A 137530-nucleotide genomic window follows, 5' to 3' on the forward strand; every position below is an offset into this window, starting at 1 on the left:
CCCTAGGGCAGAAATAGGTCTGCCAGCAACATGTGTCCAGTGTCACCCACTATAGCTGTGGACACAATCACCTCAGCACCAACTGACCCCTACAGGCACCAACCCCTCTCCCCTGTCTCACTTTCTCGGACACTGCAGACATCCTCAAGTCCCCCGATCGTCTTTGTGATGGGTGGTCCAGGCTGCGGCAAAGGGACACAGTGCAAATACATGGCAACCAAGTATGGCTTCTGCCAAATGGGGCTGGGCCAGCTGCTGCGGCAGGAGGCCCCACGGGGCACCCAGCAGGGCTGGAAGATCCATGACCTCATGCTGCAGGGATCCTGGTGCCCATAGTGAGAGCTCCCAGGCAGGGCAGCACGGGGATGAGGGGCCCATTGGGAGGAGCGTCCCAGGAGGACCCTGTGGGAGCCGAGGGGCCTCTCGAGGGCAGAGGCCACCGGCTGCTGCTTTGTCAGCCGAGCCTCCGTGTCCTCCACTGTAAAATGGGAGAGCAGCTGGACCCTCAGCAGAAGGCTGGGGTGCGGGGTGAATGACTTTGTTCCTATAAAGGGCTTTGCAGGGTGCCTGGCCCTTAAGACGCACTTAGTAAACTTTCTTTATTGTTTTAGTTACTAAGTTGTGTCAGACTCTTTGAGACACTATGAACTTTATCCCTTCAGGCTCCTCTGTCCTTGGGATTTACCAAGCAACCCACCAGAATGGGTTGCCATTTCCTTCTCCAGGGGATCTTCATAACCCAGGGATCAAACCCTCATTTCCTGCATTGGCAGGGGGATTCTTTACTGCTGAGCCACCCGGGAAGCCCTCAGTAAACTTAGCTAGTATTTATTCACTTTGTGACCTTGGGCATGTTGTCAGTGGCCCCTTCTGCCGCCAGTTCCTCACAATAAGATGGAGGTCGTCCCAGTTCCTCATGATAGTGATGAACAAAGGAGCCCAATAAGCCTGGCGTGGGGCAGACGCCCCCCACCCCAGCAGACAGTAGCTGAGCCCCATTCTCAGAAGTGCCCCCAGAGACCCCAGCCCATCAGAGGGGTCCAGGGCAGGGCACTCAGGATCCAGGGCACCCAGCAAATGTTTCCCTGAAATCACCAGAACTTGCCTAGGTGACCTCATAGGTGAGGGGCCCCCCAAGCACTGAATATAGCCGCCCCTTCCCGCCCCAGGGAGTCATCCTTGATGTGATCAGCATCTGCATGCTGTCCTGCCCAGAGAGCCAGGGCTTCCTCATTGACAGCTTCCCCCAGGAGCTGAGGCAGGCCAAGGAGTTTGAGCGTTTTGTGAGTGACCCCAAGAGGGCATGAAACCAGGCCTCGTCCCCACCTCAGATGGAGATGTCAGGCAAGAGGAGCTGATGACAGGGAAATGGAGTTTTGTGTTAATTAGGGGATGGTCAGGAGATGGTTGGAAGTGTCTAGACCCCCAGGTGAGCTCTTCAAGGGTGAGGACAAAGTCATTTTAACATCCTCCCACACAGTCAATCCTTTCCCTGATGGCTCAGACAGTAAAGAATCTGCCTGCAGGAGACCTGGGTTCAATCCCTGGCACAAGAAGATTCCCCTGGAGAAGGGAATGGCTACCCACTCCAGTATGTTTGCCTGGAGAATTCCATGGACAGAGGAGCCTGACAGGCTAGTCCATGGGATGGCAGAGTCAGACACGACTGAGTGACTAACTCTTGCACTTTCCACACAGTCCCTGGCAACTGGTAGACAAACTATTTGCCCACTGAGTGGCATGTGGGCTTAGCATCACCTCTGGGTCGTAAAGATGGACTGTAGCTCTCCACTTACTCGTTTATTCAACCTCCTGTGCCCAAAATAATTCTTGAGGACAAGCTAAGTCCTCTGGACTTCACCAGACACATGGGTCAGGGACCAGCAATATGTTCCATGCAAAATACAACAGAATTTCTGGTAGCCATAAGTGCAGTGAAGAACAGAAAACAGAATGACATCCCAGAGAGGTTGTTGATCAGTCTCTAAGTCATATCCCACTCTTCGAGACCCCAGGGACTGCAGCATGCCAGGCAGGAAAAGAGAAACTGTGGCAGGCTAGGGGCCTCCAGGCTTTCCTGGGACTTGCTGGGCTTGTTGAATGTCGTAGAAACGCATTCAGGTGCCAGGCGCGGGGAAGGAATCTGACAAAGGTCGCAGGGGGCTGCCCCCCCGCCCTCCCTGCCCCACCATCCTGCCCTCTGTATGCACCTCTACTGAAGCAGTTTTGTCCGGATTGTTGTGATGAAGGTAAAAGGCAAATAGTGGCTCCCTCTCCAGGTCTGGGAGCTTGAAGGGCAAAGGCCAAGCTAATGAATGACTCTAGCCAGCACCTGGCCTAGAGTAGACACCCAGTCACCCATGCCAGCTGAATGGTCTCCACAGGTGGTTGCAAAGCATCAGGACAGAGGCTGCAAAACCCCCAGGGCCTCGGGTCCCACGTGATCCACTGACATGTTCAGTTTGGACTATTCAGCGTTTCACACTTTTTTTTTTAAATTCGTGGCCAACCTTCAAAAATCCAGAGATGCCACATGAAAACTCCCAGCTCCTCCTGAAAAAAACGCCTGACTTGGCAACACGGGAGCCTGCTGGTCCCCATGGCAACTGCAGCCTGAAGTCCTCCGGAGCTTTTCACCAGCCCAGCACTGTTCTCCACACTCTGCACAGATGAACTCTGATCTTCCCGAACGTTCCAGGCACCCTGCTTTTTCACAGAGGGATCAGGGAGCTAGCCCGGGTCACACCATTCAGGCAGCCAAGGCAGGACCAGGGCTCCAGTTTTAACACGTGGATGGGATGTGCTCCCTCTGTTCCCTGCCAGCCCCCCTACACCCACCCGCTCCTTCTCCTTTACGGAGGCCCATTTAGGATCCTGCTTGTGTGGTAGCTTCACGCTAAGAAGCACAGCACACGTGCTTTTCTCTGGTACCCGTGTGGCTCTAAGAAGTGAGAAAATGAAAATAAACAGGATCTTAGTTCCCTGACCAAAGACTGAACCCTTGCCCTCAGCAGTGAAAGCTTGGAGTCCTAACCACTGGGCCACCAGGGTATTTCCAAGAGTGGGTTTTCTTTCTTTTTTTAAAAAACATTTATTTATTTTGGCTGCGCCAGGCCTTAGTCGTGGTATTCAGGATCTTTAGTTGTGGTATGTAGAACTCTGAGTTGTGGCATGTGGGATCTAGCTCCCTGACCAGGGATGGAACCTGGGTCCCCTGCATAGGGAGTGCTGAGGCTTAGCCACTGGACCACCAGGGAAGTTCAAAGAGTGTGTTTTCTTTACAGGGAACTTTGATCTCTGTGAGCCATCTAGCCCCTGCCTTAGGGTCCATCTAGGGTCTGCGTTAAAAGGCGTCCCTGGAGCCACCCAGCTTAGACCTTCAGCCCTGATCCCGCCAGGCTTTCGAGCCTGTTTCAGGCTACTCTGACTGGTGTGAGTTGGAGCAGTGAGTCTGGCTTGAGGCTGAAGCTCCACACTAAGAACATGATGCCCAGGAATTCTTCCCTTTATCCTTCCTGCTTTCTCTGTGCTTTGGGGGGACAAAGGTGCTGAAATTCATAGGAACCCAGAGCTAGACACTGCCTCGGCGTTCCCAAAAGACCAGCATCCTTATTTTATAGACAGGAAAACTGAGGCCCAAGCAGGGAACATTCTCTGAGGTTGGCCCCTACTCTGTGGGTGGTGGTGGGCTGGCCTAGTTCACGTGCTGGCCTTGGAGCCCTTGAGACCGGGGCTGAGGTCCCACTCAGAGCTGCTGTCTCCACGTGTCCACTCTGGGTCAGCACTCCCAGCCTGTTTCCTCGTCTGTGCACAGAAATACCACCAGCATCTCCTCAATGCGAGTGAGGCTGATGCAGGGAAGCTGTCACGTCTGTTTCTGAGTTGACTGCAGTCACATCTGCCCCCATCCTGAGAATACACGCTCTGGGGAACTGAGGGGTCCTTGGCCGTTTGTCTTGAACTTGGCCTGGCTCGTGGCAAGAAGCATCTGTTTGTTGTTGTTGTTGCTTTTGTTGTTTTTTATTTTGGCCACATCCTGTAGCATGTGGGATCTTAGTTCCCCGACAAAGGATTGAACCTGTGCCCCCTGGAGGTGGGAATGCAGAGTCTTAACCACTGGACCACCAGACAAGTCCCCAAGCAGCGTCTGTTGAATGAGCACACGGGAAGCCCCCAGGAAGCACTGGCTTGAGGGCCAGCGGGCCAGACCAGACCAGACCAGACACCAGTAGCCCTGACTATCTGCATCAGGTCAGGTTGTGCAGGAGATCCATGAACAGTCTCCCCAAGATGCCCAGGGACAGAAGACCCAATTATGGGGGCTCATGTTTCTCCCCAAGAATCACCTATATTATGAGACCAATGATTTGGGGAAGTTCACAAGAGAATGCTTTTATTATTAATTTTTTGGCCTTGAGGCATGTGGAACTCTTAGTCCCCCCACCAGGGATTGAACCCATGCCCTCTGCATTGGAAGCCTGCAGTCTTAACCACTGGACCACCAGGGAAGTTCCAGAAGTAGGTTTTGCAATAATGACGTATGTTTTCAAACTTTTTCCTAAGTAGAGCCTCACAGGAAGTTGCCGAGATGGTGGAGAGGTCCTGCCGGACCCTTCATCTGGCTCCGAGGAAGGGCCACATCTCATGCAATGCGCACCCAATATCAGAACCAGGCCTTCAGCCCTGGTTTGTATTTGTTTTCACAGTCGCCTCCATGGCAAGTGACATCCACTTCCATTTCCCAAACTGCTACCATTATCTTTAAAAAAAAAAAAAAGTAGAAAAGGGAAGTGGATAGAATTCAAAGCCTTAAATAATAGCGCAGGCAGTGAAACGTGAACTCAAGTCAGTCAATGAACATTTTTAAAAATTTATTTATTTATGGCAGTGCTGGGTCTTCTTTGCTGCAAGCGGGCTTTTTCCTCCAGTTGCAGACAGTGGGGGCTACACTTTGTTGCAATACTCAGGCTTTTATTGTTTCAGAGCTCGGTTCTAGGGCTTCAGTAGTTGCAGCTCCCAGGATTTGTTGCTCTTCCGCAGCATTTGAGATCTTCCTGATGAGGGATGGAACTCATGCCCCCTGTATTGGCAGGCTGATTCTTAACCACTGGACCACCAGTGTTGTAGTCGCTCAGTTGTGTCTGACTCTTTTGAGACCCCATGGACTGTAGCCTGCCATGGAATTCTCTAGGCAACCATACTAGAGTGGGTAGCCATTCCCTTCTCCAGGAGAATCTTCCTGCCCCAGGGATTGAATCCAGGTCTCCTGCATTGCAGGCAGATTCTTTACTGTCTGAGCCACAGGGAAGCCGGGGGAAGTCCTTAATTCTTGAAAAAAAAATTGTTTTGTTTTGCTGTGCTGGGTCTTAGTGGCAGCACATGGGATCTTCAATCTTCCTTGCAGAAGGCGGGATTTTTTGTTGTGGCTAGAGAACTCTTAGTTGAAGCATGTGGGATCTAGTTCCCCAACCCATGCCTCCTGCATTGAGAATGGAGTTTTAGTCACTGGACCACCATGCAAGTCCCTGTTCTTTTCTTTTTAATCCATGAATATTTTAGTACATATTTCCTAAAAAGTGAAGGCTTTTGTAAAAATTGTATCATGCTTCCATTATCACACCTTAATATCCTCCATGTTGTGAAATAACCAATCATTATGGAAATTCCTGTGAACACCTCAAAATCTTTTTCTTTTCACATCTTGTCTTAATCGGGATCGAAGTAAGGTTGGCCCACTGTGATCAGTTGCTTTGTCTCGGTCCTAACGCAATATAACTGGTGGCCTTTTAAGAAGAGGAGACTTACACGTGGACAGAATGGCCACTGAGGACACAGAGAGAAAACAAGCCAAGGAGAGAGGCTTCTGAAGGACTCCATCCTGCCAGCACCTCAGTCTCAGATTTCTAGTCTCCAGGACTGTGGAGAAGTGGAATCTCTTTTTTTTAAAAAAAATTTATTTTGGGCTGCTCTGGGTCTTGGTTACTGTGAGTGTGTTTTTCTCTAGTTGTGGTGCGCAGGCTTCTCATTGCAGCGCCTTCTCTTGTTGCAGAGCACCGCCTCCAGCAACTGAGGAACGCAGGCTTCAGTAGTTGAGGCTCCCAGGCTCGAGAGAACAGGCTCAGCCTTTGCGGTGAACAGGCTCAACTGTTCCGCAGCATGTGGATCTAAATTCCCGGACCAGGGATGGAACCCTTGGTTCCAGCGTTCCTTGCCTTGACAGATTCTCAACCACTGGACCACCAGGGAAGTCTCCAGGAAATGGAATTTCTGTGGCTGGAGTCACTCAACTGTGGTACTTGGTGTGACAGTCCTCACAAATTTAAGATAGCGGGTCAATCAGGGGCTGCTGTAACACACCCCCGCCGGCCCCTTATCTTATAGATTCATTCACTGCTGATCAGAATCGGTAACTTCATATTCCAAATCAGTTCAAAATGTGTAACTCTCAGTCATTTGTTTCCCCCACATCAATTAGCTGATATTCTTCCCTTAAAGAAGGAATGGCCTTCCTCAACAAGGGCTATTTGAAATATATTGGTTCCTGCCAGACAGGTGGGACACAAGATCATCTTCTCCCTTCCAAGAGCCCATTTTCAGACTGAGGGGTTGCGGGTGCCCTAGCTGCCTCCAATGGTGACAGTGAGGTTCATTATTTTGTCTTCCCATGTTTTGTTCTCTTGCATCCTTACCATCTCAGTTGATGCTGCTGCTAAGTCACTTCAGTCATGTCCGACTCTGTGCGACCCCATAGATGGCAGCCACCAGGCTCCCCTGTCCCTGGGATTCTCCAGGCAAGAACACTGCAGTGGGTTGCCATTCCCTTCTCCAGTGCATGAAAGTGAAGAGTGAAAGTGAAGTTGCTCAGTCATGTCCGACTCTTAGCGACCCCATGGACTGCAGCCTACCAGGCTCCTCCGTCCATGGGATTTTCCAGGCAAGAGGACTGGAGTGGGTTGTCAGTGCCTTCTCCGGACCATCTCAGTAAAATAAGTGTACTTAAAGTATTTAAAGTGAGTCTTCTTTTTTTTTAATTTATTAGAGTCTAATTATTTACAGCGTTGTGTTAGTTTTAGGTGTACAGAAGAATGATTCATTTGTATATATACTCATTCTTTTTCAGGTTCTTTTCTGACATAGATTACTACAGAATATTGAGTAGAGTTCCCTCTGCTGTACTGTAGCTCCTTGTCGCTTATCTGTCTTGTATACAATACTGTGTATATGTTCATCCCAAGCCCATGATTTATCTTTCCCCTCCTCCCCACATGTCTCCTTTGGAAACCATAAGTTTGTAAGTTTGTTTCTGTTTTATAAATATGTTCATTTGTGCCATTTTAAAAATTAGATTTCACATATGACTGATATCATATGATATTTGTCTATGACTTACTTCATTTAGTATGATTATCTCTAGGTCCATTTTTGGCACTGGAAGTGGCATTATTTCATTCTTTTTCCAATTTTTATTTCTTGGCCACACTGTATGGTATGTATGATTTTAGTTCCCTAGCCAGGGATCAAACCCAGGTCCCCTGTATTGGGTGTGCAGAGTCTTAGCCACTGGACCACTAGGGAAGTCACTATTTCTTTCCTTTTTTATGACTGAGTAATACTCCATTGTATATATGAACCATATCTTCTTTATCCATTCATTTATAGATGGATATTTAGGTTGCTTCTGTGTCTTAGCTATTATAAATAGGGCTGCTGTGAACATAGGGATGTATGTATCTTTGAATTATGCTTTTCTCCAGATATGTGCCCAGGAATGGGATTGCTGTATTACGGTAGCTCTATTTTTAGTTTTTTGAGGACCTGCCATACTGTTCTCCATAGTGGCCTGCACCCATTTACAGTCCCACCAACAGTGTAGGAGGCTTCTCTTTTCTCTATACCCTCTCCAGCATTTATTGTTTGTGGACTTTTTGATAATGGCCATAATTGGTCTTCTTTTTTGTGAGTCAACGTGTCTCATTTGGGGCCATTAGGAGTTCCCTCATGCTGCACAGTGTCCTCCAGGACACAGCTCCATTTCACTTTCACCTTCTCGCTTTCTTTCTGTGCAAGACTTCCAACCCCAACCTTTCACATTTCTGGCCCAGACCTGGAAAATCAGCCATTTCTCCTGGAGGCCTCTGGGCAGTGGTGTTCCATCTGGGGGCCAGGGGCACTCATTGCTATGGGTGTTCATCGTTTCCATGCCTCTCCAGCAGACAGGGCCAGGAAACACACACTTTTGAAAGGAAAAAAAAAAAATATATATATATATATATATATCACAAGTTCATACTGTTGTTTCCAGCTCACACGTAACATCACAGTGTTTTACTTTTCTCTTTTCCCTAAAAAGTCTGCTTCCTAAAACCACTGATATTCTCAGTTGCATTATTCCATTAGATGCAAAATAGTTTCCAAATAAGTAACATGCCAGTGTTAACTACTGAGAATTAAACTACCATAGGAAGTTTAAGACTTCTTTGCAGCTATGGTTTTCCTTAGGCTTCCTTGGTGGCTCAGATGGTAAAGAATCTGCCTGCCAATGCAAGAGACTGGGGTTCTAATCCCTGGATCTGGAAGATTTCCTAGAGAAGGAAATGAAAACCCACTCCAGTATTCTTGACTGGGAAACCCCGTGGACAGAGGAGCCTGGCAGCCTGCAGTCCCTAGAGTCACAAATAGTCGGACACAACTGAGCAACTAACACTTTCTGGTTTTCTCATAATAGCTCTCCCTGTGGACGGACCACAAAAACACTGGGTCCCTAGCGATAATTATTTTCTCCCTGCATTTGCGGCATGACATTGACACAGGATTCATTCATTTCAGCTTGGCTCTCAACATTCAGGGATTGCTTTTTAAAATTAACATTTTGCATATGCAGCATACTTAATGATTTCAAAGTCACATAAAAGAGTAGATCCACCCCTGCCCCCAACTGTGCCCTCCCCTCCCTGTATGCAAGCATTTTCATTAAGTTTTGGGTTGTCCTTTCTGATGTTTCTTTTTGCAAATATAATACAGGTGTGTGTGTGTGTCCCTCCTCATAAAAACTAGCATTCCATATACAACAGACTTCATTTTTTGCTTAACTTTACAGTATACTCTGAGATTTTATATCAGTGTCAAGAAGTCTTCCTCAGACTTCCCCACTGGTCCACTGGCTTAAACTCTGTGCTAGTGGGCTCTGGAATGCACAATAGTTGTGGCTCCATAGTTGTGGCACATGGGCTTAGCTGCTCTGAGACATGTGGGATCTTCTTGGACCAGGGATTGAACCCATGTTCCCTGCATTGGCAGGCAGGTTCTTATCCACTGTACCATCAGGGAAGTCCCCCTTAGTGGCTTTAAATGGGCATTTCTCTTATGATGAATGAAGCTGGGCATCTTTTCCAAACTTTTGGGCCAGTTTCATTTCTTCTTCAGTGCACTCTTTATATCTTTTCTCACTTTTCCCCATCCTAGAGGATTGTTGGTCTTTTTTTCCTCTTGAGTTTAGGGAACTCTTTATATATTAGCTGTTTGTAATATAGGTTGCAAAATTTCTGACCCCCCACCCCCCGGTTTGTCAATTATTTTTTTGTTTTATTGTGCCTTTGTTTTTTTTAGCCATGATGCCTGACCTGTGGGATCTTAGTTTTTTGATCAGTGATGCAACTGGGGCCCTGACAGTGAAAGCACTGAGCCCTAACCACTCAACTGCCAGGGTGTTCCCTACTGTGACTTTGCATATTTATTTGGCTGTGCCTGGTTGCAGCATGCAAACTCTTAGTTGTGACGCGTGGGATCTCATAACCTGACCAGGGATCAAACCTGGGCCCCCCTGCATGGGGAGGGTTGTCTCAGCCACCAGGCCACCAGGGAAGTCCCAAGAGTGGGCAGTTTTATCTTATTCCCAACTTTACTCGGAAAGCAAGTTTCCATTAAATAAGATGCAGGCTTAGGATGTTTATCAATTCCTAGTGTTTTTTTTAAAAAATTAAATCAAGAATGTGTGAATTTTGTCAATTAAATTGCTCTTTCTCTGTTTAAAAGGATTCTTATATGACTTTTTCTTTAGTTAAGTAATAACACAATAAATTGTACTGAACCGTCCTTGCTTTCCTCGAATGAATCCCACTGGGCTGTGGGGTTTTTTTTGTTGCTGTTATTTTGTTTTTTTAATGTGCTGACAGGTTCTGTTTCAAAAGGAAATTCTGGAGGAACTAGGAGGTGGGGTTCAGGGATTGGACCAGAGATTGAACCCATGTCCCCTGCATTGGCAGGCAAGTTCTTATCCACTATACCATCAGGGAAGTCCCTCTTAGTGATTCGAAATGGGCATTTCTCTTACGATGAATGAAGCTGGGTGGCCTTGGAGATCCTGGAAGGTCTCCCTGGAGTTAGGAGAGGGCAGCAGCGAGCTGGAAACGCTTGTTCTTTCCCCAAAGTGCTCGTGGGAGAGGAAAGCAATGGAAAACTGCTTAAATCCGTCTTAAAGGGAACGTGTGTGTGTTTCGTTGCTCAGTCATGTCCGACTTTTTGCGACCCCATAGACTATAGCCCCCCCAGGCTCCTCTGTCCATAGGGTTCTCTAGGCAAGAATAGTGGAGTGGGTTGCCATTCCCTTCTCCAGGGGATCTTCACGACCCAGGGATGGAACCCAGTTCTCCTGCATTGCAGGTGGATTCTTAACCATCTGAGCCACCAGGGAAGCCCTTTAAAAGGAATATTTCAATAGAAATACCCATCAACGAGGAACCAGTTAAGCAAATTATGACACACATCCATACAACAGAATGGGCTTCCCCGGTGGCTCGGAGTTAAAGAATCCACCTGCAATGCAGGAGACTCAGGTTCCATCCCTGGGTGGGGAAGATCCCCTGGAGGAGGAAATGGCAACCCATTCCAGTATTCTTGCCTGGAGAATCCCATGAACAGAGCGGGCTACAGTCCATGGAGTCGCCAAAGAGTTGGACACAACTGAGTGACTAAACGAAGCAACAATAGAACAGAAGACTATCTAGTGATTAAATAAAATACACCCAAGTACCTTGTGTGTCAAATACACAACCATCTCCAGCTTACTAAGTGAAAGGGCAAATCAGTGTCTTTAAGAAAAAGCAGGAAAAATAACATCAGAACCAAATTTGCTTGGTATATGCCCAAAGAGTTCCAGAAGGAGAAACAAGAATCAGATTAATTTGATTGCATCCAGAGAGGGTGAAACTGGGTGCTTGGGGGCAGCAAGGAGACTCTTCACCCTTTCCCACTGGTCTTGTTTGGCTTATGAGCTCTGCCAATGCCCTACCTGTCCAAAACACAAACACATAGAAGAAAAACTTGGAACGACAAGAGTAAAACAGACCCAGGGGGGCCTGGTTTTTTACTGGGGGAGCACCACCCTAGATCCCTGATCTCAGGGCAGGGGTGGGCATGGGAGGCCACCTCATTCAGCCTCTTCCTCACCCAGCCCCCTTTCACGGATGCCCAGGTGGGCTGGGCCCACAACGTCGTCATCACACTTGACTGTTCGATGGAGACGATGATGCAGAGAGCCCTAAGCCAGGACCACATGGAACACTGGACAGATGGCTGTGAGGCAGCCCTCCGCTAGCACCTGGAGACGTACTACACCCTGTATGGACCTGTCCTGACCTTCTACCAGCAAAAGAACCTGCTCCGAAACGTTAAGTACCATCCCCCCACTCCAATCCAGCCCCCGCAAAGGGACCAAGTCCAGCTGAAACAGAGCAGGTGTTACACTGTTACCTAGGTCCCAGACCTCTCTGGGCCTGCCTGTGTTTCCCCAAGCACATACACTGGGGGGTTCCATCTCTTCCATTAGGCAGAACGGGTGCAGCTGCGTGGATTCCGAGAGATGATGCTGAAGGTCTGAACAGAATGACTGGCTCCAAAACCACACCATTAAGTGTTTTTAGAACATGGTGGAGGTAATTTAGTTGCTCATTTGTGTCCAACTCTTTGCCACCCCATAGACTGTAGCCCACCAGGCTCCTCTGTCCATGGGGTTCTCTAGGCAAGAATACTGGAGTGGGTTGCCATTTTCTTCTCCGTGGGATGTTACAAAATTTAGGATCATGACAACCAGCCAACCACAGCTCAGCTCCAATGCAGCCATGGGTCCTCAAGGCATAGGAAGTAGGACTATCTTTGTTTCAGTTTGAATTTTTGGCTGTGCTGGGTCTTCATTGCGGTACACAGGTTTTCTCTACTTGTGGCACGTGGACTTCTCTTGTTGCAGAGCTCGGACTCGGAAGTTGTGGCGTGTGGGCTTAGTTGCATTATGGCTTGTGAGATCTTAGTTCCCAGACCAGGGATTGAAACTGTGTCCCCTGCATTGGAAGGTGGATTCTTTTTTTTTTTTTTGGAAGGCGGATTCTTAATCACTGGATCATCAGGGAAGTCCTCCAAAGTATGGATCTCTTAATTCTTAAAGTGACCCATGCAGTTACTATACATTGCTATGGAGCTAAGAGAACTTTGGTGTCATTCCTGGTCCCCTCCCACAACCAAGGGTAAAATCGAGAGTGAGAGGAAGGAGCCTGGAGTATCATGGGTGGGGTGGGAAGGCTGTGAGCCAGCCTGGCACATCCCCCATCCCGTGGGTTGTTCCAGGGGACAGCGCCCCCGTGCAGTCTGTGCGGCCGAGTGAGCGCCCAGCGGTAACGCGTGGCCTTTCTAACCATTTCCCCTCCCCTCATCCGTGTGGCCCTGGGGCTGCACCTGTCAGTCCTGCTCTAGCAACTGGAAGGGGAACCTGCTCTCCCCTGGTGTGTGTGAGGGAGAGGTGTGGGGGCCATGACCTCGCTCTACTCTGAACTGACCCCCTCTGCTACCCCTTGTCTACACCTTGGCCAAAGTTCCAGAAAACATTTTTGCCAAGTGCTGCTCTGTCATCAAAAGCCTGCAGTGAGTTGGGAGAGGGCTGGGGGCCCCACTTCCCCCTCATCCTAGAGGTCAGAGCGGGTACACTGCCTGAGGTGAGATGCTGGTGAGGGGAGTCTTGGGTTCCAACCTAAACTGAGGCTCCATGTGACCCCAGGGTGACAGCCCTCCCCCTTTCCTGGGCCCACAAATGGCTGACTGGGGGCACTCCCACAGGGGTAGGTCCCTAAGAAGCCTTGCGTGGGAGGTCACGAGGGCCGCGAACAGCCCCACACCATGACAGCTGATTTCCCTGCTGGAATTCGACCATACCTCCCAGAACTCTCCCAGCAAAGTACGCCTCTGGATGACCAGCCCTGGGCCAGACAGCTGAAGAGGTCCTCAACGACTGCTCTCCCATCTCCCATCCTCATCCTGAGGCTGCCAACCCTTGGGACAGATGTCCCTCCCTTGGACAGGCCAGGTTTCCACCTCAGGGCTCGCCAGCCAAACTGGCCACAGTGAGGACCGGATCACATAAAGCACTATGTGGGTTTGTTCCAGCAGCGGGAGGCTGTATCCATGGGAACATCTGTCCCCAGGGACCCTCCTGAGTGCCCTGCTCCCCAAGTTCCCAGTGGGACAAATGCTGGGGATGAAGGGCTGGGGAACTGGACTGCTGGGGCTCTGCCTGCTTCTCCCTTCCTGCAAGACCAGACTTCAGGCAAAGTTTTTTGGGGCCCCCACCCGACTCTCATTGGCCAAGCCTTGTTCCTCTTCAACTTGTTTCCTCTAGAAACACAACTGCGGCCGGCACGCAGTTTTAGACAAAAAGCACTTTATTTAACCAAAAAATGGGGGGGGGGGGGTGAGAGTTAGGAAAGCACAATGCGCCTGCAGAAAACTATCATCTCTTAGAATTGTTCTTTTTTTAAAATAAAAAAAATAAAGGAAAAAACCCAATACAACACAAAGCTTATAATTTCCAATCACCATTATCAGGCTTTTACAACATCTATAAAGAACAAACATCTGCTTCAAAACTCTATGGGGGGGGGGGTGGGGGGGAGAGAGAGAGAGAGAGAGAGACAGAGAGAGAGACGGCACCCGGCAGACTTGGGGAGGTTTTGTTACCATTTATTTGTGAAGTTAAAAACGAGCGATAAAAAGTAAAAACTGCCATACAATTTTTTGTTTGTTTTGTTCTCAATTGTTTTCAGTTTCCATGTCCTCTTGAACAGATGAAACACAACAGACCAGTCCTGGGGGCGGGGGGTGGGGGGCAGCGGCAGCGGGGGGAGGAGAGGGGAGCGGAGCTGGGCGAAGAGGAGCGAGAGGAGGAGCAGACAGGCTGAGGGAGGGGCTGCCTGGCACAGGGAGGAGGATGGGCTTTCCTAAACGTCAAAACCTGGTCCAAGGAATGTTCCAACTCTAACTAAAAAGAAATAGCAAGAGTGACTTTGTTTCCTTTTTTAAAAGTTTATTTTAAAAACATGAAAAGGGCCAAGGGTGGTCGCAGGGAGTGAATGAATTGCTTTCTCCTGAAAGAGGCAGTTTCAGGAAGGCTGGGATGGGGTGGGGGACGATAGAGATTTTTTTATATATATATATAATTTTATAAGTTTTGTTTTACTTTTTAGTTTTTAACTTTAATTTTTTTTTTTTTTTTTGCAGAGATTTAGTTCTCGCTATCTTCTCTGGCTGGCTCAAGATGAAGGATCCCAATTTTGAAAGAAAAAAAGCATATGAGACACACAGAATGAGCGAGAGAGCGAGAGCCTGGCACTGCCCGTGCCACGACCCCCAAGCCACTCACAGGGAGGGCTCCCCCGGCACCCCCCTTGGCAGCCATCGCTCTCTCGACAAACAAACGGAAAAAAAACAAACGAAAAAAAGCCCCCAAACAGAACAAAATGGAAAAAAAATAATAAAAGATTTTCACAGATGAAGAAGTTCACATTCATTCGATTCATTGAGCCTGCGGAGAGGGAAGAGATAGGAATTGGTCACTACGGGGCGGGGAGGGGGACGGGGCGGGAGACTGGGGGTAAGTGGCAAGGAGGGGGCCAGGAAGCCCCTCTCCCGAGCCTGTGGCAAGCGCAGGCTGGAAGGATGTGTTTGTAGCTGTCTAGTCAGTGCTCTGGGACTGGCTGCAGTCAGACTGGCTCTGAGATGGAGGAGAGTGACACAGGAAGGAGAAGCAGGGGCCGCACAGAGAGAGCGAGAGAGCGAGAGAGAAGCGCTCAGGGCTGGGGGGCGGGGAGAGGGGTGCCCTGTGTCCTCAGGAAGGCGGGCGGGCGGGCAGCTCCCGGCGCATCACGACATGACAACCAGAGATCACGGTGTCCCCACAACACCCCTGTGAGGTAGGTTGGAAGGTGGCAGCGATCGTCATGCCCACTTCACAGACAAGACCGGGACACGAGGCGGGCGCAGGCGCGAGAGCAGAGGCCGAGCCTGGGCGTGGCGGGCGGGCCCTGCGGCCGGGCCCCTTGGCGCCGCCCCCGGCCCCCAGAGCTGTGGCCGGGCCCCACGGGGCAGCTGGCAGCACACACAGTCACTTGGACACGCGGGGAGAGATCGTGGGTTTAAAAATAAGAGAGTCAAAAGAACAAAAACCATGAGAGTAATGCAGAGAGGGGCAAAAATATCCGTTTTCTTCCCAAGTGGCCAGATTGTGAGTGAGCGAGTCAGCAGCCGGGATGGCGACCTCCGGCTGAGCGGATGGCCTGCCCCCCACCCCCAGGACTACCCACCAGTTCAACAGTTCCTCCTTTTATCTGCTGCGCGCTCTCCCCCAGCATCACGACAGCGTTACACAGGAACAAGCGGGCCGGCGGAGAGGCCTCTTCTTTAACCTCTGGACCCAGCACACACTTCCCCCAGCTCGTGGGGGCTCCCGGAGACCTCTGGCCACACGGCCCCCGCTGCAGGCATCAAGGACACACCCCGCAGGGGAAGGGGTTTCCGGCGCTACCCACTAAGGCAGGATGGACGGTGGCCGGGGGTTGGAAGGAGAAAGGAGGAGGAGGAGGGTGGCAATTCCCACTTGCCTGCTGCTGTCCCTGCTGTGTGGGCGGAGGCTGGGGGCCGCCGGGACCTGGAGTCTGTCCGTAGTAAGCGGCTTGCTGTCTGTAATATTCAGCCCAGGCGGCACTGTAGTCTGGCTGGGAACCCGGGGGTGCTCCTGGACCCCCTCCGGTGGCCACTTGAGCTGTGGGGGAGCAGAGGGTGGGTGAGCAGACCAGGATGCCGGCACGCCTGGTCCCACCCCTGTGGCCCGCCGGCTCACCCTGCTTCTTGTAGTACTCTTCCCAGGCCTTCGTGTAGTCCTGCTGCGGGGGCGCTCCAGGCTGCTGGGGCTGCTGGCCTGTGGGGGCAGGCCCCGAGGTCAGAGGACAGGCGGGGATGTGGCCACCCTCTCGCCCACCCCTCCCTAGCTGACTGGAGCTCCCGCGGCGGCCCAGGCACTCACCGATCTTTTTGTAATACTCTTCCCAGGCCTTGGTGTAGTCCGACTGGCCAGCAGGTGGAGGCTGCGGGGGCTCGCCCTGGGTGGGCGGGGCCGCGGGGGCCGGGGCCGGGCCAGGCACGGGGCCTGGGGGCTGCTGGTAGTAGTGTGAGTAGTAGGCGGCCCAGGCGGCGTTGGGGTCAGCGGCGGCAGCAGCGGCTTTATCTGCAGGCAGAGGGCGTGCGGGCTAAGCAGTGGCCAAGTAACCGACCCCTCCCCACTGCCCTGCTCAGATCCTTATACTCACTCGGGTCATGAGGAGCAGGCGGCTGCCACTGAGGGTAGGTGTTGCCCCAGCCCTGGGGTGGGTACTGGTGAGGAGGGGGGCCTCCAGCACTGAGGGTGAAAACGAGGGACACATGAGCCAGGTTACCCCAGGGTCCTTGCAGAGGACGGCCATAGCCTGGAAGGGGGCCCAGAGCACCCGTTATGTGGAACTGCAGATTCCTGGCCCAGGGAAAGGCATTAGACGACTGATGCAAGGGACACAGGCCATGTGGACTCAAGAATGTGACAATCCCCCACTACACAACACAGGATTACAGGATCTACATGTGGAGTGAAGACTAGGGCTAACACCCACAGCATCTTTTAAAAATGGTGTCTCTAAAACAACGGGTTGGCCAGGGTTGTGTTTGGCACCTCTGCAAGGTGGAATGGCCTTCTCGGTGGTGAGGAACACGGACACGGGGCCTGCCGGCCTCATTGCCAACACTGTGACCTCCCACATCCTAGGAGTCCGCGGGAATACTCACTGAGGGGGAGCCCCAGGTGGGCCCTGATTGAAGGGCCCAGGGTTGAAGGGCCCCATGGGGCCGGCAGGGCCTGGTCCCCCAGGGCCTGGTCCAACTGGGCAGAGGGGACCCTGGAGGGAGGAGAAGTGGACGAGATCAGTGGAACAGGAGGAGAAGCTGGGCCCAGGTGCCCAGAACCCCTCCTGAGCTGAGCCCACCTCGATCTTCTCCTCAATGAGCTGCTTGGCATGGTCGATCTGCTGGGGCGAGCCCCGGATGATGAACAGCTTGAAGTTGGGGTCTCCGTTGGGTGGCAGCTGCCGAGATATCTCTACAAAGGCGCCTGTCTGCTGGTTTATGGCTTTCACGTTCTCGCCACCTGCAGGAGCCATGGGCAGTGAGCAGAGGGCAGGAGGAAAGCGAGGGGAGGGGTGGGGCCTGTGGAGGGGCCACTCACCTCGGCCGATGACCAGCCCGCACTTGTGGGTGGGGATGGAGAAGGTCATCTCCCCGCCTGGAGGGCCCCAGTTGCCTTGGCCCCTACCTCGACCTCGGCCTCCTGGGGGCATGCCAGGACCCCCTGGAGGGCCTGGGGGACCGCTCTGCAGGGCAGAGAAGAGATAGGATGGTTAATGCAGGCAGCCAGCCTGCCCTCCCACTTGAGCCCGCCCACTCAGCACACCCGACATCACTCACCCTGAGGCTTTGGAGGAGGTCGTTGATAATCCGCGCCGCGTGCTCACACCGGTCTGGGGGTCCCATGATGTGCGCTATCTTCTCAGGACCCGTCCCGTCGTCTGAGGTAGCACAGGAGAGCCAAAAAACAGTTACAAGAGATGCACAACTCCGAACCCCCAACGCCGAGCCCCGTCTGGAACATGTCTAAATGCCGCTGGCCGCCTTTCACGTGTTCAGGAGCAAGTGAGGATCCCTCCCGCACTTGGTGCCCCCAGAACTAGCAGACGCGCCTGGCAGAACCTAGAACTGACAACAAATCTCTCAAAAAGCACGGGCAGTCCGTCCTCCCCAAAAACCACTGGACTGGGCAGACGCCCATGGCTGGGGCCTCAGAGCTGATATCACCCAGGGGCCCAGGTGGCCTGTCAGGAGAGCCCTTGAGAGGAGAGAGGGAGAGGACAGCTTGGCAGGAGAGGAAAACACACTCCTCTTTACCTCGGGAAGCCTGCCTGTCACTCACTTTCTTACGGGGCTGCCCCAGAGGGGGACAAGGCGCGTCCTGCTGGTCTAGGAGTAACGAGGCACTGCAGACGCTAACCCCAGTGCCAAGCTGCCCATCTTGGACCCCCAAGAGTGACTCTTAGCAGAGCCCAGCTGGCCCCTGACCTTGTTTAAACTGTATCCGAACACCAGCGTCATTCTGGATCTTCTTGATCATCTCCCCACTCCGGCCAATGACCACACCCACAGAATGCCTGGGCACTGGCACCTGAAGGCGGGCAGGACAAAGGAGGATCAGCTGGGCTTTGTCACTGTCTGCAGTCCCCCTGCTGCCCGCAAGCCAGCCACCACCCCTGCCGCTCCATCCACCCAAGAGGCCCGGACTCACGTCGATGCCCCCACCGATCCGGGACCCATACTCGTTCCGGTCTCCGAAGCCGCCCTGGTCACGCTCCCGCAGGATGTCCATCACCATCTCGCAGGCTTGCTGCGAACATACAGAGTGTGGTGCTCGCACGAACACTGCTATCCCGCTGCATGCCCCAGGGTCACAGGCCAGAGCTAAGGGCCAATGCAAGGCTGCCTGGATCTTTACCCACTGCCCTAAGAGGCGGACATGGTGAGCACCCCAGCTTTCTGGACTGAGGCCAGTGGAAGCCACCTGCTCATGCACAGACGGCTGGGAGGGAGCTCAACAGAGAATGAGTCCAGGGCTGACTTCAGAGCCAGTGCTCTAGAAAATCTCTCCACTTGCATCCAAATCTCCAGCCTATCCACTGCCCTCTCTCTGCTCCCCAGAACCACCCCCTCGGCCCTGGGGCGCCCACCTGCACTTTGTAAGGGTCTCCGATGATCCGCAGCGGTTTGTCCACATTTGTGTTCTGGGAGCCATCCTGGATTAAAATCATCTTCACTCCAGCCCGTTCCTGTATAACCAAGGTGACGTCAGTGCTGAGCCCTCCAAGGACTTCCTGGGGCGTGGGGGGGGGGGGGGGGGGGCGGGGAGGGGGTCATGCCTGGTCCAAAAGGACGAAGGGCTCTGGCTCGGTGGGGTGGGCTGGGGGCGGAGCTAGTGGCATGCACAGGCACAGCTGCGGGAAGGAGGCTGTCCTGGGATGGGACGGGAGGAGCCTTCACCCTCACCTGCAGCTGCTTGATGGTCTCCCCGCCTTTGCCAATGACCAGGCCGGCCTTGCCCGCAGGGATCATGATTTCCTGCACTGTGCCGTTCTGGCCCCCATTGGCATTGTCGTGGAACTGGCCTGGGGGCCCCCCACGGCCCCGGGAGACAATGTCGTCCAGCATCATCTTCGCTTTCCTGGAAAGGGAAAGAACAGGCGCTCTCTCAATGCTTGCCTGAAGCCTCAGCCCCGCTCCCAGAAAAGGGGGTTCCAACCCGCAGGCCTGACAGAGGGCCCGTCCCCAGGGCTGGGGCTATTCTGGGTCAGGTTCCCCAGATCTCAGGAGACTATGTTAAGCAGCCCCCCAGAGCAGGCAGGGCATGAGGAACATCGTGTGGGAGTCACCCTCAACTTCAAAGGTGGGCTTTGCCCACCCACTCTGTCATGATGACAGGCCCAGCCAGAGACTTACTGCACAGACTCCGGGGCTCCTGTCAAAGACACACTGCGTTCAGGTAGGCCACCACTGTCTGGAGAGGAGAGGAGAGGAGAGAGGGTCAGTGCTTTCTTGAGTCAATGCCTTGGGCAGACAACCAGGAGGACCTTCCATGGAGATGAGACTTCCAGGAATAATCGACAACTACTTCTGCCACTGTACGGCACCCTGACAAATCAATTTACCTCCCCAAACACTTGGGAGGGTGCTCTATGCATGGCCAAGATCAAGAAACTTTAAGCCCAGCAGAGGAGGCAAAACTTTTAGTGAAAAGATAATATGGAAGGACAAGCAGATTCCGGAAGGTCCCAAACTGGGCCCCTTCCATCACCATCCATGTGAGCACCTTCCAGTCAATGAACTACATGTCAGGCAGGGAGAGCACTCAGAAACCCCTGCAAATCAGGGACCTGCCAAGGCGCAGGCAGGACTGGATTTAAACCAGGCCTGACCTCAAGGCTGTCCTTCCTAAGGAGCGCCCCTGCCTCACACTTTCCCACAGGTGTTGGAGCTCAGGTGGCAACACAGTCAGAGCGGAATCTGGGGTGTGGCTCCCTGTACTGGATTCTAGCCCTCCCCGCTCAGGGAAAGCAGAGGGAGACAAGAGCTGCAGCTACACCTTGAGGCGCTGTGCTGAGGCGGCACACAGCATGCTCAGTAACACCAGCCCACTTCACTTCCGTCCCATCGCGGCTGTCGGGGGATCATGAGAGAAAGCGCCAAGAGCCCCAGCACAGTCACTCATCCCCATCTAGCTCTAGCGCCCCTACCTGGAGAGATTTGGACTTTGCAGCCTGAGTCCTGCTGGATTTTGTTAATCTGTTCACCTCCTCTGCCGATGACTGGGTGGAGAAAAAGAAGAGCAGAGATGGATGGGGGGAGGCTGGCGCTGAGAGCCCCCCTGCCCAAAGGATGGATGAGAGAGTAAACACAAAACAGCTCCTTCAAAATAAAAGAAAAAAATAACAAAAACGAAAAACAAACAAAAGTCACACAACACAACAGGGTCCTTCAGTGCTCCTGTGGCCTCTTATGCTTCTGCACAGCCCCTTCTGGTGCCCCTCACCAGATCTCTGAACTGGGTTGGGGGGTTGTCCAGGGAATCACTCCCCATTCCACTCATTCTTTCCTGCACCTGCCCCAGAGCCTGGGCCTGGGTCAGAGGGGTAGGGGGAGGAGGCATCAGTAGAAAAAAAAATACCAACAGACTCATCTTTGGGATTTCCAACCACAAAAGAAACTACATGCAAATATCTATCTCCACTGTAAGTAATGAGGGAAAAAAAAAAATAACTGGCTCCTTCAGACCACAGGTCTCAGGGTTGGCAGGTGCTCTCCTGAGAGACTGCCCTGGGGGGGGGACACAGGGCAGGGGTTAATGGGCACCCGCTGGGTCACAGTGGCCCACACTCACTTAGTCCCACCATGCCGTCTGGGACCCGGTACTCTTCTGTCATTGAAGTCCTACAAAGAGAAACAATGAGAGTCAGCCTCAAGTCAGGAAGCAGCAGAGGGGATGGAAGAGCCAGAAGGCCTCCTGGAAAAAAGACCCTCAAAACCAGAAGTCCTGCTTCTTGCAACATGGGGACCAAGCCCCCACAGGCCTAAGCAGACTCTGACTAGAGCATGGGGACTCCCTCACACCACAGCAGACCACCCAACCTCTGGGGGCCTCCGTTTCCCACTCTGGGCCACAAGAGGCTTAGCCTGGGGTGGCGTGACCCCCTGGACCAGTGCTGCCCACCAACTCAGGGCAAGAGAACCTGGGACACTTTCACAGCAATCTGACAGCGTCATCCAATACCTATAGATTCTAACTTAAAAAATCGATTTTGTATAATTTTCATTTCATTCTTCTAGTGAGTTGTTTTTACTGCATTTCACAAAATTTTAGCCAATAGTAAAAAAAAAAAAAAAAGAACATGGTCCTTCAGAGAGAATGCTCTAGGCTAAAAAGGTAGGAAAGGAACACACCCCCACCCCAGCTCTCAGCGAAGAAGAATCCGCAGAAGCAGGTGAGAGGTCAAGGCCAGTCCCTAATCTTTTCCAAGAGAAAGGACGGCAGGGCTTCGGAGTATCCCCATCCAACAAAGGAAGCAAAGGGGCGCAGAGAACCCCCTTCCCCATTACAGCTAACAGCCACAGCCCTATGCTTCCTATGGCCCCACAGACAGCGAGTAGGAAGGACAAACGAAGCTCCTTCTGCCTTTCAGTCTTCTCCTTGGTTGACCAGAAAGTAAGACAAAGCCCTGTACAACCCAGCACCCAGACAGAGCCCTCCCTCCAGTCAGCAAGAAAGGCCAGAGACAAGGAGGAAACGACTTGCTCTCCAAACCACCACTTACCTGGGGGGAGGATGAATGGGTCCCAGTTGAGAACTCATGGCTGCAAAGAGAAAACCCAAAGGACAAATTGGCCCGGCTCCTCTCTGGGACCCCAAACACCATGTGCTGGGCACTCCTGCCATGCAAGGGACCACAAGCTACATCCCAATGCCTCTGAGTTTCCCTGAGCGAGCGCAACGGGGCCACCTCACAACAGCCATGCTTGGAGGTGGCTGCCTCACAATCCAGGCTCTGGGGCCCTGGAGGGACACCAAGAGCCTCCATAAAGGAGAGATGCTGTCTGCTCAGTACTTCCAGCTCCCCTCTGGAGAGTACTTTCTGCTAAAACCTCTTAAGATCCTGAAGCGGCCTCTGCCGGTGTCACCAAGTGGACTTACAGTCTCCCTGGGAAGCCAGCTTCTTGCTCTCTGGTTGGTCTGTGAAAAGAAAGAGGATGTCAGATGCAGTGCCCACCCACCCACAGCTGCCTCAAATCTGATGCTGGTGCCACATGTCCTAGCAAACAAGCCTCCTGCCCCCCATCCTCAACATCAAACACAAGACAGGAGAATAAGAGACCTACTCTCACCACCAGCACTCAGGGATAAAGAGCCCTTTATAACAGGGGGAAAATGATGGTGACCCCAGTCCTTCCAGCTTACGCCCAAATCTGCCTTGGGGAAGTCAGGCTGATCAGTGAGTTGATAGTTTAGGCTGCATGCCTCCGGGTCAGCCACAACGCACTGACATGGGACCTTAGGGGAACCCTAGCTTAGCAGAAGAGGAGGAACAATCTTGAAAACTTACGCCCTGGACCTGGTCACAATCAATCTGCCCTCCTCTCAGCCACCTGATACCTCAGGACGGCAGCCCGGACAAAAAGAATGAACAAAGCTGGGATTGCTGAGGTTTTAAAACACCAAATGGCAGCGGGCTCCCCCCACTTTGAAACACATTCCAACAAAGGCACTTCACTCTCTGCCCCCAGCCCTTCCAGCAAGGCAGGTAGTTACCTCCATCTTCTAACTGCCTCTTTTGGCCCCCAAAACCAAAATCAGGAGTGCTGTTATTCACTGTGGTAGCTGCGTCGCCTCCAATCTTGGCTGCGATCTAGAAGTGAAGTTGTGAGCAGAGAAGAATTACACTCAAAGCCAGCCTCCGAGGTGCTCAGGTCAACCTTTCACCTCTTTGGTTCATGAATACCCAACAGGTCTTGCTGTCTGGCCTGGGAGTGGCATTCCCTGGATTTAGGGACGAGCCTGTTGGTTAAGGCTTCCCTGATGGCTCAGCTGGTAAAGAATCCGCCTGCAATGTGGGAGACCTGGGTTCGATCCCAGGGTTGGGAAGATCCCCTGGGGAAGGGAACAGCTACCCACTTCAGTATTCTGGCCTGGAGAATTCCATGGACTGTACAGTCCATAGGGTCGCAAAGAGTCAGACACGATTGGGAGACTTTCACTGTTGGTTAAGACATTTCTAGGAGTTTCCACCCAAGGCTTCAGAGTTCCAGTTATTCAGGAATTTCAAAGAAGCTCCCTTTCTCTATCAAATTTGTGCCTAAACTGTTCATGGCCAGAGGGTAACCCACACTGACTTGTTCTAGGGATGAAAAGAGCAAAAGTTCAGGTGCCCTCCAGCAGGGAGAGCCTCTAGACACTTCCTTGCCCAAGCACCTGGGCCTCTGGGATGCTCGAGAGCACACCCTCAAAATCTTTCCATTTGTTGAACAAATCTTAGGGAAGTTTGCTTCAAGGCATCTGAAACCCTCATCTAGACCAAAACTAAACGCTCTTTTCGGAACACGTGTTACATTTTGGACACACAAACAACGCTGAATAAACCCCAACCCAATAAATTTAAAACCAGAGTATGGTGGTAGGATTACTATGTTTTCCAAACAGACACAAACCATGAGCTGAGGATCTATATTTTAACCTCTCTAAAACTTCAACCAAAAACTTGGAGCCTAAACTCTTGGGATGCCCATATGGGGTCTTATCCCAATCAAACACAGAGCACCACCTCCCCTTGTTTTAGCTGCTTCTCAATTAAGCCAGGGAGGGTTGGGGGAGTGAGGGGTCAATCATATCAACTGCACCTAAGAACTCTATCGCATGCCTAGGGTGAAAGCCACAGACCACACTGGGAGGGGAACAGGGCGTTCCCCTAATGGGACCTCCCTGTGGTGGAGGCTTTGGGGGCAATTCTGACTGAGAAAGCGCTCAATGGCCTGAGCCAGGTCAGTTTCCTTTTGAAAGGGCGGCAAAGTCCTCTCTTTCTATGGACCTCTTCCCCTCAGGCCGTGGGGCAGCCGGGGAGGTCACACATCAGCACGTGAAAACTCCCATGTAGTCATCACGCCCTAGAACACAGCGGTGGGACCCTTCCCTTTCTTTCCCCAGAAGAGAAATAGGGTGCTTGCAAGTGACCTGAAGCATCAGAAAGAGTCAGTCCCTAGGCCTACCCTCCCCATTTCAACGAAACGCTTAGCCACTGCCTGGCAGCCACAGGGTCCCCTCTTTACTTTCCAGGTTCAAGAGGAAGGACTTTTCTAACCCCCTGAAGTCCCTCCTTCCTGGGGACCAGGAAGAAAAGGGACCAAGTTGGGAGCAAAGAGAGCTCTTTGCCCTGATGGGAAGGTGGGAGCACAGAAAGACCTTCCCGGGAAGGCGGAACCCCTGCTTCTAGGAGTAGAGTGTGTCCTAAAGGGTGGGAACCCCAAAGTGAGTCCCCGCGCTGCAGGGGACCCTGCACACTCTGGTGCCGTTTTTGGGTGACCCTTCCCAGACGACCCTTCCCCCCTGTAGGGGGTCACCCCCAGGGGGAGTGCCCCACACCAGGCTTCTGGGGACGCCCCGGCCCCCGCCTACCGCCCCACGTGACCCCGTGGCGGCCCCGGCCCCCCCCTTGCGACCCCGCGCGCGCGCACGTGACCCCGCCCCCTCCCCCGCCCGCCCGCGCGCCCCTCGGGCCCGCGGCCTCCTCACCTGGCGGGCCCGCTGCACGGCGTCTGCGAAGGCGTCCTTGCGGATTCCCGGGCCGCCCCCGCCGGGTGCCTGCGAGGGGCCACCGGCCGACCCTCCGCCCGGGCCGCCGCCGCCGGGGCCGCCGCCGCCCCGGTCCCCCGCGCCCGGCGGGCCCGGTGGCGGGCCTCCCCCGGCGCCCCCGGCTCCTCCGGACCCCCCGCCCCCGCCGGCGGGTGGCGGCGGGCCGGGCGGGGGTCCTCCCGTGCTGTAGTCCGACATGGCGCGGCGGGGCCGGGCCTGACGCGGAGGCTGAAGCTGAGGAGGAGGCGGCGGCAGCGGCGGCTCAACGCGGGAACAAGGCCTCGCTCCACACGGCCGCGGAGCACTCTGGGAAGCCAGCGGCTGGGAAGACGATGCGAGGGGGGGGGTGGGGGGCGGGGGGCGGAGAGGGACGCCCCTCCGGCTTGACGGACGGCGCCGCCGGGCCAATGGGAGATGGTCGCCCTTCCCGGGGCACCAATCACAGGCTCTGGAGGCGAGCGGCCAATCGGAGTGCCGCGAGAGGCAGTGGGCGGGAGGTACCGCGAGATCGACAGCTCTGGGAGGCAATGGGCTGCGGGCTGACGGCTTTGGGCGGGCAAACTGAGGCGCCCGAAGGAGGCCGAAGGCCCAATGAAGCGGGAGTTCCAGAATCGCGGGGCGGCTTCTGAACCGGATTGACGGCTCCTAAGAGTCAAGCGGACAGGAAGGAGGAGTCTGGCGAAAGACTTCTTTGAACGGGCTGGGTGGGCGTCCAGTGAGATTGTCGTGTAGGCAAGCCAATGGGTACACACGGAAGGCGGTCTTTACAGAGATTGGCAATTAATTTAAGCCAATCTCTGGCGAGGTCGGTGTGATGCGCTTGCGTTTGGACTGAGTTACTTTAGCGTTAACCAGAATCCTTTTCTAGTCCCGTCGTCTAAGCCAATGGCTGAGTGGCGGGGCGGGTGTAAGGTGACTGACCTCACCCTAGGCAAATGACAATGAAGGAAATGGAGGTGCCCCGTTTTGGTGGGAGCTAGAGGAAGCGCCGCTGCATTGGGGCGGAGCCAGCCACCAGACGCCGGGAGGGGATTAGCCGGAACCGGATTGAATGGCAGCCGACGTGGGCATTGGCCACCGGCTGCAGGAATTCAGGCCTGACGTCTGGGTTAGAGTCCCCGGAGGCCGGCCGGGTAAGCCAGGCACGTGGCCTGCTTGAGGCCTTGGAGACGGGTGCTTCCGGGGGTGGGGTGGCCCCAAAGCAAGAGGAAACTCAGGGATCCTCTCATACCCTCTCCTCTTTCCATCCAGGGATCTAGGGTCTTTACTTCTCTTCCAGAACGCATGGAACCGGCTCTCCTACCAACTCAAGGGTCTAGATTTCCTCCCAGGACCGAGGGATCCTAGGCTCTTAATTCGACACCCTACATCAGCTTCACATAAGGTCCTTGGATCCGAGCTCCAATCGCTTCTCGGCCTTTTGGCTAAGATCAAGTGAATCCGAGCTCCAAGCTCTTATCTAGGCCCTCAGTTTATTTTCTGGACCCAGGCAACTTCCAGACTTCCAATTCCCGTTCAAGACTAAGAGGCCCAAGCTACTCCCGCCCCACCCCCCACCCCCCACAGGACCCAGGTATCCAGATGCCCAGCTGCCCTCCTGAACCCAGATATTCCAGACACGGCCAGCAGAAGCCATCTGTTTATTCCTCATTGTTTCCACATTCACCCTTTTGCCATGGAATCAGGACAAGTCGCAGCAAGCCAAACTGGAGTCCAGACTAGTCCCAGGCTGCACCCAGGAGAGGAGGCACCAGGAATTTTCTGACCCAGCAACCAGCCTGCTTCTCCTGACAAATCTGCCCTCGGTCCCAAGCCTGGAAGGCCCTTTGGGGCCAGGGGACACTGGATCTTCCCCTCCATTTCTGCCCAGGGTATGTCGCCTAGTTCACTGCTTATACTCCCAGGGTCTTCTTCATGGCTTCATACACCACGTAGCTGATGCCGCCTGCAGGCAACACCTTCAGTAATGTGGGGGTCATGCCTCGGTATAGCCCTGGCCAGCCCTGCTGGGCCAGGATCCTCCGGAAGACTCCACACATGGTGGGGTTCGAACCCTCCACAGTGTCTGTGGGGACAGAGGCAAGCTCAGGGCCTGGGCCAGAGATGACTTGGCATCAAGGGGTGGGGAGTGGGGAGCTGGAATGTTGGGAGGTGGGGACTGAAGCCAGGAGCAGAGGGTCTAGGGTGTTAGCGGAAAAGAAGCTTGGAAGCCTTTCAGAGGAAATTGGTCAGTTTACAGAGTGAGGAATTTTCAGGATTTGTTTTAGGAAACATCTTAGAAAACATTGCAACTTCAATATTCATTGGAAGGACTGATGCTAAACTGAAGTTCCAGTACTTTGACCAACTTATTGGAAAAGACCCTGATGCTGGGAAAGATTGAGGGCAGGAGGAGGAGGAGGCAACAGAGGCTGAGATGGTTGGATTGGCATCACCGACTCAATAGACATGAGTTTGAGCAAACTCCAGGAGATGGTGAAGGACAGGGAAGCCTGGCAGGCTGCAGTCAATGGGGTCACAAAGAGTCAGACACAACTGAGCGACTGAACAGCAACAAAGATCTGTTAGAGCTTTGCAGTGTGCTAAGGGGTAGTTTGGGGACATTTTCAAGATCAAGGTGGTAAGCTAAGAACCTGTTTGGGTATTTGAGGATTTGTTTAGGAGTTTGAGAGCCCATTTGTGGGATACTGGGGGAGGTGGTTATGAGTTTGGGAATGTCTATGTCAGTTTTCGAAAGTTTAGGAACCATTTGCCTTTTGGAGCCAGATGAGGCCTGAGTCTGATTTGGACAAGTTGGGGGGTCATTTGGGGACTATATGTCTTGAGGTCAGTATGGGGGCCTGAGTCACATTCAAGGAGGTTTGTGGGAGTCCTTTGGGAGCTGGGTGTTCATTTTAGTGATATGTAGGGTTACTTGAAAGGGACTGGGATCAGGTTTGGCGGTGAGGGTAAGTTTCGGTTGGTTCAGGGGTTAGCAAAGATGGCCAGGATCAGATATGGAGAGTCTGGGAGTCAGTTTGTGTGTGTGTTGGAGGGGTGATGAGAAAGTTCAGAGAGCAGAGGCAAGGGGTGGTGGTACGCAAGGTTGCCGAAAGGGCCAGGCTGACCTTGGGCTTGCATCCTGGTGCGCACCAAAGTCAGCGGGTAACTGGCCATCTGTCCACAGGTGGTGGACAGTGTCACAGACGATAGACTGACCAGGCCACTAGGGTCCTTCATGTCCTTGCCTGACTTCAGCCAAAGACACTTGAGCATCTAGGAGAGAAGAAGGCCAGGAGGAAGCTCTCCATGGGCCTGGGTTCACACCGCCCCTGCCACCCCCTCTGAGGGACCCACACCTCATAGACGGCCAGGTCGGTGCAGGCATACGGGATGATGCCGAGCATGTTGGGGAGGTACCCGCGGTAAAGGGCGCGGGTGCCCTCCTGCTCCAGGATCTGCCTGGCACAGTCCAGCAGCCCCTTGTACTGGCCAGTCCGGCGCAGGGTCAGCCGCGTCTTCAGCACCTGGGGAGGATGAGGAGTAAGGCGGCTTATTTGAGCCTCAATGACCCCCCAGCACAGGAGGCAACTGCTCAAGAATGCACACAGCTGGGTTTCAAACCCAGCTGCCTCGGCCCGGCCCGTAAGTGCTCTCAAAGGGTGAGGGAGGGATTTCGTCGGCAGTTCAGTGGTTAAGACTCCATGCTTCCACTGCAGGGGGCACAGGTTTGATTCCTGGTTGGGGAACTTAAGGGGGCTTCCCAGGTGGCGCTAGTGGTAAAGAACCCGGCTGCCAACACAGGAGACATAAGAGATGCAGGTTCAATCCCTGGGTCAGGAAGATCCCCTGGAGAAGGAAATGGCAACGTGCTTCAGTATTCTTGCCTGGAGAATCCCATGGACAGAGGAGCCTGGTGGACTACAATCCATGGGGTCGCATAGAGTCAGACACAACTGAAGAGACTTAACATGCACTCACGGGGAACTAAGATCCTGCGTGATATGAGATACAGCCAAGAAAATTAATAAAACTAAAAAAAAAAAAAAAAGATGAGAGAAGTGATGTGAGCTGAGTGGGGCCTGCAGCGGCCCTAACCCAGCCAAACTTCCTCTACCTGGACCCCAGGTAGGCAGATCTGCCAGTTTTCCCAAAGAAGCCAGAAACTGGAGTTTTTATGAAATGCCCCAACATCAAAATGTTGGCAACTCAACAGTTGTGGAAAAGACAGCACACCGTGTGTGGTAGGCAAAATTAGGTGGTCCCCATGGTTCCGGTCCCCCTTATACACATGCTTTGTTTAATGGCCTCCCTTTGCCCTTGAAAATGGTCTACACCTGTGAGCGTGATGGACTGTGACTCTCTTGGATCAGGGTACACAAAGCACAAAGGCAGAGGGATTTTGCAGATATAATAAAGCCCCTAATCAGTTAACTTTATTTTTTAGATGTTTTTTAATTGGCATATAATTGCTTTACAATGTTGCCTTAGTTCCTGCTGGACAGTGAAGTGAATCAGCTTTACATGTACATATATTCCCTCCCTCTTGGATTTCCCTGCCACTTGCCCCCATCCCATCCACCTCCATCACAGAGGTGAGCTTCCTGTGTCACCAGTTGACTTAAGTTAATCAAGAGAAATCATCCTGGGTGGGCCTGACTCAATCAGGTGAGCCCTTTAAAAGAGTCAGAAGAAGAGATTGAAGGTTCAGAAACAGTTTTGGATTGGCGTTTTATATCTTGGCCATGCTTCTCGCCTCGCAGGATGTTAGTTCCCCAACCAGAGACTGAACTTAGGCCCGTGGCAGTGAAAGAAGTGTGGAATCCTAACCGTTAGACTGTCAGGCAGCTCCCTAGGGTTGGTCTCAAACTAACTGTTATGGAGAGGACCACAGGGCAGGGAACAGTGGGTAGCCTCTGGGAGTTGAGGACTGTCAGTCCTACAACCATAAGAAACAATCCTGGTAATAACCAGGGAGCTTGGCAGAGGACGCCTGAGCCTCAGATGGGTTCATTGGTAGCCCAACTGACTGACACCTTGATTTCCGCCTGATCAAACCCTGAACTGAGGACCCGACTAGCCAGTGCCCAGACATGACCCACGGAAACAATGAGATAATAAATCTGTATCATCTTAAAAGCTCTTGAGTGTGGTAATTTGTTATGTAACAATCAAAATAAAAACACAGATGCAAACTATTATATATAGAATGGTAAAGAAGGTTCTACTGTATAGCACAGGGAACTTTATTCCATATCCTTTAATTAACCCTAATGGAAAAGATATATTTTTTTCTTTAATGTATTTATTAAAAATTGCATACGTATGACTGAATCACCTTGCCATGCAGGAGAAATTAACACAACATTGTAAATCAACTAATTTTCAAAAACAAAAACACGAAGAAACTCAACCAGACAAGGGCAAGAATTATGTGAAGAAAGCTTTAAAAGACTGTTTAGGGAACAAAAAAGGAGACTTGACCAAATGGATGTATTCTTGGATATGTAGACCCAATATTGTATAGAAAGTGAAAATGAAAATTTTCGTTGCTCAGTCATGTCTGACTCTGCAGCCCCATGGACTGTAGTCTGTCAGGCCCCTCTTTCATGAAATTCTCCAGGCAAGAATACTGGTGTGGGTTGCCATTCCTTCCTCCAGGGGATCTTCCCGACCCAGGGATCAAACTTGGATCTCCTGCATTGCAGGCAGGAGCCACTGTCTGAGCCACCAGATGACAATAATCTCTAAACTCACTTGAGTTTAGAGTAAATGAGTAAAAAACAAATACCAATGTGTGATTTTGTTTTCTGAACAAGGCAGATTACTTCTAACTTTTTAAAAGGAAAAAAATCAATGGAGAATAGCCTGGAAAACTAATAAGAGAAGGGATAGAGAAAAATAAGACATAATATCAAGCCTCAAAAATGAAAGACTGGGCTGGGACTTCCCTGGGTGTCCAATGGTTAAGACCCTAATCCAATGTAGGGGGCGAGCATTCAATACCTTGTTGAACATATGCCACAGGGTGCTGCCAAAAGAAAAAAAGGGGGCAAAACCATATAGACAGTAACATGATCAGTGGTTGTTAGGGACTGGAGGAAGGAGGGAGAGGTGAATAAGTGCAGTACAATGACTTTTTAGGGCAGTGGAATTTTTCTGCATGATGCTATTATGGTGGCTACGTGTCACGTTTGTCAAAACCCATAGCAAGTCACAACACCAAGGGTGAACCCTGATGTCAACCATTGGCTTTAGTTAATAATAATGTATCAATATTAGCTCAATTGTAACCAATGTACCACCCAAATTCAAGTTGTTATTGATAGCGGAAACTTCGTATGTAAGCCAAGATATATATGGGAATGCTCTTGTCTTTTTTACCTAATTTTCCTGTAAACCTAAAACTGTGCTACAAAATAAAGCCTACTCATTAAAAAAAAGTTAGAAGATTATTTAAAATTTAAAGAAAAAAATTAGAAGTGCATGAAGAGAACCCGAGTGTCAAGAAAAGAAACAGTGAAAGTGTTAGTCACTCAGTCATGTCCAACTCTGCAACCCCATGGGCTGTAGCCCACCAGGCTTCTCTGTCCACGGGGATTCTCCAGGTAAGAATACTGGAGTGGGTTGCTATTCCCTTCTCCAGGGGATCTTCGCGACCCAGGGATTGAACCCAAGAAGAAAAAGTTCAGAAATAAACCCAGGGACTTCCCTGGTGGTCCAGTGGTCCGGCTTCTACTGCAGGGGGCACAGGTTCCATCTCTGGTGGGGGAACTAAAGATCCCATGTGTCAGGTGATATGGCAACAAAACAGAACAAACGAACCCCACCAAAACAAATATACCAAGGTATACAGGAATTTGGGGCTTCCCCAGTGGCTCAGCAGCAAAGAATCCACCTGCATTGCAGGAGCTGCAGGTTCAATCCCTGGGTCGGGAAGATTCCTTGGAGGGGGACTTACCCCCGCCAAGTATGCCTGCCTGGAGAATCCCCACGGACAGAGGAGCCTGGCAGGCTACAGTCCTTGGGGTTGCAAGGAGTCGGACACGACTGAAACAACTGAGCTTGCAGGCATATAGGAATTTAGTAAATTACAGTGGTGGCATCTTGGGTCATTGGTGATGGAGAGGAGAGGACCCATTCAGTAAATAGTGTTGAGATGACTGGGTAAGCCATCTGGAATACAACTTTGATATGTGTCTTACATAAAGAGGAGGAGGAGGGGGCAGGGAAGGAGGAAGCCATAGCAGCTGCCACCCAATCATCTTGTTTCATCTTCTATGGGGCAGATACTCTTACCTCCATGGGGTTGATGAGTGTCTGGGAAGTGGCCACAGCCAGAGAGCCGGCGAGGAGACGTTCCTGAAAGGGTGGGGACTCGTGCACTCCGCAGAAGTAGTTTTTACACTGGGATGGGAGAGAGGAATGTGAGAACTAGCCTCCTTTCCTTCCTGAAACTCACCCAGGGGAAGAGGTGTGGGGCCTGCAGGATGAAAATATGTCTTGCGAGCTTCTCTGGTGGCTCAGTGGTAGAGAATCTGCCTGCCAATGCAGGAGATGGGGGTTTGATCCCTGATGCGAGAAGATTCCACATGCCTCGGGACAACTAAGCCCAGGCGCCACAACTACTGAGCCTGTGCTTGAGAGCCCGGGAGCCGCAACTACTGAAGCCCGTGCCCTAGATGGGGCTCACTCTGCAACAAGAGCCCTAGAGCCCTTACTCTGCGATAAGAGAAGCCACTGAAATGAGCAGTCTGCACACCACAACTAAAGAAAGCAAAGAGGAGCCTCCACTCGCCACTACTAGAGAAAGCCCATGCACAGCAACGAAGACCCGGCACAGCCAAAAAAAAGTACATTAAAATTCTTTAAAAAAAAAAAATCTTTTTTTAAAAGTATGTTTTGGATAAACATCTGGGCTTTAGGGGATCGTGGGTACTCTGAGAGGTGACAGCTTGAGGGTGGGGCTGGGGAAAGCAGACCATCCCCTCCCCACCCACCTGTTCGAAGACAGAGAACTTGATGGCATACTCTGGAGCAATCTTGAGCACGTTAATACCATTGCCCCTCCAGAGTGAACGGATGCCCCCTTCCTGGATCAGGCTCCGGAGACCTCCCAGCAGATTCATGAAATTCTTCTTGGAGGAGTAGACCTGGAAATATGGAGCCCCTGTCAGCCCTCTGAGGAGCCCTTCACTTCATCTCCATTCAGCCCCCATCTTTTTTGGGGGGGCATGTGGGACCTTCGTTCCCTGCTAAGTCACTTCAGTCATGTCCAACTCTTTGCAACCCTATGGATTATAGCCCGCCAGCTGTCCATGGGATTCTCCAGGCAAGAATACTGAAGCAGGTTGCCATTTCCTTCTCCAGGGGATCTTCCCAACCCAGGGATTGAGCCCATGTCTTTTATGTCTCCTGCATTGGCAGGTGGGTTCTTTACCACTAGCGCCACCTGGGAAGCCCTGACCAGGGATCAAACCCGTGCCTCCTGCAGTGGGAGCATGGATTCCTAACCGCTGTCAGACTGCCAGGGAAGTCCTGCCCCCTTCTAACTCCAACTCCACTCCCAACCCCACCCTTGTCTCTCTTTCCGATTTACATACTCACCCCCTCCCTGAACTCCATCAGCTCCACTCCCATCCATCCCCACCCCAATGTCCCCAGCGCCATGGTCCCCACACACCTGCATATACACCTTGGCACGGTCCAGAGGGGCCGTGCCCGTGCGAGACACTGCCCCAGCCATGGCTCCCGAGAGGAGGAACTTCCACAAGGCTCCCTCATTATCCACTTCCAGGACGTCCACGGGGACCATCAGCTGCTCCCCTGTGTCCAGCACCTGCAGGACAGACCCAGCTCCCACCCACACTCATCCAGGCTGGTGGTCCTTTTCCTGACACATCTCTAGAACCTGCCCTCCCCCTCGGCTCCAGTCCAAGGCTTGCCCTGGTCCCCACAGCTTCCAGGTGGCATTCTACCCAGGCCGGCTTGGAGGGGAGTGGGCCATACAGAGAGGGTGGGCAGGGCGACCTTCTCCCTCTGCAGTTCCAGCTGCAGTTTCTTCAGGGCCTGTGGTTCCCAAGCTCACCTGCTGCGATGGGGGATGCTCCGGTTCTCTTTCCCCCAGGTGCCCAAACACGTACCCGTATACATGGGTACAGCCCAGGTTCCGGGAGGGGGCTGGGGGTGGGGCTGGGGGGCCAGTTTTGGTGAAGAAGGCCTTGACCCTCTTAAACAGGTTCTGGACCCGCAAGCTGGGCTTCTGAGCTTGCTCCGGTTGGGCTCCCATCATAGCTGGAGGGTCAGGACACTCAGGCTCAAAGCTCTGGCCAGAAGTTGGCCCATCCAGCAACTGTGTGGGAGGGGTGCTTTGTAAATTTGGGTCCCAGGGGATGATAAAGTCATAGTGGTCCTTGTGACCTCACTGCATATGGCAGACAGAGTGAGTGTCTCCTCCCCATCCCCACCAGAGGTCCAGATCACAATCGCTCTAAACCCACGAACGTGTTACATTATGTGGCAATTTAAGGGAGAGGGAGTGGATTAAATTTGCAGATAGAATTCAGGTTATTAATCAGCTGATGGGGAGATGGAAAGATGACTCTGGATTCACCACAGGGGCTCAGTGTAATCTCGCAAGTTCTTCAACAGGGAAAAGGGAGACAGAAGAGTCAGCGCTAGAGGGATTGGAGGTGAGAAAGACTCCACAGGCTGTTGCTGACTTTGAGGATGGAGGAAGAAGGCCACCCCAGTTAGCAGATTCTCCCCTGGAGCTTCCAGAAGGGGCCAGCCTTGCAGACAGCCTAATTTTAGCCCAGTGAGCTCCATGTCAGGCTTCTGACCTCCACAACAATGTGTTGTTTTAATCCACTAAGTTCGTGGTCCTTTGTAACAGCAGCCACAGGAAACGGACACATGGCCTTTCATTGTCATGTCAACAGGAGATGGAAGTGGGGGAGAAGGGGAAGTCTTCAGAGTTCTGAGAGAGAGACGCACCGTCAGTCCCTGAAGTGACTCGGGCATAGGTTTGGAGTCAGAGGGCCCCGAGTTTGGATTCCATCTCAGACTCTTCTCGCTGTGTGACCTTGGGGTCCCTGCTTTACTTCTCTGAGCGTCAGTTTCCCCATCTGGAGATTGGAAGTCATGATTGGCTCTACCACACAGCATTGTCAATAGGATCCAGTGAGAGCCTTTGTTCAGAGCATCTCCATTGTCCAAACTGTCTGATCAAAACCCCCGATGTCATCCTTGATTCCTCCTTTTCTCTCTTGCGCAGTCTGTCACTACATCCTGTGGGCTTAATCTTCAAACTATATCGAGAATCTGGCTGCTTCTTATCATGTACATGGCTACCACCTTGGTCCAGCCCTTGTCACTTACCTGGACCAGTGCAGTGGCCTGCACCCCTGTCCCCCAGCTCCAGACCTAACGGTTTAAAGTCTGTCTTCCCTGCAGCGACCACCAGAGGGCGCGCATGAGTACCTGAGTCAGGGCCCGCCCCTCCTCCCCGCACAGCCCTCCAGGGCTTCCACCTACCCGCCCAGAGTCCTCCTCGCAGCCCACAAAGTCCTGCTCTACTTGCCCCATCCGCTCCCAGCCCGCCCCTCCTCCCTCTCTCCCACTAGCTCACTCCGCTGCAAACAGGCCTCCTCGCTGTTCCTCCAACACACCAGGCATGATGCTGCCCGGGGACCTTTGCACCTGCTGTGCTCTCTGCCTGGGATGCTGTTTCCCTAGGCACCCCTCCCTCACCATTTAAAACTCTTTATTCAAACATTACCTTCTCCTCGACCACCCTTGCTGTTATCATTGTTTAGTCGCTAAGTCGTGTCCCACACTTTTGCGACCCCATGGACTGTAGCCCGCCAGGCTCCTCTGTCCGTGGATTTTCCAGGCAAGCACACTGGAGTGGGTTGCCATTTCCTTCTTCAGGGGATCTTCCCGACCCAGGGATCGAACCTGCATCTCCTGCATTGGCAGGTGGATTCTTTACCACTGAGCCACCTGGGAAGCCCTAAAATAGAATATTACTCAGCCTTAAGAAGGAAGGAGATTCTAACACCTGCTGCAACATGGATGACCCTTGAGGACATGATGCCCAGTGAAATAAACCAGACAGAAAAGGGTACATAATTGCATGATTCCAGTTCTAGGAGGTCCCAGAGGAGTCAAATCCGGAGACAGGAAGTAGATGGTGGGCCCAGGGGCTGGGGGAGGGGATGGGGAGTGAGTGTTTAATGGGGACAGAGTTTCAGTTTGGGAAAATGAGAAGAAAGTCCTGGAGATGGATGGTGGGGATGGTTGCATGAGAATATAATGTACTTAATGTCATAGAACTGTGCACTTAAAATTGGTTGAAAGAGTACATTTTATGTAACATGTATTTTACCACAATAGAAAAATATTTAATTTTCTTGTTGTTTTAAGCCTCTTGTTTTTGATACCTTTTTACAGTAGCCCAAGGAAAAGAACACACTTGTGTAATTAGAAAAACATACAGGACAAATTAGGAGGGCTCTGGAATGTGGACTTGCCCCTGCACCCACTTTACAGATGTGGAAACTGAGGCTCATGGAGTCATTTCCTGTTCTCCGTGAATGATAGATGACAACCCATATGTCTTCCCTGTGAGTAGTTAGAGGTACTCCCACATCCACCCACCCCCTTTCAGTAAAAACCACAATGAAAGAGCTTAGAAAATGTATTCCTTTGTTCTTTTCCTTTGAAATAACACGCACAGGCAGGGAGGTGGGGCGTAGTGTGGGTGGAGGAGGTGGAAGCATTGGGGGAGGGGGTCCTCCCAACCCCCAAACATCCCAGTTCCTCTTTCACAGTCCTTGAATGGGGTTCCCCAAGGACTTGGAAGGAATGGAGAGGGGGTTCCCCAATGATACTAAGCTCAGTATCCAAATATAAAGTGCAGAAGGTACAGGGTGGGGGGCTGGGGTAAGTGGGGGGATGGGTTGTCAACTCCTCTCTGGTAGAAAAATAGACCTGGAGTGAATTTGGGGGCTTAGAGGGGTGGGGCTTTGTTTTGCATCCTTGGTTTGTTGCTCCTGGTTTCCAACTCTGAAGCCTGGGGAGGGGCTGGCAGTGCTGGGGTGTGTGTGCGTGTGGGGTCCCCTTAATGTGTTCCCAGCTTCAGATTGCCTGCTTGCCAGCCCTAAGAGAGAGGCAGCCATGCTCTAGGGATTGTGATCAGCCTATAGGTGGGAAGAGGGTGTGAGACCAGCAGAGTGCTGGAGGAGCACTTGAGCATGCCATTCCCCCCACCCCACTTCTGCCCCAGGCCTAGGGGCACGTCCACGCTGGGGAGTTGGGGGCCCGGCGTCTGTGTAGGGCCTGGGAGGGATGTCTCCTCCCCCTGCCAGCATCAGGTGTGTCAGGACAGTGGGCATATCCTGTGGCTTTTCAAGCTGGGAGGCTGGGACCTGGGCTTCCTGCAGGCTCCAGAGACTGTAGGGTTTGTGCCATGGGGGAAGGTCTCCGGTATGTGTCTGGAACAGGGGCGTGTGGGATCCAGGGTGCTGACTGGCCTAGTGGGAGCTAGCTGGGGGCTCTGAGCTTTCAAAGTCCAGTGCCTGGGAGGGTTCAGGTCGGAGACCAGGGGTTAAGGGTTGGCATCCAGGGCCTAGAGGTGGCAGGGTCTGCCTCTGATGGGTGAAGTCTTAGCATCCAAGGCCTGTGGTGCAGGGACCTGGGGTCCTACAGCTGTAGTCGTCTGGAACCGCTCCTCTGCCATTGGGCTCACGAGACTGTGGTTTGAGGAGTGAGGATCTGGCAGGTCAGGGCTTGGGAATCTGGGGTCTGTGGTTGGGGGTGTTGAGGGAATGATGCTTGAAATGTGGGGATCGGGGAGTTGAAGCAGCAGGATCTGGGACCCTGTGTTGAGGTAAAGGGATTCAGGAATCCAGTGGTTGGAGGGAGGGGATTCAGGATCCAGTGGATGGGGTCCCAGGATTTAGGCCTCGCATTGTCAGGATACCGTGGCTGAGGTTTCTTGAGATCCAGAGTCCAGTGGTTGAGCTTGGAGATCCAGGACTTGAAGCAGAAGATCTAAGATCCGCCCGTTTAGGGCTGGGGATCTAGGATCCAGCACTGCCTGAGGACACTGGATCCGGTGCCTGAGGCAGCTGGTGGGGGGGCGGTTAGATACTGGGTAGGTGCTGCTGTGGTTGGGGTGTCAGGATCCATTAGCTGGCTTGTGGGGGATCCAGTGGTTAAGACATGGAGGTCCAGCACTCAGTACGGGGGTGAAGGGACAGGAAAACGTGGGATCCAGTGGCTGAAGTGTGGGGATGCAGGACCCAGTGGATGAAGTATGGGGATCCTGTGGTTTGAATGGTAGGGTGGGGGGAGGATCTGGGATCCACTGGCTGTCTCTTCGGTCTCCAGTGGCCCAGGTGTGGGGGGACATCATGATTGAGGTGAGGGATCTGGGGGAGGGGAGGTGGGTTCTGGGTCCCTCACCTGGACGTGACCCCCAGGGCCTGCTTCATGTTCTCGTAGACCACATAGGAGATGCTCACAGCAGGGATAACCTTCATGAAGTTGGGGGCAATGCCCCGGTAGAGGCCCCGCACGCCCTCCTGGGATAGGATGTGACGGAGGAGACCCAGCATGGAGAGCTGGGGGGCTCCCTCAATGGAGGCTGGGGAGGGGTGGGGAGGTCAGGTAAGGCCAGAGGTCCCCCTCTCACTTCCCCCTCTTTCCCCACCACCCCCACCAGGGCTGGGCCAGGCGGTCATTGCAGCAAGAGGGACTAACAGTGGAACCTACCACTCCAAGTTGGGGCTTCTCCTGGCCTTGGACTTGGCTGCTGAACTTTTCACCCCAATCTGGAGGGCCCACATTTGGGGATGATGAGAAGCAGAACAGGTATGTGTGGAAGGGGAGGTGGGAGAGGACAGAGAAATGTCCTCTTCTTGGAGCTCCATCCCTTCCCTCTTCTCTCAGCTAAACTCTGACTCATCCTTCCATCCTCCATCCCAAACCTCTTCAGGGGAGCCCTTCTTGGTGCCCCAAGTCTGAGTCTGGCTTTTTCCCCACCCCTTCATTCAACCCTAAATCCATACTTAATTTTGGGATGATTTATTCAGCACCTTCCTCTCCAGCCTGGAAGCCCTTTGAGGGTTGGGAGACTACATATGTGTTATGTGTGGATAACCCCTGGCAAAAATCCCAACACAAATGCTAAAATCCCTGTAGAAATTCTCAAAAAAAAAAAAAAAAAAAAGATTGAGGGATAGTAGAGGGGAGAAAAAAAGAAAAAAAAACCCTCAAAAAACAATCCAGAGAAATACAATAGAACAACTGTAGCCTGTAGCCTGGCCCTGTTGCTCCCTGGCCTGGCTATAACGCAGCCTTGCAAATTAGAACTCAAAGGACCCGCCCAGAAAGCTTGCCTCCCAACTGAGATCGCTGGGATGCTCATCCAGTACTGACTGTGTCTGGTCTCCTGCTTAGGATAAGGGGCTCCCATTCCAATGTCACAAAAGGGTAAACTGTGGCCCAGAGAAAAGTCAGGACTTGAGTCAAGGCCAATCCAAATTCCAGGAGGACCCCAGCCTGGGACTCTGTTTTCTCAGGAGAAGGAGCCAGGGGATGGGGAGATGGGCCGAGTCGTGAGACCTTCCCTGTCTCCTCGTCCCACCCAGGCCTCACCTTGGGCCTGCATGCGGGTCCGGACCAGGGCCAGTGGGTAGCTGGCTATCTGGCCGCACGTGCTGGAGATGGTGCCACAGGCCAGGAGGACGAGGATGCCCGGGTCAGCTGAGTCGTGGCTATACTGCTGGAGCCACTGGTTCTTCAGGGTCTGGGAGGGGTGGAGAAGGAAGGAGGGTGGGAGGGAGCTAGGTGACACCAGGACCCTGCCGGCTGGCTTCTGTATCCTGTGACAGTTGGTCTTAGCCATGCAGGCTCTTGCTTAGACCTCACCTAAAGGGGACTTCCCTGGAGGTCCGGTGGTTAAGACTGAGCACTTCTAATGTAGGGGGCCTGGATTCCATCCAGTTCCCAGTGGGGGAACTAAGATCCCACATGCCTGCTGCACCATGGGGCCAAAAACCAAAAAAAAACCTCACCTAGATTCTTTCTGGGCTTCCCTGATGACTCAGGTGGTAAAGGATCTGCCTGCGATATGGGAGACCTGAGTTTGATCCCTGGGCGAGGAAGATTCCCTGGAGAAGGAAATGGCTACCCATTCCAGTACTCTTGCCTGGAAAATCCCATGGACAGAGAAGCCTGGTGGGCTACAGTCCATGGGGTTGCAAAGATCCAGATGCAACTGTGCACACTCACACAAACCCTCTCTGGTATGTGGAATAATGGCCCCCCTATTGTTCCTGCCCTAATCCCAGGAATCTGTGAATAGGATACCTTCTGTGGCAAAAGGGACTTTGCAAACAGGATTAAGTTAAAGATCTGGAGGTGGGAGACTATCCTAGAGCTTTCAAGTGGGCCCGATGTCATCACAAGTCTTCTAAAAGTCAGAGAAGGAGATGTGAATGCAGAAACAGACACGAGAGACATGAGGTGGGGGAAGAGGCCATGTTGCTGATCTTAAAGATGGAGAAGGGGCCATGAGCCAATAAACGTGGGCCACCAGAAACTGGACAATGTAAGAAAACGGATTCTCTCCTAGAGCCTCCTAAGGGAAAGAAGCCTTGCTGACACCTTGATTTTAGCCCAATTAGACCTATTTTATGGATTTCTCTGGTGGCTCAGTAAAGAATCCCCCTGCCAATCAGGAAACATGGGTTCGATCCCTGGGTTGGGAAGATCCGCTGGAAAAGGAAATGGCAATCCACTCCAGTATTCTTGCCTGGAAAATTCAATGGACAGAAGAACCTGGCAGGCTACAGTCCGTAGAGTTGCAAAGAGTCAGATATGACTGATATGACTAAATAACAATTACTATCCCCATTTCACTGATGAGAAACTGAGGCTCAAGGCAAGTTACTTGCCTAAAGCCACAAGATAAAGGTGACAATCAACATTCAGAGTCACCCCCAAGTCCAGAGCTATGCTCTTGGCCAATCCCTTCTGAGGACTTCTGTGAGGCCTCTCTAAGTCCAGAATCTTTTTTCTGACCTTGGGACTGGAAAAAGGTTCATAGGTTGCATTTACTGAGTCAATCTTAATCCATTGCTAATGGCTTCCCAGAACTGTGTTGAGAGAGACTCAAGTGTGGTAATGGATTGGTGATGTCTGGTCTGGGCATGGAAGGTGCAAATGAGAAGTATTTACTATACTGACTTTGTGGCTAGAGCTGCATTAGCCAATTAGGTGTTTGATGAGTTTTTAAGAGCAGTTCTGTTAAAAAGAGGTTTTAACACCTGGATAAGTATGGCCAACTTATGTGCTTAAAAAAGAGTAAATCATGTTTCTGTAGGACTTCTCAGAGTCTTTAAGAGACTAATTAAGATCTTGAAATGTCAAGAAGGCACAGGGCTTCTCAAACTACTTAGACCTCTGAAATCCCTTTTGGGGTGAAGAATGAATGATATAAGGCTGTGTCTTATATCTGCTCGGGAGTCTTAATGGCTTCCTATCACCTTTGGGAGAAACCCAAACTCGTGATCTTTGAGTCCTTGCTGACGTCAACTCTGTCCAGCCACTCAGGACTTCCACTCTTCAACAGCAAAACAACCAACCAATCTAATCAAAAAATGGGCAGAAGACCTAAAAAGACATTTCTCAAAAGAAGACATTTAAATGGCCCATGGGAATGTGAAAAGATGCTCAATGTTGCTAATTATTGGAGAAATGTAAATCAAAACTACAGTGAGGTATCACCTCACACTGGTCAGAGTGCCCATCATTAAAGAGTCTACAAATAACAAATGCTGGAGAGGGTGTGGAGAAAAGGGAACCCTCCTACACTTTTGGAGGGAATATAAGTTGGTATAGCTACTGTGGAAAACAGTATGGAGGTTCCTTAAAAAACTAAAAATAGAGCTGCCATTTGATCCAGCAATCCCACTCTTGGGCATATATCTGGACAAAACTATAATTTGAAAAGATACATGCACCACTATTCACAATAGTTGAGACAGGGAAATAAATGTCCACTGACCATATAAATACTTACTTAAATAAGTACCATATAAGGTGTGGTACTTATATATAATGGACTACTAGTCAGCCATAAAAAAGGATGAAATAATGCCATTTCCAGCAACGTGGATGGACCTAGAGATGATCATACTAAGTGAAGTAAGTCAGACAGGGAAAGACAAATACCATATGATATCACTTGTATGTGGAATCTAAAATACTATACAAATGAACTTATCTATGAAACAGAAACAGACTCCAGACCCAGAAAAAAAAAACTTATGGTTACTAAAAGGGAAAAGTGAGAGGGGAGGGATAAATTTGGAGTTTGGGATTAGCAGATACAAACTGTTTGTGTGTGTCAGTAACTCAGTTGTGTCTGACTTTTTGCAACCCCATGGACTGTAGCCCACCAGGCTCCTCTGTGGATTTCTCCAGGCAAGAATACTGGAGCGGGTTGCCATTTCCTTCTCCAAGGGATCTTCCTGATCCAGGGATCGAACGCAGGTCTCCTGCATTGCAGGAAGATTCTTTATCATCTGAGCTACAGGGAAGTCCCATAGATACAAACTACAGTATATAAAATAAACAACAAGGTTCTACTGTATAGTACAAGGAACTATATTCTATATCTTGTAATAAGCTGTAATAGAAAAAAAAGAGACTTTCACTCCTCCAAGAGACCAAATTCATTTCTATGTCTGGTCCTTGGCATTGGCTATGCCCTCTGCTTTGTTCACACTCTCTTTTGATATATATTCAACACATCACTCCAGCATCACCTCTCAGAGGCATTCCCAGCCTCAGTTGCATCTGGATCTTTGCAACCCCATGGACTTTAGCCCACCAGGCATTCCCTCCTCCTGCCCACAGCTACTTGCGATTATACATTCTCTTTGTTGTCTTCTGAGAACTTTTCAGGATCTGAAACTATTTATTTGCTGGTTTACTGCCTTCTTTGTTCACTGGAGGGGTATCCCAGGAGGACAAGAATTATGTTGTACTCTTTGAATGCATGCATTGGAAGGACTGACGCTGAAGCTCCAATACTTCGGCCATCTGAGGCAAACAGCTGATTCACTGGAAAAGACCCTGATGCTGGGAAAGATGGAGGGCAAGAGGAGAAGGGGGCGACAGAGGATGAGATGGTTGGATGGTATCACTGACTCAATGGATGTGAGTTTGAGCAAACTCAGGGAGATAGTGAAGGACAGGAAAGCCTGGTGTGCTGCAGTCCATGGGGTCACAGAGAGTCAGACACGATTTGGCAACTGAACAACAACCTTGAATGCAGCAGCCAGCACAGTGCCAGGCACTTATGGATGCTTAGGAAACAGTTGCTAAACCAACAAATGAATGAATGAAGCTTTATCTCATTTGGCTATATAGATGCTGGGGGCTGGTAGGGCAGGTAGGGTTGGCAAGTATGGGGCATTCTCAGATCAGGACCAGCTATGTCATTTGTGGGACCCAGTGTGAAATAAAAATAAGGGAGGTCCCCTGTTCAAAAATTACTGAAAATTTTAAGACGGGACTTTCCTGGTGGTCCAGAGGTTAAGAACCCACCTGCCAGTGCAAAGGACATGAGTTTGATCCCTGGTCTGGGAAGATCCCATATGTCACAGGGCAACTAAGCCCGTGAGCCACAACTACTGGGCCTGAGATCTAGAGCCCAAGGGCCATAACCCCTGAAGCCCACGCACCCTAGAGCCTGTGCTCTGCAACAAGAGAAGCCACTGCAATGAGAAACCTGTGCACCACAACTAGAGAGCAGCCCTCGCATGCCACAACTAGAGAAGGCCTGAGTGCAGCAATGAGGACCCAGGGCAGCCAAAAATAAATAAACAAATGAAAAGAAAAACAAATTCAGGATGGCAACAGCAAAGCATTCAACCAAGCCCAGGGCCCTTTTGAGTTGGCAACTGGACAGGTTGCCCACCCAGGAAGCTGGGCTGGATACAAACATCGGGGCAGGGATGCCTGGGGACTTCTGTGTTAATTGGGAGACCCTGGTGATCCTGCCAGGAGATGGGAAAAGCAATGGATGAGGCCCCTGGAAGAGAATCAGCAAAAACTCCTGGCTCCTTCCTCTCCTGCTAAAGGTCCCAAGATGCTGACCATGGGGTGTGGATTTTATAGTGACAATGGACACCGAAATGGGCAGACCTTAAAGAAAACATTGGCTTGGTGGTAGAGGCGTGTTTGACCCATGTTTTGGGAGGAGATGGGCATCTTTGAAGCTCAGCTTTGCCTGCTCCCTTGATTCTCTGAACTGGAGTGGTCCCCAACTTTCACACGTCCTGAGACCTGGGAAGACCAAGCTACAGATGGAAGGTTCTTGTGGTAGGAAGTGGAAGAATGGCAGGGGATGGGGGTCCAATGCCTGAAAAGGTTCCCCAGGATCCCATGGCCCATGGTGCTTTGCTTCTCCACCTATAGCTATGGAGGTCAACTGATTTAGACCCCCAGGGAGAGCAGACCCCACCCAGAGAAGGGAGTGCCACAGACCTCATAGACGGCCAGGTCGATGCCTGCGTAGGGGATGATGCCCAGAACGTTGGGCAGGTAGCCACGGTAGAAGGCACGGGGACCTTCTCTCTCCAGGATCTGCCACGCACAGTCCAGCAGCCCCTTGTACTGGCCCGTCCGGCGAAGGGTCAGCCGTGTCTTCAGCACCTGGGGAGAACCCGGTTATCCCTGGAAAAGCTGCCTTTGGAATCACAACATCCAGGAATGAAGACAGCTGGCTGGAGACACCCTGAGAATAACTGAATTAAAATAACCATTTGCTCTAGAATCTATCTTCTGCCTCCAAACTCTATACCGACAAACTGTTAACATCTATCAGGGTTGCTTGTGGCACCCGCTGCTAACTATCTCCCAATATCCCTTAGCAATAGAATCTGTTATTTTCAGCAAGCACACAGCCTCTAGAAATATAGACTACATTTCTCAGCCTCCCTAGGTGTGTGGCCATGTGACTGAGTCCAAGCCGATGAAGGTGAAGAAGTATGCAAGACTTTCAGAAAGCATCCTTAAAGTCAGGGAGGTGTTCCTTCCTTTGTTTTTCCTTCTTGGCTGGAATGTGGATGCTGTAACTGGAGCACAAGTAGCCATTTTTGTCCATAAGGAGGGTGCTGCATGCTGAGGTGGTAGAACAAGATAGACTCTTGTTCTCCGACACTCTGAAGCCACTTATACCACCCCTGAACTGCTCACCTCCGGACTTCATTTCCATGATTTAAGTTTTCTATCACTCCAATCCTAACTGATGCCTGGTACAACCTGAAACTTGAAATGATTTCTCCAAAAACGGTTTCACTTGGAAATGATTCCCTTGGGGACAAGCATCCTGGAAACCAGGATCCTTAGAAGAGGCGTATCCATCAGTGGCTGCCCCCCACAACTGTCATCTAAACAGTTAAACCAACACTGATCAAACCAGCCAATGCTGAAGGAAATCAACCCTGATTATCCACTGGAAGGACTGATGCTGAAGCTCCAGCACTTTGGCCACCTGATGTGAAGCATAGACTCACTGGAAAAGACCCTGATGCTGGGAATGACTGAGGGCAGGAGGAGAAGGGGGCCCTTCTCGCCCAGAGGATGAGATGGTTGGATGGCATCATTAACTCAATGGACATGAGTTTGAGCAAACTGGAGATAGTGAAGGACAGGGAAGCCTGGTGTGCTTCAGTCCATGGGGTCGCAGAGTCAGATACGACTGAGCTGAGAGTCAGATACAACAAACCAGTACTGTCGCCAGAAATCACATGTCAAACTGTGATACCCAGACCAGCTCCACAAGAAACAGCATTGCTGTAATGAGTCTGAATCAGGAAGAGACAAAGTGATCACCCAGTGCTTAGCGGATCAATGTGAAGTGGATCACCCCACTTCACACCTTGGAGTGAAACGGTGATTGCAGACCTCCCACAGTACAGCGAGGTCTCTGCCAGGGCTGCTCCTTACCTCCATGGGGTAGATGATGGTTTGGGCTGTGGCACCAGCCAGGGAGCCAGCCACAAAGCGCTCCTGCACGTGCAGTGTCTCCTGTTGCCCCCGGATGGCCCGCTTGATCTGAGAGGGAGACACAGAGGTGGCGGGACCTCAGGGCTTGGCCTTCTGTGGGTTTGAACTTCCCCTCTGCTGTCCTTCTGCTGGGGGCGTCCCGTAGGGGAGCAGATGCCTACTCCCGGGGACCTGCAGACATTCCCGCACCCGCAGGCCAATCCTGCAGACCCTATGTCTATAGTCCATCCCTCCCCACACCTGCCCCCACCTGCTCATAGGCCATGAACTTGATCGCTGACTCAGGTGCAATCTTGAGCACATTAATCCCGTTGCCACGCCACAGGGAGCGCACGCCCCCCTCTTGGATCATGCTCCGGAGGCCCCCCAGGATGTTCAGCCGGTTGGTCTTGGAGGCGTGGACCTGGGTGGGGGGAGACAAGGTGGCTTCGGGGTCCCTTCCAGGGGTCCAGGCCTGGGGAAAGGAGGGGGTGGGTCTCTCCAGGGCCTCACCTGCATGAAGACCTTAAGGCGGTCCAGAGGGGCTGTGCCTGTCCGGGACACGGCACCCGCCGCCGCGCCCGCCACCAGCTGCTTCCACCACATGCCAGTCAGCTTCTCCTGCTCCGAGAACTCATCCGGGACAGTCAGGCACTCGCCAATATCCAGGACCTGGGGATGCAGAGGCTGGGGGTGTCATGACCCACTGGGGCTGGGAAGATGTGACCCTGCTCTAAACTGGGGCATCTCCCCCATGAATTCCAGGATACCCAGAGAGTCCACCAATCCAAGAGATCTCTCTCAGATCCCTACCAGATCTAGCCCCGCAGTCTCCATGAAAGGTAACATCCTTCCTGGGGACCTCCACCAAATCCCATCAAAGCCTCCTATTCAAGCCTCTGCTCCATAAAGATCCCTCCAGGGCCAATGAAATCCCTCTGCAGGATTCCATCCATAGGGTCTCTTACATAAGGATTCCAGAAGATTCCTCCAGGGCCACACAAGATCCTACAAGGGGCTTCCCATATCAGGAGCCCAGTGGCTCTCTCCTGGGGTCTCCCCCTGATCCCATGGGTCTCCCCCACAGAGATCATCCACCCTCTAGCATCTCCACTTGTGGACTTCTTAACCAAGCCCCTCATAGGTCTCCCAGGGTGGGAATCTCTGGACCTCTCAAGAGATTCTCAGCAGATCCCAAGGATGGATTCCCTCCAGATGCCATCAGATCCTATCAGAAGCATCAGTTAGGGATTCCCATCCCAGAAATGACAATCCAGTGCACTTCTTCCCTCAATTTCTAATGGATCCCATCAGACCCTCCAAAAACAGTGGCTTCCTAACTTGTCTTTTCAGCAGCAGAATTCTTTATTGGGCAGAACTAGAAACCAGCAGAAGGAGAGCTGCGTGGGTAGAAGGTGGGAGACCAGATGCCCCATCTGGTGAGCCCTCTCTTGCCTATCTCCCCAAGCCCCCACAGTAAGTCTGAAGGGCTCCCATCAGCTCCCATCAGTTCCCAGAGCCCCAGATGGAGGAAGAGGAGAGCAGAACCTCACCCTCAGGCTGCTCCCAGTGGCTCCTCCCACTAGAGTGCCAATCCAGCCCCTGCCCCTATGCCTTGGGGAAGAGAGGTCCCGACCACCAGGCTGGGATCGTCACCCCCACCTCACCGTGGAATGCTTCCAAAAATACAGCACATCTTCCACGTTCTCCAGCGAATGCAACAGGAAGTGGTCACGCCACTCCTGCCAGTCAATGGTCATGGTGCCATCACGGTCCATGCTGGTGGGGAGAGGGGCACAGGTGGGACAGAATCAGTGCCTGGGGCTGGGAGGTGAGTTGAGGGAGGTGGGAGATTCTGGTTTGTTTGGGGAGGAGACTGAGCTCCTTGGCACTGCAAAGCCCCCCATTTTACAGAGGGGCACACTGAGGCTCAGAGAGGGAAAGCAACTGGCCCAAGATCTCAGCTCCACTCCCTCCCTGGGATTGGGTCCAGGGCTCAGAGGCTCGAGGTGGCTGAGGGGGTCTCAGGGGTCTGAGTTACCTGGGATTGTGGACCCAGCCACTCACCTGTGCAGGATTTTCTCTGCCTGTTCCAGCGAGATGGAAATGCCCAGGGCTCGGAAACTCTGCTGGATCTCAGAGACATCAATCTGACCTGGGGAGGGGGCCCAAGGGGGGGACCCTGAGTCAGAGGACCAGAATAGCTTGGACTGGGGATGTCTAACAAGACCAGGGCACACAGGAACCCAAGGTGAGGTGTGTGGCAGGGTTGTGGTGAGGGGCCCTTGACCCATTGGGATCAGAGAGGTGGAATTGGTTCATATTGGGAGGGACTTGCATTTGCTGAATGAATGAAGGATTAAGTCCAGGGGTAATTATTGGGGTTCCCATGCCACAGGGAGTTGAGGCCATATTGGACATCCAGAAAATACGATGGGGGTGGCTCTGTCTCACAGGGAATCCAGGAGCAACGTGGGGAGGGGAATCTTTGCACCACAAATAATATGACTAATAAATAATAGGGTCCCACCCCATTAGGAAAAGGAGGTGGGATAGGCCAGCTGGGCCCTGAACCACCTAGCTGAGGGTGAGGAGAGCTCCCGAAATAGCCTGTGAGTCATCAGGGAGAAGCAGCCGTCCCCGCTTCCTCCTGGCATTGCCAGTTCTAACCCCACTGGGGTCTCCAGGGCCCCCACAGCCCCATCCCCCGGCCTTACCATCCTGATTCCGGTCCAGACTATGGAACAGAAGTAAAAGGCGCTGTTCCCGCTCCTGCAGGTAGAGGATAAACTCCTCCAGGTCAAGGCCGCCGTCTGGGTCACTGTCACCCTCAGGGTGGATGCCCTGGCAGGGGAGAAAGGTCAGAGGGAGCTCCTAAAAGCTGCTCCCACAATGTGGGGCATGACAAGCTTAGGTCCCAGGAACCTGGGCGCATCACCCTGCCATCAGCTCTCCCCTCAACAAGATGCCCAAGGCCATGGTAGGTCTGTGAGGTGGACAGCAGTTGTTCAACTTTCCTGGTGAGCAAAATGAGGCTCGTCAAGGTCAAGTAACTTGCCCAAGGTTACAGAGCTGGGAAGTAGGTAGGTGGATTTGGGCTCTTGTTTCTGCAACCTGTCCTTCCAGCTGTCTCTTACATGAACTTGTCCGAGTGGCAGTTTCAAGAGCTCTCACTGGAGATGGCACTGAGCGATGTGGTAGCAAGGACACAACCACACTGAGCATCCACTGGGCCTCTGTTTACCCATCTGTAAAGTGGGAGGGTGACTGGAGGTCTCAGGGTTCTATGGAGACAGTCCAGTTGCATGTGGGTCTTCAGGTGTAGAGGGATTGGGGTCAAGTTCCTGCTTGGATAGGATCATCCCCAGCTGAGGGCAGCCTCAGATAGGATTGGGTCCTTGGCTGGGACAACTTGGGGCATTGAGCCAAGTCCTAGAAAGGACAGGGAAGGGAATGTAAACATAGAGTCTGGGGCAGCTGCCTGGGAGAGTAGTGGGTGCCCAGAGCTGGGTAGGAGGGAGGGGAGGGCATGTTTCCTCTAGGTGGGTGCAGGCCATGTCTCTGGGTTGTGCAAAGAGTTCAGAGGAGGGTGTGTCCAGGGCAGTGGGCAGAAAAGCGCACGTGGCCCCATTCCCTGGCAGACATCCTCCACCCAGAGGGAGGAGGGGGACAGGTTTGGCAGCCTGAACTGCAGGCCTGGGGCCTTGGTGGTCCTATCTTGAGCGATCCTGTTAGGCCCGGACACGGGTGGGCACGGGCAAAGAGACAGGGACGCTCAAGCTAGGCACAGGCTGTCACGGGCGACTCCCGGCGCTCCATTCAGGGGCTCAGATTACCCGGCGCCAGTTGGGCCCAGCGCCGCGCACCAGGAGGGGTATCCCAGCGGGGGTACCTGTTGGGCGCCGCGGTCCGGATCGCCCCCGCCCAGCCGGGCCAGTCCCTGGCGCAACTCGCGAATGTCCACGCGACCATCCTTGTTACTGTCCAGCTCTTCGAAGAGGCGACCCCAGCGCTGACGCCGCTCGGCATCGCCCGGGCCCCCCCGCATGGCGCCAGCCCGGGGGGGAGGGGAGGCCCGGCAGCGGCGGCCTCAGCGGGGGCTTGACGGCTCCCCCTCCCCCCCCGGGGCCCCGCAGGGCCAGCTCCGCGGCCACTGCCACCGCAGCCTCCGCGCTGCCTGCCGGGCTCCGGCACTTGTAGGAGGCGGTGACTGCTAGCCGTCGCCGCCCGCGCCAGAACTTGCTTCTCCTTCCCCGACCCGCTTTGGGGGGAGGGGGCTGAGGGCGGAGCTGGGGGGTGGGGGTGGTGGTGGGGCGGGTCAGGGATGCCCCGGTATTAGCACAACCTAGGGAGCACCACATTCATTCTGGAAATGGAGTGGCTGGAGAGAGCAATATCTCAGGTCTGGTTTCGTAGCTCCCTTTCTACGTGCCTCAGTTTACCCTCTGCCCAAGGAGGCGAGGTAAGGAGATCTCAAGGATTGGGTTACGTAATCCCTTTCCACTTGACCTCCCGCCTCTACTAATTTTCATCAGGAACTAAAGTTCTCTTTTTTCCTAGATGTTCTCAAGGACCAACTCTGCGCCATCTAGGCCTGCAACAGCCCTCCCGCTCCAATCACATTCCCTACGCGGCCACTGAAGCACAATATCTAGCCGTGCTGTCATCCCGCCCGTGCGCCTCCTTTCTCGGTTCCACTCAGCCTGGGAAACGGAAGATCAACGCGCCGGGCTGCTGCAAAGTCGGTTTCCTATTGGCCAGAGCCGCAAGAGCTGTGCCCGCCCGTCCCGCCTCTCCCACCCACCTAGGCGGGGCTTCCCCACTGACCCAGGGCAGCCTTCTGTCCCGCGGCCCCTGGCTCTCCAGGAAGTCTTAAAGGGGCCCCGACCTGATCCGGACACCGAGAAAATTGCTTTCTCCCGACCTGCCTGGGGAGGAGTCCCAGGCGCGGCTGGGGATAAAGGCCGCGTAACTGGAGGCGGGGCCCCAGTCTGTCGCGCTCCGTGCACCTGCCGAAGGTCCCTCCCACTAGTTTCGGGCGCAGTTTCTCGATTCACCATTAGGGGGAGGGGCGCCCGGGCCTTTTGACAGCGAATAATAATAATAGCTGACGTTGATTCATTGCGTTGCACAAGCCTGGTCTTTTACTCACCTCTCGCGTCGTCGTCTCTAAAACCCTAAAACGTACGTGGGACTGGCTTTCGCACTTCACGGATGAGGAAATAAGAGGTTAAGCCTCTCACCCCAGTCCATATGCCCAGGAAGGGGCAAAGCAGAGATTTAACTAGACCTGGGATTCTTACCCATCGTTGATCTATGACTTGGAAGGGATTAATTTCCCCTTAACCATAACTCTTCACTCTCGAGTCTGCAGGATGGGGTCGTCTTATTACCATCTTCCTTTATCCAAAGATACAGCCGTGAGGGCAATATGGTTCCCTGGCAATATGCCCAGATAGGTGTGCTCTAACACGTATGTTCCAGACAAAGCCTCTTACAGAGGGTCTCCTCATAGACGTTTTCATTCACAGGTGGCCCTCGCAGGTGCCCTACAACACAGGGGGATACAGGTATTTTCACACGGAGATGCCCCAAACAAATGGTTTCTCACAGGTGCATGCTTGACAGGTGGACCTCAGAACACACGAGCCCCCCTCAGATGTGCTTCTATGTCCGTGAGCCCCACGCAGGCAGGCTCAGATCTCCCTCTCACGTGAGCTCAGTTCTATGCAGCCGTCCCTCCTGCAGGGCTGTTTCCTGCACCTCACAGGTATGTGTCTCAACAGGTATTCCTCCACCCAGGAATGCGTTATAGAGCCTCCCCCACCACAGGTGTATTCCATTTACATATTCATCCATATGGGGCTTTTTCATATAGCTGGGTCCCCTACCGGCGTACTTCAATGCAGGTGTGTCTTGTACAAGTGCTTCTAATGTCTTTCCACACGGCAATTCCTCCTGCAAGTCTCGTTCATTTCATAGGTGGGCCATGCAGATACATTCCCAAAACAGATGTGCCCTGCGCTGCAGTGCCTCAGCCGGGTGTTTGGTAGCAGGCAGGTTGCGTTCTGTACAGCTGCTTTCCCCACAGGTAGGCTTCCATTCAGCTACACTCCACATAGACGTGTTTCAAAGCAGATGTGTCCCATCGGCGTTCTTACACATCCGTGCAGATGTCTTCTTTACACGTTAGCTCTCATGCAGGTGTGTCCCACATAGGTGTTTTTTCCTTAGAGGCTCCCCATCCCCGTCTGCCCAGGAGAAGAGTGCTTCACACACCGATGTCTCCATGCCCTGTGTGTTTCCACACCTGGACAATTCTACAGGTGTGCCGGCAGTGCAGGTGAGAGGCAGCTTTTACACCTGCGCGCTTACACTTCTTTTTACGCCTTCCGATTGTAGGATTGGGTTCCCGTTACAGGTGCGTCCGTGGCGCGGCCCCGCCCCCGCTAGGCCCCGCCCTCTCATCTAGGCTCAGGTGCAGAAGCCGGAAGTGCGCTCCCCTCCCAGGTGAGTGACTAAACTTTCCGGGTCACGTGAGCGGGCGGAGCTGGAACAGTGCGACCCAGCCACTGACCGACGTACCGAGGGTTCGAGCGAAGGACCGGCATCCAGACCCGGAACGAGGTCAAAGGCGCCCGGACCAGGTAGGGAGGCAGGTCGTGAGCCTGGGCCTGCCGCCCCCTCCCCCCTTCCCTCCCCTTCCCCTTTCCCTAGCCCAGGAACGCGCCGCCCCGAGTTAATCTTTAATCTCTGACCTCTGGCGGCGGGGCGGGGCGGGACTCGCGGGTGGCCGGCACGGGTCGCCCCTCCCAGGGGCCTATGCCTGGATCCGGCCCTCTCCCCCACGCCCTGGCCTTTCTCCTTCAGTTCCCAGGTGCGGGGTCGAAGGTACCCCCGTCCGGAGATGCGGTAGGAGCGGCGCCCGCGACAAGCCCCTTCCCTGTGCCACCAGCCTGTCACCCGGCCCATGGCGAGCCCGAGCCTGGAGCCGCTCCTGGCGTTCGGCCTGCCAGTGCTGCTGGCCCGCTGGGGCCGGGTCGGGGGCCAAGGTAGGTACCGGTCCGGGGCGTTGGGGGTCTGGGCTCTGAAGAGCTGTGTCCATGGAACACTGACAGGTCAAGAACCCAGAGCGGGCATGTGATGCCTTGGGAGCGGGAGTCGATAGAGTCAGAGCTGGAGGGTTAGAATTTCTGTGTCCTTCCTTGGACGGTTGGAGTTGGTCTAGGAGAATTCCTGAGTTGGGTGGAATTGTGAGCTGCCGGGAGAGGAGGCCTGCGGGCCGGAGTCTCAGTAAGGTTGAGGACTCTGGGGAAATGCGAATCAGGAGGAAGCCTGCCTGGGGCTTTCGGCCCAGGTTGAGCAGACTGGCCTAAGGTGTGGACCCTGCCTTTCTGCCCTCTATTCTAGTTTCGGGTGCCTGGGGGGAGGTGTGTGAGTCAGACACTCCGGGGAAATACAGGATCCGCCCAGCTCCTTAAGGGCTGAGGGAGGGCCGGGGAGGTGGGTTGTGGGGGGGAAGGGTTGGGTTTCCGGACACTATCCATTATAATAGCCCCCAACTCAGTGCAAACTGCAAACTGCTGTTGATTGATTACAGTGGGGCCATCCCCTTCATGGAGGGTACCCACAGAATGAAAGACTCAGAAGGGCAGAGTTCTAGTGAGGAGAAATGCCCAAGGATGATGAAGATGTTTCCAGATGGGAAGGAATAGATGGGTGTTCATTCATTTTCTCTGGGGCTTCCCAGATGGCTCAGCAGGTAAAGAATCCACCTGCCATGAAGGAGCTGTGGGTTCGATCCCTGGGCCGGGAAGGTCCCATGGAGGAGGAAATGGCAACCCGCTCTAGTATTCTTGCCTGAAAAATCTGGTGGACAGAGGAACAACTTAGCAACAGAGCAACTTAGCATTGTCTTCTCTACCACTCCCCAGCAGTTTCTATGACACCGAGCACTTCAAGTGTGAACACCACCACTCTGCCCTCTGGCCCCAGCCCTGGCTCCAATGGAGCCCTGGTGAGTTGAGTGGGGAGGGTGGTATATAGGGGAGGAGGGCAGAAGGGATTTTATTGAGGAGTCCCTCAGGTAGCGGATGGGAGGGCCTAGACTTTCAGGGGTGACTGGTTGGGTTTGGTGGGGGGAGGCATTGGAGAACCCTGTGGGAGAGACCAGAAGGCCAACTTGGCAGATGAGGAGACCAAGAATGCCTGGAAGGGAGTGAGCAAGAATACCCTGCCTGGCAAGGTCAGGAGCCCCCTGTGCCTCTCCGGCAGGGAGAGGGGGGAGCTAGAAGCTTAGGTGTGGCAGGCACTTGAAAGGAGGACCCCAGACACAGCAGGTGGAAGAGCCTGGGAGCCCAGGTATGATAGATGGGGATCAGGAACCCTGGGGGAAGGAACCCAGTCACCCAAGGCGGCAGGTGTTGGGGGCGGGGATTACCATCCCCAGAGGCTTCTTGCGGTCAGGGGGTGGACAGGATGTCCAGGTTCAGGGGTAACTCACACCCGCCCCCCCCCTCCCCCACAGTCACAGGAGGCCACCACTGCCATCATCGTGGTTTTCTCCCTCCTGGCTGCCCTGCTCCTGGCTGTGGGTCTGGTCCTGCTGGTGCGGAAGCTACGGGAGAAGAGGCAAACAGAGGGCACCTACCGGCCCAGCAGTGAGGAGCAGGTGGGTGCCCGAGCTCCACCGCCCCCCAACCTGAAGCTGCCGCCCGAGGAGCGGCTCATCTGAAGGCTGGGGCCGGCCGCAGCCACCACCACTGCTCAGGACTGCCCGGCGCTCGCTCTCTCACAGCCACCGAGACACCGGCCTCTGATGGTTCCGGAGGACTTGGGGGGCCACGGGGCACCTGCCGGGCGGGCCCTGCGCAGCATGCCGCCTCTGCTTGACTCTGCCTGCAGTTGGGGTGCCAGGGCTGGGGACCCACCTCCTCGCTTGCTGCACCATCGGTTATCTGTCCCGCTGCCGCACAGGCCCGACACTCCCCCCCTCTCCTTTCCTTTCAGTTCTCCCACGCAGCTGAGGCCCGGGCTCCCCAGGACTCCAAGGAGACGGTGCGGGGCTGCCTGCCCATCTAGGTCCCCTTCCTCTACCCATCACCCTTCCTGGTTGTGTGACCTTGGGGGAAGGCAGAGCCCTCCCTGGGCAATCAAACCCACCCAGTGCTTAACAATAGAAGGGAAGAAGGTGCTTCTAAGACTGTGCCCTTGATGGCAGAGGACACTGAGGCTGCTCACTTTACACATATATCTCTATAGTGGGTGGTGAGATATTATAAGACCTTCCTGTGGGCTGGTAGGAGTAGGAATTAGCCTAGATGAAGGAGACTCCTACAGGGCACATAGGCGGTTGGGAGAGGAATTCTAAGTTCTCAAGGGTCCTAGGGGTTGGGAGGGCTTCCTGGAAGGGAGGGGCTTTTAGCTGCACCTAAGAGCCAGCCTGAGGTTGCCTCAGGAGGGGAGGTGGTGAGTGGTGTGGGTTTCTGAGCAAAAGAGGGCTCCCAGATAAACTCATCAGGAAAACCCAGCTTTGGGCTCTTGAGGCTTTATTAACAAGGGGCCAGAGTCTCTCCCAGACCCTTGGTCCTTAAACTTCAAAACACTTTTTAAGCTCAGCGACTCTGGGTCCGCTCCTGGCCTGGGGTTCCTGCCAGTTGCTTGCAGGTGCAGCTGGTGACCTGGGGGCTTCTGGCTCCTCGAGGGGCTGGAGGTGAACTGCGAGCAGGCCCTCTGAAGGTGAGGCTCCGGGGTTCTCTGGAGAACCCGGATCCGAGAAAGAATCAAGGGCTTGGGATGTCCAGGTAACACCCAAGTTGGGCTCAGGTTGGGGGCTTTCTGGAGGGCTGGGCTGGCTGGGTGCTGCCAAGAGCTGGGAGCAGGGGTCCTCCTGGGCTGTGGATTCTTCAGTTGCTTCATGGGGAGGGGAGAAGCGGAGAGGCTGGGGCTCTGTGGGAGACGATCCAGGGTCCTCTTTGCTGCTGGGGTCTGCAGAAACTGTCAAAGACTGGGATGGAGACTCGATTTCTGGGCTGGCCTCTGAGGGCAGTTGGCAAGTGAGGTGCTTCCCGGAGCTTGTGGCATCTGAAGGCTGGGGGTTGTGCAGAGGCAGCAGGGACAGGGACTGGGGCTCTGGCAGTTTGTCGTCATCCGCTTGCCAACTTGATCTTCCCGGTATGTCAGGCTGGGTGGGGACGGGAGATGGGCAGGTTGCTGGCTTTTGGATGAAGCAGGTGCTGGCAGGTTGGATGGACAAATGGGGAAGGACTTGGGGGCCAGGGAGTGGGGGTCTCACCAGGCTGAGGCAGCTGTCCAAGTCTTCTCTGTGGCAGCAGTCTAAACTCTGGCTGGGCCGCAGGCTACTGGTCCGCATGGCTCTCGTGCTCAGGCTGTCCAATATCTCACTTAGCAGATCCAGTTCTTCTCCAGACCCCAGGAAGCTGCCGTCTAGCGCTTCCTCTGCCCATGGGTCCTGAGCATCCTCTGGGCTCAGGGAGGGTGTCCTGGGTGAGGATGGGCAGCCTCAGGTTTCTGCCCCAGAGCAGCTGCCCTGAAGTGTCTGGAGTCCAGGGACCCACTTTCCCATCAGTCCTGGCCCCCACTTCCAACACTATCCACCCCCCTACCCCCTGCCTTGGAGTCTTACCTCTCTTCCAGGGACTCAGAAGGTTTCTCTTCCAGCCTGAGTCTCCTGCTAGGACGACTCCTAGGGCGAAGGGGCCGGTTCTGCAAAGGACATATTTGGGGGCTGGGGGTGGGGCCTCAGGAGCTACAGAATCAGGGGGGCTCTGTAAATGGGGGATGGTGTGGGCACCCCATTTGGGGGTAGTTGAGATGTCTGGTTGGAGGCAGGGAAGGGGAGAAGGACTTGGTGATAATTCCAGGGGTGTGCATTGGCACTAGGTGGGAGGGGGCTTACCTGTCCAAAGTGCTGGGTGATAGGCAGGCGCTGCTGCAGGCGATCTGAGCGGCTGGTGAGAGAAGGGGCCCTCAAGGAGCCCCCTCTCTGCAGGCCAGAGTCCCCTTCCTAGGAAGAGAGTGGGTAAGCCAGGAATGCTTCCCCCCACTGCCCCCTGGCATTGGCCACTGACTTTACCTTGTACATGAGAAGACTTTGCACACCCTTCAAGCCGCTCTTCGCCTATGGAGGAGCCAAAAGAGTGATTTGACACGGGCAATTGAGAACCAGGCCCTCCACCCCTAAAGGACAGATTCGTCTTGCCATCTGCTCATGGGTGTCTCAAAATACATTCAGAATCCCCCTGTACCAGCTAAGGAGTCAATACAAACATGCCTCTTTGACTAATACAAAAGGAGGAGATAACCCCCAAATGAAACAGGGAGTGGCAAAGCCGGAACACCGTAAAAAGTCAGTGTTCAAAAGCCGAGCAAAGAATAAAAATTCAACAGATGGTTCTGAGCTGCGGGAGCTGGTCCCAGGAAACTTTTGGATTTGGGAGAAAAACAAAACACTAAGCATGGAAGCAGGAATGTTAGTGTCTCAGAAGGAATACCCCAAGATGTTTGCCAAAGAATCCTGGTGATCATTTTTAAATAGGAAAGACGTGATCTGACAAATGTGAAAGAACACAGTCAATGGAAAATAAAAGTAGGAAACATTGCAAGTGGTTTAACTGCTGGTTCAGTTCTGATAAACTGTCCTCTAAACGGGAGGTTAAAACATCCTCTGGCTTGGTCACCCTGGTAACTGGTCTGTCCACCCCAGCCTCACCGAGCGGTACATGTTCCTGACAGCTGGTTGGGTCTTGGCCTTGACGGAGTGCAGAAGGGCACCACCCCCTTTCTGTGGAGAGAAAGCCAAGGAAGAGAGGCATAGGCACGTGGGGTTATCCTAGACCCCCCCTGCCCACCTGGGCTGTGTGTTGCTGGAAAAACCCTTCTCCCTCTCTGAATCTTCTTTTTTATTAAATAAATTAAAAAACTGAGTTATAATTTACACACCATACAAGTCACTTGCCTTAGTTGCACAACTCAATGATTTTTGGTAGGTTTACAGTGGTTGCATAACTATCACCATAGGCATAGAGGTTTTTTGTTTGTTGTGTGTTTTTTTGTGTGTGTGTGGTATGTGGGATTTAGTTCTCTGACCAGGGATCAAACTCCCCTGCCCTCTGCATTGGAAGCGCAGAGTCCTAATTGCTGGACCGCCAGGGAAGTCCCTCTCCCTGAGTCTTGATTTTTTTCACCTCTTTCTATAAATGGGTATAGTGAGGATGGCTATGGGTTTAATTTAATCTTGCGATAAATGCTAAAAGTGGTGGTACTACCTTCAGGTTGTCTGCCCAAAGCTGGTAGGAGCGGAGTGTCCCTGCAGAGAAGAGAGCAGAGAGTATAGCATTTTCAGGGTGGGTGGGCTTAAGCAGGGGCGCTGGTGGGTGGGGGCTCTGAGGCCAGGTGCAGAGCTTACCTGAGGAGGCCCCACTACAAGTGATCTCCTGCTCGAAGAGGTCTGAGAAGCCTTCACCTGTGTTCAGCTTCTCCAGTCGGCCTTCGATGAACTGGGGGTGTGGGAGAAACAGGAAATCAGGGTGCCCAAAACATTAGAATGCGAATTCTAGGGATCTACTCCCATCAAGACATAGAAGACATCCTTGGCCCCACCCTTCCCCAACATGAGGCCCCAGGAGTCTGGAGCCCACCTCAACAAGCCAGAGGTCCGCCCCTCCCCACCCCAAGTCAGGATCTGTCTTCAGGGACCAGACTCCATACATGCCTGCCACCTCTCTGTGACCCTGGGAAGAGGTCGGCTCCACCTCCAGGGACTCTAGAAGCCAGTTCGCCCTGAAGGACACTGAAGTTCATCCAACTTTCTCCCAAGAACCCGAAAGTCCGGTTCTACCTCCCCCTCCCCCCATCCCTGGGGTCCAAGAGGCCAGCCTGCCTCCCTTCCCCGCAAAGAGAGTCTGATATGAACCTCCATCCTCGATCCAGGAGGCCCCCACGTTAGGACTCAATAATTTGGTTCCAGCCCAATCTCCTCAGTGACCTAGAAGTAAAGCTTATCCCTAGGAACTCAGATCAGGGGCTTCCATTTTTAGAGATCCGAGAATTCATGCCTCTCCCACCCCGGAGACCCTGGAGTGGAGGGTCCGGCGGGGCCAACTCTTGCCCCGCCCAGTGAGCCCAGGCGTCCATCCCTCCAGCCCCGGCTCCGCCCTCTGGGATGCGCGCATCAGCGCCTCTAGCCCCGCCCCCCAGCCTCAGCCCCGCCCCCAAGGCTCCGGCCCACCTGTTTGAATAGCTGCAGGTGGACAGCCCGCCGGTGGAAGGCCTGCAGCGGCGCCCCAGGTTTCTGGGCCAAGAAGGCTTCTTCACTGAAGGTGACAGGCTGGCCCTGGAAGAAGGACTCGAATTCTAAGCTCCTCGCGGCTCTCCTGGATCCCTTATTCTGCCTTCCTTATTCTACCGTCCCTCTGCGCGGCGAACACTGATGGAGTGCCTCTGTGTGCTTGAACTCCAGCAGGACTTCATGGGCAGCAGGGAGGACCTGAGCTTTTACCCGGAGGGAGGTGGCAGATGGGACCTGACTCATGCTCCCAAGTGACTTCTGGAGGTTGCGAGGAGGTCAGACTATGGAGCGCGAGGGTGAGAACCCGGAGAGGAGACTTATAGAGACTCGATGAGAGCGCTGATCCAGGCAACAAACAAACAAGGGGGCTAGCCTGGAGTGGAGACGGAGGAGGAGGAGAAATGCACCGTTTCCGGCTGAGCTCAAGGGCAGAGCTGACTGGAACATCAGATTCTCAAATGATCGAACTCCCCGACAACCTCTTTATAGAACAGTTGTGAGAAACTGGGGGTAGGGGTGGGAGGGTGTCAGGGTTGAAAGTCAGCAGATCAAAGCCCTGGCTTCAACACCCACCTGCTGTGGGTTTTCGCCAAGCCTTGGTTTTTTCATATGTAAACTGGGGCCATAATAGTATCCCTCTCATTGTATTTTTATGAGCATTGAGATAATAAGAGCAACTGTAAAACCTAGTGTTTATCTATTGAGACGTGCCAAGCACTGTCCGAGCATTTCAGACACTTAGGACCTTTTTGGGTGGGTACTATTGGGGTCCCATTTTACAGATGAGCAAACAGAAGCGCTAGAGAAGGAAATGGCAACCCACTCCAGTATTCTTGCCTGGAGAACCCCATGGACAGAGGAGCCTGGAGGGCTATAGTCCATGGGGTTGCAGAGTCGAACACGACTGAAGCAACTTAGCACGCAAACGGAAGCTCAAAGTAAGCACTCCGTAAAAACTAGGTATTATTATTCTGAATCCTGCAGGCACCCACGGGGCTGCTTCCTTCTCGTTCCTGCTACTCACCGGGCTGCAGACGAGGGCATCGCGGTACCCTCCGAAGAGCAGGGCCTGGGCTTTGAGGAAGAGACGGGACACCCCTTCCCCAGGGGCCAGCGCGACCTTCCTTAGCCGCAGCCTCAGTAGAGACACCTGGGGGCCAAGGGGGCAGCGCTGAGCAGGCAGGTGCAGGGCCTTGCCAACCGGATGTGGCAGTAGGCTGGGGGGCGGGTGACACTGACCACGTCTGGGGGCAGGGCCTGCACGTCGTCGAAAGGTGTCTCCAAAGTATTGGAGTCCAAGTTCATCATCACGACGTCCTCCAGGGCTTTCTCCCGCACTCTCTGCATTGGGGAGTCGGAGGGGGTGGCCGCTCAGGGCCCGAGGATCTCGGGAGGGGAAGGGTACACACTCCGCCCCCCCCCCGTGCCATCCAGGCCCACTCCCTCTTACCTCAGCGAGACTGGCATGCACTCCGATGAGGTAGGGCATAGGCGCGCTGCGGACGACCGAGGGAGTCCGGTTACGCAGGCGCCGCCCCCGGGTCCCCAGGACCCCAGGCTTCTTCCCCAAGCCCTGCCCCCTCCCCAGGCCCCGCCCCTCACCAGCAGTAGTCCAGTAAATGCGGCGGCAGCGTGGGAATCAGCACGTGCTCCCAGTGCATGGGATACAGGAGAGCGCAGGACGCGTGGACACAGGAGGTCAGCTGGGGACGGGTGGAGGGGACCCCTTGGAGTCAGAGCCTGGACTCCCAACTTCAAGGATTCCTCGCTGGGACGGTGGCTCCCCCGACTCCATTCCTCACGTCCTCAGTCTCCTGTCTCCCTCCACCCCCTTCCTCAGCGAATACTGGGTAAGAAGTGAAAACTCAAACGCTTTCACGTGAAGGCCAATAATTCTGCAAACTACAGTGCTGGAGGCAGGTGGTGCCAGGACTCGGCACGTGTTAGTCTCTTTCTCTCTAGGGGGCGAAGCTAATATTCAACTCTCCGGATCACTCTCCTTTAGGGGTAGGACAGCCACCCAGCCCACCAACCCCATCCTGAAAGAAGCAGAATTGAGCCGGACCTGGTCCGGCCTCTGGGGGTGGAGCAACGGTTAGCCTCACTGACCCCACCCCTAAAGAGGTGGAGCTAGAATTCAGTCCCTCCCTGGTCCCGCCCCTAGGGGTGGGGCCAGCTTGCAACCTCCAAGTCCCCCGTCCTTCCTCGCTAGGGGCGGAGCTAGAATTTAGGCCCCCTTGCGCTCACCCTTCGGGGGGCGGAGCCAGTCTTGTTCCGGCCCGTAGTGGGTGGAGCCTGGACTCAGCGCACCAAAGCCAGACTATACAGCATCCCCCTCAGATTTCCCCCAGCAAGGTGGAACCAGGGTTCAACGCAACCATGACCTTCAAAGGCGCAGAGCCAGGACTTTGTCCTCGGGTCTCGCCTAATGGGGTTAGAGCTAGGAATCCGCCCCGGTTGTCCCGCCCCTAGAGGCCAAGCGAGGCGTCTCTCCCTCCCTGGACCGGCGACCCCCGCCTCACTGTGCTCAGTTTGTTAGACGTGAGCAGGACCCTTCGCTCTGCCAAGAGGGCGGCGAACAGTCCCACGATGTTCTCGTCGGTCACCGCCACCACCAGCTCCGTTAGGTTCCTCTGAAGAAAAGAGACAGATGCTGGACACGAGGGACCACAGGATCTCACAGCCCCCTCCTGGTTTCTGGACCTCTACCCTCCCCGAGAACTCCCTCCCGGGGTCTCTACTCACGTTCTCAGGAATGGATGGCAGGCGGCCGGAGTCGGGGGCCACGAAGCAGGACAGCTAGCGAGGGATTGGGGGAACAGGGCGAGGGGGAGGACCGATCAGTCAGTGGATTGTCCTCACGTGGATCCCAACCTTCCAGGGTTCCCCATCTCTGCTCACCGACATGTTCTTCCCAGGGACAGGGGGCTGCAGGCCTTGTGCATTGGCAATCTTCAGTCCACTGCCCTGGGGGAGAGGTGTGGAGTGTACTCCTCAGGGCCTGGGTACAGCCTATCGCGCCACCAGAGGTCCACCGCTGCCCAGGGGTGAGGAGTACTCACCAGCTCTAGACCTAATGATGCCTGGGTCCCAGGAAGGGGCTGCTGCAGCAGATTCAGAAGAAGTTCATCCACCTCTGAGACCTGGGTGGGGGTGGAATGTCTGAGCCAGGACATGGGTTGGGGACTCTGAGGCTCTTGACTCAGGCTGGGTGGTCTGGGAGGAGTCAAGGGGCCCAGGTCAGGCCTGGGAGGCTGAGGGCTTGGGTGGTGGTGGTGGGCGGGGAGGGGCTGGGACTCCTGCAGAAATGACAGGGAGGGTTGGTCTCACTTGGTCTTGGGCCAGGAGGTCCCCCACTGTGTTCAGCACCTTGTAGAACACCTCAAACCAAGGCAGGTGGCTGTGGAGAGTGGACACAGTTTCCATGTAGTGCCCCTGGGCAGAGGCCCCAACCCCCACCCCCAGACCCCCATCTCCCACACCTGAGGATACAGACACAGCTGAGAGCACCAGCCCGCAGGCGGCAGAAACCAAACCTTCGAGTGCCGGTCAGATCCGTGAGCGCGAAGGTGAAATGCTGCACGGCGGTGCTGGGGGGCTCCCTGGGAGCAGAAAGGCTGTCAGAGACCTGGGCATCCCAGCCCTGTGAACCCCCTCCCCTCCATGCCCCTGACAGTGCTCCTTATACTGTGTCCATCAGTCTGGGGCCCTGGGCGTATAGGTCCCTAGTTGACAGGGTCCCTGGTTCTCTGAGTCCCTGGGTCCCTCTGTCCCTGGTTCTCTGAGTCCCTGGATCCCAAAGCCCCTGAATCTCCAAGCCTCTGGGTCCCTGAGCCCCTGGGCCCCTCAGTACCTGGATCCCTGAGGCCCTGGGTCCCTGAGTCCCTGGATCTCTGAGCCCCTGAGGCCCTGGGTCCCTGGACCCCTGGATTCCTGGGCCCCTGAATCCCTGGGCCTTTGGAACCCTGAGTCCCTGGGTAAATGAGTCCCTTTGTGTATAGGTCACTATTTGTCAGAGTCCCTAGGCCCCTGAATTTCAGATCCCTGAGCATATGAGCGCTGCTGTCTGAGTCTCTGGGTGTTTGAGAACTGAGGGGTCCATGAGAGGTCTGGATCCCTGGGTCCTCGGAGGTCTGCTTCCTTCCATACCTTTCCACATCAAAAGGGAAGCAGAATTTAGGCACCATCTGCATAGATTCCTGGGGATGAAGAGAAGCACACACTGCTTGGCCACTTGGGTTGGGCCCCACCGCAGAGCTCCCGGTGGTGGTCCCGGTCCGAGACACTGGGTCCCCTCCCCCCAGGGAACAGGCCCTGGCCCTGGGGGAAGAAAGGAGCCAGCCTGCATACCTGGTCCTGGAAGTCTGGGGGGAACTGCCGCAGGATGGGGGGATCTGCTCGGAAAATGAGCTACTAAGTGCAGGGCCCCAGGCCCACCCTCCATCTCCCCTCCTCCAGCGACGGCCCCTGACTCACCTTCCTGCAGGGAGGCAGGGTAGGCTGCTTCGAAGAACCAATCAAACAGGGCAGGGGGACCCCCTCTGTGGGACAGAAAAGGGTTTAGTGGGTCCAGGGACTTGCTTCTGTGTGTGCCCGCACATGTGTGTGATTGTGTCTGTGTGTGTATGTGTGTGTGCAATTCTATACTGTGTTTGCCTGAAAAGATCGGACTCTCCAGGTAAGACTGTGTGCATGTGTGACTGAGCCAGTGTGAAGGTGAATAACATCCCCCTTTTCTTTCACAGCTGGTTGGGTCACTGGGTATACGTGCGAGGCCCTGCCCCAAGACTTCATGGGGCCCTGGGGACTGACCCCAGGTTTCCTATCAAAGGAAAGAGGGCAGTGTGCCCTGCCCTGATCCTCCTGGGAAGCCTGCCATCTCTGCCTTCCTCCCCTGGCCCTCTCCCTCCACTACCGTGCAGAGGCTTCAGGGACTGGGCTCAGAGAGAGAGAGACAGAGAAAGAGGATGGGGAGGGAGTGCAGATACACAGTCCCAGACATGGGGACCTCCTCACGCTGAGCTTCATCCTAACACTGACATAAATCCCACACAATCAATCGCACACACACAGACTCGCAGATTCCCCCTTCCCCCACTGCTGACCCCGGAAGCCAGACTCCCCATCACTGAGATGTATCAAAAGGCACACGCTCAGAGGAACAAACTTAATCATACAGAGGGAGAGGGAGAGAGAGACTGGGAGAAGTCCCAGAGTGGCCTGAATGTGCCTGAGAACAGAGTCCAAACTGTAGGCCAGCTGAGTCCTGCTCTGATTCCATCCACCTGCCCCTGTGGCTCACGGTCCCTCCCGGGCCTGCCCCAACCTTGCTCCCCTCAGCCCCAGCCCAGGCCTGGTCTGGGAATCTTGGTCCAGAGGATGGGAGAGGGGGCAGCTCTTACTCGGCTGTGGATCCCATGGTCCCTGGAGGGCTGGCCCAGCAGGACCCTTTCCCCAGGGGTCCTGGGGGCCTGTGCTTTCTCGGGGCTGGGCCCTGAGCCGTCTCAGCTTCCTGTGTGGCTGAGAGAGGAAGTTTAACGAGTGACGTCCCCAGAGGAAGGCTTCTGCCCCCACCCACTGTGAGAGACCCAGGCGTCCTGCCTTCTAGCCTTCCGCAGGATGGGTGGGCAAGAGGTCTGTAGGCTCAGAGGCCAGATCCCACCCCCCAAGGTCTGCCAGGCTGGGCCATGTGTGGTCCCCACCATCACACCCAAACCTTCCCTTCTCTGTAGCAGCCCAGGACTCACAGTTTGCCTAAAATGCTTCCTCTTCCTTCAACTCTTTTCACTTTGGCCCATCTGCACTGGTCGTTCCTTATGGTACCGCCAGAGGGAGCCAGGATGGAGAGTGGACCCGGGGGGCACCAGGAAGGTGGATGGACAGCAGACAGAACACAGGCACCAACAGGCAACACACACATGGCCAGGAAGTGACCAACACAAACAGGCCAGAACAGTGACAGACCGCAGACAGACACAGAGAGATACCCAGTTATAAAGGCAGCACACAAGGTGACGAGTACAGAGGGACAACACACACGTAAAGAAGTCCTTGTCCCTCCAGATGACAGGTGCAGAGGGATAACACACAGCTTGCACCCAGCAAACAGCTCCAGACAGAGACAACAGACACACACACAGAGACCACAGTTGTCAATTCAAATGGAATATCAGAGAAACAGACCCAGGCAAGAGACAGAAATGCACAGGGCACAGATGTAGAGCAGTACCAAAGGGACAGACATGGTCAGGGCCCAACCTCAAGTCAGATTCATAGCTAGACATAGTCACACACACACACAGAGACACACAGCCAGACACACCCAAACAGTGTTGCAGACTCAGAAACAGACAGACACCTAGGTGGACAGATGTCATGTTGAAAAACAAAGATCCGTAGACACACCAAGGCAGGAGACATGTATGGTCATGCACATACATGCAAAATCCCACAGACCGGGACTTCCCTGGTGGTCCAGTGGCTAAGAATCCACGCTTCCAAATGCGGAAGGCTTGGGTTCAATCCCTGGTCAAGGAACTAGATCCCACATACCACAAGTAAGAGTTTGCATGCCACAATAAAGACCTAGTGCAGCCAAATGAAATGAATACATATTTTTAAAAAAATTCCACAGAGTCAAAATGCAGCAGAGTCTTCAAGACTCCTAGGCTCCCTGCAAGATATTGAGAATGTCTGTGTGGATAGAGGCATGCATTTCCACGAGTCCACATGTGGCCTGGCGTGGCCTGGGGTATCTGGGGTTGAACATGGTGTCCGTGTGCCTGTAGAATTTGTGTCTACTCCATCAGGCTGAGTGAGAATGTGGATGACTGGGGATTTTCCTTCTGTGCCTGTCCACGTGACTGTGGGTGCAAGGGTATTTCCACTCTAGGTGGTGGGGGGTTAAGTTAGTGCATAAGCATATGAACACACACACATATTCAGCCCTCCAAAGCCTCCAGCCAAGATGTAGATGGATGAGGCTGATCACAGCTTGGTCCCCTCTTTCTAAAGGGAGCTGGATCCCAGTCAGGGCTGGGGATCAGGGGTGCAAAATACCCGGGCCATCCCTCTCTGCTTCACCCTTTGGGGCCTTGCTATAGAGTGCATATTTGTGGGGCCCCCTGAATTTACATGCTGAATCTCTCTCTTTTTTTTGGTGTGGGCAGCCAGGCTTGATGGATCCTAGTTCCCTGACCAGGCATTGAACCCAGGGCCATGGCAGTGAAATCTCGGAGTCCTAACCACTGGACAACCAGGGAACTCTCAATGCTAAATCTTTACCCCTAAGGTGATGGTATTAGGAGGTGGGGAGTGGGTCTTTGGAAAAATGATTACATCATGAGGGTGAATCCCATGAATTAGATTAGTCTCCTCTTAACCCTGAATATTCATTAGAAAGACTGAAGCTGAAGCTCCAATACTTTGGCCACCAGATATGAAGAGCCGACTCACTGGAAAAGACCCTGATACAGGGAAAGGTTGAGGGCAGGAGGAGAAGGAGGCAACAGAGGATGAGCTGGTTAGATAGCATCACTGACTCGATGGACATGAGTTTGCGCAAACTCTGGGAAATAGTGAAAGACAGAGAAGCCTGGTGCACTGCAGTTCACGGGATCGCAAAGAATCAGAAATGACTTAGTGGCTGAACAACACCACCTCCAACAAACTCATAAAGGAGATGCCAGAGAGATCCATCACGCCTGCCACCATGTGAGGACGCGGCAAGAAGACTGCCATCAGTGAACCAGGAAGCAGGCTCTCACCAAAAACTTCCGGCACCTTGATCTTGGACTTCCAGTTTCCAGAACTATGAGAAAGAAAACGTTTGTTATTGATAAGCCACCCAGTCCATAGTGTTCTGTTAACGGCTGGAATGAACTAAGGCATAACCTTTGCAGACATATTTCAAATCCTTCTTCATTTCTGAAATTCACTCCAATGCAATCCAATGGCAAAACCATGGGGTGGGAAAGAGAGAAGAGCTCATGCTCCTTTGTGAAAGTGGGACCCTATCTGTCCTTGTTTCTGCATCTTTTTTTTTTGGCTGCGCTGTGCAGCATGCAGGATCTTAGTTCCCTGACCAGGGATTGAACCTGTGCCCTGTGCAGTGGAAGCAAGGAGTTTTAACCTCTGAACCCCCAGAGAATTCCCCTGTTTCTGCATTTGTATCATAAGTAAACATGGTGCTTGTTTCAGAGATCCCATGAAGGTTTAATGAGAGATTTCACGTGATTATATTTAGTACAAAGTCACGCCTGAATCAAGCTTTTCGTGTGTTCTGTCCATGATTAGGGGAGACAGGTCAGGGAATTGGTTAAGAGAGTAATTTTGGAGTCAGAGATACTTGGGTTCAAGACCTGACTTAGTTCTTTAACATCTCTGTGACCTTAGGCAAGTCGTTTGACCTCTCTGTATTAGTTTTGTCTGGCTACGTAATCTATTACCCTGTAGTTTGTGGCTTAAAAGAACACACATTTAGGGACTTCCCTGGTGGTCCAGTGGCTAAGACTCTGCACTCACAATGCAGGGGGCCTGGGTTCAATCCCTGGTCAGGGAACTAGATCCTACATGCCGCAACTAAGCATTCACATGCCACTGCTGAAGATCCCACGTGCCGCAATGAATGTGCTACAAAGATCCTGACCTGACACAGCCAAATAAATAATAAATATAAAAAAGCACACATTTATTATCTGACAGTTTCTATGGGGGCCAGGACTCTGGACACCGCTGATTCAGGTCCTGTACTTCGGGGTCTCTTTGCTGTAATAAGGTGTCAGCGAGGCTGTGGTCCCTTCTGATGCCTCGACCAAAAAAGGATCTGCCTCCAAGCTCACAGTGGCTGTTGGCAGGTGTCAGTTTATTGTGGACGGAGCACCCCAGTTCCTTGCTGGCTGTCGACCAGAGGCTACCCTCAGGTTTTTTTTTTTGCCATGGGGACCTTCCCAACCTACTTCTTGCTTCCCCACAACAAGCAAGCTGAAAAGGCAATAGAGAACTCATCAAGGCAGAAGTCACAGGCTTTCGTAAGCCAGTCTCAGAAGGAGCATCCCATTGCCTTTGTCATATCCTGTTGGGCAGAAGAAATCTCCAGGTCCAGCCTGTGCTCAATGGGAGGGGAGAACACAAGGGCATGAACAGGGAGATGGGCATCATTGAGGGTCATCTTAGAAGCCACCTTCCACCTTCCCTGTGTCTTTGTTTCCTTGCTTTATCTTTAAAATAAAAAAAAAATTAATAATTTAGGGACTTCCCTGGTGGTCCAGTGGTTAAGAATCCATCTTGCAATGCAGGGGATGAAGGTTCGATCCTTGGTCAGGGAACTAAGATCCCACCTGCCTCAGAGCAACTAAGTCCCCACATCACAACTACTGAGCCTGAGAGCCACATCTAGAGAGCCTATGCGTCTCAGTGAAAATCCCACGTGCCACAACTAAGATTCAACACAACCAAATAAGTATTTTAAAAATGAAAAAAAAATTCTGGTCACCACGTGATTAGTGGGATTTTAGTTCCCCGATCAGGGACTGAATTTCTGCCCAGGCGGTGAAGTTCAGGTTCAGGGACTGAATCTCACCCCTGCAGTAAAATCAGAGTCCCAGTGACTGGACCACCAGGGACATCCCTGTTTCCTTCCTTTGAAAGTGAGAAAACATGGGAATTCTCTGGCATTCCAGTGGTTAGAACTCTGAGCTTTCACTGTGGAGGGCAAGGGTTCAAACCCTGGTCAGGGACTAAGATCCTGCAAGCCACGTGGTGCAGCCAATAAATAAATGAATACACTTCATACATCTTTATTTATTTATTTTAAAAATAATTTTATCTATTTTTCGCTATGCTGGGTCTTCACTGGTGTTTCTCTAGTTGCAGCGAGCAGAAGCTATTGTCTAGTTGCTGTAGTTGTGGCTCCTGGGCCCTAGAGCACAAGCTCAGTAGTTGTGGCTTATGAGCTTAGGTGCTCTGTGGCATGTGGGATCGTCTCGGACTGGGGATCGAACCTGTGTCCCCTGCACTGGCAAGCAGATTCTTTACCACTAAGCCACCAGGGAAGCCCCATACATCTTTATTTAATTTTTTTTTAAAGGAGGAAAAGAATACACCTCACAGTGTGTTGTGGAGTCTCATTGATTCACTTGCTCCTTCATTCAGCAAATAATTACTGAATGTCTGTGTGGCATAAGCTGGTCTACACATGTGGTGAGCAAGGTAGACAAGGTTCCTTGAAGCTTACCTTTCAGTGGGGAGGGAAGGGGACAGACAAAAGAAACTAGAAATAGACAAGATAATTTGCGTTAGTGAGAGGTGCTATGAGGGAAACACCTGATAGGAGAAAACAGAGGGAAAGGGACTAGGTATAATTTAGAGTTGCCAGGGCAAGGCTGCTCTGAGGAGGTGTCCTTTGACCTGAAACCTATGGAGAAGGAGGAGCCAGCCATGTGCACACCTGTGGGAAGAAGGAGCAGGAACTGCATGTGAAAAGGCTCTAGCTGCTTTGAGCTGAGCACAAAAAGGCCACTGTAGTTTCACCTTCAGGAGGGAGGGGGAAGGTGAGGAGGTTGCCATCATCAGAGTAGAGACCAAGGTGAGAAGTCTGGGTTTCAGTCTGAGTAAGATGGGAGTTGTGGGTGGGAGGGTTATTATTTGCATACAAAGGCTCCTCTGACTGCTGTGGGAGGAGGACAGTGCTCTCTGGGGGAGGGGGTGGAGGCGGGAGTGGGGGTGGGTGGCAGGCAGCAGGGAGCCCAGGGAAGTGAGGAAGGGGATTGACTGGGTGAGCAACAATGGCAGCTTAGACCAGAGTGTAGATGGGAGGAGTGAACTCGCTCAGTCGTGTCTGACTCTTTGTGACCCCCACGGAGCCTGCCAGGCCCCTCCATCCATGGGATTCTCCAGGCAAGAATACCGGAGTGGGTTGGGAAGGAGAAGAGGGGTCAAAGTCAGGACACATTTTAGAGACAGAGACAACTGGATTCAGCAAAAGATCTGAAGAATGTTTTGGGTCTAGAAAACAATGAATCAAGGCTGACTTCTTTTTTTAATCTTTTACTTTTTAAAAATTTATTTTTAATTGGAAGATAATTGCTTTACAAGAGCTTCCCTGGTGGCTCAGTGGTAACCAATCTGCCTGCAATGCAGGAGACTTGGGAAATGTGGGTTTGATCCATGGGTCAGGAAGATCCCCTGGAGCGGGGCACGACAACCCACTCCAGTATTCTTGCCTGGGAAATGCCATGGACAGAGGAGCCTGGTGGGCTACAGTCCACAAGGTTGCAAAGAGTCAGACGTGACTTGGTGCCTGGAAAACAACAATAGGGAGTTTTTCTGTGGCCAGGTTATATTTAGGATAAGAAAGACAGCCAAGCTTGCTGCCTAGTTCATCATCTTTCTGCTCCACCGTCCAGTGATGTGATGAGCCTGCTGAGATGGGGGTGGCTGCAGGCTGGATTCCCCAGGCTGTCTTCCTCCTGGCTGTAGTGGGACCTAGGGAGGGGGCTGGGGCCCCATCTGGAGCTGGTGGTCCAGTGGAAGAGCTGGGTGGGAAAAGTGGGTTGGCTTTCAGCATCCCTCGATGTCTCTCTCCCTCCTAGTTTGCCTTCCTGTGTACCAGAAGCTGGAGGAAAAACTACATTGCCCAGAGTTCTTTGCAGCTTTGGTTCTGGATGCTAATTAGGTTCTACCCGTGAGCAATGCTCCTGAGAGATCTGGAATGTAGAAGTGAGACAGAACAGTGTGTGTGTGTTTAATTATTTAAAAATAGTTTTAAGTTCATTTTAATTAATTTTGTTCAGTGTCCTAGTGGATCTATCTCTGTCGCTTTGTGGGTGTTGGGGTGGCGTGTTTTTTTTGGGGGGTGGTGGTGGTGGTGTTTTTTAACTCAGTTATTTCCGGTGGCAGCCCTCTGATTCTCCAGTCTGCAGAGGAAGCAGCTCCCAGGGTGGTGTTCCAACCTACTCTAGGGCTACACCAAAGAGGGCCTCATAGGCAGCAATATCAGCATCACTTGGGAGCTTGTTAAAAGTGCAGTTTCTCCCCTTCCTCTTGCCCCTTACTGAATCAGAGATTATAAGGTGGAACTCAGGAAGCTGCGTTCATACAAAGCTTTCCTGGTGACTCTGCTGTGCTGTGCTGAGTCACTCAGTCATGTCTGACTCTATGCGATCTCATGGACTGTAGCCCACCAGGCTGCTCTCTCCATGGAATTCTCCAGGCAAGAATACTGGAGAGAGTTGCCATTGCCTTCCTCCAAAGGATCTTCTGGACCCAGGCATCGAACCCACTTCTTTTATGTCTCCTGCATTGGCCGGTGGGTTCTTTACCACTAGCACCACCTGGGAAGTCCCCTGGTAACTCTACTGCACATCAAATTTAAGGAGCACTGGCTTACAACCCTCTCTCTCAGCCCCTCCAGAGATGCTGTAAGCCCCTAAATCCTCCTCTAAATGAATTATACAGCCTCCAAGTGGATGCCTGGGAGCTCAGCAGGGTCCTCCTGCTGAGTATCCACTCCCTTTCTACTTAATGTGCCTGGAGTTTCCCACAATAAACACTGGCTGATAAAGTGCCATCAGAGTTCTTGACTTAAACTATCAGTTTGAATCCCAGGTCACTGCTTCATAACCAAGGGATCATGGGCAAGAAACTGTGCTGCAAATTGTAATTTCTAAAGATGGTCATAGTTGTAGCTTCTGTTCCACATGCTCTTTTAGAATCTTGCTACTCAACCCTCAAGAGTTGGAGTCTACAGCCTATCCTCTGGAACCTGGACAGGCCTTTGTGAACACTTCAATTAGGAGTCCTCAGGACAGCAAGTGACCTCTAAAGGTGTTAGAAAAAATGCAATGGGATGTTTGCTGTTGGAGGAACCCAGCCTGGGCAGACCATGGAGAGGTCCTGACACCCTCCTTCTACCTGCCCCTACTGAGCTCCCAGGAATCCACTTGGCAGCTATGTGAGAGTCAGTCACCTTGAAAGGAGACCCCTCAGCCTCCAAGAATATTCTGTAGCTAATGTCACAGGGAGCACCAATAAGTTACCTTTCCAAGCCCTGCCCAAATTGCAGAGTTGGGAGCAAAATAAAAAATTGCTGTTGCTTTAAGCCCCTAAATTTGGGGGGGGGGTGTTTAGTTTGTATGCAGCAAAGGCTAACTGATACACTGTCTAAAAGCTCAAATCTTTTTTTTCTCTTGGCCATGCCATGCAGCTTGTGGGATCTTAGTTCCCCAACGAGGGATTGAACCTGTGCCCTGTGCAGTGAAAGCAAGGAGTCCTAACCTCTGGATCACCCAGAGGTGATTAGGTTCATTGTGCTATCTGCGCTTAGTTGCTCAGTCATGTCCGACTCTTTGCGACCCCAAGGACTGTGGCCCACCATCCTCTTTTGTCCATGGGGAGTTTCCAGGCAAGAATGCTGGAGTGGGTTGCCATGCCCTCCTCCACAGGATCTTCCTGACCCAGGAATTGAACCGGGATCTCCTGCATAGCGGACAGATTTTTTTTACCAGCTGAGCTACCAGGGAAGCCTGATTAGGTTCATTGGTAGAAACTGCATCTAGACCAGGGAAATTTCTAAAAGCTCAGATCTTACAGGGTTGGTGTGAGGGTTATAAGACATGTATCAGGCCATCAAAGTGCTTCAGTGTTTTAGTGACCATTACTCTGGCAGGACTGCCCCTGAGGCACTACCCACGGCTACCATCTCCCCAGCATCCTTTTCTAGAGGTTCCCCCTTCAACTTTCCATACTTGCAAGATGCCCCACAGAGAGTGGTGGCACCTCCATCACTAAGCACCCACCCAGTACCAGGTACTGTGCCCTGAGTCCTTACAAAAATCCTTGAGGTGTGGCATGGGAGGAAAACATGAGCCCATTTTACAGGTGAGGCAGTCGAGGCTCAGAGTGGGCAAGCATCTTGCTCAACACTACAGGGTGAATTGGTAGCATAACCCGGTCTGACTCTGAAATCACTGTCCACCTCCAGATTAAAAGTCCTTTCAGCTCCCAACTCCATCCCACAGGGAGAGGAGGGGCAATGAAAAATACACTTGGCAGAAACATGGCAGGACAATTAATTTATTGAGAGTGAGGCAGTGGGGAAGGTCAGGGAACAGCCTCTCTTGCCCACATGCTCCAGGGCTTCTTTTTCCCCAGCAGCACCCTTGAAAAGCCAAGGTTGGCAGGAGCTGAGGGGAGTGAATTTAGAGAAGTGAGGCTCAGGGGATCCAGAGAGGAGGGATTGGAGGGTGGGTGGAGCTTGTGGGGTAAAAGGGGAGGCACATGGGGAGAAGACAGGCTCAGAGGGAGGGGGCAAATAAATCAGGGTTTATAGGTCTGTGGGTGTAAAGGCGGGTGGGGGGGCTTGAGGGGAGGTCAAAGGTGGAGAGGTCAGGGGTGAAGGAGGGATCATGGAATTAAACGTGGGACTTGTGGGGTCGGAGGTGAAGCAGGGCTCACGGGGCGGGTGTTCAACGTCGGAGAGCTCAAGGGCGGGGATAAAGTGGGGCTCAAGGGTCAAGGGTTGGCCAGGGGAAGAGGTGCAAGGTTGTAGGGTCAGGGGTGAGTCAGGCTGGGAGGTGAAGCGGGGATTCTCCGCGGTCAAAGGTTAGCCTCTTAGTAGGGTGCGGAGGTGAAGTGATGGAGGCGCCCTAGGCCACCTCCTCCTCAGCCTCCTCCTCAAACTCGCCCTCCTCGGCCGTGGCGTCCTGGTACTGCTGGTACTCGGACACCAGGTCGTTCATGTTGCTCTCGGCCTCAGTGAACTCCATCTCGTCCATGCCCTCGCCCGTGTACCAGTGCAGGAAGGCCTTGCGCCGGAACATGGCCGTGAACTGCTCCGAGATGCGCTTAAACAGCTCCTGGATGGCCGTGCTGTTGCCAATGAAGGTGGCGGCCATCTTCAGGCCTCGGGGCGGGATGTCGCACACGGCCGTCTTCACGTTGTTGGGGATCCACTCCACGAAGTAGCTGCTGTTCTTGCTCTGCACGCTCAGCATCTGCTCATCCACCTCCTTCATGGACATGCGGCCCCGGAAGACGGCGGCCACGGTCAGGTAGCGGCCGTGGCGTGGGTCGCACGCGGCCATCATGTTCTTGGCATCGAACATCTGCTGGGTCAGCTCGGGGACGGTCAGTGCCCTGTACTGCTGGCTGCCCCGGCTGGTCAGTGGGGCGAAGCCGGGCATGAAGAAGTGCAGGCGTGGGAAGGGCACCATGTTCACGGCCAGCTTGCGCAGGTCGGCGTTGAGCTGGCCCGGGAAGCGCAGGCAGGTGGTGACCCCGCTCATGGTTGCCGACACCAGGTGGTTGAGGTCCCCGTAGGTGGGCGTGGTCAGTTTCAGGGTGCGGAAGCAGATGTCATACAGCGCTTCATTGTCGATGCAGTAGGTCTCGTCCGTGTTCTCCACCAGCTGGTGCACGGACAGGGTGGCGTTGTAGGGCTCCACCACCGTGTCCGACACCTTGGGTGACGGCACCACGCTGAAGGTGTTCATGATGCGGTCGGGGAACTCCTCGCGGATCTTGCTGATGAGGAGGGTCCCCATTCCAGACCCTGTACCCCCGCCCAGTGAGTGGGTCAGCTGGAAGCCCTGCAGGCAGTCACAACTCTCAGCCTCCTTCCGAACCACGTCCAGGACGGCGTCCACCAGTTCGGCACCCTCTGTGTAGTGGCCTTTGGCCCAGTTGTTGCCGGCTCCAGACTGGCCTGAAGAAGGAAAGGGAGGGGACACCCAGGCTGATATGGGGAAATCCCAAGCTCTAGTCCGCCCCCAGTCATCTAGTATTTAATTCATAATAAGAAAATTATTACTATTACTATTTATTACGAGCTGTTCTTTGGGTTACATTCTTGCTTCCCATCACCCAGCAGCTAGAAGGATTTTTTTGGGAAAGAATTATTTTTATTTATTTGGCTGCACAGTCAGTTTCAGTGTGTGGGATCTGTTTCCTGATCAAGGATTGAACCTGGGCCCTCTGCATTGAGAGCACGGCGTCTTAGCCACTGGACCACCAGGGAAGTCCTGGCTAGAAGGATTCTGACGAAACCTAAATCATGTTCCACCTTAGCTCAAAACCACCCCCACTTCCTCTCTTTCAGTAAAAGCTCCCGTCCTCTCTGAGTCCCACAAGGTCCTGTATGATCACCCCCGCCATACCCTTCCCTCCTCCCTCTCTCCCCCTCGCTCATTCCCCTCTAGACACACAGGCCTCCTGGCTGTTCCTCCAACACACCGAGCCTGGTCCTGCCCAAGGGCCTTGGCATGGGCTGTACTCTCTGCCTGGAGCAGATATCTGGAGCAGATTCCCTCAGATATCTACATGGCTCCTCCCTCTTTCCCCTCCTTCAGGACTTAGAGGCTCCGCCTGACTAATCTATACAACTGCAAATCCTCCCCATTTCTAATTCCTCTTCCATACTTGATTTTTCTCCATAGCACTGATAAACTTGTTCTTTTTTTAAAAAAAATTATTATGCTTATTGTCTGTAATCTTGAAGGGGAATGCAAGCTCCAGAGGACAAGGATTAGGATTAGACTACCAGCTGGTATTTTTGTGAACCAGTAATATTTCTTCTTGCCCCCTTCTCTGCTTCCAACCTGGTCCGGCCTTCTTATCACCCATCTGGATCAGAACAGTGGCTTCTGCACTGGTTCCCCCAGCAGCAGCCTACAGCCTCTCCACAATCTGTTCTCCTTGAAGCCACTAGAGGGCGCCTGTGAAAACCCATGTCAGGTGCCACCCCTCCTCTGCCCGCTGCCCCTCCAGGGCTCCCATCTCCCTGGGATAAAAACCAGTCTCCCCAGCAAGGCACAAGGTCCTACACAACCCGCGCCTCCCCCTCCGTGTCCTCCCCTGCTCCCTGCTCACTCTGCTCCAGGCACATGGGCCTCCTCACTGTTCCTGCCCCAGGGCCATTGCACGTGCTGGTGCTGTTGCCGCCGCCTGGAATGCTCTCCCTCTCAGGTATGACTGAAACTCTCTTCAGATCTCTGTCCAATGTCACCTCATCCAAATTAAAGGATTTGAAGTGGCGGTCTGGCTCCTGAGTCCATACTTTTACCACCACCTCCCCTACCTCATCTCTCAGAGGCCACAGGATCTTTTGGCCCGACTGGAGCCACCCTTGATCATCCAAGAATCCCTCACATCCTTTGGCCAACCTCACGTAGTCTCTCCCTAGCCATTTCCTGAGGACTTATTGTGAGCCCCACCCACACAGAATCATCTTTATCTTCCTGAATCTTTCTCAAATCAGACAGGGGAAGTCACTTGTCCAAGGTCACACAGCTTGTCCTGTCAATCCCTAGACTCCAGACTAAACTACTGTGTACTGAGGAGGAGAGGTGCTAGGGGGAGGGACAGCCTGGGCTCTGAAGTCAGGTGGGGGTGTGCATTTAGCTGGACCTAGTGCATATGCTAAATTGCCTCAGTCATGTCTGACTCTTTGCAACCCTATGGACTGTAGTCTGCCAGGCTCCTCTGTCCATGGGGTTCTCCAGGCAAGAATACTGGAGTGGGTTGCCATACCCTCTCTTCCAGGGGATCTTCTTGACCCAGGGATTGAACTTGGTCTCTCCTGTCTCCTGCATTGGCAGGTGGGTTCTTTACCACTAGCGCCACCTGGGAAGTCCCTGGGAAGCTTGACCGAGAAGTATGAGGAAAGCTTTCCTAGAAGGTTGTTCAGTGTGTGCATGCCCTTGAACTTGAGGGCTGCAAATGTGTCCATTGTCTTCACCTATGCTGCTCCCTCTTGTCTTGCACACCTTTCCTCTTTTCATTGACCTTTGGTCAGCCCAAGTCCCACTCATCTTTTAGGCTGAAGACATCATTAAGAGTTATACTGATAATAAAACCTACAACAAAACATCAAATGCTTATGTACTTTTTCCTCTGTGCTAGGCATTGTTCTGAGTTCCTTATACATATTAGTGGCTTTAAGCCTCACAGTCTTGAAAAGTAAGTCTCTGTATTAACCCTGTTTTAAAGATCAAGAGACTGAGGCACAGGAAGATTGTAGGGCCTTTCCACAATCACCCAGTGGATTCAATCAGTGATTGAGTTTGACTTTTTTTTTTCCTTCTCTTCCCATTTATTTATCTTCCCAGCTCCCTCCAGCAGGATGTCAGCTGCAGGGGTGGACAGAAAGCTTTGTTTGTTTTGCTCTTGGCTATATTCCCAGGGTGGGTACAGTAGGGCCTGGGGTATGCAGTAAGTGCTTAATAAGTATTTGTCAACTGCATGAAGTGGCAGAGCTGGGATCTGAATGCTGCAGTCTGGCTCAGGTCCATGGGTTAAATTAAAATGCCACCTCCTCTGGGAAGCCTTCTCTACCCTGCACTTCGCCTGTTGTGTCAAATGCCTCCCCTGGATTCCCACAGTGGCCTGTGTATCCGCTTTCCCTGCTGGGCTCTGAGTTCCTCAGTCTAGATGCTAGGTGGAGAATTTTCACCAAGTATGTGGAAGTGAAAGAATTGGGGGGAGGGGGACGCTTCCCTGCCTGTGCCTCACGGTGACTCACCAAACACAAAATTGTCAGGGCGAAAGATCTGGCCGAAGGGGCCAGAGCGGACAGAGTCCATGGTGCCTGGCTCAAGGTCCACCAGGACAGCTCTGGGCACGTAATTTCCTCCTGCAGAGAAGCAGATGGACAGCAGCTTGGTCAACTCCAGGAACCAGCACCCAGCCCCCTCCCAGGCCCTCTCCACCCCCACTCTGGCCAGGTGCCTCTGCCCCTTACCAGTGGCCTCATTGTAGTACACGTTGATTCTCTCCAGCTGGAGGTCACTGTCCCCGTGGTACGTGCCCGTGGGATCAATGCCATGCTCATCACTGATCACCTCCCAAAACTAGAGAGGGGGAGGTAGAAAGGACCAAGAAGGGGTGTCAATGGCCAGGCCTTCCCCCACCTCCGTCTTCTGAGCTCAGGACCCCCAGTCACCTCCCTGGCTGCCACCTGTCCCCCAGCAAGGTGAGTGGGGGGCCGGGACGCAGAGTGGGCAGGCGAGGATGAGGCAGCAAGTAGGGAGCGGTGGGGGCGGGGTGAAGCAGATTCAACACCCCAGCCAAGACGGCCGGTGGGGGCAGCCCTCCCGGGCTGCTGCCGTGGGCAGGGGCGGGGTCTCTTTGTGCCTGTCGAGGGGCCAGCGGGCCAGCTGTGAGGCCAGCTGTGGCGAGCGGACAGAGTCCGGGCCCCACCCCCATCAGTTCTTTGTTTCCCAGCTTGGCCCTGCCCTTCGCGCCCCTCCCCCACCGTCCCTGGGGTGCTGGCTTCCTGGGGGAGCTGGCCCCCCCACAGGCCCGGGGTGGAGGAGCTCTGCGGGGCTCAGTGGACCGCGCTCGGCATCCTCCCAGGGCCCGGTCCCCCCGCGCACCTTGGCTCCGATCTGGTTGCCGCACTGGCCGGCCTGCAGGTGCACAATCTCCCGCATGGCGGTGGCGCTGATGCTGGACGCGGCGGCGCTGGTGCTGATGCTGCGAACTGCGGCGGCGAAGGCGGCGGCGAAGCACGGTCCCTGCGCCCCCGGGGCGCCTCTATATGAGCAGGCGGGGCTCGCGTCACGGCCCGGTCACCGGCCCGCTCCGCCCCCTTGTCCCGCCCCGGGACGGAGGGTGCGGGGAGGGAAGGATATCCCTCCCCTCCCTCCTGGAGACCCCCGTTTCCCCCCAGCTCCGGGCAGTGGGGGCAAGGCCTCTCGGGCGCTTTAGTACCCCGTCCCTCCTTCCCACCCCTCCCGCCACCAGCCGGGCCTGGCAACCTGGGATTTGCCGGGATTGGGCGGGGAGGGGAGGGGAGCAGCGGAGAGGGAGGGAGAGAGCCCCGCAAACGTGCAGCGGAGAGATTCAGCCGCTCCACCCCCCGACCCCTGCCGCGAACGACCCTGCCTCAGTTTCTCCGGCCCAAGCCTCCCTTCCCATCCCGTTTCGTTGTCATTCTCCAGAAACGCTCGCCTTAACCACGAGGGCTCGTGGTGGCGGCCGAATTGGCCGCTCCAGAGGAGCCGACTGTTTGGGGAGGTGGGAGGCGGTCGATTCCTGCTGGACTTCTCTTGAAGCTGCGTAGTAAGTAAAACCACGATTCGCCTTCCCTGTTCGACTGCGGATGCTTCTGGAAGCCGACGGAGGTGTGTGTGTGTGTTGGGGGGGCGGGCTGTGCGCTCCCCCCGGACACCTCTATTGGGCTCTGAGTCTGTCGCAGGTGGGGTCATCCTCAGCGTTGCCTGGGGTCGAAATCAGTGATTAAGACTTACAGATGGATTACAGATTGCAGGGGAATGGAGGGCCCCTCCGAGGTAGGGGTTGCCTTGCTGCCCCCAGCTCGGCACCTGCCTGTTCCATTGTTACAATTTATTACAAGTCATCGCCCTGCCTTTGCATTTCTAATTAGTGCATGACCTTGCACAGGTCACTTGGCCTCCCCCTGCTGAATTTCCTGCAAGATGGAGCCTTCAAGAATGCCTGCCCTCTAGGCAGTTGGGAGGGTCCCCAGGGGGAGCGAACAATAAGTTGTAGCTATTGGTATTACAATTATTATTGTGACACTGGGCTAGACTTCCTGTGCTGCCCCTCTTGGGGCCAGCTTCTGCTGGCAGCCTCCCGCTGTGACATCCCGGGAAGCCTCCACATCCTCTGTGGCTTCTGGCTACTTCGGGGTAGGGGTGGGGTTGGCCAGGCCCATGGACTGGGACCTCACAGTTCTCACCAGTGGCTTCCAATTTTGTGGTTCTCCACAGGACAGGGACATTTGGCAATGTCTGGGGACGTTTTTAGTTATGCCTAAATGGTTTGCGTGTGTGTGTGTGTGTGTATGTGTGTGTGTGTGTGTGTGTGTGTGTGTGTGTGCGCATGCTACTAGCACCTGTAAGTGGATGTTGCTGAACACAGGGTGCACAGATAGGACAGGCTCCCTCTACTATAAGAATTATCTGGTCCAAATATCAATAGGGCTCAAGGCCAGGGATCAATCCCCAACCCCCAGGGTCTAATGCCTGATGATCTGAGCTGGAGCTGATGTAATAGTAATAGAAATAAAGTGCACAAGAAATGTAATGTGCTTGAATTGTCCCCAAACCTTCCGCCGACCCGCCCTGGTCCATAGAAAAATTGTCTTCTATGAAACCAGTCCCTGGTTCCAAAAAGCCTGGGGACTGCTGTTCAAGGCTAAGAAATCCTGTGTTAATTATTTGAGAAAAAAACAAGATTGAGTGGGATCTTTAGGTTCACACTAGACACCAGAGCAATGCAGGAGACCTGGGTTTGATCTCTGGTTAGGGAAGATCCCCTGGAGAAGGAAAGGGCAAGCCACTCCAGTATTCTTGCCTGGAAAATTCCAGGCAAGGAATTTTCAAAGGAGCAGAGGAGCCTGGCAGGCTACAGTACATGGGGTCACAAGGAGTCGGTCATGACTGAATGACTAACACAACAAGACACCAAAATAAATTCCTGATGGATCAGATCATACAAATAGGGGTGACCCCCCTCCCCTTCACCCCAGGATCTGTGAATTACTTCCTGTCTCTCTGATTTAAATGTGTGTAGCATCCTGGGACTTCAGTAGGTCACATAATTACGGAGCACAGTCTCTTGGGGGAGCTCCACAGAATCCCCTAACCCAGAAATTCTCAGCTGGGGGTGACTCCCCTTCCATTACAACCTGGAGTTGTGATTGGCACCCAGTGGGTGGAGTCTGTGGAGGCTGCTCACTGGCCTACAGTGCACTGAAATGACCCCTGCAGCGAAGAATTATCTGGCCCCGAAAACCAACGGCAATAACCAAAGTTGAGAAACCTGACTGAGACTTTCCAGATTATCAGACGTTGTTATAATTGATCCCTGGGACATGGTTTCCGGATTGATATACGAAGACTATCAATCCATGTTAATATCTCTCAAGAATTCATAAACCCGGTGTTGGCATTTCATTCTTTAATATAGCAAGAAAACATAAAAACATAAAAGTGGAAGTGGCCCTGCTGGGAGGGGCTAATTTGGGGTTCAGCCCCAGGAAACTGGGACTTCCTGTGTCACCCCTCCAGGGCAGGGCTGATCTGGGGTCAGGACGGAGCTCCAAACAGGTGGGGCTTTCTGGACTAGCCCACCTGGGATGGGACAGCCCCGCCGGGGGAGCACAGGCCCTGGAAAGCAGAGGGTGCCCTCTGTCTTCCTCTGTGTCAGGGCATGCCTTGGGTTCCCTGAGGGTCCTTGGGGGAGGAATACAGAGAGGGAAAGTGGGGAGGAAAGTGGCACGCAGAACATAGGTGGTTCTGGGACTTGTCATTGCCTGAGATGTAGAAAACCTGCAGGGATGAAGCCAAGAGAGGTTGTGGTGGGCTGACATCACCTTCCCTCCATACCCGTTCTTCCACCCCAGTCTGGCCTCTCCTGCATTCCCTTCCTGGGAGATGAGGAGTGCCAGGCATACCCAGGGGCTCCCAGACAAGCAGACCCTCCCTGCACCCAGGTGTCCCACGGCATCACTTACTACCCAGAAAGCCATCAGAGCTCCCTGCAAGAAGCCGACCAAAGCATCATAGGGGTGGTGCTGGTGGTCCAAAACCCGGAGGTAGCCGGTCAGCAGAGCCAGGCACAAGAAAAGGAGCTGGACGGTGGGCCGTAAGAGCCAGGTTTTCCGTCCCCAGGAACCGGCCTGTATGTAGAGCTGGAAGGCGGGTGGCAGTGCCTTGACACCCTGGGAGAGGGTAATCAGAGGGACTCCACCCCGGGGCTACATTTTTGTGTCCACCCGTGTTTTCTACCTGAACCTGCCAGTTTTGTATGGAAATATATTTCAGCTTCTAAAGAGGGTAGGGGCTGTGTCCATCACTGTAAGAGAACTGTGTGCTCTTAACTACATGCTAGCATTGGGAAAATTGTTAGGTGGTGAATGATTTCCTAAGAGTCAGGTGAGACCCTCCGGGTAGGCTCATGCTGTGAGTGGGCACTGCCACTTCCTGCCAGGGTCAGGTCTCCAATTGAAGCAGGTCGGCCTCATTGGCGAACCCTCAAGGAGCAGAGTTTGGGCTCTTGATTTTGAAATGGAAAACAGAAAAAAAAAAATCCCATCAGGTGAAATTTACTTCCTTGAGATGAGCAAGCAGAATGGGACAGTGGTGCTTGTATGTTTCAGGGAAAGATCAACTGTGGGCACTTGAGGGACACTTAAGAGGTGGGGGGAAAAAAAAGAGGTGGGGGAATTCCCCGAGATCTAGACTATTCTGTTCACAAAATTGTCTACTCCGTCCAAAAATCAGAGCAAGGCTGGCCTCTGAGTTGTGTGTGGTCTGTCTGTGCACGTTGGCGTGTTGGCGTGCACCCAGTCCCCCAACCACCGCCCCATCCTGGGGACGAAGGGAGTCTGTTTTGCTTGTTATTAATGATTAATAGTGACCTTTAGGCCAGATCCTGTTCTAAGTGCTTTGAGGGTATCAGCTCATCTATGTGATGAGGCAACAACCCTAGGAGGCAAGTGCTATTTCCATACAGATGGAAACCGAGTTTCAAGGTCTCACCCAATGTCACACAAAGTTGAGGCTGGGAATAGAACATGCACATTCCACCTCCAAAACTCTGCGCTTTTATCACTACAGGAAGCTGTAATTACTTTGTCTTAAATACAAAGGGGCAGGGGTGGTTTGGGGGAGCTGGCAGTTGAATCCACTGTCCCTCAGGGAGAAAACATTGCTGGTGTGGAGGCAGCTGTGTGATCATCACGTGCCCCCGTGGCTGGAGCCTCTGTATTGTTGTGTCTGCCCACCACCGAGCTTCGGTGCTTTGGGCTGGCTCTAATCTGCTTCTGCCACCCAAGTCTATGCCCCTGGGTTGTTGGCCCCTTCCCAGAGGCAACTCTCTCCGCCCCCCTGCTTCCCTTCCTGCCATTTTATTACCTAAATCTTAGATCTTCACCTCAGCTGGGTCTGGGGTGATTTCCCTTCCTGCTGTCCTTGGTGGAGCCCAGTCCTGGGCACAGACCCAGCCTGGCATGAGCCCTCTCCAGCTGCAGGGGCAGGGGTTGGGGGCACAGAGGGTTCTGCAAGTTGCTATTCTGGGACCAGGACGCTGAATGAATCTTAAGAGGAGATGGGCCCACCCCACTCTTGCCCTCCTGACTCTGGGGGAACACATAAGCTCTGTGGGAGCTGTGCCTGGCACTGCGGGCACCGACCATGGGATGGTGGGGGCGGGGGGAACAATGGAGCATTTTCTGGCCTTGCTGGGTGTGCAGCTCACCTCCCACCAATACTCACCACCAGATACACCATGCAGTACATCCCTAAGGAGGCGTTCTCAGAATAGAAGGACATCCTGGGGGATGGGCAGGGGGAGCATGGATATCAGCTGGGGGTGGAGTGGGGTGGGGTGGGGTGAGGACACCTCCTGGGTTCCCCTCCCTGACCACCCACTCGCCTGGCATCAAGGACATCTTCAGGATGCCCTGTGCAGCTGTAGTTGGTGATGTAGCCGTTCTCACAGTCAAAGGAGGTTGGATCGGGCAGGCACGTGGCCAGGAAGTGGGGCCGCAGTTGACCTGTGGTCATCTTGGCGATACTGGTCAGGGAGAAGCTGGCCAGGCTGCCGAAGATGAAGGCGCCCAGCTGCTTGTAGATCATGGCCACGTAAGTGCTGCTCATGAAGGCTGGCGAGCTCAGCTGCAGGCCCCTGACCCGAATCAGCTCTCCCAGGCTGATCTGTGGGGCCGAAGTGGATGGGTGAAGGGGTCACTGCTGAGGGCAGGGGGTGCAAGGAGGGAGGGAAATCCTCCATGCTTTATCGCATGTGGAAGGGAGGCTGTTGTTTCCCACCACACCAGCCGAAAAATGTGGGTCTTCTCATTCCATCACACACACACACAAATGGGTAACTTCTCCCACCCCTTGTGTCTGAAATGGGCAAGACTCCTAAGCCAAGGAATATGGCTTCCCGTTATCACCAGGGAAACGGGGGGTCCCACATCTGAAAGGGGTAGGATTTCGATATACCAGGAAAAGAGGCAGGGCATGGCCCTAGCTTATATCAGACATGGGTAGGATTTTCTGCCCTACATCTGAAAGGAGTGGGACTTCCTATTACACCAGGAGAAGAGGTGGGACATCTCCTTAGTTTATGTCAGACATAGGCAGGATTTCCTGTCCCATATCTAAAAAGGGCAGGAGTTCCTGCCATACCAGGAAAAGAGGTGGGACATCTCCCTAATTTATGTCATACATAGGCAGGATTTCCTGTCTCATATCTGAAAAGGGCAGGACTTCCTGTTATACCAGGAAAAGAGGACAGACTTCCACCCAAATGCTGGAAAATTGTAGAACATCCCCTGTCACCAGGAGGAAGAAGCAGGATGTTCCATGTTTGAAAGGAGGAGGTTTCCCACCTTCCCAGGGGGCAAGGCTGCTTCCTGCCTTCTGCATAAAGCGTGGGAGCTTCCCAGTCTACTGGGGGGAGGAGGGGCTGAACTTCCTGTTCCATGCCTAAGGCAGAGAGGGGATTCTTTCTGTTATACCAAGTCAAAAGTGGGGGCTTACTTTGTCCTCAAGGAAAGGGGTTTTATGCCATTGAGCAGTGAAATGTCCCATTTCAGTAGGAAAAAGAGGTGGTATTTACTCCTGCTGTAGATCTATAATCCGTGGGGGTTCCCATTTTGCCAGAAAAAGGGGTGAACTTGCTCATAGCGTGTCACCACAGCCTGAGGTGAAAGTGGCCAGCCTCTTACCGTGAAGATGGAGATGAAGAAGCCCATCTTCATGAGTGCCGAGTCTTCGATGATATAATGGGCCATCCGGGGGTATTGGATGGTGGTGTCATTGCAAAAGAAGCCCTGGATGTGGGGTTCCAGCAAACCGGTCTCACTCAGCACAATGGGGAGGCTGACTGCAGGGGGTGGAGATGACCCCACTCATGGACGGGTCACCTGAGGTTGACTCTCCTTAGGCCTTCTGCCAGGCTGTCCTCCCAGCATCTCCACAGCCTGGACACGGGGACATGGGCAGGGAGGACAGTCTGGCCAGGAGGCCAGAGGAGGCCAGAGCCCCAGGGACCCATTCACAGGTGGGGTCTTGGGAATGAGGTGGGTAAGGGGTAAGGACAATGATGGAAGGGATGAGGGTGGAAGGGCTCACTCTTTCCGTATGTGTGTGTGTGTCCTCATGTATGCACGCATATGTGTATGACTGTGGCTCTGCATGTCTTGTGTGTGAATGTGTATGTGTGCTGATGGATAGCTATGTCTATGTCATGTGTATGTGGTGTGAATAGGTGTTTGTGGTGCTCATAGTACATGTCTGTGTGTGTGTATGAGAGAGAGAGAAAAAAAGATTATACATTGTGTCCATGGATGTGTGGGTTGCGCTGGTGTGTGTGGTCCTGTCTGGTATCTGTGTCTCTTCCATGCCTATGTGGATGGTTCTGTGGCTGATCGAGCTGGGAGAAAATGGTAGCAAAGTTGTGTGTGAGCAGCATCTGGGGCCCCTCACCTGACACTACCATCCTGAAGTCAGGCAGACCAGGGGGCCTGTCTTCCAGCAGGTGTAGGCCTGCTCATTCTAAAAGCCTATACCAGGCCTCCCTCCCCGTCTTGACTCTGTCATCCACTGAAGCCTAGTGGAGTCAGGCAGCTGGAACCCAACCTCTCACCATCCCCAGCTCCCTCTCTGGGCTGGAAGGGCCAAGCTAGCGTCCCAGCCTGGCCTCCTCATCCCAGCAAAGGAGCTTTGGTCACTAGTTCTACACACTGGGGAGTTGAGGGTATTGGTCTATGCCAGCCACACATCTGGACCCCAAGCAAGCTCAAGCCACATGGGTGCCCACACACCCAGAATCTGACACACACAATTATACAACCACACAGTCTGACCCAGACACCCAGATTCAGATGTACACACACATATAACAATATACCCACAACACACATAGGCCCATATAGACCCAGACACAAAGCTGGCTACACAAATACCATTGGATGGACCACCACCCCAGATGCATAGTCACGGGCTCCCATAGATCAAGTGCATGCATAGGAGTCACCCACAGTGAACTCCCCCGCCCCCCCCCACCAAGCCAATACAGCATGCAACACTGCAATACACTATGCAACTCAGGGACCCAAAGGGACACACACATACACACACACATGTGCATACACACACAGAATTATACATTCATGGATATAAGTGCAACCACACCAGCCCCAGACATACAGATAGACCCAGGGGCTTGCACACAACATACACATAGTCAAAACGTACACAGAGATATATATAGTACAAACATACCTCCCACCACGGACACATAGACAGACCCAGATACACAACTCAAGGAGACTTACAGCACATAAAGTCATATGTAAGACTGAAAAAAAAAAAATGTGCAGCTGGATGCTGACCCCAGCATCCAGATTCAGGATGACAGGTAAGCACACAAAAGCCATTCTTGTGGAGAGTCCCCTTCTGCTCCCTTTGCGCAGTCTCATTGACCCAGACATCCCAGAAATATGCTGATGACACAAACGTGAAGACACACAGCCCAAGCACACACATTAGGGCAGGCAGCCAGCCCCAGGCCTAGCAAACCTCAGATAAAGACACACAGGAAGACAGACTCCCTCCAAGGCTTCTTGGGTGTCCACATGGGGCAGGGGCTCAAGGATGGTAGGGAGGGGCTCACCCAGCATCAGACAGAATAAGTCCAAAGCCACCAACAGCTTGGCAGTCCAGGAGTGTGGCAGCAGATGGAACAGGGGCATCCTGCGCGGGTCTCCGGGCCACAGGCACTGGTATCGGACCACCAACTCAGGCAAGGCCAAGATGGTATGTGGTAAATTGATTGACTGTGGGGAACGAAGGGGTTGGCATGCCCACCCAGACTGGGATTAGAACTCAAGAGGCATCTGGTCACAGTGGGGGAGAGGCTGGTTTGAATGGTGAAGATCAAGGTGGGCGGGGAGGGGTCCCATTGCAGGCCAGTAATTAGATGGCCAAGGAGGCGGGGCAACCCCGAGAATGGCCAAGCGGGTGGGACCTTCCTGAGGATGGCCTAAGGGTCAGAGGAAACTGAGGCCTCCCTGACTCCATTAGTGGGAGCCCCATCCCATTCAGGGACTCGACTGATTTCGGGGTAAGGTCTTGAAAGTTTGAGTGGGGTATGGAAGAAGGTGGAGAGGAACAAAGTGGGTGGGGACTAAGTGCTCAGACAAAATGCTCAGACACCAGAGGACTCCAGAAAAGTCAGACTAGGAGTGGGGATGGTTCAAAGACCTGGACTGGGAATGGGGCAGAGAGTTCTGGAAAAGTGTAACCCAGGACAAAATACTCAGAGACTGGAGTCTCCAGGAAGGTCAGACTAGGGAGACAATAGAAAGGCGGAGCCTGGGGAGAGGGCAGTGCTGGCCCGAGAAAAGTAGAAAAGTGAGTGGGCCAGGAGAGTGGGCAAGGCCTCGGAAGTTGGTCTGAGAAGTGGGCGGAGCTTACGGGAAAGTGGGCGGGACTGGAGGGTGGGCAGGGCTTGGGACAATGGTGTCTAGGAAGTGGGCGGTGCCTATGGTGAATTACAGGGAAGTGGGAGGGGCTGGGGAATGGGCAGGGCTTGGGATGCCGAGGGCGGGAGAGTGGGCGGGGCCTGGGAGAAAGGGAAGTGGAAAGGGCTTACGAAGTATGACAGGGAAGTGGTGGGGCTTGGGAGTGGGCAGGGCTTGGGAGACTGGGGCAGCTCTGCGAGGGGCAAGCCCACCGTTCTCAGGGTCCCGCTGGTCAAAGTCATATCGGGGTTGACGAGAGTCCTCCTGGGAGAGACGTCTCCGTGCTGGCGATTGCAGACCTTGGGCGATTCCCTGGTGGTCATTCTCCAGCTAAGAGCCTGGTTGGGCAGGCGGGACCCTTCCATCTCCATCAACGGCTGCCCTGTCCCTCTCCGCCACGCCGGGAGTCCTCGCCGCTCCTCATTGGTCCGGCGCGGGCCAATGGGAATTCGCCTCCGGGCTTGCCCTGTCTTTACTGTCCCCGGAGCACCGTCCCCGCGGGGACTCGGGATTGCACCGAGTGGGGATGGGTGAGGGTCTTCAGTCCCACTCCTGCTTCCTATGCCCTGTTCCCGCGTCCAAGACCCTGTCTGGTCCCGTTCCAGCCGGGCTCCGGTGTCTCCCTTTCCCTGTTACCACGCGCCTTTCTCCGAGTTTTTCAGTAGACGCCAAAGCATCTTTTCATCCTTTCAGCCTAGACACCCTCCTCCCACCCGCCCATTCCGTGAAGCCCTGGACCGAGGCGCCGGGTCCACCAGGGGTCGCCCGCGGCCCACATTGCCAAGGAAAGGGACCCAGAGTTTCCTTAAGGGAGGGAGGGAGGGATAGGCCCCCAGAAGGAGAGCCTGGGGGGGTGGATCTTTGGTGGCTCAAAGACCCTGGATCTTCCCTGGGGGCGGGACCTGTGTTTCTTTGGTTGTGCTCCCTTGTATTTGTGTCTTTGCCAGTCTTTCCAGGTCAGCCTGGGTCAGTCAGTGTGTGACTTAGGTGCCTTTGGTGGTCTTTGGGCATCTGATACTGTGTGTCTTTGAATGCATATCCCAGAGCCTTCAAGACTCTCTCAGGCTATATGTTAGTGGGTATGTGTGACTCTGGGCATGTGTGACTTTTGTGCTGTTGTGGCTAGCTTGGGCAGCTGTGTGTCTAGGACTGCATCTCTGGGCATGTCTTAGTGTGTGACTGTGTGTATGCCTGTATGGTGTATCCCCACCACTGTTCTGGTATGCATGTGATTGTGGGTCTGCTATGGTGTGTGCTTATCTTCTTGGGTGTATATGCTCTGAATATGTATCTGTTGTGTCTCTGTGTGTGTCTGTGGCTAGCTTTGGTGGCTACTCTTGTGTATCTGTGATTATATGTCTCAGTGTGTGTATGTGTATGTGTTGTGTGTTTGTGTCTGTCTTTGTTTGTGTAATTGTGTACTGCCTGAATTGGGATGTCCTTTGTACACCAGTGTCTGTCTGGTGGCTGCCTTTCTGGGCCAGTTGGAGAGTCCCTTCCAGGTGTTAGCCATGCTGGGGCTTCCTTCCTGGGACAGGCTGGCTTGCTTCTCAGCAGAGTGAGCTGGCTTCTCAGGGACCGGGCCCTCTGAAGGGTACCCAGGGCCTGCCCTGGTATGCTTGGGTCTTCCCCATCCCTGTGTCTGTCCACTGCCATTAGCAGGGAAACACCATTTCCTACCTTTGATGTCACTGGTGTGAAAATTTTCCCTTCCTCCAAATAGACCAGGTCACTGGTTTCTTTCTCTCTTTTTTATTTTTTTCTGTTAAATTGTGTGTGTGTGTGTGTGTGTGGCCACTGGTTTTTCTATGTGCTCATACCTGACCACGATTCTGTACGTAAAACACACACACAAACCAAGACAAAGCAAACGTGGAAAATGTAAGTGGGCAGAAGCTTATACAGTGGAAGGTTCATGATCTCTTTTTCAGATAATTCTCCTGAATACCTCTAGCTTCCTTCCTTTTTTTAAAAATTTATTTATTTGGCCACCCTGGATGTTAGTTGTGGCATGTGGGATCTAGTTCCCTGACCAGGGATCGAATCCAGGCCCCCTGCATTAGGAGTGCAGAGTCTTACCAGGGAAGTCCCCCACTAAGCTTCTTATAAACCTTCCAGATGTGTGCTATGCAAATATGTCTTTGCTCTAAAACCAAATCCGCATTCTTTGTTTTCTTAGCCCTTTGAGATCTCTATCGGGCCCCAAATAGATGACTCAACCTCCCCCATGGCTTGATTACTGAACTGATTCTATGAGTGATAATCTGACCATTTCTCTTTCGATGACACTTCTGACTATTTCCATTCTGAATTCTTCCTGCCTCTCTTTTGGCCCAGACATCTGCACTCGTTTCTGGACCCTGGTGCTTCATCTACAGGATCAAATCCCCACCTACAAGTCGCACAGAGGCACCAGACCATCAGCCTCAATCATGCCAGAGAGCACTTGCTGTATGCCAGGTGCCATTCTGGCTTCCGATTCAGGACAGTAATCCTACGAGGTGGCCCCTGTATTAGCTATACTTCCCAGGTGGGAACCTCGAGGCAGAGAGGTGAAGGCATTTGCTTTGAGACAGAACTGGGATTTAAAGCTAGCTATGCATTGAGACCTTCTCTTATTCCCATTTCAGTTCAGTTCAGTTCAGCTCGGTCGTGTCTGACTCTTTGCCACACCATGGACTGCAGCACACCAGGCTTCCTGTCCATCCCCAACTCCTGGAGCTGGTGTGAAAAGCGAGGCTCAGAGATGGGATCTTGTGCCATTGTTGTTCCTCAACTAGAAACACACTGGTAGGTCATCCCCTCACTACTACTTTGCTTATCCTGAACACTCATTATGTTGGAAAGACACAGTTCAATAGTAGCTGGGTAGGAACCCCAACTCCACAAAGTCTAATGGCACCATCATGCCTTGTCATGTTTACACAATCTGGCAAGTGCATTCACATGCTGGGTCTGTGTTTCCCCGGCCTCCCCAGGGCCGAGGAGACTTGGACCCAGCTTTTCCAGAGACCTAACCTGGAGAACGTGATTCCTCTCTCAGTTTCAATTTCCTCCTTCAACACGTGTGGACACTCCTTCAGCTCAAAACCAATCTCACTCAATTCTTTTCTTCTCATTTTTCTTCTTTTCTTGGTTTACAGCCCCCTGCTGCGTCCCATGCCCTCTCACTGTGCACTTACCCAGTAATCACTAAAGATCTCTTTCAGGCTTTGCCTGTGGGGACACGAAGGATCCAGGCCAATGGACTTCATACAGGGTGGCAGGCAGTCAGGAACTCAGAAGGAGGTGAGTTTGGCTAGGAAAAATCAAGGCATACTTCCTAGAGGAGGTGCCTGTTGTCTGGGCCTCTGAGAGGGCAGAAGGGTCCTCCCCCCGCTCCAACTACTTCCTGCCCGATCCCTCCCTTGAGCCCTGAAATGGCAATGGTGAGAGAATTCAGGTCCTTCCTCTAGAGGGGAGGGAAACCAGGGCCCACTCTCTCCTGGGGAGACAGCTGAGCACACAGAGGTGCAACTACTGAACCATGGGGTGCTAGGCAACTGATGCTGAGCGCTCCATGGTGGGCGGGGCTGTCTATGTCATATGTCCCGACCACAACAATGCGTCATGGCGCTCCCTGGCTGCGGCCTGCACCTTCCCCAGGCTGCCAGGCCTTGTGCCCCCACCCTGGAGGGGGTGTACAGAATTCTGCTAAGCCCCTTGGCATCTAGAGTTCAGAAGTCACTGGAAGTCCTTGACTGTGACTTTGACTTTTGGAGTCTCAGTTTTTTTTGTTTTTTTTTACTCCAGCCATTGGTATTGTAGAAAACTCAGTGATCCAGCTCACCTGGAATGAGCCTTTGCCATGGGCCTGCCACTGCTCACAGCAAGTTCTCAGCTACCCTTTGAGATTTACTCTTATTCCCATTTAGCAGATGTGAGAAGTGAGGCTCAGAAAGCTGAAGCAGCTTGCCCCAGACCACACAGCAAGACATTGGAGGGCTGAAACGCAAGACTGTTAGAGCGGGGGCAGCAAATTTTCCACTGAGAGACCAGAGAGAGTAAACATTCGGGGCTTTGTGGGCCAAACAATCTCTGTTTGGCCGGAACATTGCAAAAATCACCACAGACTGTATGGAAATGAATGAGCGTGGCTGTGTGCTGATATAATTTTATTTGTGGACACTGAAATTTGAATTTCACATGATTTGCACCTGTCAGGAGTCTTCTTTTGACTTTTCCCAGCTGCTTCAAAATGAAAACACACAAAATGTCAGTGAACTAAGGTTTTTCCACCTCTAGAATCCATGCAGGTAACTATTATACTTCATTCATTCCTTTATTCAATGAATACTATCAAGGCCTATAATTTTCTAGGTACTGGAGGTAGCATGGAAACCAGGCAGGCAAAGAGACTCCTCTTTGGGACTTAACAGTTTCTTGGGGCAAAACAACCATGAGCAAGTAAACAAACGAACAAGAATATCTCACGTGGTGGAAACTGCTAGTAAGGAAATTTCAAGGGGTGATGTAACTGGGGCCCGAGAGAGAGACACTTTCGTTTGGGTTGTCCGAGATGGTGCCTGGGAGTTCTCTGAATTCCTCTTTTTTGTCAGCTCAGGCAAACCTTGTCTGTGAGCTGCCTTGGGGTGGGGTTTAATAATAAACGGAATGGCCCGTGGCCTGTGAGCTTCTTGGCAGAGCGATGGTTATCTGGTGAAGCCTCTTTGTCCTCAAAATCTTTGTATCTATCTTCCTGGCTGGTCAGATTCCTCCGAGAAAAGATCCCACCCATCCCCATCTTTCAGGTCCTGGCTGCTGGGTAGGGGGCGAGGGTCAAGGTGAAACAGTTTCAACTCTTGCATTCAAGTTCACACATTTGATTCACACATGATCCTAGCATGATTCTTCTGTTATCAACTGCATTCCTCCCACCAGAAATATTGAGATTTCCGTGGTCTGGAGGGGAAAAAAAGGCAACCAAGAAATGGCTGTGTTTCCACCCTACTGGAGAGCAGAGCTGGTATCTCTTTTCGGAATTTACTTTCAACCAACGCTTCTACTTTAGCTGCCACCTACCACATCTCTTTTGGAGTTGGCAGGAGGGCACCAATAACTGAGGCGTGAGACATGGTGGTTGATGGTGGTATTTTGCTAGGGAATGTGTATTTGGCATTCCACCCCATGGCTGACATGTTTTGGCTTAGGTTTTAAGACAGTCCCTTAACTATGGTTGCAGTGAGATTTTGGGAGACAGTAAAAGTAGGCGCTGGACTTTAATTCATCCTCTTTACTCAGAAGGACAGCTGACCGCAGATCTGGGGAAAAGAACATTCCACGCGTAGGGGACAGCAGGTGTGAAGGAACAACCTTGGTACAACGCAGTGGGTTCTTCAACTTGGGCAAGTGTCAGAATGTTCTTAAAGGCTCCATCAGACACTGACTTCACGGCTTCAGTTCCCAGAATGTCACTAGGTCTGGCTGAGGTGCTAGAATTTGCAGAGCTAGCAAGTCCCCAGGTGATGCTGGTTTGGGCACCGCGCTTTTTTATAAACCGCTAGTATTAACGGAAGCGTTTTACACCTAGGTGTCAACAAGAGCCAGTATCATTAGTGTTTTCTCCTTTTAATTCCTCAGAGAGGCTTAATACAAGGTTGAATACAGGGCCGGTATCCGATCTTTGTTCAGTTGAACCAAAACACCCCTCCCCCCATTTCCTGGGCCGCTGGTGGACGGGTGAGATCAATTCCCGGGTCCATTCTCCCTTGCGCTATAGGGGAAGTGAGACCTGAAGAAGGATGGCGAGGTCTACCCTGCTGGTCTGGGCAGAGCCGGGCTTCTATGGGAGCCCAGGGCTTTTCTAGGGCTGGCCATCTGTCAATCCACGGTTGCTTCCTCTTTTGGGGCAGAGTTTTGGCCTCATCTCCGCTCCTCCTCCCGCCCCCGCGGACACCACGGGAGCGCGAACGGGAAATTTGAGTTTCCTCCGCCTCACTCAAGATTGTCCCTTTCCTACAAGGGGAATTTCTCCACCTGGACTCTCCAGCCTTTTGCTTGTGGGGTCCAGGGAGCCCCTGACGGGAAGCGTCTAGGTGGGTGGGTGGGGGCAGGCCAGGGAAGGTCCGGGGTCGCGGGAAAAGAGAGGGAAGTAGAGGGAGGACTAAGCAGAGCACTCGGGGTTCCACCGGGAGGACTTATGCTCCAGAGGACAAGCGGTCTGAGGCCTGGCTCTTCTTTGACTCCTCGAGGAAGTGCTGAGTTTAGGGGAACCCTGGGGAAGCCCCAATGCTGAGGGGGGCTCTAGGGAGGGATAAGAAATCGGGGAAAGAGACAAAAGAGAGAAGCAGAAAGGCGAGGAGATAACCAGGGAGATGCAAGAGAGATAACTGGGGATCAAGAGGATTTGATGGAGCAGAGCGTGGAGAGCTCCAGAGAGAAAAGGAGACGGAGAGATTCAGGGAAGAGAAAGTTGGGGAAAGTTTGGACCGAAGTTGGCCGGGGCGGGGCGGGGCCTCACGGGGCGGGGCGGGCGGGAACCAACCTACCCAGCGGGTCGCTGGGATCCCCTCGGCCACTCCCCGGAAAGCAGGGCTTAGCTATAAAGGGCCGTGCGCTGGACCCAGCTCGCAGCCGCCCGCAGCCGGCCATGCACTCCAACACACTCGTCACCCCGGACCCCGAGGCCCAGCGGTCGCCCGCGTCCCCGGGTCGCGTCTGCAACCCGCTGCCCTGGGCTCTGAGCGCCGCGCTGCTGCTGCTTGCCGCTGCCTGCGCCACCTGCGTGGTGCGGGTCTGGGGCGTCCCCGGAACTCCTGCCTCGCCGGTTTCCAGTCCCGCGCCCAGTTCGATTCTCCCCGTGGGCCTGGAGCAGACTTCCGACCCCCACGCCCGCCTCCCCAACTCTCCGCAGGTGAGATACTGCCCGATCTGGACCCCGAGAGAGACATGTACCCAGCCCCGGGACCCCTTCTCCATCTGCGTCCCCGCCTCCCGCGAGGTCTTTTCTGCGTCCCAGGCCGAGGGTGGAGAGACCCACCCCCCGTCCTTCTTGGATTTCTGAGGGCACCAATTCTTTATCCAGGTCTCCAGGGGGGCGCCATTCTTAATCCTAACCCCTCGTGAGACCCCATCTGCACCCCGGGCTTCAGATGGGGACCGTTTCACCAACGCGCACCCCGAGGGACACTGTCTGCAACCATCGGGGGGTTTCCCTTTTCTTTCGTAACTCGCGGAGAACCTCGGTTTTCTCCCGGACTCGTAGGGTACTCTCCTTTCCCCCTCAAGACTGCAGTGTCAAGCCCCCTGGAGGGACTGTCTCCTCATTTCCATCCTAAGTCCTTGGGGTCCTTTCCTTGCAGACGGCTAGGGCTGGGGCAGCGTGTGTGTGTGTGTGTGTGTGTGTGTGCGCGCGGGGGGGGGGGGGTTCTTTTGGAACGGGAATGGACGGGACCATAAAGACTGTAGGCTCAAGGCCTGCGCAGATCCCGGGGACCCCACTTTCCAGGGGGCTGCGTGTTGCGAGTAGGAGGACCTTTATCCACTTTCCATTTGTCCTTTCTCTCAGCAGGGCGTGTTCGCTCAGCTGGTGGTGGCCGATGGTGGTGAGTGACCCCCTAAAGATTCGGGGGTGCGGGGGGAGGGTGCACAAAATGGGAGAGCTCCGGGAGAGGGAAGCACCCCCACCCCCCGACCCAATCTGACCTTCTTTCCCTCCCTTCTCTGAAAAGCTCCCCATACCCTCTTAGAACCTCGGCTGTCCCTCTCCGGGTCTCCTCCTCCTCTGACCTCCATCTGTGTCCACCTCAGACCCCCGCCCTCTTAATGCTGGGCCTGGATCCGCGCAAATCTCAGCCGGGTCGGCTCCCTCCTACTGGACTCTGGGAGATCCGGACCCCTCCTCCCCAGCCCTGTTTCCCCTCCCTCACTTCTGGAAACCCTGTTTACCACTCACTTCCCTTCCCGGCTTCCGGAGACCCTCCTCCTCCTCCTCCTTCTCTTCCCTCTTCGGGAGACTCTTTACCTGTTCCCTCTGCCCCTTCCTCTCCCAGACTCTGCTCCCCACTCTCCCTCTGTAGAGGGTCCCCCTTTCCTCGCCCTCTTCTGGGGACTCTTCTCCCCAGCCCTTTCCCTCCCCCTTCCGGACTCTCCTGCAACCTCCTCTCCTCTCTTTGAAATTCCCTCCTTCTTCACTCTCCACCCCTTTCCCTCTCCCGTTAGCTTTCCTCTAGGATCTTCGCTCCTTCCTGACAAGCTTCCCTTCCCCGCCCTCTCCCTCTCGTCCCGCCTCCTTCTCAGTCCCTCCATTCTATCCCCTCTCGGCCCGCCCCCTCTCTCTCCAAACCCCTTCCTCCCATCCCTAGGACCCCCCCTTTCCCCTCCATCATCCTTTCTGGCATTACATGTCCTCCTCCTCCTGGCTCCTGGAAGTCTCTCTCCCTCCACCGACACCCCCTCTCACCCCTCCGCTTCTTCAGTCTCCAGCTTTCTGAGTCTCTCCCCCCTCCCCCTGAATCCTTTCCTCCCTTCTTAGCCCCTCTTTCCCCTCCTCAAGCCCCACTTCCCTCCGAGACCCTTTTCCTTCTCCGAGTTCCCTGATCTTTCTCACAGACCCCTCCCTACGTCTGCCCCTCCCTTCGAGCCGCCCCCCCTTTCCCAGGGCTATGCTCCCCGCCCACCAGCCCTGCACACCTGCTCGGCTAACCCTCCTTCCCCTCCCACAGCACAGCTGACGGAAGGGCCGGTGCAGTGGCGGAGTGAGCAGGGGTTGACAGGTGTGACTCTGGCGCCAGGCGTGCGCTATGACAAGCACACCCAAGAGCTGGTGGTCCCCGAGGCCGGAGTCTACTATGTTTTCTTGCACTTGACCCTGAAGCGCGTGATGGCCAGCAACCACAACAGCTCCGACTCCGTCTCCGTGGCCCTGGACCCGCAGCCTCGCCAAGCTGGGGCCGCCCTGACCCTGACCTTGGACTTGCCACCCCCACCCTCGGGGAACTCAGCAGCTGGTTTCCGGAGCAGCTTGCTGCACCTGGATGCAGGGCAGCGCTTGAGTGTCTACCTGCGCCCCGCCATCCAGGAGCCTCTCTCCTGGCAGCTCTCAGCCGAAGCCACGGTCTGGGGCCTCTTCCGCGTGGCCGCCCAAGTTCCCAGTGGACTTCCCTTGTCAAAGCTCACGTGACCCCAGGGCTAGGTGTCACCTCCTGGAACGAGACTGCATCTTCCCTTCCTCCTTTGGGGCCCCAGGTGACGGGACCCAGCTCCTCTACCTCACTGGGCTGGCCAGGGGTCAGTGCTGCTGACCGCTTCCTCCAGGATCCTCTGGGTCCCTCGGTATTTATTCTGAGCTGAGCTCAGACACTGTACATTATTTTAATCCATTCAACTCATATTTATTGAGCTGCTGCTCCATGCCAGGCACTGTACAAGGCTAGAGAAATAGGAGCAAATAAAATAGACCCTCTCCCCATCCTTATTTATGTTAATATGTGAGAAATAGAGACTCATTTCCAACCCCTCTCCTCCCCACTCCATGGGACTCATGGGGCTAACTTGTGGGAGGGGGTCCAAGTATCTATGCTGCGTGAGCTTTATTCACTCATGCAAAATTTATCAGGCACTGTTTTAGGTGTTGGGGATTCAGCCAGGAACAAGATAAGATAAAACCTTCAGCTTTTGCCCAGCTGGTGGTCTAATATGCTGGCTTTACACTATGACTGTGTGTGACCCTGTTTAACTGGGACATACGGGAGGGTGTGAGGTGGTACCTGATGCTGGATAATAAAATATTTTTATATATTATGACTGCTATGTATTGTACATTTACTAGACAATGTGAGTTATCTTGAGGCTTCAAACTGCGCTGTGCCTTAGGCATGGGATTTTTGTTATTCTCGTGACCTTATTTCTATGCCCTTGAGATAGTTTACTGTATCTGGCAGTGGAAATACTGTATAATTCCGTTTTGCAGGACATTGCTTGTCAACTCCGTGTTCAGTGTCACCACACTAGTAACTTAAGATGGACCATGGTGATGGTATTTACACTAGGGGAAGCGGCAAAGCTTACAAGTCCAGTATGATGTACTGTTTGTTGATTGCCTACACTCAAAAGTGCTGGGAAAACATGTTCACCATGCAGATGACATTTATGTGGGTTTTGTCTGTAACTGTTATATTGTGACTAGCACATAAAAAAATCGAGGAAGTCTTTCTATAGTGCTGTCAAACCATTATCTGATTTAGCAAAGAAGTTCCAAGCATCATCAAAAAGCAAGTGAAGTGTGAACACACATCTTGATTGTTTCGTTCCGTCTCTGTGTCTAGAGGAAAATATCAACCTCCATTCGCTTGTTTCTCACCTGCAAGCATAGACTGGCTTTGGGTTACAAGAGTGGAAAAAAAAAAAAAACGAGAAAGTTGTTCTGTGACACTCAGTTTTGGCTGTATGGAAGCAGTGGGGAGTATCTTATTTTATCGCTGGAGGTTGCATGCTAAACATTTATGCCAATAAAATTTATAATAAATACAGATTCAATTCTCTCTTTTTTAAATAATTTATTTTCGTTTATTCATTTTGCTGCATTGGGACTTAAGTTGCAGCACTTGAAGACCTTTTGATCTTTTGAGCACACGAGATCTTCAGATGTGGCGTGTGGAATCTAGTTTCTTGACCAGGGATTGAACCCGGGCCCCCTGCATTGGGAGCTTGGAGTCTTAGCCACTGGACCATTTTCTGCTTCATGAGAGCTGGTTGTTAAACATTTGCTAGCACCCCACTGTCCTGACCAGTTCTCCCAACCCCCCTAGTTTTCCCATCATGAAAATCTGCCCCTTGGCCCATTTAAACCAGATGGACCTTGGATCCTGGGGCTGAGGTGGGCAGGGAGGTTTCCATAGAGCTGGTGACCTTGATGGGGACTTAAGAGAAGTGGTGGAGGTGAGGAGGAAGGGGAAGAACTTTGCCCGTGGTAGACAGCCAGGAGGGTGTGTGATGGGCAGTGAAGATGAATTTCATTGCCTGACCCATCTCTACTCCTTCTCAAAGAGTTCCATTCCCCACATCCCTTCTGAGTGAACAGAACTGACAATGAACTGACAACCATGAATATGGGCATGAAAGTAAAAATGTTAGTTGCTCAGTCATGCTTAACTCTGCCACCTCACGGACTGTAGCCTCTATCAATAGAATTTTCCAGGCAAGAATTTTAGAGTAGTTTGCCATTCCCTTCTGCAGGAGATCTTCCCAACCCAGGGATTGAACCCAGGTCTCTCACATTGTAGGCAGATTCTTTACCTTCTAAGCCATCAGAGAAGTCTCAAATATGGGCATATCTATCATTAAATTATGAAAGTAGCTCTATGCTAATTGGCAAATACCTATTACTCCCCACCTCCCTTTGTTGGAAGCTTCCTCGGGACCCTGGGATGGCCCTGATAACCCAGGATCCAAAGTGTTAACACTGAATGCACCTCCGGGATTGGTGGGGGAAGGGTGTAGTCCAGGGGCCAACTTCAAACCTGATTGGTCAATCTCTGGCTACACTGAGTGCAGTGAATGAGTGAAGTCGCTCCGTAGTGTCCAACTCCTTGTGACCCCTTGGACTGTAGCCTACCAGGCTCCTCTGTCCACGGAATTTTCCAAGCAAGAGTACTGGAGTGGGTTGCCATTTCCTTCTCAGGGCTACAGTGTTTGTTTCCAATTTTAGTGATCTTCCCTGGCATCATGTGGTGCCACTTCTCTGGCACAGTTGATTGGTCAGGGTAGATACATGACTTGAGCTGGGCTGATCAGATTTGCTTGGCAGGAATGCAGCATGCCTGGCCCTCTGCTGATCTAATGTATTAGTCAGGAATCGGAAGCAGTATGAGAGAGAGGCGTGGAAGGGCCCAGGGGCAGAGAGAGATGGGTGGGGACGTACCCTGGTGCCACAGAGGAGCCACCTAGGTTTCCTATTTCTGCGTGTTCGGTCCCTCAGTCTTGTCCGACTCTTTTATGACCTCATGGACTATAGCCCACCAGGTTCCTCAGTCCATGGAATTTTCTAGGCAAGAATACTGGAGTGGGTAGCCATCCCCTTCTCCAGGGGCTCTTCCCCATCCAGGGATTGAACCCATGTCTCCTGCACTGCAGGTGGATTCTTTACCAACTGAGCTTGATATCAAGGAAGACATTGAGTCGGTGATGGCATCCAACTGAGAGAGTTAATTCTCAGGTAGGTTGATAAGAAGTCCGGGGTCCCCGAGGAGGAGAAAGGGGTCTGGGGCTCTTGAGGAGGAGAAAAGGACAAGCTTTTTTTCCCTACATTCCTTAGTCTGTCACATAAGATGTTATTTTCTTTAAGCCCAAGGCTGATGATTACACAAGGAGACAACTCATCTTAAGCTCCATACTAAGGATTATGTAACAACAATGTATCTTGCTCAAGGACATGTTTCTCCTTTTTAACAAGAATCTTTTGGCTAATCTTGTTATTTTACATGGGAGTGGTTCAGGTAAGACCTTTCTATTGTTAATTCTAATCTTTCTAATTTAAGAATGTATGTTGTGGGAGTTGGTCTGGTAAAAGCATATAAGGCCTTGATAAGACTAGCAAGGGGGCACTCTCCATCCCCCTTCTGATGTCAATGTCAGAAGCTTTCTCTGCCCTTTTTATACTTTAATAAAACTCTCCTACACTCAAAAGCTTTTGAGTGATCAAGCCTGGTCCCTGATCCCAAAGCTAAATCTTTTTCTTTGGAGATCACAAATCCAACATCGTTCACCATAAGCTATCACAGCCATCTCATTCTCTGTCACCCTCTTCTCCTTTTGCCTTCAGTCTTTCCCAGCATCAGGGTCTTTTCCTTGCCTTGCAGCTAGGCTGCACAGGAAGCACATGAATTTTGGGGGGACACTATTCAACATCTAGTATGTTCTCTTGCGGGTGGGGCATGAGAAACTTGAGTGTGCTCCCAGGAATTTCTTTCTGGGGTTCATTCTATTCTGCCAAATGACCTCGAAGACAGTGTCTCCAAGGATGCAGTCCCCCAAGGCTCTCGATATCTTTCCTAGTGGCTTTGGGATTCCAGTGTCATATTGTTATGTTGGGGATGAGTCTGAGGTCCCTAAGTAGAGACCCATAGCCCCTCCCACCAAAGCAGCCCACCAGGACATGTCTCCAGTGATGGAGAAGGCAGAGTGGAGAAGCCCAAAGCCTTGTATCAGCTTTGCGTGTTGAGTGTATATGTTTTGGGAGAAGTATAGTGAGGCAGGAGCAGGGATGGGTCTGTAGAGCATGTTTTATTTTTTATTATTTACTTATTTAAAAAATTTTTGACTGTGCCACTTAGCCTGTGGGATCTTATTTCCCCAACCAGGGGTTGAACTCACGGCTCCTGCAGTGGAAGGAGGATTCTTAACCTCTGGAACCACCAGGGAAGTTCCGAACATGCTTTCTTTAGTACATGTGCTGCCGAAGTGAGCACAGAGCATGCTTTCTTTAAAAAAAAAGAAATTGCATTAAGATTACATCATAAGATCTACCCTCAACAAAATTTTAAGTGCACAACAGAGTATTATTACCTATAGGTGTAATATTGTAAAGCAGACCTCCCATCCAAGTACTAACCAGGCCCGACCCTGCTTAGCTTCCGAGATCAGACGAGATTGGGCGCGTTCAGGGTGGTAGGGCCGTAGACTGTACAGCAGATCTCGAAAACAAATTCAACTTGCATAACTGAAACTTAATACCCATTGAACAACAACACCTCGTTTCCCCCTCTTGCTAGTCTCTGGCAATCATCATTCTACTTTCTGTTTCTATAAATTGACTCTTAGATTGCTCATAGAAGTGGAATCACGCAGCATGTGTCCTCTCTTGGTCTGGCTTATTTCACTGAGCATAAGGTCCTTTGGGTTCAACCATGTTGTCACATACAGCAGAATTTTCTTTCTTTCTTTTTTTTTTTTTAAGGCTGAATTATTTCCCATTGTATGAATGGACCTCATCTTTTTTATCCATCTGTGCATGAACACTTAGGTTGCTTCCCTTTTTTTTGGCTATTGTGAATAATGCTACAGTGAGACTGAAAGTACAAATTATTTCTTTGGGATTCTGATTTCAATCTTTTTGGATATGTAGCCAGAAGTGGGATTCCTGGGTCACACAGAACATGCATTTTAGTGTCACACAGAGCTGAGTTCAAGCAGTGCTAGCTAAGCTGGGCATCCTTGGGCAAGTTCCTTCACCTCTCTGAGCTCAATGTCTTCATGGAAAAAGTTTTGTATCTCATGCGCTCCTAGGAGTATTAAGTCAGTTAGTGGGTTTAATGGCATGTGACTAGTATTTGACTCAATATGTAGAAGCTGTTGTTATTATCACATCGGTTGGGTCATGGAGAGATGGCAACTAAGGTTCAAAGTGTCTCAGGTGAAGTGAGGTCCAGGTAGGAAGAACAGCACATATAAAAGGTCAGAAGTAGGAGATCGGCTAGAATAGTGTGAGATGGGGTTGAGGGGGTCAGATTATCCAAGCTTGTGGATGACAACAGCCCAGAGCTTTATCCTGCAGGCTAAGGATTATTATGAAGACAGAGGTCAGACCCTGGAAAAGACCCTGATACTAGGTAAGATCAAGGGCAGGAGGAGGAGGAGGGAAGAGAGCATGAAATGGTTGGATGGCCTCACTGACTCAGTGGCCATGAATTTGAGCAAACTCCAGGAGACAGTGAAGGAAAGGGAAGCCTGTGGTGCTGCAGTCTACGGATGGCAAAGCGTTGGACATGACTTAGCAACTGAACAACAACAACAGTTCAGATTAGCTGGTTAGATCCTGGAACCAAGCAGGACTATGTGGGGCTCCTGGGCACAGAAGCCCTTCTGTGTCCCCCATTTCTTTCTTTTTTAATTAAAAATTTTTATTGATTTTTGACTGCATGGGGTCTTTGTTGCTGTGCACGGGCTTCTCTAGTTGTGAGGAGTGAGGGCTATGCTTTGTTGTGGTGCACCGGCTTCTTGTTGCAGTGGCTTCTCTTGTGGAGGAGCACGGGCTCTTTCAGAAAGAAAAGTAAAGACATGGCAGGGAAGAAGGTCTAAGATTGAGGGCTGAGACTTCCCTAGTGGTCCAGTGGTTAAGAATCCACCTTGCAATGCTGGAGATGTGGGTTTGATCCCTGGTTGGACTGCAAGGAGATCCAACCAGTCCATCCTGAAGGAAATCAGTCCTGGATATTCATTGGAAGGACTGATGCTGAAGCTGAAACTCCAATACTTTGGCCACCTGATTCGAAGAACTGACTTATTAGAAAAGACCCTGATGCTGGGAAAGACTGAAGGCAGGAGGAGAAGGGGACTACAGAGGATGAGATGGTTGGATGGCATCACCTACTTGATGGACATGAGTTTGAGCAAGCTTCAGGAGTTGGTGATGGACAGGGAAGCCTGGAGTGCTGCAGTCTGTGGGATTGCAAAGAGTCAGACAAGACTGAGTGACTGAACTGAACTGAACTCAACTGGGGAACTAAGATCCCACATGCCCGCGAGACAACTGAGTCCACGCACCGCAACTAATGAGCCCGCTCGATGTGAGGAAAGATCCCTTATGACACAGCTAAGACCCAGTGTAGCCAAATAAATAAGTAAACAAACAAATATTTAAGATCAAGGGCTGCGGAACTCTATCATCCAATAGATAATCTGGTTCAGTGGGAAGCCAGGTTGCCCAGAAACCTGAAAAGGAGCAGCCAAAGAGGAGAGAGGAAAATGAGGATTCCAAGCCATCTCTTTCTAGAAGGAAGTAGTGGTCAGTGGTGTTTGATACTGCTGACTGTCAGTTAAGACGAGAACTGAAAATATTTACCGGATTTTGAATCATCAGATTCATGGGTGGCTATGTTTAGGGGTGTGATCAAATCAAGTTGCATCAGGGTGGCTTGAAATTAGTAAAAGTGAAGAACTTGAGATTGTCTCGACAGACACCGTCTTGAAAAAGTTTAGTATTTGGAAATAATTTCAGATTTAGAGAAATTTCGTTGTTACACAAATAACAAAAGGACCAAGATTCCCTTTACCCAGATTCACTCACTGTTCACATTTGGCCCCTTTTGCTTTGTCGTGTGCTTTCTCTCCTCGCTCCCCCAAGCTGGATGTATTCATTTAAGATGAGTCAGATGAGATCAGGATTATTAAGAAACAGAACTGGTGGAAACCACATCCTCAGAGGTTGGGGCAGTTCTAGGAATTTCCCAAAGGTAGTGTGTGTGGATTTAAGAAATGCGAGGAAGTTTGGGGGCATTTATCAAGGTGATCACATAGAAAGAAATGTGGGTAATGCTACATTAGCTGTACTCATTCTTTGGCCCATGTTCTAAGCATACTTCCCAGGTGGTTCAGTGGTAAAGAATCTACCAGCCATTGCAGGAAATGTGTGTTTAATCTCCGGATTGGGAAGATTCCCCTAGAGAAGGAAATGACAACCCACTCCAGTATTCTTACCTGTAGAACCCAATAGACAGAGGACCCCGGAGGGCTACAGTCCATGGGGATGCAAAGAGTCCAACTAAACAACAGTAACAACATGTTCTAAGCAGATCCAACTGATATAATTTGCTCCTTGGCTAAATCAGTGAATAAAATATATCCAATATGTTACAACTTGACTCCTCTTCTGAGTTAAGTTATAACAAATAGAACAGGCAGTGGAACTGGAATATTCTTCTTTTTTTAAAAAAAATTACTTGCATATAGGGTTATCATTACCATCTTTCTAAATTCCATATATATGTGTTAGTATGCTGTAATGTTCTTTATCTTTCTGGCTTACTTCACTCTGTATAATGGGCTCCAGTTTCATCCATCTCATTAGAACTGATCCAAATGAATTCTTTTTAACAGCTGAGTAATATTCCATGGTGTATATGTACCACAGCTTCCTTATCCATTTGTCTGCTGATGGGCATCTAGGTTGCTTCCATGTCCTGGCTATTATAAACAGTGCTGCAACTAATTAAAAAAAGTTACTTAATTTTTAAAAACATTTTGTTGTTGTTGAGTTGATAAGTCGTGTCTGACTCTTTGGGACCCCGTGGACTGCAGCATGCCAGGATCCTCTTTCTTCTACTATCTCCCAGAGTTTGCTCAAATTCATGGCCGTTGAGTCGGTGATGCTCTCTCTTCCTCTGCCATTCCCTTCTCCTTTTGCCTTCAATCTTTCCTAGCATTTTATTCATTTCTTTATTTTATTTTGGCTGTGCTTGGTTGTTGTTGCACTTGGGCTTTGTCTAGTGGTGGTGAGTAGGGGCTACTCTGCTGTGGAGTGCTGGCTTCTCATTGTGGTGTCTTTTCCTGTTGTGGATCATGGGCTCTACATGCATATGAGATTCAGTAGTTGCAGCATGTGGAATCTTCCCAGACCAGGGATCAAACCCATGTCCCCTGCACTGGCAGGTGGATTCTTTATTACTGGACCACCAGGGAAGTCCCTGAAATTGTCAAACAAAAGATGAGCAGACAACTAAGAATCACCAGGAATGTGACCAAGATCAACATTGTGAAAGAAACATTTTAAACTCCGCAAATCAGAAAAGAATCGATACCTGAAGAAATAGAGCTAATAGAACAAGTAAGACTGCAGACAATCTTAAGTCATTTCCCTAGAAATATTTTTTTTCAGATTAAATGACATTTAAATACTCCAATATTAAAATCTATAAGGATATGCCCTCAAATTTGAGTCAAGATTCTAGAGAGATGAAAATTTAAAGATTAAATGCCATTGTCTTTGAAGTTCGAAGATACTAAAGTGCAAAGGGATTGACCTACTGAAGTGAGATTAAAGAATACTTTTTCATTCTCTCATTTGTTTGTTCAACAAATATTTACTGAAAGTTTTTAATGTACTAACAATTTTTCTAGGTGCTAGGGATTCCTGAGGAAAGAAAACAGGCATGGGTTCTCTGTCAGGTAGCTTACATTTTAGGTCAATCATTCAAAACAGTCACCTGGAAAATCTGCTTTTTGTTGCAGAATGCAGAAGGTTTGGTTACATTTAAATCACTGGGAACTAGAGAGAAGCATATCACAAACCATACTGCATCCATAAGAATTTTCCCCGTCCTTACTGTAATATTGCACAGTGCAATTGTGACATGGCAAACTAGTACAGCACAGAAACAAAAGCAAAAACAAACAAACCAAAGAAAGAAAGCCACAAGTCCAAAATTGTTAAACAGTGAACAGATCAAACTTAGTAATCAAATCTATATCATTGGATGCTTTAAAACAAGTCTTCCTACACCTTGCAGTGTATGATTTAATTTTTACTTAACACAAATCAACTTTAAAATTAGTAGTAGAGATTTTTTAAATGAAGAAGTTTTGCTACTGCAGTAATATAGTTAAATACCCTGAAGGAAAAGAAAGAAAATATCAGGATATTTGATTGAAAAACAATTTGTAAATTAATGTAGTATGCAAATTTTCTTTCATTTAAAAAAAAATTTTTTTATTTATTTTTAAAAAAAGAAACAAAGCTGAATATTTTTAGTGATAAAAGGTACAATTCACAAAGAAGATAGATGCCATAAACCATTAGACACCTAACAACAAAGAAATGAAGATACATAAAGCAAAAATCAGAATAAATATAAAGGAAAAGAAAAAAGTATATAATCATAGTGAGACATATCAACATTTCTCAGAATATTTTATCAAGTACAGAAAAAAGAAAGAATAGGAGCATCTTGAATGGTGCCATTGATAATTTAAATATTATAGATTTCTATTTATATTAATTTACATTAATCTTATATCCTACACAAATATATTTAAAATTTTGTATCTCATACATGCAAATTTTCATCTTGGAAGTCAGGCAGTGGTTTATTTTGAAAAAAATTAAAATGAAAGGAAACTAGTGAAAATGGTTATAAAGAGGTTATAAATTCAGATTCTTTTGACAATAGGCTAAATTTAGACTTCTGCAGATTCTTGGATTTTTTTTTCTCTTTAAAAAGCCCACAATTAGAATCAGTTAAGAACAGTGTGCTAAACTCAGGTACGCCTTTATAAAAAAGGACTGTTATATTATGAAAACATTGAATCCTATCATTCACTGTCAATTTAACAAGACATCTCAGTCTTGGAACTGAAATACAGAAAATACGATGTTCCAGGGTAGTAGACACAGTTCTGAGCAACAACAACAAAAAACTGTGCCAGTTTTGTACCTGGTACAAACATCAGTCAAACTTTTGCACTTGGGGTTTCTGAAACATCCACTGCCAGCCCTGATTCTTCTGCAAAAAGTGAGCAGATACCAGTAAATTGCTGGACTAGATAAATAAAATTAGAAAGCTGTGCAGGGCAGCAAGTTTACTTAAATAGTGACTCAATCACTTTTCCATCTGTAAATAATCTTTTAAATTAATCTTAGGCAATTCTTTTTATGTGTGAAAGTGAAAGTGTTAGTCACTCAGTCATAGCCGACTCTTTGCAACCCCGTGGACTGTAGCCCCCCAGGCTCCTCTGTCCATGAGGATTCTCCAGGTGAGAATACTGGAGTGGGTTGCCATGACCTCCTCCAGGTGATCTTCCCAACCCAGAGACCAGACTCACGTCTCCTGCGTCTCCTGCATTGCAGGCAGATTCTTTACCCGCTGAACCACCTGAGAAGCTGTTTTTATGTGTAATAAATATATGTATTTCTATTTATATAAAATGCATAGAATTGACTACTGACAATACTGAAACTTGTGTGGAAAATTAAGTCTTTCATGTTCAGCGTGACTAAAAATTGTACTGCTGGTTTTTATTTTATAATTTATCACTGTAATTATTAAAATGAATATCAGGAACATTTATTTCATTGATGATTATTAAATAAACCACTGCTTGTACTAATGGAGTAAAGAAAAGTTTATCCATGATTAACTTATTGTCAGAGCTATACTAGATCTGTACTAGTGGTATGCAGTTCATTTATCAAAGAAATGCTGTAAATCCAAAATACTGGGAGAGCTTTACACTCAAATGCTTTGTCCTGTTTATTCCAGTAAATGATATAAGATTATATTCCATATTTTTAAGGAAAAATGTTAAATCAAGCCTGTAAGAAACAGCGTTCTTAAGTGTCTACAATGCCAGTATGAAAATAAAAAATTGTTTCATTGATACATCCAAGTTTTTTTATATGCAGTGATGAGCACTAACATTTATAGAGCTAAAACACTGATGCAAATAACACACCCCAAAATAACATAGGCGACTATTTTCCATCACTTACAGTACGGTAGTTACAGTGACACTCCAAACAGAAAAGCAAAGTAAAAACTCAGAACCCCAGTGAAGTGTTTTTTAATTAATTAATTTATTTGATTGCACCAGGTCTTAGTTGTGACATGGGGGATTTAGTTACCTGAGCAGGAATCGAACCTGGGACCCCTGCATTCGGAGCATGGAGTCTTAGCCACTGGATCACCAGGAAAGTGAAATTTTTATTGGAACATGGCCATGATCATTTTTTATGTATTGTTTTTAGTTGATTTCATGCTTCAAAGTAGAGTTGAGTAGCTGTGACAGAAATTGTACCGCCTAAAATACTTAGTAAGGAAGTGTCAGTCAGTCAATCATGTCTGATTCTTTGTGACTCCATGGACTGTAAACCTCCAGGCTCCTCTGTTCACATAATTCTTTAGGCAAGAATACTGGAGTGAATTGCCATTCCCTTCTCCTGGGGATCTTCCTGACCCAGGGATTGAATCCAGCCCTCTTGCATTGCAGGCAGATTCTTTACCATCTGAACTACCAGGGAGCTGGACCTTTACAGAAAAGGTTGCTGATCTGTGTTCTATACAATTTTATATTGTATGAATGCATATTAATGAGTTCTCCAGAGAACCAGCAAGATATGTATGCATATAGAGATTTATTTTAAGGAACTTATACTACTATGGAATTTTGCAAGTCTGAAATTTGCAGGGCAAGCCAGCAGGGTGGAGAGCCAGGGAAGAACTGAAGTAGTTTCAAATCCAAGGGAAGTCTGGAGGCAGAATCACTTCTTCCTTTGGGGGACTTCAGTCTGGTTCTCTTAAGGCCTTCAACTGATTGAACAAGGCCCACCTACATTATGGAGGGTAATCTGCTTTACTCAAAGTCTAATTATTTAAATATTAATTGCACATAAAAAACACCTTCCCAGCATTTAGATTGATATTTGACCAAGTATCTGCGTACTGTGGCCTAGCCAAGTTGATATAAAATTAGCTATCACAAATGTTATGAAAAAAATATATGGGGGGATGTTTCGGAGAATGAAGGAGGTTTACTTTCAAATGATGGCCAGGGCTATTTTTAAAAATATTATTTATTTATTTGGCTGTACCGGGTCTCAGTTGCAGCAAGCAGAATCTTTGATCTTCATTGCAGGCATTAATTAGTTTAGTGCTCAGTCACTTAGTCATGTCCAACTCTGTGCAGCTCCATGGAATGTAGCCCCCTGGCCCTTCTGCCTATGGAATTTTCCGGAAAGAATACTGCAGTGGGGTGCCCGTCCTACTCTAGGGGATCGTCTCCTGCATTGGCAGGCAATTCTTTACCACTAGCGCCACCTGGGCAGCCCTCATTGTGGCATGTGGTTTCTTTAACTGCCTGATGTGTGATCTTTAATTGTAGCATGCAGGATTAGTTGCAGCATGTCAGATCTTTTAGGGGTAGCATATGAATTTTTAGTTTCAGCATGTGGGATCTAGTTCCCTGACTAGGGATCAATCTCAGGCCCCCTGCATCTGGAGCATGGAGTCAGCCACTGGACCACCAGGGCCTCTAGAAGGTAACAGATGAGCTGGGATTCAAGTGGTAGGAATTCAAGACATGGGAATATCTGAGGAAAAACATTCCAGGTAGAGGGGACAACAAGTACATATGTCCTAGAAACAAGTCAGGTGTGTTTGAGGTCCAGAAAGACCAGTGTGGTGGACAGTAGTAGGAAATGATGATGTTGGTGATATTATGAGGGCCTCATGTGTAGCTTTAAGGTTTGGCACAAAACAGCAACCATTTTCTTTTGCTCATGAATTCAGTGGGTGAGGAATCAGGGCAGGGTACACTGCGGCTGCTGCTAAGTTGCTTCAGTCATGTCTGACTCTTAGCGACCCCAGGGACTGCAGCCTGCCAGGCTCCTCCATCCATGGGATTTTCCAGGCAAGAGCACTGGAGTGGGTTGCCATTGCCTTCTCCACTGGGAACAACTTATTTTCTTCTCCACAGTGCCTAGTGTCTACCTGGGAAAACTCAAAGGGTTGGAGGTGGGGGTGACTTGAATAACTAGAAGTTGGAACCATCTGGAAGCCTGTTCACTCATAGGTGCTTCACCTGAGATGGATGGTGGGAAAGCTCAGCTCAGTTAGGACTGTCAAATGATGTATCTGCCCTTGTCTTCTCTATGTTCCTTGGGCTTCTCGTGGCATGGCAGGCTCGCATGGCAGATGGATTCCAAGAGGCAGGAAGTAGCGGCTTCCAGGATGCTTCAGCACTACAACTGAGAGTCGCTTTGTCACCTGCCACTGGGCTAATCTTCCTGAGGGTCCACCCAGGTCCAAAGAGGTCAAGAAATTGACTTTGGAGGGGCAAGTTCCACTTGCAGAAAGGCCCACTGGCATTGGAGTTGCTATGGCAGTCATCTTTGAAACATACCATCTGCCATTCTACCTTGAAGGTTTGTGGGTAGGATTTAATAATATAAAGCATCTTAAGTACCTAGAGAAGACTTCTAGTTCCAGGGAAGGGGGAGAATGAAGTATGTAGGATGAAGTACAGACCAGAAGGACCCACTCTAAAAAAAAACATTTTATTATTATGTTTTTTAATTTATTTGGCTGCCCCAGGTCTTATTTGTGGTACTTGGGCTCTTAGCTATGGCAGGCAGGATCTAGTTCCCTAACCAGGGGTTGAACCAGGTCCCCTGTGTTGGGAGTGTGGAGTTTTAACTGCTGAATCACCAGGGAAGTCCCAAGACCAACTCTTATTAAATTTACTTATTTATTTAATTTCAAATGAAACAAAGATGAATGTTTTTCATTATAAAAGGTACTATTCACAAAGAAGACAGACATCATAAGTCATGAGATGCCTAACAACAAAGAAACAAAGATACATAAAGCAAAAATCAGAAGAAATATAAGGGAAAAGAAGAAATATATAATCATAGTAAGACATAATAACATTTTTCTGAGAATATTTTATCAAGGGCAGAAAAAGTAAGAATAGGAGCATCTTGAATGATGTCATTAATAATTTAAATATAATAGATTTATATTTATATTAATCTTTATACCCTACACAAATATATTTAAAATTTTGTATCTCATACATTCTTGTTAAATTTGATAGGGCATTTAGAAAAACTGGCAAAAAGATAAACATTATTAAATTTCAAAAAGTAGAATTCTTTTTTTTTTTTTTGTAATTCAGTTATACATACCCACATATATTACTTTTGAAATTATTTTCCATTATAGAAAATTACAAGATATTGACTATAGCTCCCTGGGCTATACAATAACCTTTGTTGCACATCTATTTCTTTTAAATTAGAATCTAGCATTCTGTTTATACTAAGCCAAACAAGTGGAATCAAAATGCCAAGACTGACTCTTGACCTGCTAGATGCTAAGCTCCATGAAGGCAAGAGTTTCTGTTCATTGAAGTTCACTGATGAATCCCGGGGTTCAAGGATAGTGCTCAATATTGAGTAGGTTTTCAAAAAATATGGGGAGTAAGGAGAAAACACACAAACTCCGGCATTTCAGGGAACCACTCTAGGGCTTCCCAGGGGGCGCTAGTGGTAAAGAACCTGCCTGCGAATGTAGGAGATGTGAGAGATTCGAGTTCAGTCCCTGGGTTGGGAAGATCCCCTGGAGGAAGGCATGGCAACTCACTTCAGTATTCTTGCCTGGGGAACCCCATAGACAGAGGAGCCTGGTGGGCCACAGTCCATGGGGTTGCAAACAGCTGGACACGACTGGAACTTCTTAGCACACATACACCCTAGGGAAAGCAAACGAGAGGCTTTCAGTTTTTAGCCTAGCTTTGCAGGATTAGGAGAAGATATCCAGTCCTTGGAAAGAAAGTTACGACCAACCTATGGGTCATATTACAAAGCATATTAAAAAAGAGAGACATCACTTTGCTGATAAAGGTCCATCTATTCAAAACTGTGGTTTTTCCAGTAGGCATGTACGGATGTGAGAGTTGGACCATAAAGAAGGTTGAACATCGAAGAACTCATACTTTTGAACTGTGCTGGAGAAGACACTTGAGAGTCCCTTGGACTGCAAGGAAATCAAACCGGTCAATCCTGAAGGAAACCAACCCTGAATATTCATTGGAAGGACTGATCCTGAAGGTGAAAAACTCCAATACTTTGGCCACCTAATGTGACGAGCCAACTCAGAAAAGACCCTGATGCTGAGAAAGATTGAGGGCAGGAGGAGCAGGGGACAACGGAGGACTAGATGATTAGATAGCATCACCGACTCAATGGACATGAGCAAACTCCGGGAAATAGTGGTGGACAGAGGAGCCTGGAGTGCTGCAGTTCATGGGGCAGCAAAGAAGTGGAGACGACTTAGCGATTGAACAAACAATCTAAGCTTCAGAATCCCCCACAAGAGGGAACAAGAAGTGTGAAGTGGGTGCATTCATGGAAAAGGTCTGAGACAGCCCCAGAATCCTCACTGGGCTGGCTGGTGAAGGTTTTTCTCTCTCCATGTGTGTGTTTAGGTCCTTCAGTTGTGTCCAATTCTTTTGGACCCCATGGACTGTATCCTGCCAGGCTCTTCCGTCCATGGGATTCTTCAGGCAAGAATACTGGAGTGGGTTGCCATTTCTTTCTCCAGGGGATCATCCTGACCCCCGGATCGAACCTGCATCTTTACATCTCCTGCATTGGCAGGTGGGTTCTTTAGCACTAGCACCACCTGGGAAGCCCTTTCCCTCCCAAAGTCAGGAAGTAAAGACTGGAGGAAGTGACTTCTTCAAATGGGAAGACAGCAATGCAAGATTTTAAGGAACGTGAAAACTGAAGACAACTAAGCACCACTAACCTGGAGGAGGGAATGGCAACCCACTCCAGTATTCATGCCTGGGAAATCCCATGGACAGAGGAGCTCTGCGGGCCACAGTCCATGAGGTCGCGTGGAGTCGGACACAACTGAGCGACTAACACACAGACACCACTAAAGGGATACAATAATTTTTCAGCAGTTGACCCGAAGGAGATCTACAAATTGCCTAACAAATAGTTTTTTTAACAATATTTATTTATGTGTTTATTTTTGGCTGTCCTGGGTCTTTGATGCTGCTCATGAGCTTTTCTCCAGTTGTGGTGAGAGGGAGATACCCTCTACTATGGTGCACAGGTTTCTCATTGAAGTAGCTTCTTTTGTTGAGGAGCACGGCTCTAGGGCATGTGGGCTGAGTTGTAGATCCCGGGTTCTACAGCACAGGCAAAATAGTTGTGGTGCGTGGGCTTAGTTGCTCCACGGTATGCGGAATCTTGGTGGATCAGGGATTGAACCTGTGTCTCCTGCATTGGCAGGTGGATTCTTTGCCACTGAGCCACCAGGGAAGCCCCCACATTCCTTTTGTTATTGAGCTGGTTGCCAGGGCCAGTGCTGGGGCTTAGCCTGAATTCCTTCTTGGTCCTCATATGGGCTTTTCAGATTGTCATGCAATTGTCAGCTGTCATAATTCTAGTGCGTGCGTCATTTGTGTGCTAATGTATCACAATGAGTGTATAGTGAGGCTCAAGTTCTACTGGAGTCAAATCTTTTTTTAAAAATATTTTTATTGGACTATAATTGCTTTACAATGTTGTGTTGGTTCTGCTTACAATGAAGTGAATCAGCTATGCGTATACATATACCCCCTCCCTCTTGGACATCCCTCCACCCCACCCTCCATCCCACTCATCTAGGTCATCACAGGGACCCAAGCTGAGCTCCCTGTGCTACATGGCAAGTTACCACTAGCTATCTATTATAATTCAGGTAAATTATATATTATAATTTATATCAAACCTAATCTCCAAATTCATCCCACCCTCTCCTTCCCCTCTTGTGTCCATAGGTCTGTTCTCTATGTCTGTGTCTCTATTTCTGACCTGAAACTAGGTTCATCTGTACCATTTTTTCTAGATTCCACACACATGCATTAATGTATGACATTTATTTTTCTCTTTCTAACTTATTTCACTCTGTATGACAGACTCTAGTCCATCCACATTGTGACAAATGACCCACTTTCATTTCTTTTTATACCTGAGTAGTATTCCATTGCAGAGAAGGCAATGGCACCCCACTCCAGTACTCCTGCCTGGACAATCCCATGGACGGAGGAGCCTGGTGGGCTGCAGTCCATGGGATCACTAAGAGTCGGACACGACTGAGCGACTTCACTTCCACTTTTCACTTTCATGCATTGGAGAAGGAAATGGCAACCCACTCCTGTGTTCTTGCCTGGAGAATCCCAGGGATGGGGGAGCCTGGTGGTCTGCTGTCTATGGGGTTGCACAGAGTCGGACATGACTGAAGTGACTTAGCAGCAGCAGTATTCCATCATATATATGTACCACATCTTCTTTATCCATTTATCTGTTGATGGGCACTTATGTTGTTTCCATATGGTAAATAGTGCTACAATGAACATAGGGGTACATTCGTCTTTTTGAATTATGGTTTTCTCAGGGTATAAGCCCAGTAGTTGAATTTCTGGGTGAGATGTTAGCTCTATTTCTAGTTTTTTTAAGGAACCTCCATACTGTTCTTCATGCTGACTGTATCAATTTACACTCCCACCAACAGAACAAGAGGGTTCCTTTCCTCCACATCCTCTCCATCACTTATTGTTTGTAGATATTTTGGTGATGGCCATTCTGAACCATGTGAGGTGATACCTCATTGTAGTTTTGCATTTTTCCAATAGTTAATGTTTCATGTATCTCTATCTGTGGGATTTCTTTGGAGAAATGTCTATTTAGTTCTTCTGCCCATTTTCGGATTGGGTTGTTTATTTTTTGATGTTAAGCTACATGAGCTGCTTGTATATTTTGGAGATTAATCCTTTGTCTGTTGTATCATTTGTAAATATTTTCTCCCATTCTGAGTGTTGTCTTTTCATTTTTGTTATGGTTTCCTCTGCTGTGCAAAAGCTTTTAAGTTTAATTAGGTCTCATTTTTTGTTTGTTTGTTTTTATTTTCATTACTCCAGGAGGTGGGTCATAAAAGATCTTGCTGTGATTTTTGTCAGAGAGTGTTCTGTCTATGCTTTCCTTAAGAGCTTTATAGAGTCTAGTCTTACATTTAGGTCTCTAATCCATTTTAGTTTATTTTTGTGTATGGTATGAAGAGGAAATAAAGAGTCTCTTGATGAAAGTGTAAGAAGAGAGTAAAAAAGCTGGTTTAAAACTCAACATTCAAAAAACTAAGATCATGGCATCTGTTCCCATCACTTCATGGCAAAGAGATGGGGAAAAAAATGGAAACAGTGACAAACTTTATTTTCTTAGGCTCCAAAATTACTGTGGACGGTGACTGCAGCCATGAAATTAAAAGACGCTTGCTCCTTGGAAGAAAAGCTATAACAAAGATAGACAGCATATTAAAAAGCAGAGACATCATTTTGTTGACGACAGTCCATATAGTCAAGGCTATGGTTTTTCCAGTAGTCTCTTATGGATGTGAGAACTGGACCGTAAAGAAGGTTGAACTCCGAAGAATTGATGCTTTTGAACTGTGGTGCTGGAGAAGACTCTTGAGAGTCCTGTAGACAGCAAAGACCTCAAACCAGTCAATCTTAAAGGAAATCAACCCTGAATATTCACGGTAAGGACTGATACTAAAGTGGCCACCCGGTACGAAGAGCTGACTCATTGGAAAAGACTCTGATGCTGGGAATGATTGAGTGCAGGAGGAGAAGGGGGTGACAGAGGATTAGATGGTGGCATGGCATTACCGACTCAATGGACATGAGTGTGAGCAAACTCCAGGAGATAGTGAAGGACAGGGCAGCCTGGCACACTGCAGTCCACGGGGTCACAGAGAGTCAGACACAACTGAGTGACTGAACAATAGCAACATGGTGTTGAATAGTGTCCTCGTTTCATTCTGTTACATGCAGTTGTCCAGTTTTTCTAGTGCCATTTATTGAAGAGACTGTCTTCTCTTTATTGTATAATCTTGCTTCCTTTGTCATCGATTAGGTGAACCTAGGTACGTGGTTTTACCTCTGGGCTTTCTGTCCTGTAGCATCCTGACATCTTGGGCCTAGCTGGTTCTAACTAGGCCTTGGTTTTCTCTTTGCAGCTGCCTCCTGAAACCTAGATAAGAGCAACTGGTTTCTGTTGGAGAAGGGGCAGGTGTATAATTCTGGGTCACCATTCTGGGTCACTTTCACCATTTTGATTATTTTCATCAGCCCAGAAATTCCATTCTGTGCCTCTCCCAAGTCAATATCACCAGTTGTAATCAATATTCTAACATCTATTACAATTCATTGTTGTTGTTTAGTCAATAAGTCATGTCCAGCTCTTTTGCGATTCCATGGTCTATATAGCCTACCAGGCTCCTCTCTCCTCTCTCCTGGATTTCCCAGGCAAGAATACTGGAATGGGTTGCCATTTCCTCCTCTAGGGGATCTTCCTAACCCAGGGATTGAACCCTTGGGTCTCTGGCATCCCTGCATTGCAGGAGGATCCTTTACCACTGAGTCACCTGGGAAGCTATTACAATCCATAACAATTGTCTATTCTTTTTTGGGGGATGGAAATCTTAGCTCCCCAACCAGGGATCAAACCTGGGCTACCTGCAGTGGAAGCATAGAGTCCTAACCACTGGACCACCAGGGAAGTCCCAGCATTGTCTATTCTTGAATTTCTCATATGTGGAGGTATATAGCATGCATTCTTTTTTTGTCTGGCATATGCCACTGAAAATTATATTTCTGAGGTTTATCCAAGTTCTGTGTCACTATAGTGAGTTCTTTCTTGTTACTGTAGAATAGCATTTCATTATATGAATGGAGCACAGCTTGTTTATCCATCTGCCAGCTGACGGACATTTGGGTTGTTTCCCAAGTTTGTGTTTTAGGAATAAAGCTGCTACAAAAATTGTTGGGCGAATGTGTGCGAACTCGTGTGCATTTCTTTCAGGGAAATACCTAGAAGTGGAATGAGCTGTTATAGGGTTAAGGCAAGTGAATGTTATGAGACCAAAATGGAAACAGAAACTTGAAAGCACAGAAATACATTTACACATCAGTTAAAAAAAAAAATGTAGCACCCATATGGTACCAGTTTTAGGCAACCACGTGATGATTTGTGACATCTCTTCTCATTTAGTAAAAGAAGTTCAATTCCAGTAAAATACACATAAAATTTACTGTCTTAACCATTTTCAAGTGTATAGTTCAGTTGTGTTAATTCATCTTGCTGTATGACCATCGTTGTTGCTGTCTAGTTGGAAGTTGTGTCCCACTCTTTGAAATCCCATGGACTGTATAGCTTGCCAGGCTTCTCTGCCCATGGGATTTCCCAGGCAAGGATACTGGAGTGGGAGGGATCTTCCCAACCGAGGGATCGAACCCACATCTCCTTCATTGGCAGGTGGATTCTTTATCATGGAGTCACCTGGGAAGCCCCTACCATCACCCATCTCAAGGACTGTTTTCACATCCTAGCCTTCCTGTTTTGCATTCACATTTCCTCTTTTCCCAGGTAGCCTTTCTGGGGGTGACTTAGAAACTTTGAAAGTGTAAAAATTCCTTGAGACTACCATTTTTCCTTTTTGAGTATATTCTTACAACTTTCTTTTTTTCCTCTTGAGGGTGCTTTTTTTTTTTTAATAACTCTCTCTCAAATATATTCTGTTTCTTTTTCTCTTATTACCTTTTGCTCCATCCCCTGATTCAGATCTTCAGCTAAAAATCGAACACATGTGATAACTATTCCAGGTTTAAGAGATATAAATATGAGGGAGTTTCTATGCCTGGCTCCCTGCAAGAATAATCTGGAGAGCTTTGTTTATTTACTTTAAAAATATTTATTTATTTATTTGGCTGTGCTGGGTCTTAGTTGCAGCATGTGGGATCTTTGCTCTTTCTTGTAGCACGTAGAATCTTTCGTTGAGGAATGCAAACACTTTATTGCAGCATATGGGATTTTGTTCCCTGACCAGGGACAGAAACCGGGCCCCCTGCATCGGGCGCATAAATCTTAGCCACTATACCAACTGGGAAGAGCTTTAAATAATACAGAGACTTGGGGGTCACCTGAGACCTGACCTACTGATTTGGCATTTCTGGATGAGAGAACCCGGGAACCTGTATTTCAATAATTTACTGAATGTGATAGGCAGAAATTGAAGACCACCCCAAATGACACTGGCTATTGTATAATTCCCTCTCCTGTGATATGTTGGGTTAGTACTCCCATGATTATATTATGGGGTAAAAGGGACTTTGCAGATTTTGTTTCATTGACTTGAGTTAATCAAAAGAGAGATCATCCAAGAGGGCCTGAACTAATCACCCAAGCTCTCTCTCTTTTTAAAAACTTTTATTTTGTATTGTGATATAGCTGATGAACACAAACTTGGGCAAACTCCTGGAGATGGTGAGGGGTAGGGAGGCCTGGCGTGCTGCAGTCCCTGAGGTCGCAAAGAGTGGGCACAACTGAACAACGATAGCCGATTAACAAACAATCCCATGATAGTTTTAGATGAACAGCAAAGAGACTCAGCCATACATACACCCATATCCATTCTCCCCCAAACCCTGCTCCCATCCAGGCTTCCACATAACATTGAGCAGAGTTCCATGTACTATACAGTAGGTCCTTGTTGGTTATCCATTTTAAGTATAGCAATGTGTACATGCCTATTCCCAACTACCTAACTATCCTTTCCCCCCATCATCCCCCTCTCCCCTCAGGAGCCATAAAAATAAGAATATTTATTTTTATTTATTTACTGTTTATTTGGCTGTGTTGGGTCTTCATCAAGGCACTTGAGATTTTTATCTGCAGCATATGAACTCTTAGTTGTGGCATGTGGGATCCAGCACCCTGATCCCTGCATGTTGGACCCAGTTCCTCTGCATCGGGAGTGTGGAGTCTTAGCCATTGAATCACGAGGGAAGTCCCCATGCAAGCCCTGTAAGCCTAGATCTAGAAGTTAGCAGTGGAGAAAGTCAGAAGCCAGAGAGACTCAGCACTTGAGAGGGATCCAACCTGTCCTGGTTGGCTTTGAAGATGAAGGGGCTCACTCGGGCAAAACCTGAGAACATCTTCAAGCTGAGAGGGACATCTGGCCAATAATGAGATTACTGTGGGCTGAGCGTCTATTTCTCTCTCTGCCAGGTCACCCTGGGGTAGGAAACACTGATCTAAAATCTGGGGAAAAGGAGGTGGATGGCTATATGTTCTCTCAGCGTCACTACTTCACACGTGTCTCAGCGTAGCTCTCTAGGAAGCAGTTGCGAGGAGTCAGGATCATTACTGAGAAAGAACGACTCATATGCCTAAGTGAGAAGGAAGCCGGACAGGGCAGAAAGAACCTCAGACTCCACCCAGATGTGACCAGGCTCCAGCCAGGGCGGTGTGGAACTTGGAAGTGAAGATGAGTCACTAAGGAATCCCGCATTGGTCAGAAGACCTAGTGCCCTTTGCTGTGTCATCAGGACTGGGCAGCACAGAAAGAATGAAATCTGGGGCAGATCCTGAAGGTGTGGGCAGCTGGAGGCTCTCGGGGAAACTGCATTTCTTGCAGCTGAATGGCAGATTCTATAGCGAGATCTCAGGGATAAGTCTCAACAAGATTATTCAAAATTTATTTTCTCATCAAGAAAAATGCATCTTTAAAAAGAGTCATGGGGAGACTTCCCTAGTGGCCCAGTGGTTAAGACTCTGAGCTCCCAATACAGGGGGCCAGGGTTCAATCCCTGGTCAGGGAACCAGATCCCACATACATGCCAGGCCTGGCACAGACAAACGTGCATATGTTAGTCTCTCAGTTGTGTCTGACTCTTTGCGACCCCAGGGACTGTAGTCTGCCAAGCTCCTCTGTCCGTGGAATTCTCCAGCCACTGGAGAATCCTAGAGTGGGTTGCCATTTCCTTCTCCAGGGGATCTTCCTGATCCAGGGCTCAAACCTGGGTCTCCTGCATTGCAGGCAAATGCTTTACTGTCTGAGCTACTAGGGAAGCCCTACTCTATATAAATTAAAGTTCAATCCATGCCTTTTAAAAATATTTAATATTTATTTATTTGGCTATTAGAAAAAAAAAAAAGTCATGGTGGTCTAGTGCAGGGACCCCTAGTTGGATACCCGGTCAGGGAACTAGATCTCACATTTTGCAACTAAGAGCCAGCACAGTCAAGTAAATATTTTAAAAAGGCATAGATTGAGCTTTAGTTTACATAGAGTAAAATTCATGCTTTTTAGGGGTACTTTTTTAAAAAAGGTATTTTTACTAAATATTTTTTAAATTAATTTTTATTGGAATATAGTTGATTTACAGTGTTCTGTCAGTTTCTGCTGTAAAGTTTAAGTGAATCAGTTATACATTTACATTTATCTACTCTTTTTAAGATTCTTTCCCTATAGAAGTCATTACAGAGTATTGAAGAGTTCCCTGGGCTATATAGTAGGTTCTATTAGTCAACTATTTTATATATAGCAGTGTGTATATGTCAATCCCAACCTTCCAATTTACCCCTCTCCCCATTTCCCCCTGGGGCTTCCCAGGTGGCCCAGTGGTAAACGATCCACCTGCCAATGCAGGAGACACAGGAGGTGTGGCAGTTAGACCCCTGGGTTGGGAAGATCCCCTGGAGAAGGAAATGGCAACTCACTCCAGTATTCTTGACTGGGAAATCCCATGGACAGAGGGGCCTGGCAGGCTACAGTCCATGGGGTCAAAAAGAATCAGACAAGACTGAGCAACTATGCATGCACACTCATCATTTCCCCCTTGGAAACCACGAGCCTGTGTTCTACATCCGTGACTCTATTTCTGCTTTGTAAATAAGTTCATTTGTACCATTTTTAAATATTCTACATATAAGCAATATCATATGATATTTGTCTTTTTCTGTCTGACTTCACTTAGTATGATAATCTCTAGGTCCAACAGTGTCACTGCAAATGGCCTTATCTTGTTCCCTTTTAAGGCTGAGTAATATTCCATTGTCTGAGCGACTATCACTTTCACTTTTCAATATTCCATTTTATTTATGTACCACATCTTTATCCATTCATCCATTGACAGACATTTAGGCTGTTTCCATGTCCTGGCTATTATAAATAGTGCTGCAAAGAACATTGGGGTGCACATATCTTTTTGAATTGGGTTTTTCTCCAGATATATGTCCAGGAGTGGGATTGCTGGGTCATATGATTAACTCTATTTTTAGTTTTATTTAGGGAACCTCCATACTGTTCTCCATAGTGGCCATACCAATTTATATTCCTATTTAAAAAAAAAAAAAAAAGAGAGACTTAATTTTTTTAGAGCAGTTCTAGGTTCACAGCAAAATTGAGCAGAAAGTAGGGGGTTTCCATAAACTCCTGGTTCCCACACAGGCAGAGCCTCCGCCACTGATGACATCTCCCCAGTTGAACTCCAGTGTTGTGTGAATGTATAATGACACATACCCAGCATTACAGTATCATGTAGAATAATTTCAGTTCCCTAAAAATCCTGAGTTTTGCCTATGCATTCTTTTCTCCCCTGCAGTAATTGTAATATGCCCAATACATAGTTGTATAACTACTACCACTGTCAAAGTAGGCAGACCCTTGGTCCTAGACCCTAGTTATACTTTAAAGTCTGGTCTTCACCAGCTAAATCCCTGGACCTTTAGGCTTTCAGGTATTTTCCAAGCTCTTTGTTCTGCTTTGCTTAACATATTGGTTCTTTTTCCTAGATTAAAGGAAGTGGGGGAGGGAATACAGAAATAAAGGAAGAGCAATTAAGAAACAATCATGCAGGGACTTTCCCGGTGATCCAGGGGCTAAGGCTCCGAGCTCCCAATGCAGGGGGCCCGGGGTTCGATCCCTGGTGGGGGAACTAGATTCCGCACCGCAACTAAGAGTCTGCATGCTGCTCCTGAAGATCTGGCATGCTCACACTGTTCTCCGTAGTAGCTGTATTCATTTACACTCCCACCAACAATGCAAGAGGGTTCCCTTTTCTCCACACCCTCTCGAGCATTTATTGTTTGTAGACTTTTCGATGCTGGCCATTCTGCCCAGTGTGAGGTAATATTTCATTTAGTTTTGATTTCCATTTCTCTAATAATGAGCAATGTTGAGCATCTTTTCATGTGTTTGTTAGCCATCTGCATGTTTTCTTTGGAGAAATGTCTGTTTAGGTCTTTTGCTCAGTTTTTGATTGGGTTGTTTGTTTTTCTGTTATTGAGCCACTTGTATATTTTGGAGATTAATCCTTTGTCAATTATTTCATTTGCTATTATTGTCTCCCATTCTGAGGGCTGTCTTTTCACCTTGAGGGATGAGATGGGGTGGAGGGTGGGAGGGAGATTCAGGAGGGAGGGGACATATGTATACTTATGGCTACTTCACTTTGTTGTATGGCAGAAATCAACACAATATTGTAAAACATTTATTTTTCAGTTAAAAATAAATAAATTTTTTAAAAATTAGAAGAAAAGAATGTCCCACATGCTGCAATGAAGACTGAAGATCCTTAGTGTCACAACTAAGACCCAGCACAGCCAAATAAATAAATATTTTTTAAAAATTAAAAGAAAGAGAGAAATAATAGTGCAGGGTCCCAGTTCCTCTTGAAAGGATATGCATAACAATATCTTTGAGTTCTTCTGCAGAAACCCCGGGGAAGATGGTAAACGTCAGGCTCAACACAAAATTCCTGGAACACCGCTCTGTCACGTCACCACTAACCAATCAGAAGAAAGTTTGTACCCAGTGGAAGATATAGAAGACTCTCACTCCCTCCCCCAGTGATTAATTTCGATTAACTTCCCCTTTCTCCTGTAAAAAAAGAAAAAAAAAAAAATTCATGTTTAAGCAGAAACTTTGAAGCCGGTTCTTAAGCATGAGTCTGCCTTCTTCCTAGGTTGCTAGTCTCCTGAGGGAAGCAAACTTTCCTTTCCAATCAGCACTTGTCTCTCAAGTATTGACTTTGGAGCTGTAAGCAGCCAAGAACCGTCAAGACATGGGATATTTCCACCACCCCACAAAATTCCTTCATGTCTTTGTCTTAAGTCCTCCCCTGCCCCTGACAGCTACTGTCAGCCACTGTCTGATTTTCATCCCTTTAGCTTGGTGTTTTTCATAATGTCATATAAATAGTAAATGCACCTGTGTTTGAATGAACTGCTTTCTACTTCATTATAATCCAGGCATGGGAAAATTCCATGTGAACTTGCAGATTCTTTAGGAGAAAAGACAAAAGTTATAGGGTGACTTTTTTGACCCTCTAGGACATTATTAACTGGCTTCTTTTTTGGAGGGGAGGAGAAACACAATTTGATGGAGATAAAATTTCACATACACATCCAATTAAGGTATGCAACTCAGCATCTTTCAGTATGTTCACAGAGTTGTGCAACCATCATCACCATCAATTTTTCAAATTATCCATCACTACGCCATAGAAAACCCTGTGACTTCTCCCCATTCTCTCTTCCTCCTCAGCCCCTGGTAACCATAGATCTACTTTTTGTTCATATAGATTTGCCTATTCTGGACATTTCATATAAATGATTACCTGCAATGTACGGTCTTTTGTGTCTGGCTTCTCACACTGAGCATCACGTTTTCAAGGTTCATCCACGTTGTAATGTGTCAGTGTTTCATTCCTTTTTATGCCTGAATAATATCTCCTTGTGTAAGGTGGTAGCATTTTGTTTCTTGTTTCATTCGTTAATGTACATTTGGGTTGTTTCCACTTTTTGGCTATTATGAATAATACTGCTACAGATACTCATGTACAAGCATTAATCACTTTTGTTCCTATTAGCAAATTCATTTTAGGATTTCTTTGACTCACTATATAAAGTATGTTCCTTGAATTTGAACCTGCCTTATCATTTTACCAGTTCCTTTATGAACAAACTAATGGAACAAAATCTTTCATTTTATATGTGTTATGCCCAATGTCCGAATCCCCGAGCGGGAAGAGAGAAGACCTTCAAGACAATGCAACTCGCAAAAAAAGGGAAGTTTATTGCTGACTCGAGTCAGGGCTCCTGCCGCATCCAACGCAGTGGTGCGGGGTCAGAGAGCCCCGAACCCAAGCTGTTACACAAATTTATAGGGTGAGCATAAGCAGTTGGTAGCTGGTTTAAGCGGATTGGTTACATGTTTGCAAAGCAATCTTATTGGCCCAAACCTTCGCAGGCTTTTCCGCTTTCCCCTGACAGGTTCCCTTTTTCTTACTGGGCACATGTTGATTGGCTGGCTCCAGGTGGCCTGATAATCATGTTACCCCGGAAAACCAGGCCTACTCCTAATCTAGGCTGCCTGTCATGGCTTTAGCCCTGGCAGCCTCACAATGTGGTTTTCATTTTTCGAAAATCACACTTTGAAAATATCCTCACTTAAGGCCACAGGTTCTCTCCTGTAGCCCTTAGCCTAGAGCAAAATTGAGTTCTAAGTAATTGCTTCTTCCTCTGGCTCTAGGGATTCATTCCATTTCTGGAGGATTCCCTTAACACTGTCCACAGTCTTGAACAGGATCCCTTTTCTGAACACTGTGAATGTGCTATTTGTTTCCTGACTGGATCTGACTGATACTGATATTGCAGGGAACATTATGGGATATGGTTCACATTGTATCTTTAGAAGATACATAGTAATACACAGCAGGTTCTCATTAAACATTTTGTAGAATGAATAAATCAAAGGGCATAATGAGGCATACAATTTGAATGCTCTTTTTTTTTAAAAAAGATTCCTCCATCTATTTACTTATTTTTGGCTTCACTGGATCTTTGTTGCTGCCTGTGGACTTTCTCCAGTTGCGGCGAGCGGCAGCTGCTCTCTAGTTGTGGTGCTTGGGCTTCTCATGGCGCTGGCTCCTCTTGTTGCAGAGCACAGGCTCTAGGCTCGTGGGCTTTGGTAGCTGTGGCTCAAGGACTCCAGAGGGCTGGCTCAGTAGCTGTGGTGCACCAGCTTAGTTGCCTTGAGGTGTGTGGGATCTTCCCAGACCAGGGATGGAACTCTTGTCCCCTGCATTGGCAGGTGGATTCTTAATGACTGAAACACCAGGGAAGCCCAATTTGAAGGTTCTTAAAGGTTCCTTAATTATTCACTACTATGGGCTGGCAGGATTGACTTTTATCTGAAAGTTAGAAAATCCCTTTACCTGGTTATGAAAAAGTCCCTACTGCAAGGACCACCATCCTTCTTCATATAACTAAGATATGACCCAAAGATCCCCCCCGCCCCCCATTTATCTGTAACAAAGCCAGACATGGACTCTTCAATTCCCATTCTTTGCCTCATAAGTGCTTAGCTGAATTGCATGACCCCATGTTAACGAGTCCAAACTCGCTCTGCTCATCGCATGTCAGACCAATGAAGATGAAGAGATGAGGTATTGAAGCAAGGAATGCAACTTTATTCAGAAATTCAGCAGACAGACAAGATTGCAGACTAATATCTAAAAATAACCATCTTCTCAGGGTCTGGATGCCAGGTTCTTCTGTAGAACGGAGGTTGGGGGGAGGTGAGGAAGTAAAGTAAAAAGACTGTTAACTTTTCTTTTTTATTTTTTTAAATTATTAAATTATCATAATACATTTATAGGAGACTTGGGAAATACAGAACAAAGTTATGTATTAGAATTATTTTTTTAAGTAGAAAAATTAAGATTTTTAGTTGGAGTTTCAATGTCAGACACTAAAAAATTAATGAAATGAATTGACAGAAAAGTAGAAGGATATAGTAGACCTGAAAAGTCCTATGAACCAATTCAACATAATTAAGATTTGCACAATTTTCACAGAACAGTAGATACAAATTCTATTCAAGTTCCCATAGACTATAAACCAGGAGACACTGGAACATACCCAAGGACATAAAACAAGGTGCAAAACTTTCATGGTCTAAAAGTATTGAAATCATACAGAGTCTGTTCTCTTATCACTGTGGAATTATGTTAGAAATCAATATAAAAAATATTTGAAAATAACCCACATATTTTCAAGGGAAACATGATATTTACCAATACAGATCTTTGACTTAGCCATTGAAAACCTCAATAAAGTTAAAAAGACTGGAAAAAAAAAAAAACCACAGAGGAGAATTGCAGAGAAGAAAGCAAAAGATCAGTAAACTTGCAATTATCTCCTAGACTGGCCTGCCTTGGGGAAGGGATGTGTTAATTTCTTCCTTCCTGTAGTTACCCACAGTTTAACAGGGTCCTGAACAAAGGCATTTTGGTTTAACATTCAGGCAGAGTGGTGGGGTTTCCTGAGGCAGTGAACAAAATGTTCACTAAAAGGAACATAGTGAACAAAATGTTCCTTTTAGTGATTAGTGAACAAAAGCAATGGGAAGCAAAGGTTGAAGTAAAAGAACCAGATCCAACAGGAGTCAGATTTTGTTCTTCTCTGTCATACCCATTGATCACTTGGAAAAAGTTGCTCTTAAATCAAATTTTGATTAAATTTCTTTCCTTCCTCCTGGGCCCAGTGAAGGAAAGGTACAGGGCTCAAAGTAGCCTGGAGTTAAAACTCCCCTCCAGGTCCTCCCCACCATTCTATGCAAAACAAATAACTCTCTTACCCAAAGAAGAAAATGGACATTAAGGCTGATTACGCCCAGCTCCCAGCTGGTCCAGCCTCTGGCTGATCTCCAGAATTCCTTGCCCCAGTCGTTTACGAGTTAACTACTCCGAACAACCTTGGAGAAAAACAGGCCCTCTTAAGACAGTAGTTTTCCACATATATGCCTATATATACTTACTCTTTTCTTGGGTTAGGGCAGCAGCTCACTAATCTGACTGCTGCCCCTTCTCGCCTCATTACAGGCGATCTGTTCCTGTAAAGTGCTGCTCTCCTTTTTCCAAACCTCGCCTTCTCTAACTCCCTTACCCTACACCCTGAACTTTGGCCCCAGCCTCACCTGAGCCAGCAGACAGCATCTCTTGAGAACAGGAAAACTTCTGAGCTGCTGTCTCATTACAACATCCTTTCATCCCTTTCCTGCAATTCTAGAAAGCTCAATTCTTTCTAGTATTCCTATAAAAGAAAATTTTTGGAACAAAAATCTTGAGATGCTTATCAGAGTGTTCTGCCCTATTTCAACATCTTCCCCTTCCCCCTTGAAGAATCCTGAATAAAGTCTCTTCAGTCTGGGTTTGTTTTCCATTTGACAGAGTAATGATCCAGGTGCCTAGCCTGACATATATGGTGTAGGGGAGAAAAAAATTCTGTACCCTCTTTGGGGTATTATTTTTAGTATTTTAATTATGTATATTAATTTAAAATCTTAATTCTTAGAAAGCTTAATTTTTAGTGAAGCAAGAAGCTTCTTCACTAAAAGAAGTGAACTAAGAAGAAAGCAATTGTTGACTGTCTGTTACATACCAACCATTCTGTAGATCAACTAATTTGTGAGTATACTATTTCATATTTCCAGAAGCACACACTTCTTCAGAGTACAATTTTTCAATGTGGCCCAAGACATGTTTACTAAAAGACCTCTAAAATCTTTGGTTCAAATAGGAAGCTCAAAGCAGGTAAACGAAGATTTAGCAATTAATATTTCAGTACTCTATCTTACTGCTTTTTTTTTTTTTAATTTTAATTTAATGTAATTTTTTGGCTGCTCCACAAGGCTTGGGGAATCTTAGTTCCCCAACCAGGGATGGAACTTGTGCCTCCAGCAATGAAAATGCCCAAGTCTTAACTACTGGATCTCCAGGGAATTCCCACATTATCTTATATTCAGTTAAGCCATCATTTGACTTAACCGAGTAGAACTTCAAAGTTACCAGAAAAGATTTTGGAAACTATTTTAAAGTAGACATATTTTATAAAACATCATCCTTGTTGAAAACTTTGTAAGTTCCATCTCCCATTTATTTAACTTGCTTGTTCTTAACCATTATGCTTAGGTTACTTTAAAAAATTTCATGAAATATTAAAGTCATCAAAATTTTTCTTGCTGAGAAATTTTGTAATGTATGTGTATACCAGGCAAACATCCAATACTATAGTGCTGGGGAATCTCCCAGGACCTTCTGAAAGTCTGTTTGCATGTGAAGAGGGAATGTGCAAGTTTTCTGACTGTTTTCAGCCTGTATTTGAGCCTGAGAGTCCTGAGGGCATTTAGATCTAAAGAAAGCTCAGGCAAGTCTGGACTTGTCTTGGGGGCCCAACCTTTCTGGGTCTATTTGCATAACGATCGTGAACAGTTCTTACAGTACAGAGTTAATTGCAAGGAAGAAAAGAGCCTTGTAAAGAGAATTTACCAGAATTTCTTGCAGGCAGCTGAAGCTGCTCAAGGTAACTAAATACAATGTAGAATCTTGAATAAGGTGTGAAACAGATAATGGACACTAGCATAAAATTTTGTGAAATTTAAACAAAATCTGTACTTTTAATTTTCCTTGCTATGTCTTCTTAGATATATCTATCATTTAAAACTGGCATTTAATTTTCAAATATGTGGGGTTTTCAAAGTATCTTTGATATTAATTTCTCATTTAAGTGCTTTTTTGCCTGTAATCATAGTCTATGTTTTTTTCCGTCTTTTAACTTAATTGAGGTTTGCAATGGCTAAGTCAAAGATCTCTCATGGTAAATGTCACGTTGCACTTGAAAACATGTGGGTTATTTTCAAATATCTTTTGATAATGATTTCTAACATAATTCCACAGTGGTAGGAGAGCAGATTCTGTATGATTTCAATACCTTAAGACCATGAAAGTTCTGCACCTTGTTTTATGTTTATATGTTCCAGTGTCTCCTGGTTTATAGTCTATGGGAACTTGAAAAGAATTTGTGTCTTGCTGTTGTGTGAAAATTGTATAAATATTAATCATGTTGAATTGGTTTAAAAAAAAAAAGAGCCTTGTGACTGTAATATTCTTATGGGAAACACATTGACTGAAACCGCCCACCCTGGCCAGTCACCACAGTAACCATTTATGTGAGTTATTTTAGGACAGGAGGTCCTGGTGAGGAACACAGAACTAACATGTCACCACCAACCAGAAGAGTTCAGGAAAGGTCAAAAGGAGACGCCACATGTCCTACCACCTCCCAGAGTCCTCCTCACTGGCATCCATCGTGGCTGAGCAATGCCCGCGCCACCAGGAAGTTCCCTGAGTCGGGATGATTGGCCAAAGACAACCTGGAAATTAACCCAACTACCATAAACCCAAGTCTGCAAGGCACAGGGCAGAGCATTTCTCCTGGGTTCCCTTATCCTGCTCTTCTCTGCCCAGGCACCCCTTCCCAACAAAGTCTCTTGCTGTGTCAGCACATGTGTCTCCTCAGACAATTCATGTCTGAGTATTAGACAAGAGCCCCTTTTCAGGACCTGGAAGAAGTTTCCTCTTCCTGCAACAATATCATTTTGTGATAAGATGAGAGAAAAGAAAGAGTCTGCCTCAGATATGCCAGGATGGACTTTTGCTTTCTCTGGGTCTTATGTGACTCCCAGGGGAATGGATTGACTATGAGGAAGAATTCTCAGATCAGTTTTTCTGAGACGGAACAACCTTGTCAACCTCTCTTACAATGCCTTGTTGGGGAAAATCTCAATGTCCGGGAGCTTTAATTTAAAGCTTCTCCAGGACTGTGCCTGTGGACATTTTTTTTCATGCATTTTAAAACCCACTACAATACATAGAATTAAGTCTAGATTGTGACTGTTTCAAAGGAACTATAAGCATGAAAGTTAATGAGCCAAATCCAAGCCTTTCCCCATTGGATCATGTCAACTGCAAATTAACACTTACCAGTGAGGCTTGCCATCTACCTCTACAAGGATTAAACCATTTATTGCTGCTACAGAAGCTGACCTTCAAAACCTCCTGAAAGGATTTCAGGGTGGAGAGCAGAAATGAGTCACTCTGTGTTTGGGGGAAAAACTGACAGGACAGGTTTTCAGATAGATATTCTCAGGGGCTGATTTTATGAGCCCAATTCTTGTATCTCTTCATCTCTAAAAAGCACTAAAATCCTTCAAGTTGATGACTATTTATTGTGACTTACAGAAAGAAAGCTTCATGGAGATCAGCAGAGAGCTCCTGGAAAAATATGTGCTTGATTGCGTGTACTCTTCCTTCACCAAAATCACATCTTTACTGACCTCCCCCCCTGCCTCTTTGGAGCAGTCTCTCAGAGCTATCTGAGGTGCTGTCTCCCGGGCTACAGTCCTCATTTTACCCCAAATAAAAATTAACTTGCAACTCTCATGTTGTGGATTTTTTTAGCTCAACATCATGTTAGGGAATTTCACAAATTTTTATTTGACCCTTAGGGGTTGTCAAAAAAGCTTTGGGAAGAGATCTTTACAATCTTATCTCTTGAGTCATTTTAAAAGTCTCCCAAGACTTTCATTTAGCATATACCGCCTGTTAAAATAACTTGAGGAAGTAATTTAGATAATTTTCTCTCCAAAGTATATGTCTATAGCTTTTTAAGAAATCTACCATGCTGCAATGATAAAGTGCAGTTGTTTTTAAGAGAACTTTGCTTTCAAGTATTAGCTGAATATCTTTTTTTTTTTTTTAACTTCGATGACTGTTTTCCTAGCAAAGACAGTCTAACACTGATGATGCACATTTCATGAATTTTTATTGCACTAAAATATTTATTTTTCTGATTAGATTTCAAAGTTAGAATTGAGATGTTTTATTCAAGTTTAGCTTTACTGTTCTTTTGTGACTCCTCATAAATGTAATTGATAATGTTGTTCAGTTACACATAATAAAGACATTAAAAAAACTTATTTATGGGTTCACCAAGGAAGTGAACTTGCTTATAGGTACATCCCTTACATGTTCAGAGAAATGAAGTGTGTGGTCACTTTCTGGGGTCTTGCATCATACTGGGGGCTGTGGTTATAACTGGGGAAATTTGAGCTATTTTTCTTCAAATGATTTCACTTTGTTTCTAGGGCTGGAGAGATTTATCAGAAATACAGTTTACATACCTCTGCCAACATGATCTTTTGAGTCAGTATAAATGGCAACCGACTCCAGTATTCTTGCCAGGAGAATCCCCATGGACAGAGGAGCCTGGTGGGCTACAGTCCACGGGGTTGCAAAAGAGTCGGACATGACTGAACGACTAACACACGCACACAGTGAATTTTAAAGAGATAATATGCTTTCTTCTTCAGCTTAACATACTTTCAGGCTTTTATCATCATCAAGAAGAACATACAGAAAATGTTAAAGTCATGAACCTAGGAGTCAGATAATTTGTGCTCAAATTCTGACACTGTCAGTTATTAGCTGGTGAATGTGGACAAGTCTTAAAACCTCAATGAACCTGCTTCCTTGTCTGTAAAATGGGAAAATAATGGTACCAGAATAACGCAGTTGCTATAAGGAGTGGGATATGGGTAGTAGAACCAGACAGCTTGAATTTGAATCCCAGTTCTGCCTTTTGTTAGCTGTGTGATTTTTGGTAAGTGACTTAACCTCTCTGTGCCACAGTTTGTTATCTGTAAAATGGCAGTGATAATAGAAGTACATAAACCGTCGGATTGTTGTAGGAGTTAATGAGGGTAATGTACATAAAATGTCAAACTCTAGTATAATGTCATCTAAGTTTTGCTGTTATTATCACAAGGCAAGTAACAATTTTTACACAGTAGTACTTATGCAAATGTTTGAGCCAGTCTAAGGGATAGACTGAAAGGGCAAGATCTGAGAGAGAAAAGGGAACTGGGACAGGTGGGTAATAATATTATTTTAGGAGAAAGGTGGGCAGAGGAGTCAATCACAGGACAACTTTCAGAAGTTTTGGAGTTTCATGAGAATTGCAGGCTGGACACCATTTCCCTCAGGGTCCTAAGTTCTAAATCTCTCTGTAGAGAGATATTCTGCCCATTGCTTTTTTGTTAGTTTTTCCCCTCAAAAAATGTTTTAGGGATTTCCCTGGTTGCCCAGTTTAGATTCTGCACTTCCAGTGCAAGGGGCTCAGGTTCGATGTCTGGTCAGAGAACTAAGAACCCATAGGCTGCAGGGTGTGGCCAAAGATAAAATGGTTTATTCTGTTTATCTTTGTGGTTCGGGCGAGCTGAGTCGTGTTCATCTCTTTGCGACCCTGTGGACTATAGCCCGCCAGACTCCTCTGTCCATGGGGTTCTCTAGGCAAAAATACTGGACTGGGTAGCCATTCCCTTCTTCAGGGGATCTTCCCAACCCAGGGATCAAACCCACATCTCACGTGTCTCCTGCATTGGCAGATGGATTCTTTACAACTGCATCACCAGGGAAGCCCCCTGTTTATCTTTATGGGGAATTAATAGCTGACAACAATATCTAATTAATACTATGTATAATGAGCAATTTTTAGTTAAGAAGTTCTCCTTAGCTTTGGCATTTTAACTGAATTTTGATTGAATCTTAAGAAATGTTAACTATGCTAAATCACCTCAGTCATGTCTGACTCTATGCGACCCCATAGACGGCAGCCCACCAGGCTCCCCCATCCCTGGGATTCTCTAGGCAAGAACACTGGAGTGGGTTGCTATTGCCTTCTCCAAATGTTAACTATAAATGTGTAATAACTGCTCCTCTACTTAGGCTTCCTTGGTGACTCAGAGGGTAAAGAATCTGACTGCAATTCAGGAGACTTGGGTTCAATCCCTCGGTTGGGAAGATTCCCCTGGAGAAGGGAATGGCTACCCACTCCAGCATTCTTGCCTGGGCAGAGGAGCCTGGCAGCCTATAGCACATGGGGTCGCAAAGAGTCGGACAAGACTTAGCAACTAACACTTTCACTTTCACAAAAAAAATTGTCACATTTTGAACGTACCTCTTGCCTCAGTGAAAATTACTGAATGCCTCCCCTTATTATTAAAGCTCAAAGACATTTATGCCATGGCATATGGTAAGTAGATTTGAAAACTTTTAGTTTACACAAGATTTCAATTCAAGTTGATAGGCAAAACATAAACTTGATTTAAAGTGTTCGATTAAAAAACAAAACCACAGATTGTATTTTAGGGTAATTTAAAGAGAGAGAGACCTAGGGGACTTCCCTGGAGTTCCAGTGGCTAAGAATCCACCTTCCAAAATGCAGGGGACACTGGTTTGATCCCTGGTCAGGGAACTAGATCCCACATGCTGCAACTAAGATCCAGTGCAGCCACATATGCAAAATAAAATAAGTATTGGAAACAATCTTGAGTAACTTATTAGTTTTGTCTTCTACTGTGTGCCTTAAATACACCTTAGTAAAAACTGATATCTGACACAACCGATTGAAATATGTAGGATGTAATATTGTAGAGAGAGTACTGAGGTTGAGTTTTTTAAATGGTATTAAATTTTAAATTAAAAAAATTTTTTTTCAAATTGAAATTTAGGTTTTTTACAGATGTCTGTATTTCCCTGTACTTTTTTATTTTATTTTTTTTTTAAGTTTAAACTTTTTATTTTCTATTGAGGTATATCCAATTAACAGTATCATGATAGTTTCAGGTCAACAGTGAAGGGACTCAGCCATACATAAACATGTGTCCATTCTTCCCCAAACTCCCCTCCCTTCCAGTCAGCCACATAATACTGAGCAGAGTTCCCTGTGCTATACAGTAGGTTCTTGTTGCTTATCCATTTAAAAAATAGCAGTGTCTACACGTCCATCTCAAACTCCCTAACTATCCCTTCCCCCATCTTTCTCCCCTGGCAACTGTAAGTTTGTTCTCTAAATCTGTGAGTCTCTTTCTGTTCTGTAAATAAATTCATGTGTATATTTTCTTAACAATGTTGTATTAGTTTCTGCTCTGAGGTTGATTGTTACAGACATATTTTAAACTCTGATTATTAAATGGTTACATCCTAATTATTTATATAGAACATTGGTTCAGTTACAGAGTTAACCATTCTTTTCATGATTCTCTGCAAGTAAGATTTTCTTTTTCTTCATATTTAAATCTGATGGCATCTAAATTCTGGCATATTTCCAACCTACTGTATGAGGAAGATGCATAAGTCATCACAATACAGCATACTGCCACAAAAGGACTCTCCCTTTCACCAGTCCTGGCACACGTCAAGATATGCCCACCAACCCAGTTTTATTTCTGTCTAGGAGACTGAGTGCCAAGGATTGGTTATAAGCACTGGAACATATGAGCAGCAACTTTACAGTCAACAGACGTTGAAAATTGAAAATGTCTATGTTAGTTAGAGCAATGAAACCCCAGCCACATCCGCTCATGGCTTCTTAATGCTCTGTTTCTCTTGCGTGGGCTTGTCGACTTAAAGGAAGATACGTCACCTCCGAGCTTTACTTTACACCTTGAGTTTTACTGAGGACTATAGCCCAGGAGACAGCTACTCAGTTTGAGGATAAATGCTTTGTAGAGGGGGGAGAGTTGCCAGTTTATACATGATTTGTGGCCGGGAAATACATACAGTCAAGCATACATCTTGATAAAAGATGTCTGCTAGTTGCAAAGGACAAGTGTCTCAAGTTAATGAATTTAAAGCTTTTCTGTGTATGGGAAGATACAAGAATCTGGAACCATTAAAATTTGTCCTAAGGTATTAACTTGGTGGTTTCATAATAATAAAGATAAAGTGATATTAAACATTTTAAAACTGTCCTTTATGTAATAAACAGTTTTCATTTTAAACATTGTTAAACTTTTCAGTTCATTTTTTACATCTTCTTTTTTTTTTACATCTTCACATCTTTCCATACATTAAACATTAAGTTTAACTTCATATAGAGCCTCTTACTTTATTACTTTTTTAATGGCTACTGTTGGCTTTCAACTTTGGGAGAAATGGAAAATTCTGGGACTATGAGATCATGATCTTTTTCCTTTCCTCCTTTTGTTCAAATGTAGTTGTTAAGATGTAGGAGTGAAGGGGGAGGGGATAGTAGAAGTTTCGGCTGTTTTTGGTAAGGTTGTTTTGAGCTGCATTATTGTACGCCTAGGGTAAATTTGTGGGCTTCCCTGGTGGCTCAGTGGTAAAGAAGCTTCCTGCCAATGCAGGAGATGAGGGTTTGATCCCTGGGTTGAGAAGATCCACTGGAGAAGGAAATGGCAACCTACTCCAGTATTCTTGCCTGGGAAGCCCTGTGGACAGAGGAGCCTGGCGGGCTACAGTCCATGGAGTCCCAAAGAGCTGGACTCAACTTAGCAACTAAAAGAATCAGAGGGGTCTGCTTGTCCAAAGCACAGGATGCCTCATCCTGTTTTCCGTTCTGAATTCCCATCAGAGTACACAGCTAGTCAGCAGCTGTGGTGGGTTGTGACTTCCTCCTTGTAGAAATAGGTGGTGAGCAAGCTCTTAATTCCTCTTTACTTGCATACTTCTCTGCTGTAACACCTTTTCCTCCTTCCTTCCTTCCTTCCCTCCCTCCTTCCTTTCTTCTTCCCTTCCCTCTTTCTATCCTTCCTTCCTCCCTTCTTTTATTATTTTTTTCCCCATTACACTTGAATTAAGAGTAACTCCATGGACATGTTTCATAATCCAGAAGCTCTCTTTTTAATTCTTAGATGATTTTATTTTCACTAAAACATACATTTGGAATACCTCATCACAGAATGCAGTTGATGGACAAAGAACAATTTTTTAGATGGTGTCCTAAAATCAGCTGTATTACAGCTAGCTGTACTTTATCTGAGTGTAAATCATTGGAATTCACGGTGATTCCCCTTCCTCCCTTCAGGTCCAGAGTTATGGACTACTAAAGCTGGAGGTCATCTGATCTAGTCCTTTTATTTAGCAAAAACTGAGACCAGGTCTTGCCTGGTGCTGCAGTGGCTAAGACTCTGCCCTGCCAATGCAGGGGGCACAGGTTTGATCCCTGGTCAGGGAACTAGATCCCACATGTGGCAACTAAGACAGGCACAGCCAAATAAATAAAAATAAATATTAAAAGAAATAATTTGAAGAGGAATAGGTTATGTATAAGGATGACTGTATCACTTTGTTGTATACCAGAAATCAATACAGCATTGTAAATCAACTGTACTCCAATATACAATTAAAAAAAAATAACTGAGACCAGAGGTAAAGAGATGTTCATCGGAGTAAAATTATTTTTATGTTTTCCAGCAGTGAACATTATAAAATGAAACAATAACAGAACAGGCTAACAAACAGCCAAAGGGTCCACTTTTCATTTTGTCTCCCTCCCTAATTTCTCTGCCTTCTTTCATCTCCTTTGCTGTGTTGAAAAGCTCAGAAGATGAGGAAAAAGAGGAAAGAAAGGGAGAAACAAGAACTGGGGTTTTGATTCCTGAAAAAACTGAAAGGTGTATATGGCAGATAATTTTTAGAAACCACACTTCTGAAACATCAGGTTTATAACATATTGCCATATTGCAGCACCTTTATGCTTCTTTTTTTTTATGCTTCTTTTTATTTATTTTTAATTTTATTTTTTCATGCTCTGTGAATTTTACTCTTTTTATTTTTACAAAATTTTATTAGAGTATAGTTGATTTACAATGTTCTGTTTCCTACTTTTTAAAAAATATATTATTATTATTATTCTGTTGTTGTTGCACCATGTAGCATGTGGGATCTTAGTTCCCCCGACCAGGGATCAAACCTGTGCCCCCTGCATTGGGAAGCACTGAATCTTAATCAATGGACCACCAGGCAAGTCCCTGTCCCCTCTTTTATTTTTGTGACAGTTTTTTTGAGATATAACTCACATACCATACCAGAAAATCTATCCATTTAGAGTATATAATTACAGTGTCTTTTTAGTACATTCACAGAATTATGCATCTAACACCCTAATGAATTTTAGAACACATTCATTCTCCTCCCAAAGAACCTTGTATCCATCATCATTTAGTCTCCGGATCCCCCTCCCTAGGCAACCACTGTGCTGGTTACTTTTATGTGTTAACTTGATTGGATCACAACATGTCTGGATATTTGGCCAAACACTATTGTGGGTGTGTCTGCAAGGGTGTTTCTGGATGATGTTGACATTTGAATCAGTAAACTGAGTAAAGCAGATTGCCCTCCCTAATGTGAGTGGGCCTGATCTAATCAGTTGAAGCCCCAAATAGGAGGAAAAAAAACCCCACTGAGTAAGAGGAAATTCCTCCTGTCTGACTGTCTTTGAGTTCGGATATTGGCTTTTCCCACTGCCTTTATTTTTATTTCTTGCCTCTATATTCAGACTGAAACATTGGTTCCTTCTATATTCATACTCAAAGTGAAACTTCTACTCCTC

General features: G+C 49.8%; 8 protein-coding genes, 2 long non-coding RNA genes and 1 other non-coding gene across 21 annotated transcripts; 5 read left to right on the plus strand and 6 right to left on the minus strand.

Annotated features, from left to right (window-relative positions):
* Positions 1-13985: 13985 nt before the first annotated feature.
* LOC122440297 (KH-type splicing regulatory protein) lies at positions 13986-25585 on the minus strand. 2 transcript variants are annotated; one of them, XM_043466367.1, is made up of 20 exons: positions 25217-25585; positions 23243-23339; positions 22628-22666; positions 22251-22290; positions 21320-21369; positions 20676-20747; positions 19882-19939; positions 19432-19606; positions 19116-19214; positions 18677-18775; positions 18454-18556; positions 17806-17906; positions 17567-17711; positions 17328-17488; positions 17131-17240; positions 16623-16711; positions 16340-16540; positions 16157-16234; positions 15918-16078; positions 13986-14842 (listed from the first exon to the last, which is right to left on the minus strand). In XM_043466367.1, the coding sequence occupies exons 1-20, from the start codon at positions 25472-25474 to the stop codon at positions 14834-14836; spliced, it is 2145 nt and encodes a 714-aa protein (XP_043322302.1). In that variant the 5' UTR covers positions 25475-25585; the 3' UTR covers positions 13986-14833. The 2 variants fall into 2 exon arrangements, with proteins under 2 accessions (XP_043322302.1, XP_043322301.1); XM_043466366.1 differs by having other exon boundaries at positions 13986-16078; positions 25217-25584.
* Positions 25586-26117: 532 nt separating this feature from the next.
* On the plus strand, positions 26118-51506 carry LOC122440300. Its single transcript, XR_006269083.1, has 5 exons — positions 26118-26409; positions 26528-27147; positions 36710-36882; positions 38985-39133; positions 50885-51506. It is a non-coding gene; the product is annotated as an uncharacterized LOC122440300 (long non-coding RNA).
* SLC25A41 (solute carrier family 25 member 41) lies at positions 26900-36128 on the minus strand. The gene is made up of 7 exons (XM_043466372.1): positions 36036-36128; positions 33939-34607; positions 33256-33408; positions 32555-32662; positions 28615-28782; positions 28384-28531; positions 26900-27341 (listed from the first exon to the last, which is right to left on the minus strand). The coding sequence occupies exons 2-7, from the start codon at positions 34068-34070 to the stop codon at positions 27169-27171; spliced, it is 882 nt and encodes a 293-aa protein (XP_043322307.1). The 5' UTR covers positions 34071-34607; positions 36036-36128; the 3' UTR covers positions 26900-27168.
* SLC25A23 (solute carrier family 25 member 23) lies at positions 36943-50560 on the minus strand. Of its 5 annotated transcripts, none has more exons than XR_006269082.1 (12): positions 50217-50560; positions 49042-49168; positions 48392-48479; positions 47992-48103; positions 46838-46996; positions 46596-46748; positions 46286-46393; positions 44822-44989; positions 39920-40070; positions 39035-39093; positions 38726-38906; positions 38202-38340 (listed from the first exon to the last, which is right to left on the minus strand). XR_006269082.1 is itself a non-coding variant. In XM_043466370.1 (11 exons), the coding sequence occupies exons 1-11, from the start codon at positions 50370-50372 to the stop codon at positions 38799-38801; spliced, it is 1389 nt and encodes a 462-aa protein (XP_043322305.1). In that variant the 5' UTR covers positions 50373-50559; the 3' UTR covers positions 36943-38798. The 5 variants fall into 5 exon arrangements, 3 of the variants coding, with proteins under 3 accessions (XP_043322305.1, XP_043322304.1, XP_043322303.1); XR_006269081.1 differs by having other exon boundaries at positions 38249-38388; XM_043466370.1 differs by having other exon boundaries at positions 36943-38906; positions 50217-50559.
* A 1319-nt stretch (positions 51507-52825) lies between the features above and the next one.
* CRB3 (crumbs cell polarity complex component 3) lies at positions 52826-55853 on the plus strand. Of its 2 annotated transcripts, none has more exons than XM_043466377.1 (5): positions 52826-52971; positions 53195-53376; positions 54259-54341; positions 54852-54995; positions 55334-55853. In XM_043466377.1, the coding sequence occupies exons 2-5, from the start codon at positions 53295-53297 to the stop codon at positions 55403-55405; spliced, it is 381 nt and encodes a 126-aa protein (XP_043322312.1). In that variant the 5' UTR covers positions 52826-52971; positions 53195-53294; the 3' UTR covers positions 55406-55853. The 2 variants fall into 2 exon arrangements, with proteins under 2 accessions (XP_043322312.1, XP_043322313.1); XM_043466378.1 differs by having other exon boundaries at positions 54262-54341.
* On the minus strand, positions 55833-65144 carry DENND1C (DENN domain containing 1C). Of its 4 annotated transcripts, none has more exons than XM_043466376.1 (23): positions 65036-65144; positions 64110-64174; positions 63984-64027; positions 63783-63832; positions 63116-63235; positions 62964-63033; positions 62696-62776; positions 62535-62600; positions 62379-62432; positions 62156-62266; positions 61236-61336; positions 61084-61129; positions 60873-60974; positions 60658-60783; positions 59574-59678; positions 58752-58842; positions 58612-58652; positions 58056-58127; positions 57420-57464; positions 57243-57350; positions 56970-57049; positions 56619-56826; positions 55833-56320 (listed from the first exon to the last, which is right to left on the minus strand). In XM_043466376.1, exons 1-23 carry the CDS (start codon positions 65050-65052, stop codon positions 55841-55843), a joined length of 2283 nt encoding a protein of 760 aa, XP_043322311.1. In that variant the 5' UTR covers positions 65053-65144; the 3' UTR covers positions 55833-55840. The 4 variants fall into 4 exon arrangements, with proteins under 4 accessions (XP_043322311.1, XP_043322310.1, XP_043322309.1 ...); XM_043466375.1 differs by having other exon boundaries at positions 55856-56507; XM_043466374.1 differs by having other exon boundaries at positions 55856-56826; positions 63170-63235.
* A 2976-nt stretch (positions 65145-68120) lies between these two features.
* On the plus strand, positions 68121-68193 carry TRNAV-CAC. Its single transcript has one exon. It is a non-coding gene; the product is annotated as a tRNA-Val (tRNA).
* A 5497-nt stretch (positions 68194-73690) lies between these two features.
* TUBB4A (tubulin beta 4A class IVa) lies at positions 73691-79718 on the minus strand. Its single transcript, XM_043466379.1, has 5 exons — positions 79581-79718; positions 79004-79163; positions 78370-78478; positions 78151-78261; positions 73691-75336 (listed from the first exon to the last, which is right to left on the minus strand). The coding sequence occupies exons 2-5, from the start codon at positions 79058-79060 to the stop codon at positions 74279-74281; spliced, it is 1335 nt and encodes a 444-aa protein (XP_043322314.1). The 5' UTR covers positions 79061-79163; positions 79581-79718; the 3' UTR covers positions 73691-74278.
* LOC122440307 lies at positions 79565-92350 on the plus strand. The gene is made up of 3 exons (XR_006269084.1): positions 79565-79691; positions 91341-91419; positions 91924-92350. It is a non-coding gene; the product is annotated as an uncharacterized LOC122440307 (long non-coding RNA).
* Positions 81546-88815, minus strand: LOC122440305 (phospholipid phosphatase 3-like). Its single transcript, XM_043466380.1, has 7 exons — positions 88344-88815; positions 87282-87444; positions 85333-85490; positions 84033-84313; positions 83873-83930; positions 82111-82287; positions 81546-81925 (listed from the first exon to the last, which is right to left on the minus strand). The coding sequence occupies exons 1-7, from the start codon at positions 88500-88502 to the stop codon at positions 81800-81802; spliced, it is 1122 nt and encodes a 373-aa protein (XP_043322315.1). The 5' UTR covers positions 88503-88815; the 3' UTR covers positions 81546-81799.
* Positions 92351-92365: 15 nt separating the features above from the next.
* On the plus strand, positions 92366-98641 carry TNFSF9 (TNF superfamily member 9). 2 transcript variants are annotated; one of them, XM_043466381.1, is made up of 3 exons: positions 92366-95023; positions 95678-95714; positions 96834-98641. In XM_043466381.1, the coding sequence occupies exons 1-3, from the start codon at positions 94520-94522 to the stop codon at positions 97289-97291; spliced, it is 999 nt and encodes a 332-aa protein (XP_043322316.1). In that variant the 5' UTR covers positions 92366-94519; the 3' UTR covers positions 97292-98641. The 2 variants fall into 2 exon arrangements, with proteins under 2 accessions (XP_043322316.1, XP_043322317.1); XM_043466382.1 differs by having other exon boundaries at positions 95681-95714.
* The last annotated feature ends 38889 nt before the right edge of the window (positions 98642-137530 follow it).

This window comes from Cervus canadensis, chromosome 4 (genome assembly GCF_019320065.1).
Source record: "Cervus canadensis isolate Bull #8, Minnesota chromosome 4, ASM1932006v1, whole genome shotgun sequence".
Taxonomy (NCBI): Eukaryota; Metazoa; Chordata; class Mammalia; order Artiodactyla; family Cervidae; genus Cervus; species Cervus canadensis.

Excerpts from the sequence above, each read along its gene's own strand:
- CRB3 (XM_043466377.1), top strand. The coding sequence starts at position 53,295 with ATGGCGAGCCCGAGCCTGGAGCCGCTCCTGGCGTTCGGCCTGCCAGTG. Across the intron at positions 54,342-54,851 it reads CTGGCTCCAATGGAGCCCTG|TCACAGGAGGCCACCACTGC; the intron begins GTGAGTTGAGTG and ends CCTCCCCCACAG. Across the intron at positions 54,996-55,333 it reads GGCCCAGCAGTGAGGAGCAG|TTCTCCCACGCAGCTGAGGC; the intron begins GTGGGTGCCCGA and ends CTTTCCTTTCAG.
- LOC122440305 (XM_043466380.1), bottom strand. The coding sequence starts at position 88,502 with ATGGAGATGGAAGGGTCCCGCCTGCCCAACCAGGCTCTTAGCTGGAGA. Across the intron at positions 85,491-87,281 it reads CTTATTCTGTCTGATGCTGG|TCAGCCTCCCCATTGTGCTG; the intron begins GTGAGCCCCTCC and ends CACCCCCTGCAG. Across the intron at positions 84,314-85,332 it reads TCTTCATCTCCATCTTCACG|ATCAGCCTGGGAGAGCTGAT; the intron begins GTAAGAGGCTGG and ends TCGGCCCCACAG.
- SLC25A41 (XM_043466372.1), bottom strand. The coding sequence starts at position 34,070 with ATGGTCCCCGTGGACGTCCTGGAAGTGGATAATGAGGGAGCCTTGTGG. Across the intron at positions 33,409-33,938 it reads GTGCCAAGGTGTATATGCAG|GTCTACTCCTCCAAGAAGAA; the intron begins GTGTGTGGGGAC and ends CCATATTTCCAG. Across the intron at positions 28,783-32,554 it reads CACTCATCAACCCCATGGAG|GTGCTGAAGACGCGGCTGAC; the intron begins GTAAGAGTATCT and ends CATCCTCCCCAG.
- DENND1C (XM_043466373.1), bottom strand. Across the intron at positions 58,128-58,611 it reads TTTGGGCAGACAACCTGAAG|AAAGGGGGTGGTGCCCTTCT; the intron begins GTAGTACCACCA and ends TTCTCTCCACAG. Across the intron at positions 56,827-56,969 it reads TCTGAGTCCCTGGAAGAGAG|GACACCCTCCCTGAGCCCAG; the intron begins GTAAGACTCCAA and ends ATCCTCACCCAG.
- SLC25A23 (XM_043466368.1), bottom strand. The coding sequence starts at position 50,372 with ATGCGGGGGGGCCCGGGCGATGCCGAGCGGCGTCAGCGCTGGGGTCGC. Across the intron at positions 48,480-49,041 it reads TCTGGACCGGAATCAGGATG|GTCAGATTGATGTCTCTGAG; the intron begins GTAAGGCCGGGG and ends CCCCCTCCCCAG. Across the intron at positions 44,990-46,285 it reads CCATCATCTACCCCATGGAG|GTGCTGAAGACACGGCTGAC; the intron begins GTAAGGAGCAGC and ends GGTTCTCCCCAG.
- TUBB4A (XM_043466379.1), bottom strand. The coding sequence starts at position 79,060 with ATGCGGGAGATTGTGCACCTGCAGGCCGGCCAGTGCGGCAACCAGATC. Across the intron at positions 78,479-79,003 it reads GCAACCAGATCGGAGCCAAG|TTTTGGGAGGTGATCAGTGA; the intron begins GTGCGCGGGGGG and ends CCCCCTCTCTAG. Across the intron at positions 78,262-78,369 it reads GTACTACAATGAGGCCACTG|GAGGAAATTACGTGCCCAGA; the intron begins GTAAGGGGCAGA and ends GCTTCTCTGCAG.
- LOC122440297 (XM_043466366.1), bottom strand. The coding sequence starts at position 25,474 with ATGTCGGACTACAGCACGGGAGGACCCCCGCCCGGCCCGCCGCCACCC. Across the intron at positions 23,340-25,216 it reads CCGTGCAGCGGGCCCGCCAG|ATCGCAGCCAAGATTGGAGG; the intron begins GTGAGGAGGCCG and ends CTTCACTTCTAG. Across the intron at positions 17,712-17,805 it reads ACCTCCTCCAAAGCCTCAGG|AGCGGTCCCCCAGGCCCTCC; the intron begins GTGAGTGATGTC and ends TCTGCCCTGCAG.
- TNFSF9 (XM_043466381.1), top strand. The coding sequence starts at position 94,520 with ATGGAGCAGAGCGTGGAGAGCTCCAGAGAGAAAAGGAGACGGAGAGAT. Across the intron at positions 95,024-95,677 it reads GCCTCCCCAACTCTCCGCAG|CAGGGCGTGTTCGCTCAGCT; the intron begins GTGAGATACTGC and ends CCTTTCTCTCAG. Across the intron at positions 95,715-96,833 it reads GCTGGTGGTGGCCGATGGTG|CACAGCTGACGGAAGGGCCG; the intron begins GTGAGTGACCCC and ends CCCCTCCCACAG.